This window comes from Hippopotamus amphibius, chromosome X (genome assembly GCF_030028045.1).
Source record: "Hippopotamus amphibius kiboko isolate mHipAmp2 chromosome X, mHipAmp2.hap2, whole genome shotgun sequence".
Lineage (NCBI taxonomy): Eukaryota > Metazoa > Chordata > Mammalia > Artiodactyla > Hippopotamidae > Hippopotamus > Hippopotamus amphibius.
This window is the reverse complement of record NC_080203.1, coordinates 15,296,065-15,440,243: the sequence shown is the minus strand read 5'-3', so window position 1 is coordinate 15,440,243 and position 144,179 is coordinate 15,296,065. Positions and strand designations below refer to the sequence as shown.

The 144,179-nt window shown below is 39.7% G+C and overlaps 1 protein-coding gene across 1 annotated transcript; it reads right to left on the bottom strand.

The window, feature by feature from the left end:
* Positions 1–63,890: 63,890 nt before the first annotated feature.
* FGF13 (fibroblast growth factor 13) lies at positions 63,891–131,099 on the bottom strand. The gene is made up of 5 exons (XM_057718849.1): positions 130,743–131,099; positions 128,725–128,835; positions 123,051–123,154; positions 66,571–66,769; positions 63,891–65,309 (listed from the first exon to the last, which is right to left on the bottom strand). Exons 1-5 carry the CDS (start codon positions 130,927–130,929, stop codon positions 65,173–65,175), a joined length of 738 nt encoding a protein of 245 aa, XP_057574832.1. The 5' UTR covers positions 130,930–131,099; the 3' UTR covers positions 63,891–65,172.
* Between the last annotated feature and the right edge of the window lie 13,080 nt (positions 131,100–144,179).

The following is a 144,179-nucleotide window of genomic DNA, read 5'->3' as shown; positions in this document are numbered from 1 at the left end:
ACATCTGACCTCTGTTTTGTGGTCGTTAACTTAATTCAAGCCCTCGTTCTTTCCTAACTTTACAATAAACTCCTCCTAAGTGATCTTTCTGTTTCTATTCTCATTTCTCTCCATTCCCTCCTTCATACTGTCATCAGGGTGAGTTCTTTTGTTTTTTTTTTTAATTGAAGTACAGTTGATTTACAATATTGTATTAGTTTCAGGTGTACAGCAAAGTGATTCAGTTATATACATATATGTATATATTTTCAGATTATTTTCCGTTATAGATTATTACAAAATATTGAATATAGTTCCCTGTGTTATACAGTAAATTTTTGTTTATTTTATATATAGTAGTTTGTATCTGCTAATCTCAAACTCTTCATTTGTCCCTCCCTTACCCCCTTTATCTGCAGTCTTGTGCTCATGTCTCTTGATCAAAACTCAAGGCCAGTTCAACTCCTCCATAAAGATGTTTTTTATCCTTCTGTTTGAAATCACTCTTTCCTGCTTTGCGTTCCCTTCAATCTCCACTTGTTCTTATGAGGTTTGCCTTCTAGTTGCTATGTTCCTACAAATCCTGGCCCAGCACAGACGCTTGTTTGAAGTGAATTGAATCAATACATAATTGATACAATACATTGAGCTATGATTATGGTGATATCATGTTATATCATGAGAAATCAGTTTCCCTTGGTAAATAAAAAATGATTATCTCTTGGTTTTGCCATATGGTTTAACCTAACACTTAGCTCTCTAATTGAACTTTCTACTCTTACTTCTTTTTTCTGGAAGTGAATTTTTACAGTATAGATGGGTCATGATTTAGTTTGAGTCCATGGTTCTCATAGCTAGAACAGAAAATGTCAGTTAGATCTTCTTATTTGTATTCCTACCTTTTCAGCAGTCTCATTTTATTCCCTAGATCATGTCACCTAAATCACAACACTAAGGTCATGTATGCTCAAGGCTAACAGCGACACACAGTGCATCACTGGAAAAAGGTTGGCACAGGCACTTAATGGAAAACAGTCATTTTGGCCAAAAATAGTATGCCCAAACATTCTGAGTCATTAGAAAAGTTTAATTTGAGTTCAGCCGATCTGGTTCCCCTAAGAAGATCCTACCACATCCTTGCTGCACTTTACAGATGAACTGAATTCAAATTCCCTTCTTTAAATTCATGACGATCTGTTCACAGGAATTACTAAAACGTTTTCACACGTGCAAATTGAATACACTTGTAACCTCTCTATAATTCCCTCTGCTCTGCGAAGTCCACAGAGATAAATGATTTCCTAGAAATAGGCGGCTTCCCGGGATGCTAGTCAGTACATTTGAGTTACACTTTGCATTTCCCCATCCATCAAATATCTTCTTTAGAAGCAACAATCAGTGGAAAGGACATGGTTTTGTTCTCCTATATTTAAAGTGTTCTTTTTTATTATCCTGGTCAATTAATCTCTTTGATGGTTATAATCCATTTTTAACTGTGTCTCAGATGTTACATTGTTCTGGTAATTTTACATAGTAGCAAATTATGGAAAGGATAGAATGATTTTTTAAACTTGAATGGCTAATGCGCAATTAATTCTATACAAATGTTCAATACATTATAATTTGGAAATATGTTGAGTTATTTTTTAAAGTCATATGTCCTTAAACACAATCAAGCATCTTATCACTGCCCCTTTGGAGTCCATAAGGAAAGAAGTATAGGTGCCTTGCCAGCTCAAATTCTGAAATAATTTCTAGGTTTATCCTGTGTATCTGAGCCATCATGACACCCTTCAAAACTCTTTTCTCGCTCATTGCCAAAGCTACTCGTGCACTGAACAGAGGCTTGGTAAAGTTCCCTAAGCTCCGCTTTCCGGTCTTCATCATCCATTTTGCTCTGGTGCTATACTGCAGGTCCCTATCCCACTTCATTCCTGGATTCTACCCATCTGCCTTACTCTCTTGTTTAGAATCCCTGTTTGAATTCTATGTTTACCTGGCTTCAATTTTGGTTTCCCCGTGGATACTGTGATTCAACACTCTGTACACCAAAGGCCAGATCCCTATGCCCTTGGGATTACAGCCCAGGTACAATACCCCACGTTTCAGCTTGTCCAAGAACAGAGTTCAGACACTCTGCCTGATCTGATATTGACCATTCTGCAGCCACAAAACCAAACCCACTTACCAAATGCTTTTGTTTTCAAAATCCAGGAATCAAGGCCAGCATTTTGATAACTATGTTAAAGATGTTTTAAAAAGAAAAAAGAGCAAGGGAGAAAGAAGTCAATCAACAAACTGATTTGGAGTCAGTGGATGTAAGTTTGAGTCCCTGCTCAGCCATATACTAGCTGATGACACTAGACAAGTTCGTAATTTCTAGGGGCTTCTCCGCCTCATTTATAATATAGGGTAACACCTTTCCTGCCAATTTCTTAGGGCTCTTGTGAGGACTAAACAAGATAACAGAAGCAGAAACACTTTTCAAGCAAAGGAAAATTATCCTTACTGAAACAATAAGGACAAGTAAGTAACATTTTGAAAGGAATAAAGCCTTTGACACTTTACAAAGTGGCTAAGAAAATAATTACCTAAAACATAAAGGCACGCCAGCAAATTCTAGTTTCTTGTGGCTCCTGGAGCATTCTAGAAAAGTTCATTATTCATGCTAACCGGCTGTTGCCATTTTTCACTTTCAATTTCTCCCATTACACCATCACTCTGGTTTTTCACGTGCAGAAATGGCTGCCTTTATAGTTCATGTCTTCTTTTCAATATCGAGACTAATACAGCACGGTGACATGAATAATAGCCAATCTCCCACAGCATACGCTACACCTCATAGCATGATTCATCGATGCAGTTCTGGTGGTGCAAATGTTCCTTGATTTGAAGTTCTGGAGGTCTCTGGTTTCCCTCTATACTAACTTTGAACATGTACTATCAGTATTGTAAAGCACAGTGGCTTTGCACTGAAGGGATGTTCGATTTTAAGGGACAAGAACTCTAACGTTTAGTATAGAACTATGGTCTGTAGACTAATTCAATCTTTTTCTTAGTTTTCATGCCCTTGTTTACCTCAGAAATAACTGTCACACCACAATTTACATAAATATTGGCTTCACAAAATATCCCATTGCTTTTCCTTAATTTTCTTTTTTTTTTGGAAAGAATAAGGTTCAGTTAGTAGAGCTACCACCAAAAGCCTTTTAATTGAATGACAAGTCTGTAAAGTAATCAATGGTCATGCTGAGGGCAATCCCATTTATGGCTTGCCTGTTTGCTTGTAGCTTTAAAAAAAAAAAAAACAGCACTTTCTGGGAGATACTTTCTTCAAGTCTCTCAGAGATTCTCTTTGTTCTAGGACATCAACCATTTTCATATCCCCATACCTTTAAAGTCACATATCTATAAAAGAGTCAATTCTCTATTTTTAGCTGTGCTAATGGCCAATTTTCACACAATAGAGCAACCTGACCAAACAGTGACCTGAAACAGCATGTTGAGACAGATGACATGCAGACTTGCCGTTACAATCCAAAATACTGGCTGTTAAAAGCTATATGTGGTAACAGTTAAATCTGGGCTGTTTAAAGATGGCACCCACAGCACAACTTTGGGAGAGTTATTTTCGGCTCAGTTTCAGACAGACACTGAATTCGTGCTCTGGGACAATGGAGGGAGCCCTTTTATGAGCTGAGGTTGACATTTCAACTGATTGATACATATTTCTTGAGCCCTTGCCATGGCTGTCAAAGTGACTGAGTCGTTTGATTGAGTTAGGAGGCAAAAGCCGGGTTTTAAAGCACAAATTAAATTTATGAAGTGAGAAACTAAAAGGAAAATGCCTGGGCGAACAAGGCTGAGATACCTTAAACATTCCCCCAGACAGTGTGTCCGAAGAGCAGACTGGGGGACAGCCAGCCACAGCAAGGGGCTCCGAAAGGGATGGCCTCCCGTAGCCAGTAGCTCTCTTAGTAGGGAACACTGGACACCTCTATTCTCTTTGCCATGCTGGCAAATGAGTCAACTGGTGCATATGAAATGCCTACCATGTATACTATGCTCTAGGTGCTGTAAGAAGGTGACACAAAGAAATATGTAATGTGAGCTCCAGACTCTGGTTGTTTAGTTAGGGAGTGACGATATCTTTGTGTAACAATCCTACACTAAAATTTTGTGCCATGTCCCAAATGAGTGGTATAGCTTATGAAGGTGATGGAAGTTCGTAGTTCCCCACCTATTTGGACCATTTCCACCTTCCTTCCCTGACTTCACAATCTAAGGCAAGTTCTTTCAGTATAGGCTCTCCTAGAACGTCCACTTTCCTTCTTAGTCCTTTTTTGGAGTAACTCTGTGATTATTTTGTTTCTAGCCACCTCCCTGTATAACCTGTAATCAACATGAAACACCAGGGCATTTTCCTGCTCCACACTGGATCTTCAGTATTTAGCACATTGCTTAGTTTCTCCCTCATGTAATTTAGCATATTTTTTTGGTATTTATTTCTAGTTAACTTTAATTGAATATGATTTACATACAATAAGCTAAATTCATTCAATGTACAGGTTTAGATAGATGCATACAGCCATGGGACCACTGCCACAGCCAAGATACAGACCATTTCCATCACTTCCAAAAGTTCTCTTGAGCCCCTTGGCAATCCAGCCCTCCCTCTGAACCTGGCCACAGGCAACCACTAATGTTTTTGTCCGCATTTTCTAGAATTTCTACAAAATTTCACTTTCTAGAATGTCTAGAGTTTCATATACATGCAGTTACATAGTGTGTACCCTTGTATCTAGATTCTTTCCTTCAGCATAATGATTTTGAGAATCCTTCATGTTATTTTGTTGCCACAATAATTTTTATATATCTTCCAATGGTATTTTCTGGCAATGAATGCATTTGTGTTTTCCTATCATGTTTCCCTCATACATTATTTCAGTCATTTTATCATGGCAAAGGAACAAGTGTGTTCCAAGTGGTGTGTGAAACTTTGTAGTTTGTTCATAAGTGAGAATCCCCAACAGAAGCTGTAAACTTCCATCATTGTTAAATGAACTTGGGTAAAGTATTGGAATGAGTATCACATGATTTTACACATTTGAAACTCTGGAGTTAACTTTTTTTTCCTTTTGGCTAGCTCTTTGTCACATCTGTGAGATGGTCACTCTTTTCACCCTGTAATATAGCTAAGCCCTTGTACCAGGAATAGGAAATGTGTCAGATCTACCAATTATTTGTGATTAATTTCTGCTTATGTTATTTGTATGAACCCCAAAGCTGAGTTTCTTTGCAGGAATATTTTTAAGTGGCTTATCAATTTTTCAAAAAGTTTCTTTATTTCCAGCTGGATTTTTGAAAATCCACAAGTTGGCTCACAGAAAAGTGAAAGGATGAGCAAGGGCACCACCATAAGCCCCTCTGTGGGTGGAACTCCCTGCTTTCCTTGGGACACCACGCCTCCCTTATGCATTAGATGGTCATGTAAATACCAAAGGAGGGTGCCAGTGTACATGCATGTATTCAATATTAATAGAGCTTTTTCTTTCTTACTACTTGAGCTGAAATATATAAATAGGACATCCCTCATTTTGAAGACCATTGCTAGGCAGTGGGGAGTTATTGAGACTTGGTGAGCAGAGTCGTGACATAATAAAAAAAAAAGGGTATTATAATTATATTAACACGGTGACACTACACAGGATGTGTTGCAAAGAGTAATGACTGGAGAAATAGTTAGAGGTTGTGTTTGTTTTTACATCCACTTATTTTTAATTAACATATTGAAGTAGTATACAGTCAAAGCACAGTATTTAAAGAAAAAAGAGTGTAAAATCTTCTCCGTTTCCTCAACTTTCAGCCCAGCTCCTTAGCTAACTACTGTTAATAGTTTCTTGTGCATCCTTCTGGATGGTTTCTATGTGCATGCAATGTAAAAACACATGCCTCGACTTGTCTATTTGTGTAAATGTGATTAACTGCTCACACTGTCGTGAACATTGCTTTTTCATTTAACAATATACCTTAGACATATTTCCACACGTGTAAATAGAGAACCACCTGATTCCTTTACAGGGCTACTGAGTATACCATTCCATGGATATGCCATGATTTGTAAGCCAGCTCTCTCTCTCTCTTTTTCTATTTTGATCTTTATTAGAAACACTCCAGCAGCCATATGTGTACATATGTCTTGCATAGGGTTATTTTTAGAAGCAAAATTTGCAGAGTAAAAGCACGTATCGGTTTCTATTGTTGCATAACACATTGCTCTGTCAAACACCAGCCATTTATTTGCTCATGATTTCCTGGGTTGGCAACTTGGGCAGGGCTCAGGGGGCGTGGCTCATCTCTGCTCCCCATGACGCCAGATGGACCCACTATGGTGTTTTCAGTGTGCTGGTGAGTTGGCTGGTCCTAGATGTCCCCTCTCCGCTGTGAGGGGCTCCAGCACTAAGGGCTGGGGTGGCTGGACGCCTCTTTCTCACCACGTGATCTCCCTCTCTCCGTGTGGTATCTCATCCTCACAAATTAGTCCAGGATGATTCACAAGGTTGTAGCAATAAAGCGAGTGAGAACAGAAGCTGAAAAGCTTCTTAAGGCCTAGACTTGGAAGTCACACAATAATCATTCTGCTACATTCTATTGGTCAGAGAAAACTCATAGCATCCCAGATTAAAGGAGTGGGAAGATAAGTCACCTCTTGATGAAAGTTGCGACAAAGTTACACTGCAAAGACATGTGTACAGAGATGGGAGAAAATGTTTAACTATCATTGTAAACAACTTTTATAAACAATCCTCCCCAAAGAATGTGCACACTTTTATTTTGATAATTCTTTTCAATTAGAAGAATATTGTAATATTCAGATCATTGTAGAATAACAATACAAGAATGGTGCAAGACACATTGTAAAGGAGCTTATTAACTGAATAGATATGAGGTGCTAGGCAAGAATAGAAAATTCTTTTAAAATTATTCAGAGCTAGGTCTCTAATGTCATTGCCGAAGTTTAGAATATTAGGACTGAGGGAGACCATAGGACCAATTTGCTCCCACCGCATCTAACGTCGAGATTCCCTCCTCAAACACATTCCTAAGGTGCTTGAACACGTCCATTGACAGGGACGTGTCTGTCTACTAAGATAGCCCAGCCCACTTTTGAAGAGTCCTGCTACATGGGTCTCTCCTGAATTGAGGCAAATGTTGCCTCCCTCCTCAGTCCTGCTTTTAATCTGTAGAGGCCAGACAATGAGTCCATACATCCTTTGCCGTAAGGCCTTCAACAACTGAAGTTCACTGTTGTGTCTTCCCTTATTCTTTCTTCTCTTAATGAAACTTCCCCAGGTCCTTCTTCCATTCCCCATATCACATAACTTCCGGAATCATCATCCTCTCTAAGGGTAGCCATATTTGGATGTGGTCCTCCTTGTCAATCTCTCACAAACTATAGTGTCCAGAACAGAACACAGTTCACAAGGATGGTCTAACTAGCACATAGCAAAACAGAGCCATTAATTCTTTTTCTTGGACATGTCATTGGTTAATAAAACCAAGGCTATACTAGCTTTTGGGGAAGCTACGTTTTATACTTTACTCATTTCTACTTTCAGTACTTTCAGTTTCTTTTTTTCCATGTACGCTCCTTTCAGTACTGTGCCAGGAGTCACTTGAAAAATCCTGTCCTTCCAAGCCAGGAGCTTTTTGTTATTTTCCATGTGACAATCCTTTATTTTTAAAAAATAAGTTTAATAAACTCTCATTCGTATTCCTACAGAGTGGTGTTACCAGCACTTGGCCATTCTTTCCCAAATGATAATGTAATGCATTGCACGCTTTACAAGGGAAGGGAACAAAACATGAGGTGCTCTGCAAAAAATGCTATATCTTGCTTTCTGTCCTGAAACAATATATATGTTGGCTCTTTTGTAATTTTTAAGTATAGAGGAAGCCCATTTCTCACTGTCCCAAGTGAGAAAGGAAAATTCGTGATTAGACATTAAGACTATGGTTCATCTTGGATGTAGGAGTCAGGCGTACTTTCCCCTAAGATGCAATAAACAAGTGATAGCAAATGAGCTTGGTCCTCCTGAGAAAGTGAAGAAGGGTGGGGTTTATACTTTTCAGACTTTTTTTCAGAAGAAAGAAACATTACAAATAGGATTGAAAAGCCACAAGTAAAAACTAATTGTTCTTTAATATTATCTCTATTATCTTTTCTTGAAAAATTCTTTTTTTTTTTTTTTTGAGGGCAAAGTCTTTCACTTGCTGCCTTATGAAAATGATCAGTTAATCAATTTAGAGCCTGGAAAGGAGAAGAATTCCCTGACTTTTGGCTAAAAATTCCCCTTAAAAAAGAACAGGTTTTTTGAACATAAATATAAAATTTTATATTTATTGATATTGATATCAATCATTGTTCAGCTTTTAGTTTCAGAGGAAGAGTCTAACTTGGAGGTCTTTAAGGATCCTGATTATATCATAAAAATACATCACTGTCCCTACCAAATTCTTGTGATAAGCAGATTTTATACATATGTTACGGATGTCTTCTTTCAAGTCATTAAAAAATTTTTGAACAGGTCAAGACCAAACCTCTAACTCTGCTGTATGACACTAGAAAGTTCCCTTCAGGATTGCAATGAGCCATAATCAGTACCTTTTGGCTACAGTAAATCAACCACGGCTGGATCCACCAAGCTCTACTGGGCATCCAGCCCTTGCTTCTGTAACTCATCCAAAAGGACATCATGAAACACACTAATATCTGCTTTCCTGATGCGATGCCCTCTTTTTTCTTTCTCCCTGAATTTCTAGTTTTGAACTCAGCAAGTTGAAAGTTGTTCCACAGATTGTTTATTTAACCTTCATAAGGAGAGACATTTCTAATGCAGAGATGTTTTTAAATGTCTGTAAAGTTCTTTAATTAAAAAATGCCAAATTCATCTATACACTGAATAAAGTGAAGTAGCCCAATGCACACTATTCTTAGCTCAATCTGCCAGAGCACATTTGCATAATATCACAATGTACTGATTTCAGCTGTTTGTAATATCAGGCCCAGACGGAGCAAGGCCAGGAAACAGAGTAGAAGAGGCGATAGATGCTACAATACTGCTTTTCATTAATGAGGAGCTTAAAGAATGGCCTCTAAAAAAAATAACACTTGTCAGAGCCCTAAATGGGTACTGTCTAAGGAGTATTGATTGATCTCGACTAGCTAGGAAATTAGAAAGAGGAGAGTCATAGTGGAACGATTCATCTTTGTCAATAAAAGGAATCTCTGTTTCTATTGGAAACCATCTCTCTCCTGGTTCATAGCATGCAGTCTTTAAGAACAGTATATTCTGTAGCAATTTTCATGCATTATCTTGGAAAGTCCTCCAATAGCAATAATTGTGTGTGCTTATACTTGTCACCTTAAGCCACTCTTAATCACATTCACCTACCAACGTGAGATGCCATAGAAGTGAAATGTTGACCCAATGCATGGTTGTTTAGTATGGTAACATTGAAAATGGAGAAAAGTTGTCATTTATGTCAATGAAAACTAAAAATTACATTCTGTTATGTTGTCTAGATGGTAATTTTTTCATTAGAATGTAAGTGCCATGGGAGCAGGGTTGTTACTTTGCTCGGTGACATGTCCTCAGCCCCTGGAAGAGTGCCTGGCACATCGCAAGACACTCAATAATCTTTACGGGATGAATAAGTGGATTAATGGATACCTACTTCAATACACATATCTACTGAATTCCTCCTATGGGCAAGGCACCAGATAACATGCCATTGTGAGTAGTTGCTCATTTATTCAGCAAATATTGAATGCCTACTATATTTCAGGCACTGAACTAGGTTCTAAGGGTATAACTATGGAGAAGATGGAGAGTGCCCTCTTAGAGCTTATAGCCCAATGACAAGTAGCCAGAAGTAAAAGATAGAGTCTCTACTCTTGGAAGCTAGCTATTTAAAAAACGAGTTGGGGAGGCAAGACATAAACACAAGAAAGTTAAATAATGACACTTTAACATATTATAATACAAAGACTATCACCCCTTTTTAATGTATGGTTCTGAGGCCTCCAGACTCCACCTGCAACTCAGTTCATGTCCAGTTTTTTCTTTTGCTTTATGAGGGCTTCACTCCATTTTATCGTCATTTATCATTTTTTCTTTCCTGCATACCATAATCCCCCAACCAAACAGGAAACAAAATAAAGTGTGATACATCTTGTTTACTTTAAAACATCCCAACCTTTCTGCCTACACCACCAAAAGCAATCATACTTCAAAGCCTGTTGGCTGTATCATCTCAGCACTTTTAATTTAGATGTAGTTACATTTGCATAACAGTTTAGCTGTGAATTTGGCAGGAAATTTCTGAAGAGTTATTTTGGTTCTACAGAGAGCATGCCCAATGTCTAATAAGCAGATCTCCTGTGCAGTACTGCATTTTTATCGTCACAAAAAAAGTACCCTGGAGGCTCATACCTTGGCAAAAGCTTTTTTGCTAACAAATAATATGATTAGCAGCATTGCTTTTCCTGAGAGTGATAATGTGGTAAAGCCTGTTGAATTTTTGAAACCATAGTAACAATACAGGAGAAACTCAATGAAAATGACATTTTAAAATTTTGTATGGTGCAATTTTCTGATTATAAAAGAAATGCATATTCATAATTATATATTTGGAAGATACAGAAAAATAGAGAGGAGGTAAAAATCACTCATAATCCTACCACCTGAAGCTAAACACTTTAATGTATTAAAGTTGTTCTAGTTACTTTTTTCTGTGTGTGTGTGTGTATGTGTGTCTGTGTGTGTGTGTTTGTGTGTGCATTTGTGTGACAGACTCAGGAGTGTATGCTGCAGGCCAAGGGCAAAAAATAGGTGTTGTCTCACATGTGCTTCTGCTTATTAGAGATACTCATGGACTAAAGAGGATTCTAAGATGAAGATACCATGATTGATTAATAATGGCTGCCTTCTTTCTTTCATTCTTTCATCCTTTGTTTCTTTTTTTTTAAATTTTAATGACAGAAAATTTCAAACATAAAATAAAATAAGCAAAATAATGTCAAAGAAACCCCATGCACCCATCACCTAGCTTCCACAACTATCAACATTCTGCCATTTTTGTTTCATCTATATCTCCTGCCCAATTCACAAACTACTTGATTGTTACCTTTGTACACTTCTTTTATTGGTAAGAATGGCGTATGTTAAAATGCACATATTTCAACTGCACAATTTTTAAAAATGGATACATCCATGTAATCTGCACTGATATCCAGAGAGTTTCCTTCACAATCAATTCTGCCCCTCCTCCACCTTGGAGGCAACCAGAATTCTGACTCATCTAGAACTTCATATACATATCCAAATACATGTACATAAACATATACAATACATAAACATATACATGTACATATACATATACAGTATGTACTCTTTTGTGTCTGCGTTCTTCATTCAGCATGTACCTGTGAGGTCCATCCATGTGATTGTGTGTTTCAGTAGTTCCTTTTTAGTTTTTGCTGAATGTATGAAGATACCATGGTTTGTTTATCCATTTTTCTGAGCTATTTCCAGTTTGAGTTCTTATGAATAAAAGTGATGCAAACATTCTGGTGCACATCGTGTGTGTGTTTGTGTGTGTGTAGATACAATTTTATTTTTCTTGAATAAATACCCAGAGGAAGAATGGCTGAATCATAAAGTGTATGTTAGTTAGTTTTATAAGAAACTGTCAGACATTTTTCCAAAGTGATTGTAACTTTTTCCCACAACACCAACAATGGAGGAGAGTTCTAGTTTCTCTATATCCTTACCCACATTAAGTATTATCAACCATTCCGGAGGGTATGTTGGTGTTACATTCTGGTCCAGTCATTAGGATGACCTAACGTCCACATTTCTAGGCTGAGGACTGATCAGGACCCAGTGGGCACCAATGGCATCCCAATGTCTATGGTGTCACAAAGGCTGCTCCTTGACCAGCAAGTGGCTGCAGTATGGGGACAGAGTTGGCGGGAATGAGCACTGGTGACTGGTGTGTTGAAAGGCTCGGGCCAGCTGAAAGATCAAGCTAGGTCAGTAGAGCAAAACATCGTGTCTGGAAATAGAAGCTGTCAGAACTCCTATGGGCCTAGGAAGCATACATTCTCCTGCTCCACAAAAACCAAGCTGCAGTTCTTGGAGAGCCATGTGGACCACTTCCTGCAGAAAAAGCACTCTGCCCAGCACCTGAACTTGTGCAGCCAGGTTTTCCTCTCTGCCATTCTCAAATATGTGACCTCCAGCATTCTAGAGCTAGTGGACAACAAGGCCCACAGCAACTGCAGGATTAAGAGGGCAGTGAACAACAACTCGCAGCTCGGTCGCTTCTTTGAAGATGATACCAATTCTCAGGTTCATGAAATGTTCTAATGCAGGAAACACTGCGGATGCCTGGGTCCCAGAGCCTGGAAGGAGTTCACACCGCCTAATCCAGCACCAAAACTTCTCTCTGTAGAAGAAGCCCTGTGCTTCTAACACCTGCACATGTTATTAAAGAATTTAAATCTATGGGCGTGCTTCTGGCTCCTCTCAACTGCAATCCTATTGAGTTGAATGTGTGTGTGAAGCATCCAAGAGAAGATGACTCCACAGAGAGTTGAAGGGATGGAGGATGTGGTCAGTGCGGGGGGCTCAAATCAGGGATTTCAGAGGAGCAGTTTCTAAGGGTAACAGTGTGGAGAGCGGCCCCGGCGGGAGGAGTACCTGGTTGAGGTGGTGGGGGAAAGAGGACTTCCTCATTGGCTCTGAGGAAGTAAGGGCTTGAGACCAGAATGTTGGCTTGGGTGCATTCTAGACATGTTGACTTCCCAGAGTGATGGTGGTAGCTGAGGTGGAGCTGAACGTGGTGGCTGGGGTATAGAAGGCTTCATCTGTAATGGGGAATGTCTACAGGTCAGAAGGTGACAGCAATGGGGATGGGGAGGAAAGGGCTGCACAGCAATTGTCACAAACTTAATGGGGCAGAGAGTTTTACAGGAAGATTGAGGCATGATGGAGGAAATATTGGGTTGGCCAAAAAGTCCGTTCGGGTTTTTCCATAACATCTTATTGTCATATTGATTTCATTTACTATCTATACCCTGCTTCATTCCCAGTAAAGGACTTGAAGCAGAGATTATTAGACAGTGCCATGATTCTTTTTGTGGAATATATCTTTCTGTCCTCTCTTGTGAAAACATAAATAGGAATATTACATATAAGCCATTCTCTAGCCTTAAGGCATGCAATTCAAGCAGTTCTTAACGATTATTAAATATTAATGAATAGATTTGCTTCTTTTTCAAGCTTTTTGTGTGCCACGTGGCTTGTGGGATCTTAGTTCCCTGACTAGGGATTGAACCCGGGCCACAGCAGTGAAAGTGCCAAGTCCTAACCACTGGACCGCCAGGGAGCTCCCCATGAACGGATTTATTTGTTAATGTATTTCATTGTAAATACAATTATCAACCTCATTCTCAGGTGTAACACCAATGAGTCTGATGATCATATATTTGATAGAGCACCACAGAGTTGTAAGTAGTTGAATAACTGTTTTAAAAAGTGTAAGTATATTCTACGTAAATTCTGTTCCAAGTGATGAACTCAAAAGAAAATACATAGGTGCGGTGGGGGAGAGAAGGATTGGGAGTTTGGGGTTAGCAGATGCCAAGTATTATATAGAGACTGGATAGACAACAAGGTCCTACTATAGAGCACAGTGAACTATATTCAATATCCTGTGATAAACCGTAATGGAAAAGAATAGGAAAAAGAATGTATATATGTAACTGAATCACTTTGCTGTACAGCAGATACTAACATTTTAAATCAACTATACTTCAATTTAAAAAGAAAATACAATTCTTATAAACACTTTCATGCACTGTATTAAGTTTAAAATAGCTGTCACACTACATGTTGTGGAAGTCTGAGATTCATTTTTATGAACAGTAAATGTTTACCCTTCCCTGTGAGTGTCAACATTTGAGGTTTTCACTTGTCCGTCGGTTGCCTCTCAGCCTTTTCACAGAGGGCTGGTAAGAGGCCATCCAGATAACCTGAACAACAGAATTATATGGGCTGGGTTCAAGATAGCAGTTCACCACTTACTGGCCGTGTGATCTTGGACATTCATTTATTCCCTGTGAACATCAGTTTCCTCATCTGTAAAGTGGGAATATTAAGAGCTCCTCCATCTTTGGGTTTTCACAAGAATTAAGACAATGTTTGCCTGTAAACTGCAGTTTAGCACAGTGCCTAGCACAGAGTACTCTTTTTTTTTTTAAGATTTATTTTATTATTTACTTATTTACTTATCTTTTGGCTATATTGGGTCTTCATTGCTGAGTGTGAGCTTTCTCTAGTTGCGGAGAGTGGGGGCTACTCCTCGTTTTGGTGCGCAGGCTTCCCACTGCACAGACTTCAGTAGTTGCGGCACATGGGCTCAATGGTTGTGGCTCGTGGGCTCTAGAGCACAGGCTCAGTAGTTGTAGCTCATGGGCTTAGCTGCTCCGCGGCATGTGGGATCTTCAGCCCAGGGATCAAACCTGTGTCCCCCGCATTGGCAGGCAGATTCTTGACCACTGTACCACCTGGGAAGTCACTGTACCACCTGGGAAGTCCCTAGCACAGAGTACCTTAACGAGCAGCTACATGCAGCTTCTTCCATAAATACCAGATGTTTAGCTGTGCTTCCCTAAGGTGCAGCTGGGTCCAGTTCTCACTTGATGACTGGGTGCTTGGGCCACTGGCTCTGAAAACCATACCCTGCTAAACCTCATGGAAAGAAAAAAGAGTGCGATGAAAATAAGTCAGAATTAGAACAGAGAACTAGACAGTCCAGACACAGGTTTGCTCTTGCCTCCCCACTGCCTGGTGACCTACTCTCTCTCTGCTTTCCACCATTTGTTCAAGCAGAAGGACCCAGCTTGGCCTTTGCCTGCTACACAGTAGTTCCCTGACAATAAAAGAAATAGTATTGGGATTGCCTTTATAGCTTTTTGCAATGTGTGCTTGTTATAGACCCAAGAAACCTTTCTTGCCACATAATTTCATTAAACACCACACTTACCGATCACTCATTGTCCAAATGTCCACACTACAAACAGGATTTGTTATAGAGACCCATAAAGCCCTCCTAGCACTAGCCAATCCCAATTCTCACTCTCCTCTTCGTTGCAATTGACAAGCAGGCCTGTCCCCAGGAACTGCCTGTGGAGATTCATCTTCAAGGCTACTACCACCACCCCATCCCAAAATGAAGTATCTGTTTGTCCAGGGCGTTGGTTTCTCATATTACGGTGCCCTTCAGCCTACAGTGAATGTCTCTATGGTGGGTAATGCCAGGGAATGATTATACTAAGATCATAGCCAGTTGGCTAAAGAGCGTATTTTTAAAAACTGCTTTTTTGGCCTGTAGTTGTTGCTTGTAGCACAAAGCATAATCTCCTGAATACTTCACTGAACAGCACAACAAAGGATATTAATGGTGTCATGAAGCCATAGCAGGTGGGGAAACCATGTCAGGGTTAGCAATTCTCTATGGCCAGGTCTTCAGGCCTTACAGTCCATGAAGTGGCCAAGAGATGGTGCTCAGTTACGACTCTTGTAAGGAGGCAGGCTTCTGAGGTCTTTCAGACCCTCTTTGATTTCTGTGGTGAAGTTTGGAAGCTCAGTACTTAGGAGCTCATGTTGGAAAGCCCTTTGGAAAGTCACACAGGTGTGGGAGAATCAGAGCAATACTAGCATGCCTTTAAAGAATGATGCTTCAGCTATGCTTGTGCTTTTTACAGGAAACCTGCGGACTGTGACAAACATAGCATCCAGCCTAGAGCTTGCCGGTTCATTTCCTTAATGGTATCTTGTGAAGAGGAGAAATTTTTAATTTTTATGGAATATAATTCTTCAATATTTAATCTTATTTTCTGTTAATATGGTGAATTACATGGAATATTTTTACCTTATATTGCTAGGATAATTTCACTCAGTCATGATGTATTTTCTGTTTTATGTATTACTAGATGTAATTGCTAATTTTTTTTTTTTAATTTATTTATTGGCTGCATTGGGTCTTCGTTGCTGCACACGGGCTTTCTCTAGTTGCTGAGAGCGTGGGCTACTCTTCATTGTGGTGCGTGGGCTTCTCATTGTAGTGGCTTCTCTTGTTGTGGAGCACGGGCCCTAGACGCATGAGCTTCAATAGTTGCGGCACATGGGCTCAGTAGTTGTGGCTCACGGGCTCTAGAGCACAGGCTCAATAGTTGTGGCGCACGGGCTCAGTTGCTCCGCGGCATGTGGAATCTTCCCAGGGCAGGGCTCGAACCCATGTCCCCTGTGCCACCTAGGAAGATTCTTTACCGCTGCGCCACCTAGGAAGTCCAATTGCTAATATCTGATACAACATTTTTGAATTTGTGCTTCCCTTGTTGGAATGCCTTGGACAAGCTTTGGTATCAGGGTTATTCTATTTTCTGAAAGACCTTGTGTAAAATCTTTTTTTTTTTTTTTTGACATGGTCGATAGAATTTACCAGTGAAATAATTTGAGCCTGGGGTTTTGTTTGCGTAGATGTTTCTAATAATAATTTCAATTACTTCAACAGATGTAAGGCTATTCAGATTTTCTACTTCATCTTGTATCAGTTTTGATTGTTTGCTTTTTCAAATGCATTTTATCTTGTTTGTCTAATGTATTGGCATAATATTTCCCTTTTGACATCTGTAAAGTCTATAAGCATATCTGCTCCTTCACTCCTACCGCTGGTTATTTGGTTTTATTTTCGTTCTTTTTTTTAGTCAGTCTTGCTAGGGTTTCATCAACTTTATTAACCTCTTCAAAAACCAACGTTTGACTTAGTACACTTTCTATGCTGTTTTTAGATTTTTTATTTCATTGATGTCTGCTCTTATCTTTATAATTTCCTTTCATTCTACTCATTTTTGATTCAATTTGGTATTATTTTTCTAGGATCATAAGATAGAAATGTAACAATTATTTTTACCCATTCTTTTTCTGTGATATAAGCATCGATTATAAATTTCCTTCCAAGCATGCTTTAGCTACCAATAACAAAGTTTGCTATTTTGTATTTTCATTTTCTTTCCATTTGAAATATTATCTACCTTTCCCTTTTGATTTCTTATTTGTACCATGAGTTATTTAGAAACATGTTGTTTTATTTCCAGATAATTAAGGCTTTTCTAGCTTTATTATTGTAATGGGTATCTAATATAATTTCATTGTAATCAGAAAGTAAACTTTCAAAACGAACTTCTGAAATTTATTGAAACTTGATTTATGTCCTTGTATATGGTCTATGCTGGTGTACATTCCATATGCATGTAAAAATGATGTGTCTTCTGCAGTTGTTTGGTGTTGTATTTTATAAATGCCAATTAAGTTAAGGTGGTCAATAGCATTCTACGAATCTTCTATATGTTTACTTATTTTGCATCTAGTTCTATCAGTTATTGAGACAGAGTGTTTATCTCTGATTATGTTTGTAGATTTATCTTTTCCTCTCTTTAATAAAATCAAATTTGTTTTATTGACTGTTTTGTCTGTATTTTAGGCAATGCAGAGTTAGAATTCTTATGTCCTTCTACTCTGTTGTTTATTATTTTTAAGAAAAGCCCCTGTGGGACTTCCTAGGTGGCACAGTGGTTAAGAATCTGCCTGCCAATGCAGGGGACATGGGTTCGATTCCTGCTCCAGGAAGATCCCACATGCCGCAGAGCAACTAAGCCTGTGTACCACAACTATTGAGCCCCTGCGCTGCAACTACTGAAGCTCATGTGCCTAGAGCCCACGCTCCACAGCAAGAGAAGCCATGGCAATGAGGAGCCCGCACACCACTACGAAGAGCAGCCCCTGCTCGCTGCAACTAGAGAAAGCCCGTGTGCAGCAACGAAGACCCAACGCAGCCAATAAATTTATTAATTTAAAAAAATAAAAATAAATTAAAAAGAGAAATGCCCCTGTTTCTCTCTAATAAAATTGTTCATCTTGATTTGTATTTGGTATAGTCACTCTGGATTTCTTAGAGTATTATCTATCATGTTCCATCTTTCAGTTGTCAATCTATTTGTGAATGTTCATTTAAAGTTCATCTTTTGTAGACAGCATACAGGTCCATCTATTGCTTTGTTTGTCTGTTTAAACTGTATATTTTACATTTTTCCTGCAGCTTTATTGAGATATTATTGACATATAAGGTATGTAAGTTCAAGGTTTACAATATGATGATTTGATACACATATATGTTACAAAATTATTACCACAATAAGGTAACATGTCCATCCCCTCACATAATTACCACTTCTTTTCTGTAAGGAGAATAAGATCTACTCTTTCTTCATTTTTTTTTAAGATCTACTCTCAACAATTTTCAAGTATATAATACAATATTGTTAATTATAGTCACCATGCTGTATATCAGACCCCCAGAACTTATTCATATTTTATTTAGTTGGGAGTTTGTATCCTTTGACCAACATGTCCCCATTTTCCCTACCTCCCAGCCCCTGCCACTCTACCACTCTACTCTCTATGAGCTCAGCATTTTTAGATTCCGCATATAAGTAAGAATATACAGTATTTGTCTTTCTTTGTCTGACTTATTTCACTTAGGGGAATGCCCTCAAGTTTCATCCATGTGGTCACAAATAGCAGGATTTCCTTCTTTTTCGTGGCCAAATAACATTCTTGTATGTGTGTGTAAAATGTGAAATACAGATATATCTCCAACTGATTCATTTATTTTATCCAGTTTTATAGTTGCTTAAGCTAGGAAAGTAAAGTTGATCCTGACCACTCTACCATGGATGACTGTAGAACTCTGTGACAAATTTCATGGCTTCTATAGCCATATCTCACATTTTCCTTATCCACTCATCCATCAGTGGACGTTTAGTTTGTTTCCGAGTCTTGGCTATTGTGAACAATACTGCAATGAACATGATGATGTGGATATCTCTTTGAGACAGTGTTTTCATTTCCTTCCGATATATACTCAGAAGTGGGATTGCTGGATCATACGGTACTTCTATTTTTAATTTTTTGAGGCACCTCCATACTGTTTCCCATAGTGGCTGTGCCAATTTACATTCCCACCAACAGTGCACAGGGGTTCCCTTTCCTCCACATCCTCACCAACACTTGTTATTTCTAGCCTTTTTGATGCTAGCCATTCTAGCAAGTGTGAAGTGATATCTCATTGTGGTCTTGGTTTGCATTTCCTTGATGATTTGTGACGTTGAGCAGCTCTTTGTGTACCCATTGGCCATTTGTATATCTTCCTTAGAAAAACATCTATTCAAGTCCTTTGCCCATTTTTAAATCAGATTATTTGTGGGTTATTTTGTCTTTGTTTTCGTTTTTGTTGTTTTCCTATTGAGTTGTATGAGTTCCTTACATATTTTGGCTATTAACCCTATATCAGATAGATGGGTTGCAAATATTTTCTCCCATTCCACAGGTTGCCTTTTTATTTTTCTGATTATTTCTTTTGTTGTACAGAAGCTCTTTAGTTTGATGTCATCCCACTTGTTCACTTTTGCATTTGTTGCTTGCACTTTGGGTGTCATAGCCAAAAAAATCTTTGCCAAGACCAATGTTAAGGAGCTTTTAAGCCTTCTTAGAGTGTCTTTTACTCAAGATCTACTAGATCTCCTCTACTATGGTGCTATCTTCCTGACAACTCTACCCTATGCCCTTTGTGTGATGAAGTTTTTCATTCTGGCAGGTGAGAACGCAAAATATTCCCACCCCTTTGGGAGCTTTGGAAATTGTTCAGCCTAGTGCTTTACAGTGATTCTATTTCCTGTGCCTGGTGGTTTCCTCTCGTGCATGCACAGAAATAATAAGCCGGAGACTCAAGGGAACACCTCTGCATATCTCTGGAGTTTTCTCTCTGCAGCTTTCTCCTCTCTGGTACTCTGTCCCATGATTAGCAGCTGCATTGGCCTCCCTGTATCTTGTTCTTTGACTTTTCTATTCAGCAACACCACCAGGCCATGTTTGGGTCCCCTCTCCCTCTGCGCTGTAACTTGGAAACACCTCCCAGCAGTAAGTTGGGGCAACTGAAGGGATCGCCTGACTTATTTCTTTTCTCTTTGTGATAATAGTCCTGTGCTTCCTGTTGTCCAGCCTGAAAACAATTGATTCATTTATTTTATCCAGTTTCATAGTTGCTTAAGCCAGGAGAGAAATCCGATCCTCATTACTCCATCATGGAAGACTGTAGAACTCTGTGACAAATTTCATGGCTTCTTGTTTCGTGCTGATCTTTTAAAGCTTTTCTTCTCTTTCTTGAAGTACAGCAAGCTAGCTCTTTTACAGTTGATTACAGATTGTTCCAGTTTCTCAGGTCTTTGTTGATTATGGCTTTTCTATTGTTACATAACAAATTACTAGAAATTCAGTCACTTAAATCAACAACCAATTACCAGCTCACAGTTCTGCCTGTCAGAAATTCAGGCAGAATTCTTTGCTTGGGGTTTCACAAAGCTAAAATCAAGGATTTGGGCTGGCTGCATTCTCATCTGCAGCTGAGAGTCTTCTTCCAAGTTGACATTGTTGTGACAGAATTAAATTTCTTGCAGTTGTAGGACTGAGTTCGCTGTTTCCGTGTTCACTGTCAACTGGAGGGCGCTCTTGTTCCCAGATACTGTCTGCATTCCTTGCCACATGGCCTTCTCCATCCTCAAAGCCAGCAACAGAGATTCTCCCTTATGCCAAATCCTCTCATGCTTCAAATCTCTTCATCAGAAAGAGTCCAGTAAATTATCCTCTGTAGGCCTGATTAAGTCAGGCCCACTGAGGATAATCTCCCTATCTTAAAGTCAACTGATTTGAGACCTTAATTATGTCTGCAAAATCCCTCTACAGCAGCACCTAGATTAATGTTTGATTGAATAACCGGGACGGGGCTCTTGGGGAACTACAAGAGACTGCATCTTAGAATTTTGCCTACCATATTTGATATGTTTCTATTGCCTGTGGTTTCTGTTAATTCTTGCTCACCGTGTCCTGTTTCCTTGTGTATCTAGTTATAGTTGCCTATTTCCTTGATATTTTATTAGAAACTTTATTAACAGGAATTATACGAGGCCTAGAATGATAGCTTCCTCCTCCAGAGGACTTTTTATTTGCTTATAGCAGGGGCCTGTGAGCATTAATTTTTCAGGAACACCTTAATACAAATTTAAGGTTTGCGTTTTTCCAGACCACCCAAGACCATTCATGGTCTGGTTTACTTCTGGTTTGCCTTTACCCTGAGCTTATAACCCTTTGGTGTGCCAACTTAGAGTGGCTGGTAATTTATTCAATCTTTCCCCCCTAGGGGTTCCCTGGGTTTTGATCACTGTCCTCCTCATCCCAGGATGTGGCCCAAAATGCAGGGTAGTTTTTTCAGGTCATTTGCGCAGTTGTTTCTTTCAGAGTGGAAAATACCCTCAGAGCCAAAGAGGCTTTCTTTGAGCGTTAGGATTCCCCCTTTGTTCTCCTCTTCTCCTAGATTTTGGTTATTTCTCTAGTTCTTTTGTGCTTTAATAATATGAGTTTTACATTGCATCCAACTTGTTTTAGATGTGCTCTCTAGAAGATTATTCTGATTGTCTAGCTGCCAGTTTTAGAAATGGATGCCATCTCCATTGTTTTCTAGGTTTAATGTTATTTTTAAGGAACTTGGTGCCATTTTGATTCATGTTTCCTCATATGTGACCAGTTATTTTTTTCTCTGTGGAACATTTTAAGACTCAGCTCTGGTTTTGTATAATTCCATGATGATGTGCCTAGTATGGGTAATTTTTCCCATTTATTGTATTGAGCACTTAGTGGGTTCTTTTGACCTGGAAACTCATATCCTTCAGTTCCAGGAAATGGTCTAATACACTTTATAATTTCCTTGTCTATGATTTTACAGTTCTCCCTTTCTAAGACTTTAATTAGTTGGATGTTTGGCTTCTTGTAATGATCCTCTAATTTTCTTGTCTTTATTCCCTTGTATTCCCTTTATTCCTTTTTCCCCTTTTTCTTCTGTTTCACGGAGATTTGCTCAAATTTATCTTCCAATCTTTCATTAAATTTTCACATCAGCAATTACATATTTAATTTCCAAGAGCTCTGCCTTGTTTTCAGAATATTCCTTTAAAATAGCATCCTGTTCATGTTCAGAGATGGGATTTTCTCTGATTACCAGAGGATATAAATTATGATGTCATTTCAAGTTTTCTTTTATTCCCTGCATTATCTCTGTTTCCTTCAAGTTCTTTACTTTTGTTCATTTTGAACTCTGTTGTAATATTAGAGTCTTTGCTTAAATGTGTAATGATTATTTGCCATCCATTCATACTTATTAGTGAGTTACTAAAAATCTCACTGGCATTTCTGCCTTTGGGGCACAAGACTTTCTTTATGTGAAATATACCATGAATCAGGAACTTGACTCTTTTGGTGGGAGACACCTGTGTGTGTGTGTGTGTGTGTGTGTGTGTGTGTGTGTAGCATTTTGTTTAGGGCCAGTTTTCACATAGAGGATTTCTCTGATCTCTAATCTTTGGGGTCCCTGTTTTGAGAGCCAACAGAGGAAAATGGGGCTGTGGACTCTCAATGTTCAATATGAACTTGCAACCAATTCCCTTATTTTCAGTATAGAACCTTACTTCAGGCCTCTCAGGTCAGTTTGGTATCCTCCAGTCCAAACTCCCTCCTGTCATTTCACTCTTTTATCTTTTCTCTATGTATCTGCTTCATTCTTGGAGTGACAAAGTGGCTTTCTCTGAAATCTCTTAGATTTCCGTCTTCCATATCATTTACTTGTGCGAGGCTGTGGCATATCATGGCGGCAACTCCGAGCCTGCATTCTATTATATTTTATTTTAAGTGTCTTCTTCAATCATGTAAGTGTCCCAGTGTCTCGATGTTTCAAGTTCTTAGGAAACAGAATCAAAGTAACCCAGTTTAGATCAGGGATTCCATTTTGGTCATATCAGCTTCAAGGGAGGAAAGCAAGTCATATACAACTTATAGAAACATTTTAAACCTTCTGTATAGCAGAAAAACATCATAAACGTAATTAAAAGGCAAATTACAAACTGGGAAAAATTTTGCATTCCATATAACAGACAAAGGGTTAATAGACCCATAGATGAGGCAACAATAGAACTAAAATAAACACCTGTTAGCAGAAAAATGGGCAAAGGGCTTGAAAATGCCGTTCACACTAGTGACAAATAAATATACGGGCAAACATTCAACACCAAACAGTAATAGAAGCAATAAAGTTTAAACGGAAAACTTCTTACCTATGAGATAAAAAGGAACAATGATATCCAGAATTAGTGGTAGCCCTTGTAAGCAGGCACCCTCAGACGCTGCTGATAAATTTGTAAATTGGTATAATCTTTCTTGTGGCTGTTTGGTATTATATCTAAAAGGAATTAAAAATAAGCATTCCTGGGGGAATGGAGTACTTGCTGTGCTGGGTGCTTGGGCAGAGGCTGGGGGTTGGCTGCAGGGAGCTGAGGGGCGTGGGATGCTGTCGGTATGCAGCTCTGAGGCTCGGTATGGGGCCCCGGGGACCTGAGGTGAGCTCCCCAACCAACCAAGATGGGACACCAGTGCCAAGGCTCTTCAATCGGCTTTAGACCACCTTGCCCTTTGCTGAGAGTGCTCCTGGAGCGTCTAAGGACCCCACAGCCAAGGCCTTACCCTTAGGGTCTGCAAAGCCAAAGGTCCCGTTGACTACACGGATCATCATGGTGGGCACTGCACCTGGATGATCACATTTAACTCTCACAGATCCATGGAGTGAGTGCTGCTATACCCTGGGCCTTGCAGAAAAACAGAAAGATGACAAAGATCAACAGGAGACAACAAACTTGCATGGATTCACTAGAAGAACAGAGCTAAAGGAAGAAAGAGACGTGATAAAGAATTCCAAAATGTAGAAGATGCTTGTGATGACATCATGCTGGCAGATGACTACTTAATGACACCTTATCCAATTGGCGATGCTTTCACTAGCCATTTTCGAGAAGAAATGTTAGAAGCAAAGAAAAATTTGCAAGAGGAAAATGACATCTCAGAATTCATAGTGGAATCAATTCAGCAAGTGTGAGCAGATTGGAAAGTTCAATTGCATGCCAAAATTAGGCGCAACATCAACCTTAAAGCTGATGAATGTTAAATGTTCTATACTTTTTTTTGGCTGCACCTCGCGGCTTGCGGGATCTTACTTCTCCGACCAGGGATTGAATCTGTGCCCCCGGCAGTGGAAATGTGGAGTCCTAACCATTGGACCACCAGGAAATTCCCAATATACTTTAAAAAATTTGTTTAGTACATCTGAATATTGTTTAAAAGGAAAAAATAAACTTTTGACCCAACAATTCCACTTCTAAAAACTTCATCTTAAGAAAAATAAACATGGATGTACATTAAAAACTACACATGTTCAACAGAATATTATTGACAATAGAGAAAAACAGTAAACAACCTTAATGTCCAACAATAGGAGACTGTTAAAAATATGTATGGCACACGCAGGAAATGGAATAATGGAATATAATACATATATCATTATTTATAATAATGGAATACATTTATTCACTATGTATATACATATTAACACTCATGTTCTAAACATATTTAATGACATGAATTACTTCATTTTAAATTTAAAAGCAAGTTACAAAATCTTATGCATCTAACATGCTCTTATCTTTGTAAAAAATAGAAAAATACATAAAAAAGAGAGGTTATACATTCTAAAGCTAATAATAGTTATCTCTGAGTAGTGAAATTAGGAGTCACTTTATTTTTTTCTTCGTAGTTTTCTTAAGTTTCAAAAATTCCACAGTGAACACATATCCCTCTTGTAAATGTGAAAAACAAGTAGGGACTTCCCTGGTGGCACAGTGGTTAAGAATCCGCCTGCCAATACAAGAGACAGGGTTTGATCCCTCCTCTGGGAAGATCCCACATGCTGCAGAGCAGCTAAGCCTCTGTGCCACAACTACTGAGCCCAAGAGCCACAACTACTGAGCCCGAGTGCTGCAACTACTGAAGCCCATGAGCTTAGAGCCCGTGCTCTGCAACAAGACAAGCCACCACAATGAGAAGCCCTCGCACCACAATAAAGAGTAGCCCCCCACTCACCACAATTAGAGGAAGCCCAGGTGCAGCAACGAAGACCTAAGGCAGCCTAAATAAATAAATAAATACATAAATACATAAATTTAAAAGAAAGTCGGTTGCCATTCACAAAAAGAAAAAGTAAAGATTATTTTATTTGTTAAATACAGAGATCTGGTATCATGGAACAATATACTGGTTGCCCCAAAGCACAGGGGTCTTACAATAGGCAAACGCTTGTCCAACTTTCAGTTCTATACAGACCTGGACTTTCTGTGCTAAGGAGCAAGTAGTAATTGAGAGATAATATGCCTTCCTGTCTTCTTGCAGGGAGACCAGGCTGCTCTGTTAGATGGGGAAATGGGGAGGAGGGGCACAGATGGGGAACTAACCATTTTTTCAGTGCTCAGTCTTTTTTTTTTTTTCTTTTTGGCCCTGTGGGCATGCACCATCTTAGTTCCCCTGACCAAAGATAGGACCTGTGTCCCCTGCGTTAGGAGCATGGAGTCTTAACCACGGGACTGCCAGGGAAGTCCTTCAATCAGTCTTATAACCTGTAGAAATTCTTTCCAGAGTCTGTCAGTTGGTTGTCTCTCAATCTTACTTTTCATTGCTGCTGAGTTTTCATCTTTTTGTGTGCCTTCATTGACATTTTAGAGGGAAATCGTATATGGCTGCAATAGAGATGCTAGCCTGAAATCCATTTAAAATTGAACGTATAGAAAAACTCTCTCACGCGATCTACAATTCCCTTGTCATATATGTGATGGTATCTTAAGTGGGCCTTTCTTCTTTTATAATATTGCTTCACAGAGACCAGTAATTCCTTCCACTTCACCATCACTAGGAAGCTGGGCATGGATTCCTGACATATTGGGGAAAATTGTCTTGTTTTTTTGTATTTATCCTGGGTCTCTGAAACAGAGGACCTGTAAGCCACCCCCAGATGCAGAAGGAAGAAATGTGACAGGCAGGGACTCTGTTCTGAGAGCAACGAGCTTTGTCATTTCCAAAGATCACCTCTGGAGGCTGAGGCTGTTTTGGCTCTGGTTTTCTGAATCGTGACTCTGAGGCCTTTTCTGAAATGCGAACATTATTAGGAGCCCAAACAGAAGGCCCTGGAATCAGTTCTGCCCTCTTGGTTTGCAGGAAATCCAGCCACCTTGTAGTTGTTAATGTGCTTGGTGTAAAAATGACCCTGAAATTTTGTTTACACATATAGAAATTAAAGTAACCTAAAAAAAACAACTATACATAGATCCCACTTCTCACATATCATGTGTTGATAAAACCACTCTAAAATGTTTTGCTGAAGTGGTAGTAAAATGGATGGACAGGATGTCTAGTTACAAGTAGCTTTTATAGAGATTGGGAAGTGAAGCTTTCTTAGAAGGTCACTGCAATTTTCTCCTAATATAATTTGCTTTGAGATGTCAAAATAAAATTTCTTCTGAATTGCATATTTGTTTTTAACCCGGTACCTGATGTGTGTTTTCCTGCAGATGTATCAAGTTATAGTTTTATGTTTGAAATGGAGTGAATTGAAAAATGTAAACATTATCATTCAAAAATAATGATGTAGCTCTAGGGAGGAGCTGTGATTCAGTTTTGTGTGTGTCTTTGAATTAGTTTCACCCAAATTCACAAACCTGGAAAATCCTGAAAGCCAGTATCAGATTTTTTTTTTCAGCTTGAAGAAAGTTGGGATACCATCTAAACCTAATTCCTAATTTTATAGAAGAGAAAACTAAGATTCTCTAAAATTAAATATGTAACCTAGGATCATATAGCAGAGTCTTAAAATCACTCTTTCCAGCATTTTTATGAGATAATGAAATGTACGATACATAACCTGCAGGGACACCACTGCAAAATCCCACGGTAACAAAATCCTGTACTCATTTGTGGAGTGACTATTGATATTTTCTTTCTGTGAAGAAAGAGGAATCCACACATCTACTGCTTCTGCTATCCCTTAGCTATAAATTGAGCTCAGAAAATTTTCGAAAAGCCTATTTGGTAATTGCATAAAATCACAACCATTAGGGATGAGTCACTCTACACTCAAGCAAATTTGCATTGAGATTAATTTATGCTAATCAAGGAGAATGGGCTGACCATGAGCAATGGTATCAGCTGATGTAACTACATGGTCGAGTTATAAGAGTGCTGGTGCTTTTGCTAATAAGCCAGTTTTTAATGAAACAGACTCTCTCAGCCCCTGAACTACCACTATAGACCTGTCAATCCTTCACACTCCCTAAGGCCTATTCTGCCTAAGCTTTGCCATTAGGTAGCAGAAACTAAAAACGATTTCATAATTCTTTCACAAAATTCTTTCTGGCATTTAGTGTCTTGTTAGGCACCTAAGCAGCAGATAAATCTCAACTTCATGGAATCCGACTGGCTCTGTCTCTAATGGAGATGAAACCAAAGCAAAAGACCATCGATTTCTGACACCATCATGATTTCCTGCAAAATTATGTGAATATATTATTGTCATTCAGATACGGACGCCTCTAGCGGTTTCCTTGTGGGCTTTTGTGGAATAGTTACTAATAGACTTCCCTGGGAATGCACTGATTGTCTAACGATGACTCATTTTCCCATATAGTCTTCTCCTTTTCAGAATGTGTTTATTGCCCCCAATTCTACAAGCAGTGCCACCCCCATCTCCTTCCCCATCTCTCAGCCTAAAAATGCAGCAGTGGCTTCAAACCAATACACAGTTCCATTTGATTTCATCTTGAATACATGTATGCATACTTGAAATATTTAAGAGGCCACTTTGGATTAATGAAAATTTGATATTTCTGAATGTTTTAGAGGAACAGCAATAATAAAAAATTGTGTGCGTAGAATGCCTTTATGCTTCCGCAAGAATTTCAAACCCATTGTTTCATGTGATCTCAAAACTGCACTGAGAAGTTCATAGCACGGGTATTAGCACCCTCATTTTCCAGGTGAGGATCCAGAGGCTCAGAGAGGCTGAATGATTTTCCCCAGCTTCTTCACCCAGTAAGTCTCATAGTAGAGACTAGCACCTGCATACCTTCACTCCTACCTAAATGACTTTTCTTCTACATGCAGCTAACGTTTCACTTTTTAGGCAATCTCATTGGTATAGGTATTGGTATTAGGCAATTTGCACCAAGGAATTGAAGAATATTATTTACATGAACTTTACCATAACTAAGAACTAAATGAGTATTTCTAAAATGTTTGAAAAGAGTTCATGAAAATCATTATTACAAAACTATTCCTGAGATATTTGGAATTCTAAATAGAAAAGACAAGAAGTCAGAGGATTCTAGGTAGAAGGGGAGAAAACAGTCCATCATTTTCTGATCAAAAGTTGGCTTTTTAAAAATGATAGTGTCAGGTTAACCAGGTTACCCTTCCCATTTAGCACACTGAAACGAGTGTTTCCAGGTGAGTGCAAATCCATGAACGTTGAAGAAATAAGGCATGTTCATTCTTTCATAAGGCATTGTTTGTCATCTTTACTTCTCCCATACTTAATTATAAGTCTTGGACCTAGCAAGTTGGCTCTATTTGGAAGCTTTCTTTTCTGATACTTTGAACTCCATGGAAACACATCCTACCCCCCGCTGCTGGTACTATTGGGCTTAGAACCTGCTCCTTGTCTCATATTTATTAGTCATCTCTCTCACTCCTTACCTTTATCATGCTAACGTTCAATGGGGGGCAGTATAGTGTACTTATTAAAAACATAGATTTAGGGGTCAGATTGCATGAGGTTTGATCTTATCACTCACTGCCCTCACCACTTTCTAGCCATGTGTCCAACCTTGGACTTCTTTTTTTTTTTTTTTTTTTTTTTTTTGAGAGTGAGAGTAACTTTAATTTTTGCTCCGGTCTTATATATCTTACATCTTGTTATGTGGATTTTTCCATTAGGGGCCCCATATCCCTCCCCCAAATGTCCCAATGACTCCGCCGGGGGCCTGTCCTTAGTCAGGTGACGAGTCTTCTATGTAATCATCAGTTCTCATCAGTTCTTCATGTTCTTGTCCATAAACAATCGAACATTTTTTCCCCATGCTTAACATCACCATTCTTGTTTTAACCCTCCAGTGGTTACAAGGGGGAGGGGAACACAGGATAACAATCTGTAAGGGCAGGCCTCTCAGGCGCCACAGGCTTGAAGTGACAGACACATTGTTAGCCGGTTAAGCTTAATTAGTGAGCTACATTCTCTATGCTACGTGACAGCAGACATACAGGACATGGACATAACATAGATACCCGTAATATCCCGTTCTTATAAGGGAATAGTGCATGGGATATTTTATAGGCAACTTTGGTTTGACGGACCCTCACTTCAGAGGTTTGGGATCATTGTGATTGGGTGAGGCAGCATTCCTGATCACAATGCATGGCCCATTACGGCCGAATTGCCAGCATGGCCCAAGGGTGGGGATAATAAGTTTAAACATTCCTCCATTACCCGGGCCCCCTAAGGGTCTACATGTGATTTGTTTGCGTGGCCTTGGACTTCTTACTCAGGGTCACTGATTCCTCCTCTGTTAAATGGTGTTCACATATTAATCTGCAGGTATCTGAATGAAGATAGCATATAGCAGGTGTATGGCTGAGACAATGCAGGGATGAGCACTAAAAATAGCTCAAATTGATCTTTCAGCCAGGCTGTTTAGACTGAGGAAGGCTGTGTCACTTAACTTGGTTGCTATAGCTACTGAATTATAGATAGGTAGGTAAGTAGATAGACAGGTAGATAGATAATAGATAGTTAGACAGACAGAGATATCTATAGACAAAATCTACATTCCACCATGGCTAAATAATTGTGCTACCATCCAAGTATAGAAGTTCCTCCCATATATATGTGCTTGTCACATAGTTTCTGCAGTTCATTCAACTTGAATTCTTCTGGGACCCTAGTTAGGATATTTAGGTTGCAAGTAACAGAATACCTGACTTTAAAAATGACTTAAAACAATAGGGATTTATTATCTCACTTGTTAGAATTCCATAGTTAGACTTCCCCTGGGGTCTATAATGGCAGGACCCCCACTTGATTTCTCTGCAATCATATTGGCTTCCCCCTCATGGTTGCAAGATAGCTGCCACAGTGCAACATATCACATTGTCAGAGGACTAGTCAAAAAGTGGAAAGAAGGCACTTTGTCCTACTGCATCCTCTGCTCTTCTTCAGGAAAGAAACCTTTCACAGAAACACAAAATTCTCCCCCTGTAAGAATTCCCCTTACATTTTTTTTAGCAAAACTGAATCACATGCTCAACCCTAAACCGATTACTGGCAAGAGAGCAATGTGATTACCATGCTTGGTTTAGATTGCCTGTCTTGAACAAAATCAGTTCTGTTAGCAAGGCAGCAGGGGAGCATGGCTGTTGGATAAGTAATAACCAGCAGTGCCTGCCATGGGGATGCAGAGACCCGTATCTGGCAATAGATTTCTGTCTGATGTAACCTTACACAAAGATCAACCTTTCCTGTGATCTAATGCTGAAGAGGAAAGCCCAAGAGATTTACTAAAAGGTGATATTAATTATGGACCACTGCTTTGTGTTTTTTCTTTCTTTTTTGATATAGAAGTGAAATTTGATATACAAAACTACATAGGCTAAAGCTGAAGTTGCGAAGGAGGGTAATTTGGAATAGTAACTATTCATAGAACTTTTTAAGATTGGAAGGAACATTAGAAAATATCTGTATTTATATCTCAGAATCCTCTATCCAGTGTTTGCTTTAAGTAGAGCACCCATGTCAAATAATTGTTCCCCTCTTCTTGAACACTTTCAGTGATGGGTGCCTCTGCCTCATGATGCAGTCCAGTGCTCCCTTAAACAAGTCTATTAAAAATTTCAACTTTAGGTCGACCCAAAAATCTATCATCTTCAACCATTCATCCTAGTACTTGAATCTAGCGCTGTACAGAACTGATCAAATAATCTCTAAGTGCTAGATATCCAGAAATTGCTTGGTCCTTCCTTCATGTAACAACCCTGCAAATATTTAAAGAAAGTTATTGTGTACTTTTATGTCTCCTCTTGAAGTTATTTGTCCCCAAATCCTGCATGGTTTCATAGCCCGTCGCCATCCTGGTCCCTTGCTTGTAGCCTTTATTCATCTTAAAGGTGGCAGCCAGAGAAGTGTGAAGCCCTCCGGAGTGGTCTGACAAGTGCAGAGGGGGACTTATCTCCCTCATTTGAGATGCTAAATATCTATTAGGCAGTCCAAGCGGGCACTACTTTTATATTTAAACTGTGGACTTCTATTAAAATAGGTTTTTAGTACACCTAAGTCATTTTTTATGTGCAACTGTTCAGCCCATCACCTATATCCTGTAAAGGTACTGTCATGTTTTTATCTTTTAAGAAACGTATATATATATATATATATATATATGTGCATATGTATATATATATTTATTTATTGGTTGTGTCAGGTCTTTGTTGCTGCATGTGGGCTTTCTCTAATTGTGGCGAGGGGGACTACTCTTTGTTGTGGTGCCTGGGCTTCTCAGTGCAGTGGCTTCTCCTGTTGTGGAGCACGGGCTCTAGGCTCGCGGGCTTCAGTAATTGCAGCATGCGGCCTCAGCAGTTGTGGCTCACGGGCTTAGTCACTCCGTGGCACGTAGGATCTTCCTGGACCAGGGCTCGAACCCATGTCCCCTGCATTGGCAGGCGGATTCTTAACCACTGCACCACCAGGGAAGTGTCTATACTTATCGTTTTAATGAATGTATAATATCCTAATGAAAGGATGTAACATACTTTCTTTACCCATTTCCCTGTTGTCAGACATTTAGGATGGCTGTTTTAGGTAATGATATATGGAGTACTTTCATCCATATAACATTTACTGTATTTTGAGAAATTTCCTAAGCATAAATCCCAGAAGTGGAATTAATTAGTCAAAAGGTATAAATATTTTATTGCATATTTTATAATTGCTTTCCAAGAGATCTCTAAAATTTGCAATAAAATTTTCTGCATATGATAATACTGGTTCTGCCACACTATAGCCAACATTAGGACTAACTTAATTTTTTACAACCTAATAGATAAAAATGACTTATATTGCTTTTTTCAAATTGCCTTTCCTTGATCATCCATGATTAAATGTGTGCCTACTCGTAAATATTTTCCCACTCTACTATTTTCTTTTTCATATTGGAGTAAAGAGGTAGGATTGAGGGGGAAATAATAATATTTTGTAAGTAACCGTGAACAGCCCAATAATAATGTGGTTATGATCTGAAGATTATTACCACTATAGTTCTGTGCCCCTAAGGATTTATATTTGTGTACACAAAACCAAATAAATAAATGCTTACCCAGGCCAAGGGAAACCAGACTTGCAGGACAAAAAACCCTTGCTACCCTGGGATAGGGGTAAGGAAGGGCAGGGAAGGGGAGCAGAGAATTGTTTTTCATTCTCTTATTTTGAAAATGTCAGCAAAATTTAAAAATATGACAAATTTTGTAATCAGATTATATATACTATAACACACAGAAAAAAATACCTGGAAATAATATAAATCATAAGAACACACTATTGTCAGACCTCCCTGATGGCACAGTGGTTAAGAATCTGCCTGCCAACATGGATTTAATCCCTGGTCCCGGAGGCTCCCACATGCCTCGTAACAACTAAGCCCATGCGCCACAGCTACTGAGCCCGTGTGCTGCAACTACAGAAGCCCAAGAACCTAGAGAGCCTATGCTCTGCAACAAGAGAAGCTACCACACTAAGCCCTCGCACCACAATGAGGAGTAGCCCCTGCTCACCATAACTAGAGAAAAGCTCATCCGCAGCAATGAAGACCCAATGCAGCCAAAAATTAAAAAAAAAAAATTATATTTTTTTTAAGAAAGGACACACTATTGTCTATTTTATGTGGATATTTTCAATGTACCTTCCAGACCTTTATGTATATATTATAAGTATCCACAGTATTTTCTTTTCACTCAACATTATACTGTTGAGATTGACCCCAATTTCCTTGGTTTCTATTACTAAACAATATTCCATCCTTTGCATATACCTCACTATATTTATGCATTCCTCTACTTGCAAACATTTAGATTGCTTTCAGTGCTTACTTATTTCTTATTACATCACTGCTGCTCTGAGCACATCCATACATATGTTTGTGAGCCTGTGCAGTATTTTCTTTGGGCTCTATACTTAGGAGTGAAATTGCTGGGCCCTGGGAAATTCACATTTCTCTTTTCAGTAACAACTTCCAAATGACTTTTCATAACAGCTGCATCAGTTTACACTTCTATCAAGCATACCTGACAATTCCTGATTACGCATATCGTTTCTAGCGCTGGATGTTATCCATGTTTTAAAATTTAGGCTATCTGTAAGTATAAAGTAATATTATGCTGCTGCTTCATCTTGCATGTTTTAATTACTAATGAAGTTGATTGTCTCTTCATACATTCATTCATGTTGCCCTTCTGTGAACTATCTTTCATAATCTTTACCCATTTTTCTATTCTGCAGAGTCTGTTTATCTTGCAGATGTGCATGAGTTTCTTGTCTATTTAGACCGACTGCTCTCCGCGGAGACAGCATTCCTACCAAGAGGACATTTTGGAAATTTGGGGGGACATGTTTAGTTGTCCCTGTGCCTGGAGGGTGTTATTGAGCTTCAGTGAGTGAGGGCCAAGAATGTTAGCTATCCCAAACACACACACACACACAATGTTCCCTTATTCCTCCTCCCAACTTTCAGATGTCTTGTCATATATTCATGCAGATGACACATCTGTTCGTATATAAAACACACTAGTTTCCGAGTTCAAATAATTTTAAGCACAAAGTAGTCCTGCATTTTGTTCAGGAATGCAATTCCCTTTTATTCAGAGTATTACCCAGGTTTGTTTCTCATTTTGGAAAAGCAGATCACCAATTGCAACAAGGCTCAAGAATCTGTGACTCCAATAAAACATAGCTACATGGGTTGACGTTTGTAGCTGTCCCATTCCCAGTGATTCTATGTATAGGAACAATCGTCTCTCTGCTTCCTTATGTCTTGTGGTATATTGGGCCCTAACATTTACATTTTGAAACACAAATATTATTATAAATGATTTTCCTTTTATTTCTTTTTATATAACAATTAGGACATTGTAATAATTGTTTATAATTATTTGTATTGGTAGGTAACATAATCTATAAACTTATTTCAGGGTAATTTAAGGTGGTTACAAAAAATTTAAAAAGGGAACATTAGCGATAATGGGATTGAGATGCACTGTTACAAGTATTAATCTATGTTTCTGATATTGCAGATGATCTTCCCCTAATATGCCCCTCATCGTTCTCTGTCTATGATATCTTCCAATGAACTGAGCCCTGATTTTTTGATGTGGTCAAATGTAACTTTTCCCATCATATTTTGTGGTTGTTGCATCTCTCTTAAGAAATCCTCCTGAAATCCAATAATAAATGGATCTTCTGTTATATTATTTTCTTCTAATAACAGCTTTGCCTTTCATCAGGGGCTAAGTTTTTGTACATGGTGACAGGTACAGGTTTCATTGTCTCAATATGGTAAGTCAGTTTTTCCAATACCATTTATTAAATAATCTGTCCTTGATTTGTGATACAACTTTGCAATATGTTTTAAAATATGGTAGGGTAAGACCACTTCTTTTGTCTTCTTTCTTAGAATTGTCTTAGCTATTTGTGGACATTTACTTTTTTGCATAAATTTTAGAGTATGTATGCCCAATTAGTCCCAAAATACTGCTGGATTTTTGTTATGATTGCATTAAACCTATAGGTGGATTATTTGGGGTAGAAATGCATACAAAAATATGTTATATATTTCTATTTATTCAGTATTCTTTAAAGTCCTTTGTAAACATTTAAATTTTCTTCATTAAGTTTTGTGCTTTGTGATTAGATTAAATTTTAGATACTTTATAGTGTTGCCTACTGTTGTAAATTGAATCTTATTGTCTATTATATTTTCTAATTGTTATTGACCTAGAGAAATGCTATTGATTTTTTTATGTTGACTTGTCTTAAGCAGCCTGACTCTTCAGTTATTTGGGGGATTCTCTTCTGCTTTCTAAGTAAATTTTCATACCATCTGCATAAGACAATAGTCTTATCCCATCTCTCATAGTATTGACCCCTCTTATTTCCTTTACTTTTCTTATTGCATTGAGCAGCATCTCTAATAGTCTGTTCTAATAGGACATATGTATTCCTTACAAGTACCATGTTATAGGGACTTACCTGGCGGTCCAGCGGTTAGGACTCTGTGCTTCCACTGCAGGGTCACAAGTTCAATCCCTGGTGAGGGAACTAAGATCCTGCATGCCCCATGGCACAGCCAAAAAAAAAAAAAAGTCCCATGCTATGCAAAATCACACAGTAAAAACCACAGGGCTTATGAGAAAATGGGGTTGGGGCACAACAGTCAAAATCTTCATCACACACAAAATATAGGAAGCTAATGGAAATGCTATTACAGTTTTATACACGTTAAACGGTTAAGAAATACATGAGCACTTCAAGAAATATGGCACTTTATCTTGAAAATGATCTGAAGTTTTTTGGTGGACGTGGGCAGTGGAAGTGTTGCAGCTTGTGAGTTCTTGTGAAGTGGTAGGAAAGTTGTAATGCCAGATGTGGACAAGTGTGGCCCATAACACATGCGGTGAACTGTGGGAGCTGCTGGATGTTTTGGGGTGTGTGGAGGGGATGGGGGTGGGTATGTGTGTGCCCACACATGCATACATATTTGGGGGACTCCTATGTGACTCAGTTCCCCTGGATGAGGTTACTTGTGTTCAACTAGTATTTCTCATGGAAGAAATCGTGCATAAGGAAACATGAAATTCATGTTACGCTCAAATTGTTCTCATGTATCAATCATGTTGGAACAAAATGGTATTTTCAAACTGAGCACTGTATCAGAATCAAGGTACTGTATAGTAAAATATAGTGGTGACAGTCAGCATCCTTGTCTAGTTTCCAACTTTATAGGAAGTATGTGTATGGTGTCTCTGTTAAAAAATGCTTGCTAGAGATTTTTACTAGATAACTTTAATGAAGTTCAACAAGTTTCATTCTATTCTTAATTTTGTAAGCACTTTTACCATAAAGAGATTTTCCTTTTGGTTCTTGAAATGGAGAATTACATTGAAGATTTTTCTGGCACAAGCAATTCTTTTATAGAGTAGACCTATAGTAGACCTTATTTTGTCATGATGTATTATTTTCTCTTCTCACTTGAGTTCGGCTAGCTAATATTTATTGAGTTTTTATGTCAATAGTTTTTTAATTTTTCTTAAGTTTTTCCTTGTAATATACTTTTGGGTGTCACAGTTGTGAGAGCCCTATAACACGAGTTTCTCTGCAAAGTTTTATAAGATAGTGGTTACCTAGTCTTTGAAAGTTGGTATATATAACAGCTATAAAACCATTTGGGCCTGGTGCTCATTTGAAGGGCAGCTTTGTGACTACCATTTTGTTTCTATTTTTTAAGTTAGGAAAATTTTAATTTTTAATCAAAGTTGAAGAAAAACCCATAGATGGCGTTTTCCCATTTTACCTTAACACAGTGATTTCCACAATTTTTGTTCATACACCTCTATCAGTTAGAGAATGATCATTCACCATTTAAAATATATATGTGACAAATCGAATAACTATACTCCATTTTGTATTCTACAAAAATACACATAAAATGAGACAAAGATAAAGTTAATTAGAATAATGTGACTTGATTCAATTTCATGTATTAGTAGTATTATTAAAAGTACTAAATGGCACTTTGGGCCAGAAAAGATGGCACAGACCTGTTTCTTCCTGCCCTTCTGCACTAGGAACAGCCATAAGCCCTGCAAATAATGCAAATGGCAACAATGCAAAGGAGAACGCTGAAGGGTGGACCAGTTCATTTATTTAATGTGATCAGCTTAATCGTGTTGTAAATTTTGTGCCAATTTTGGCATGTTCTATTTTTCCAGAAATGAAGTCAACTTGTATAAGTTTTTTTTTTTTATATATTTATTTTTTTTGGGGGGGGGGTACACCAGGTTCAATCATCTGTTTTTATACACATATCCCCATATTCCCTCCCTTCCTTGACTCCCCCCACCTCGAGTCCCCCCCACCCTCCCCACCCCAGTCCTCTAAGGCATCTTCCATCCTCGAGTTGGACTCCCTTTGTTAACTTGCATAAGTTTTAAAATGCTATTTATCAGTGAATGTTTCTCCTCGTATGTATCCATTGGATAGATCCAATTTTCTTCGTGCATTTTTTTCACTGGTGGTTTCAAGATTTTACATTTTATTTTTATTGCTTTCAGATGTCTCTAGATTCACATAGATATAAGCCTACACTGTTTGATAAGAAGCGTTTAAGACCTGGGTTTCCCAATGCAGAGGGATGGAAGTTTCCTGGACTCTGTGAATGTTGAGACTACGTGGCATTTCACACACAAAGTTAGGAGTTGTCAGGCTTTTTCCCTGGGGTACTTGTGTAGTAGATGCAAGGGACTGATCTCTAGGCATCACAGCTTTCGAAGGGACAGTAGATATCCTGGTAGCCAAATTTATCTCCAAAGGAGTGTAGGCTGTGAGCAGGAGAACTGACTGTATTTGGATGTATCGTGTAGCTTCATAGGTTTCACTTGATTTTTTAAAAAATAAAGAAATGCATTGTTACTTTCACGCAAGTGCCATGGAGCAAATTCATATGATGTTATTGATGTGTGTGTATATATATATATATTTATATATGTAATAGGTAAATAGATGATAGATGATAGATAGACCTATTTCTTCCTTCCATAAGCTCCCATTGGATTAATAGCCTGTACCAGTTTATTCATTACTTACATTTTTTTATTCTTCTCTTACCTGCCCAACTGGGTTGTAAGTACCACAGTCACTAACATTTACGCCTTTTTCTGCCACTGATCACAGCCTTAAGCCTTTCCTTCTCTGATCATGAGTCATTTGTATATTGGGCATTCTCATGGTCATCTGTATAATGAAGGAGGAGCATAGAAGCTCCATGTAGTGTCTTCCAAATCTAATGTCCTAGAATTACATAGCTATACCTGATGAAGAGCAGGTGTTCAAAAAATCATGTTGATTTCATTATCTCTTCATGGCAGGGTAAGCTGATGTGAAAGATCGTTAGCGTCCTCTTCGTGCAAATGTCATGTTTCTCACGGTAAGCTCGGAATCATAGAAATATATAGGCTTCCACAGTGATAGCAATCACTGCCACTGAGCTGAGAGACCCAGAGAATGAAACTAATCCTCAGATCTGAAAGTCCATTAGTCATTGAACATTCTCTACAAGACACTGTGTTCTGTGCTATGGGTTGCACAATATATTAGTCACAATAGGCTTGTTACGCTGCAGAAACCAACGACCCCAAAATATGAGGATCAAAATGACAAAAATGTATTTTTTCACTCATGCTACATGTCCGTCACGTATTGGTTGGGGAAAATCTTCTGCATCTCACGCTCACTCACAGGCTAAGGGAAGCTCCACCTCTGTGCTTCCATAATTTCTGAGCCAAAAAATGAGAATGTGGTGGATCATATCTTAGTTCTAAAGCTTTCACTTGGAAATGACAAAGCATACTTTTCACTCACATTTAATTGAACAACAAGTGATGAGGCTGGACTTAACTTCAAGGGGACAGGAAAGTGTCACCTACCTCCTACAATTTCTGGAAGAAGAATCAGAAATGTTTGGTGAATTGCTATAATGACTCCCATATTTGATGGTTAAGATGAGATAATATGTACCTTTGAGGAACCCTACGTTTATGACTCATACCCACAAAAAAACTACAAAACAAGGCAGATTGTAATAAATGCCAAAAGAGAAATGAAATAAAGTGTTGTGGGGCTTTAGAGGAGAAAAAAGATCTCTTTGGTTATGTGGTCTAAGAGCACATCATTCCTTTCTGTAAAGGTACTCCTTTTACTTCCAGTTTGTGGGAGCAAACTCATCTTTATGGGAATCATGTCCACTATCTAGATGTGGACTTCAGATACCTCATGCTGTATATAAGCACAAGATTTCCAGATGTACTGCATAGGAAAGGTAAAAATAAATGTGAGATGGAGTCAGAAGGTCCATCCGTCATTGGGCTTGATCTATGATTTAGCCTAGGAGAGGGAATAAATTTTTGGTTCATGTATGCAAGTCAGTTCAACTGCTGTTATTGAAGAGGAAAGTTAGAAACTTACACTCAGCTAAAAACAACTCCATGCTTGTTTTGCTTTTGTGAAATATGCTTGCTGCGCAGAGAAAAACAGAAAAACAGGATGACCTAACAATTCAATGTAACTTTAAAATGTTTTGCTAAAAAATGGAATGTTCTGCACCTGCTCTTGTAAGTTTCTGTTTGGAAACTTCCATGCTCTGTAAACATGTGCACTATGAAAGTAAAGCTCACCCTGAGTTTGGGGCCCAGAACTTTGGAGCGTTAGCTCGTCTGGGTCCGCCGGCTTAATAAACCTGAGTTCTCCAACCCTCTGAGCGTGGTGCTTGGTTTCTCGATGGACTGATTTCTGCAACATTTCTGTGATTATCCATTTCTTCCAAATGTGCAGGCTCATATCGGAAATGTTTCCCACCAACACCGGCAAAGTGAAAGTGAATCTCATCGCAAACTTTTCAGGGATGGTAGTTAGACCTTGGGTATTGAAACTGATAAGACTTGGAAGCTTTCTATTTGCAGTACAAGTTCAATAAATGACTGCTCAACTCGTTTTAATCATGCTCTGAGCACTTCTCAGTGGATTTGAATTGAGGCATGTTTTTATTCATTTATCATCGATGGGGCTATTAGAAAGCCAATTCCAAGCCTCATTATATATGTAGCTTCTTAGATGGTTTTGTTTTTGTATCTGGATTTCTAATTCTTTCATTATTTTGTAACCCTTGATAATTCTTAGCTGACCACCAGCCAATTCCTGTTCTCAGGTTCTGATTGAGGCCAGATTACTTAGTTCAAATTACCCTGACCGGACATGAGTGGACCGAGATTTCATAGCTCAGGGAATCCTAATTCCAGTTTCAGTGTTTGTCTCAATAGTGTGAGTTCTAAATGCCAAAGTTCGTCTATGACCCCCTCAAACACATATTCTTCTCCATATTATTTGTCTGTGTATGTGATCCTCACAGATAGATCCTGCAAAGAAAACTTTCTGGGAATTTCTGTGGCCATTCTATTTAGCTGTGGTAAAGTTTATATTTATTAGATCTTTATGTAATTTAGGGAGAGGGATGCACGATCTAAAAGCTTAAAGGAGCATTTTGACAACAGCTGAATGTACTTTGTACTGGCAACAGTTTTATTGTTCTTAAATTCTATGAACTGTCTTTCTACCATAGGTTAATTGTTGCAAAAGATTGCATACCACTAATTTAGTTTCATTGTCTCGCTTCATTCTTAGGTGGTGACCTTCCTTCTTTCACCAAGAAAATAGAAGCAATCAGAAGAGAATTTGAACAGCCTCCCACTGCCAAATCCACTAACCCCACTATATTGTACACAAAGGCAGTGCCTCATCCTTTTTTCCAATGTAACAAGCAACCTTTCTGCCTTAGTCCAGGATCCCTACACAAGGACTGTAATTAGCGTCCCTCTCCACTGCATCATTGTATGCTGATGAGAATGATCTATGACAAACAGAAAAGAGAAACATGCTGTAAAATCTCTCCATTAAAAAGGAAACCCTTCTGAGACTGTAACCATCCTCCCACTCCTCCACCTCTGAATTTGTTACTTTTGCTGTGTAGCTAAGTCCTCGAAACTTGGCCGCTGAAAGCAATATGCATTATCTTACAGTTCATGTGGATCAGGAAGTTGGGAGCAAATGAGTTGGTGGCTTTAGCTCAGGTTCTCTCCTAGGCTGTCATCAAGCTGTCGGCCAGGGCTGCAGTCCCAACTCTACTGGAGCTGACGGGTTCACGCCCATGCTCAGTCCCCAAGTTGTTGGTGGGCCTCAGTTTCTCGTGGGTTATTGGACTGGGGTCCTTAGTTTCTGGCCACACCACCTGGTCTTCTCCATAGAGTAGGAATGGCAGCTTGCTTCCCCCGGCACCAGTGCTCAAAGAGACAGAGAAAGAGAAAGAGAGAAGCTACAGTCTTTATGTAAATTAATCTCCCAGAAGTGACACCCTATAACTTCTGCCGCATTCTATTCTTAGGAGTGAGTCACTAAATTCAGCCAGAACTCCAGGGGAGAGGATTACACAGGGGCGTGAATACCAGGAGTTGGGGAATCACGGGAGAACAGTCTAGAGACCAACGACCATACTCCCCTAGATACTGCCATAGTCCTCTGCTTCCCTTTCTAGCTCAACTGCTCAAAATAGCCAGTACTTACTATCTTCATTTTCTCACCTCCCACACGTGTGCGGTTTTTACCCCCTCCACCCCACTGAAACAACTTTCACCTTGTCAAATCTAATGATCCATTTTCATGCCTTATATTAAGGATTTATCAACATTGGCCCAGTTAATCATCATCTTCTTCAAACAGTCTCTTCACTTGGCTTTTAGGATTCCCTAGTCCCTTGGTTCTCCTGTTACCTTACTGGCTTTTCCATGTCAACCTCCTTTGTTAGTTTTCCCTCCTCTTTTATCCAGTCTCTAAATCCTATGTCATCTTATTTTATCTAGATTATTTCATCCAGATTTACATCTCATAAGCATCGAAATCTTAAAATGTCCCAAACAAGACCCTCGATTTCCACCCCCAAAATTATTTTCCCCCGGTGTTCCTCACTTCACTGAAGAGCACCTCCACAAGCCAGATTGCGTAAGTAAAGATCTTAAGTGTCTTTGTGGCTTATCGCCCCTTCAGACCCAGATTTGGTGTTTCAGCAAATTCAGTGTACTCCACCTCAAATAACATCCTGAACTCAACCCCTGCTCTCAGCACTAGCATTTCGGTGCGACATACCAAAACTTAAGAGATGAACCTAAAGCAGCACTTAAAGAGAAATTTGTAGCTGCAAATGCCTAATGGCTCTCCCTCTATTGACATTCTCTATTTGGCGATACACGGGTCTCCTGGTGTCCTTTTGTTCTTTGTCCACGCTTTGCTTTAGCTCTTGAGCATATTGAAGATAGGTGATTTAAACACTGCTAAAGTGCAACACCTGTGCTTCTTCAGGGACAGTTTCTATTGACTATTTCTCTTGCTGTTTGTGGGCCATACTTGTTTCTTTGCATGTCTCACATTTCTTTTGTTGAAGACTGAGCATTTTACATGATACAAGTGTCAATGCAGGAAATCAAATTCCTCCTCTTTCTTAGGGTTTGCTATTTCTGCTATTGTTTGCTGGTTTAGTCACCTTCCTGAACTAATTCTCTAAAGTCTATGGGGGTTTGTTTGTTTTTGCCATGCGCCCTTTGGCATGCAGGATCACGCAGGGGCTTATTTCCCCTACTAGGGATCGAACCCATGCCCCCTGCAGTGGAAGCGTGGAGTCCTAACCACTGGACAGCCAGAGAATTCCCAGTCTGTGTTTATTACAAGGAAATCACTTGCTTCATGTGGCCACTGAAGTCTCTGCTCAGTTACATAGTCTAATTGTTGGACTGATGATTAGACAGAGATTTATTAAATGCTTGCAGTGTGAGCCTAGGGGCTCTGTCCACATGCTTGGCACGCCATCCTCACTTAAGCAGATAGTTTTCAGCTCTAGTCTTTACTTCCTGCTTGTGAAGAGCCTTGAGTTCAGCTCAAGGTGAGAGCTTAGGAGCTTCTCAGGCCTTCCCTGAGCATTCGCACAGTCCTGGGGATGCACACAGCCCTATATGTGTGCTTAGTCATCTAGATTTCCAGGACTATATCGGAGCTTTCCAAAGCCCTCTATGGACACCTCATACCCAAGCTTTCCTTTTAAGCCTCTTGGTTGCCTCAGCTGTTATCCACACCCTCAAACAGCTATGATTTTAAACAAAATTTATTTAAAAGCTGTAACTGTTTTCAACAAAGGCCTTCAAGAAAAGGTACTTAGCATTGGGTGAGTTTTAAATCAGCTCAGATAAAAATCTTTGGGGATGGTATCTACCAGGGAGCCACCAAGTAAAATAATGACGAGAATGGGGCTTTCACAGAGCTCCAAAGCCTTTCTGTCCCCTCCAGTAGCTGCCAGGCTTTTTTGGTTACTGGGGAGCAGGGAAGAGGGGCTTGGGAACAGGGCACAGTGAAATGCCACAAAGCTCCCTGTCCTTACCAAGATTCAACTATTTTTTTTTTTGAAGAGATGATCCCGGATTGTTCTGAGCCTTTAGTTAATATTCAGAGTTTGGAAAACATTGATTCTGACAATGACAATCTTTTCATAGCTTTTATGAAGGAGAGGGTTTTCAGTTTCTTACTCCATCATTCCCACTGATGTCACCTAATTGCTGTTGTTTTGACTAGAACGTTCCTTCTCTGAATCTTTGCATGGTTGGCTACCTCACTTGGGTCAGCTCTTTGCTGACATTGTAACTGCTCGGTGACCTGTCTTACCCATTCTTTCTGAAATACCCCCCATCACCTTACCCTGATACATTGTCATCATAGTATCTGGTATTGTGTTATATATTTAATCGTTGCTTCCCCTGTAGAATGGCACTCTGTAAGACTGAGAACTTTGTAAATTCTGTTTAGTTTTAACTCCCTCATAGAGCACCGTCTTTGATACATAGTATAAGCTCAATAATTATTTGTTGAATGAATAAATAAATTGAACTATTTAATTTATTCTCGCCCAAAATAAAATAGCTGGCTTAATGAAGTCTGTTTTTAATAAAATAATATTCATTGTTTTGTATGAATATTAATGTAGTATATACTAATTAAAATACGGAAAGTGTAGAAACATAACCATAGATGCTCTTGAGAACATTTTGGTATCTATCACATCAATTTGTTTTATATAATCGGATTGTTTTTACCTGAACACATTTCTATATGGATGAACCATAATTATAATTTATTTAACAACTTTCTCGTTGTTGGACATTTAAGTTGTCTCTCATTTTTTTTGTTAAACTGTGATGAACAGCTTTGTACATATCTTTTCATTTTCATGGCTATTTCCTAAGATTAAAATCCTACAATTAAATTTTCTGATCATGGAGTATACAGAATGTTGTCATTTTTATACATATTACTAAATTTACCTCAAGAGATGATTTTATTAACTTTTTTTAACTTATACCCTCATCAACAGTGTCGGAGTTTCCCTATTTCCTCAAAGCATTAACTTTGAATACTTGTTTATTTAGTTTATCAATTCTTAGGCCAATAAAACATGATGTCTTTTTTTTTTTTTTTTTTTTTAACTTTTGGCCGCACCATGCAGCATGTGGGATTCCCCGACCAGGGATCGAACCCGCACTCCCTGCAGTGGAAGCTCAGAGTCTTGATCACTGGACTGCCAGGGAAGTCCCCACAATGTTTTACCTTAATGTTCATTTCTTTAAATACTAATGAGGCTGTACAGTTTTATATGTTTATTGAAAATGTTTAGTTCAATTTTATAATTACTCACACTTTGACTTTAACAATTTTTTTATTATTCAATTTTTCCTTATTGATAAGGGAGCACGCTATTAATAATACTTCTTTATTGAACATATAAGCTCCTTGTTAGTTTCTCCTTTCTATTTTTATGTAAATTTTAATGCTTTTATTTTTAATGCAGCCAAATGTCACAATTTTCTTTATATAAACGCTAAATATTATTTGTTGTGTTTAATAATTGATATTTTCTATTTTCTTGCTACTGTGAATAGGACTTTTGTCCTTTATATTTTTAAGTAATTATATTGGTATATAAAAAAGGTATCGATATTTATTTAATTTTAATAAATCCTCTTTTTTATTCTAGATAATGTTATTTGTGATGTCTGTTTAAGGAAAGCTAAAAAAGTATAAAACTACTTACTCATGGAAAAGTAAACAGCAAAACCTACCCCATTATTTATGGCTTGATTTCCTTGGTAAATTTTCAAGCTATAATACTCAGGGTAAAAAATGAGCATGTGGTTAAAATGTAACACAGAGAGTATCTACCCAACTGTCCATGTACTTTTCTGAAGATTGCAAGTTCTTCTTGCCCCCAAATCTAATAGAACCAACTGCAATAGCCCTGGATTGAAAATACACACTCCCAAAGTCTGTAGCTACCCCATCCCTGGCCAAAAAAAATAAAGCTCACATTCTTAGCTTGACAAAATACAATCACCATATCCTCTCACTAATGATTCGCCCATTGCAATTCCTTTCCTTTCTAATCTTTTATCCCTATCCCTGTTCTATTTTTTCTGCCTCATTCCTATTTTTCATTAACTTTCACTTCTTTCAAGCTGCTCCTCATTTTTCCTCTGTCCCTTTTAAAACAGATCCACTTTTATTTTTCTTAACAATTCACCGGTTTTTTTCTCTCTTTTATTTCCATGTTAATTATAATGTCACATGAAAATAATGATTTACTCACTCCTTCTTTCAATACATATTTATTCAGTACCTGCTCTAGGTCAGACATTGTTCCTCACGCTGGGGATATGTCCCCAGCTACAACACAATACAGACGATAACTCTACCCTCACAGCAGAAAAAAAGATAATGATCAAACAAAACCTTCTAGAATATAGCAGGTGGTGATAAGTGTTATGAAGAAAAATCAGCAGGGAAAGAGGATATTGAGTGATGATGGCAGAGAGAGGTTGCAATTTTAAGAAGGATGATTCGGGAAGGACACTCTAATAAAGTGACATTTGAGAAGAGACTTGAAAGACAGTAGGGAGTCAGCCATGCAAAGATCTTGATCTGAGTAAACAATGTTCCAGCTAGAACAGCATGTGAAAGTGCAGCTCTAAATCAGAAATGAGTCTGAAAAGTAAGGAGGCCAGTGTCCCTGGTGCAGAATGAGCAAGAAGGAGAGAATTAGGAGATGAGGTCAGAGAAGTAGTAAGGATAGCAGAATGTGTATAACCTTGCAGACTTTTACCAAAGCATTTAACAGGTTTCAGAAGTCTATTTTGGGGGCTATTCATTTTGATGTATATTACTTTGGCTGATGAACAGAAAAGATATTTTGGTCATTATTTTCAGTTATGCCAAGGCCCAGAAATTATATCTATAATAATAACTTACCTGAGTTGGTAATATTTGGCTTAAAACATTTCCCTCAAAACTATGTCCAACATTTCCCAAAATCCATTCTATGAATGTGGAATACCAATCATTATTACATGAAAAAAAGGGAATTCTATGGTCAAATAAATCTGGGGAACTCTGGATTTAAAAATTAAATTTGTATGGTTTCTTTGCCACACAAATTCTCAGGATTTTAAAATATATCGAAAGTGCTATGCTGAACCACCAAAACAGACACATACCTGCAGCATTTCATAAACTTCTTTGATCAAAAAACCAAAAACCCAAAACATTTTTGTGATGGAGAATTTCTTGGAACTTGCTGAAGCAAAAAATATTTTGAAAAGTTTTCTTCCAACTGTGCTCCATTATCTTCCATAAGCCTCAATAATCTGAGGCCGATCTGATTTTTCTTACTCTGCAAATTCACTTTATTTTCCTGCATGCTTGCTTTCTTGACCATACAAATTAAAAGTTTTGCCTGATTTTTCCCCCATATCTTCAAAGAAAAGTCTTTCAGTCTGCAGATCCAGATCATTCCTTCTTCAGAAATATTTTCCTCCGTGCATCTTGCTTATTTTGGTTTCTCATTTTGGTCTGGTTCTCTGTACAAGAGCACAAATTGCCTGATCCCTGATACCCACCCTTCCTTCCCTGTTTATAATCATCTTTTTTAAAAATAAATGTATTTATTTTTTATAAATTTATTCATTTATTTTTGGCTGCGTTGGGTCTTCGTTGCTGCGGGCTTTCTCTATTTGCGGCAAGCAGGGGCTACTCTTTGTTGTGGTGTACAGTCTCCTCATTGCCATGGTTTCCCTTGTTGTGGAGCTTGGGCTCTAGGCACGCGGGCGTCAGTAGTTGTGGCTCACAGGCTTAGTTGCTCCGCGGCATGTGGGATCTTCTTAGAACAGGACTCGAACCCATGTCCCCTGCATTGGCAGGCGGATTCTTAACTACTGTGCCACCTGGAAGCCCCTATAATCATCTTTTTACCAGGCAGAACCTCAACACCATTGTAGTGTTGTTGTGATCATTGTCACTTCTAAAGATTCTAATTCTTTTGGTGAATAATGATTTTCCTTATACATTTTTTCATTTTCATCCAATTCCTTTTGATTTTTTCATTCTCTTAGCCAAAGATGTTCCATGAATTTCTTTTCTTGTACTCTCATATTTAATTTCTTATTTTATACTATCCATTTTAAATAATACCCATTAAAAATGTTACCTAAAATTTATTTTTCTTTTCTTCCATAAATTCTTTTTTTTTTCTTTTTTAAATTTTTTTGGCCACTCCATGTGGCTCGTGGGATCTTAGTTCCCTGACCAGGGATTGAACCCGTGCCTCGGACCACCAGGGAAGTCACCATAAATTATTTTTAAAAGCATGCCTTTTCTCTTGAAAGAGAGGTCATCCATGATCACTACTTCCCCATTTGCAATGTGTGACTGACACAGAGGATGTAACATCCCAAAGACATTCACAATACACTTTATCTTTCGTTCCTTCCCAGACTTGCTTGCAGCTGAGTGTGGCCCTGCGACAGTTTTCAGCCAATGAAATACAAGCAAATGCGAGGGGTGGGGGCGGGGGACAGTAGGGCTTGCTGAAAAGTTTTTATATGGAGCATATACTAAATTGGCATGTACTATTGACACTTTATGTCTTTCTGCCTGAAATTCAGGTCTAAAGCTTGAAGATCAAATAGCCACCTTGCAACTAGGAGGGGGAAAGCCACACACTAAGTCTAACACTAAGAAGATGGAAAAAGCTTAGATTTTTGATGACATCCCTGAGTACATCACTGAAATAAATAGACTCATCTTTTTAGACACTGCTAGTCTGCTTTCTCATACACACAGACAAATGTGAGTGGATTTTCCTTTTATACATTTACTTTTTACCAGTTTGCTATTCAAGAGGAGAGGCTGATATATATACAAAAAAAAAAAAAAAAAAATGTGTGATGGAGGAGAGTATGGAGAAGAAGTTGGTGCTTTGGGAAGTCCCAGAAAGAGATTTTCATCTCTCTGTGATAGCTTCCTTCTGTTTGGTAAAGCCATTGAGCAATGGGACAGCTTTATATATTCAGATGTCTTTTAGCTTAGCCTCCATTCCAGTTCTTTGATGGCTCTGTCTGGCCTTCGTCCCAGGACTGTTGTCAGAAATGCAGCCATCTGTACTGCTGGCTATCTGCTGCTGGTAGCTCTGTGCCTCCTGGAGCTTTCTAGGGTAGTTGTTTGTTGATATTACGGCTCTTTATTGGCAAAGGGGGCTCAAGAAGGCTTGTTTCACATCTGCCCTAAGTTTCTTCCTTGCCTGCAGCCCTTGCCCTTCCAAATGAGGTGGTCATTGTGATGCAGAGCAGAACCCTGTGGTCCTGCTGTGTCCTTTCTCTGTGTAAGCCTTTCTGTGTCCCCGTTTCTTGATTACAGGAAATAGGCTTCCTTCAGCATCCATGACTTTCCTTGAGTTCCAATGGGCAGGTTCAAACAGTTGCTAATCAGGGAAGGGAGGGGATGTGGAGACAAGGGAGGAGCAGTCAAGAAACAATAGTGCAGCCTTGGGGCAGGGTCCTGGTGCCCCCTCAAGGGATATACATAACATTATCTTTGAGCTGTTTTGCAGATACTGAAATTAACGATATGCTACCTACAAACACATAGACCCCACAAGCACATAGACCTGTTGGAACCAGAAGGTTGATGATGCTGGCTCCCACTTACCTCCCCACCAACCAAACAGAAGAATGTCCACGAGCTGATCATTCTCTCTTTGAACCATGACTATAAAACTTCTTACTATGCCTTCCAGGACGGGACACACAGTTTTGAGAACATTAGCTCGTTGTGGCCCTCTTTACCTGGCAAAGCAATAATACTATTCTTTTCCACTCCACCCAAAACTCTGTCTCTGAGATTTAATTCAGTGTCAGGGTACAGAGGCCAGATTCAATTTCAGTTGTTGCCTTTTTCTATGATGGCCTGTCCATATGACCGTAATTCTCTGATGGCTTTCCAAAGAGAGGTAAGATTGGGATTGGCACTTTTCTTCAATATGCTGACACATTCATAATATTTAGAAGAAATTTCTTAAAATTTCAAGTAGGTGAATAGCACACTTACCTGGTTTCCAGAGATGAAACAGATCCCCTGCAATCCTTTTAACTCCTTTGCTTATTTCATTGGCGGATATTTGGGAAGAAGTAGACACTTTTATTCAAGTCCCATCTTACGCAGAATTCCTGAAGTTTACTTTAAACTTATGGACACACAAACATTCAGAAGGGAAATTTTCTCAGTTCCAAATATAAATGTCCTGCTACATGAAACTGAATCTAATATACCTCAGTCCAATCGGTGAGGTACAGGGACTGGGAGGGTCACTTACAAAGTTTGTGACCAAGGTCAGGAGTTTTAAATTTTCAATTTCTCCATTTCCTCATCTGTAAAAAAATGTTTGAATTAGAGTGAAGTTCTCAACCAAACTATACAGAAGAATAGTAAACTATCCAATATCTGTACTGCAAACCCCAGGAATAAACACATAGGAGACAGGGCAGAAGAGGGCATGTTTTCAAGGCATGAAATAGCAGGTACTAAACTAAGGTTCCTTCTAGCTCTGATATTCTGCTACATCATGTGTTTTAGTGTGTGACAAGACATTTCTTGAAATTATCACATTCTCATCAAAAATGGGTTCCACATTCCCAAGGGGGAAACACACACACACACACACACACACACACACACACACACACAGCCCCCCCATAGTGGTTATTTTTTTTCATATTTTTAGAAAGTTTATGCCTTTCTACAGTTCTCAAATTTTCTACCGAGCCACATATTACATATTTTATAATTAAAAAAAGAAAATGATCGTTCTTTCCCCATAATGACATACTCATTTGGGTAGGGGGTTGTCCAACAAAAACCTATAGACTATATAATATGCTCCTGTCAGTTTCCAAAAGGCATAACGCAGCAGCAGCAGCAATAACAATCATGATAGAAAACATTAAGCTCTTATTTGAGCCCGACTTTTTGTTTTATACCTCTATTTTTGTGTTATATAATATAGTGAACATTTCTTATTTACCATGTGCCAGACCCTGGTCTAAGCTCTTCAATTTAATCTTCACAAGAAAACTATAAGAAAGGCACTTTTACGATCCCTATTTAATAGAAAAGAAACCTAGGAATATGGAGTTCTACATCATCAGAATGACACACCAGCACATGAAGTAGCAGAGGGGAACCACCTCAACCCAAAAAACTCTGCAAAGGTGAAGTCCATTTCTCTGTCAGCAGAGCATTTAGGAAGTGCTTTCCCTCTTTGTTCCCTAGAGCTGTGGGTCTCTATTGTGTTGACGTATAAGTTTTGAAAGATGTGAGACATATTTTGTTACTAATACTAGTTCAAAGATCAAAGTTTGCTAATTATGTACCTTTCATTTTACTTTATTTTTGTTTTTTCCAAGCAGCTTATGGGATCTAAATTCCCCAACCAGGGATTGAACCCGGGCCTCGGCAGTGAAAGCACGGAGTCCTAACCACTGGACTGCCAGGGAGTTCCCAATTATGCACTTTTTAAAGTTAAAAAAATTGTGTAAAATTCAGTAGTTTTTATTATATTCACAAAGTTGTACAAACACCACCACTAATTCCAGAATATTTCATCATCTCAGAAGGAAACCCCGTACCCATTAAAAGTCACTCCTCAATCTTCCTTTCCCCCAGCTCATGGCAACTGCTAATCTACTTTCTGTCTCTATAAGTTCGCCTACTCTGGACATTTCATATAAATGGACTCATACAAATATGTGCCCTTTTGTGTCTGCTTTCACTTAGCATAATGTTTCAAGGTTCATTCATGCTGTAGATATGTCTGTACTTAGTTCCTTTTATGGCTGAATAATATTCCATTCTATAGATACATCACATTTTGTTTATCCATTCATCGGTTGGTGGACATTTGGGTTGTTTCCACGTTTTAGTTATTGTGAATAATGCTGCTGTGAATATTCATGTACAAGTTTTTGTGAGCTACTGTATATAAAATAGACAACCGACAAAGACCTACTGTAGAGCACAGGGAACTATATTCAATGTCTTGTAATAATCTATAATGGAAAAAGAATCTAAAAAAGTTATATATATATATATAAAACTGAAAAAGTTTTTTATATATATACGTATATACATATATATATGTTCTCTCATATATATATAACTGAATCACTCTACTGTACACCTGAAACATTATAAATCAAATATACCTCAATAAAAAAAGTTTTTGTATATACACCTAGGAATGGAATTGCTGTGTCATATGGTAACTTTAGGTTTATGAGAAATCACCAGACTTTTTTCCAAAGTGGTTGCACCATTTTACATTCCCACCATTGGTGTATGAAGATTCCAGTTTCATCATATCCTCGTTAATATGTGTTATTGTCTTTTAAAAAAAATTAGCTGTTTTACTGGGGGTGTTTACTGCAATTTCATCCTGGTTGTGATTTGAATTATCTAAATGACTAACAATGTTGAGCATCATTTCATGAACTTATTGGCCATTTTTATGTAGTCTTCAGAGAAATCAAACTATTCAAATCACACAACCATTTTTAAGTGGGTTATTGTCTTTTTATTGTCAAGTTGTAAGAGTTATTTATGTGTTCTGGTTAATTTCCAGAGTTCACAGAAAGCTAATTTAGAATTTTTGCTAGTGTTCTCATGGCTTTTATGAAGAAAAATATTTTCATAGGCCCTGACTCCACCATCCCCAAAGGTCTTCCCTAATTATATACTTTTAATAATCAATCAGTGGAAGATAATTTGGAAACTATATATGCCAAAGGTTTCATACCTAGAATACATAACAAACTCATAAAACCGTATGGTTAATTTTTAAAAATCCAATAGAAAATAGATCAAAGTTATGCACAGACATTTCACAAAATAGGATAAATAATGGAAAATTAAAACATGAAAAAAATGTTCAATATCATTAGCCATTAGGAAAATGAAATTAAAATCCTAACGATATATATGCACCTATCAGAATGGCTAAAATAAAATAGAATATTGACAATGGCAAATGCTGGCAAAGATGCAGAGAGTTTACATCATTATATGTTGATGGGATGGTGGAACCTATAATAATACAGCCATGTGGAAAGTAGCTTGTCAGTTTCTTACAAAACTATCACATGACCCAGCAATTATACTCTTGTGCATTTATCCCAGAGAAATAAAAACTAATGCCCACACAAAATCTTGTATGTGAATGTTCACAGCAACTTTATTTGTAATAGCTGAAAACTGGAAGCAATACAAATGTAGTTCAACAGGTTGATAATTAAACCAACTGTGGCACATCCATACCAAGAAATACTATGCAACAATAAAAAGGCATGCACTATTGATACATGTAACAACATGGATGGATCTCAAGGGAATTTGGCTGAGTGAGAAAAACCATTCTCAAAGTGTTACATTATGTATGATGGCATTTATACAACATTCTTGAAATAACAACATTATAGACATGGAGAACAGATTAGTGGTTGCCAGCTTTAATGGATGAGGAGGATGAGAGGGAAATGGATGTGACTATAAAAGAATAATACATGGGCTCTTAGTGGTGATGAAACAGCTCCATATTGTGATCATTGTGGTAGTCACACGAATCCATACATGTGATACAATTACATGAACCCTCACACACACAAGTGCATTGTAAAACTGATGAGATCTGAATAAGCTCTATAGATTGTACCAATGTCAGTTTCCTTATTTTGATATTGCAGGATAGTTCCCATTGGGGAAGTAGGTAGAGCACACAAAGTTCTCTGTACTCTTCACACCTTCTATGAATCTATAATTATTTCAAGACAAAAACACAAAGAAATCAATCAGAGACTTGTGGCTTAGTCCCACAGTTATAATGTTGCACTCTACATTCTGATAGCTTTCCTCACGTGGAGAGAAGAGGTGAGAAGGAGTCAGAGCTAGTAATCAGGAAATTGAAAGGAACCGCAATAGACCCATTTGAGTGAATATCATGGCAGAAAGAAAGGTTCAGAAACACCACTTTCTGGTATCAGAGAGTAAAGTACAAGGATAACGTAATAATGGCGGAGAGCTGTGAGAGTATAGGTTTGTTTATTTATGTGTGTTAAAATTTTACCCTGTAAATGTTTTAATAGTGGATTTCAAAATGACAGTCTCTCAAACTCACTAAAGGTAGTTTTAGATCTAGGGCATTCTCCCACTATATTTCTGTTTTATACTGCAGGAACAATTCTGCTTCTGAGAAAATGTAAAATCTTTGATATGTTCTCACACTAGCAATGCCAGGGAAGAAGGGGCAGATGAGTTTTCCTTAAAAAACCCTACAGCGCAAGGGACTGAACTGACTCTAGTTCCCTAATTGGTGGCAGAAACTCTACTATTTGCTATGATGTTGCTAACTTATCAGAACGTGGTCCTCGAACACTTTTTAAAGATTATACCCAGCATTCCAGTCAATAGGGCAATTTATTTGTAGACATCCTATCTTCCTCATTAAACCTTACTCTTTTCCATGACAAGGATCATATTTATTTCATCCCCATATTCTGAGTGCCTACGTAAGGCCTGGACCTTAGTAAGAACCAAATACCCTTTTTTTTTTTTTTTAACGTAGACCATTTTTAAAGCTCTTATTGAGCCTGTTACAATATTGCTTCTGTTTTATGTTTTAGTTTCTTGGCCCCAAGGCATGTGGGATCTTAGCTCTCCGGCCAGGGATCCAACCCATACCCCTTGCACTGGAAGGCGAAGTCTTAACCACTGGGCAACCAGGGAAGTACCCCCACCTCCCGCCCCCATACATTTTTGTAAGTGAATGGTTGAGTGTGTCAGACGAGGTCATCATTCTTGGAAAGTATTTATTTTGGGATCTTCAGTCTTAATAGTAAATGTAGTATATTTCATTCTCTTTACCATTTTTGTGAGTTTTACTTTCAAGGTTTGAGGTCCAAATATGGCCCTGTGATAGAATAGCTCTAGATCCAGGGAGAACTTAATGTATGAATAGACTGGAAATTGCCTACGTACTATGTTTTGAGGGAAGGACTTCACACCCAGAGACCCAGAAGGCCTTTATCTTAGTCCATTCTGGATGCTGTAACAAAATGCCACAGACTGGGTGGTTTATAAACAACAGGAATTTATTTCGCAAAGTTCTGGAAGCTGGAAGTCCAAGATCAAGGTGCCTGTACTGTTGGGTGAGGGCCCTCTTCCAGGGTGCAGACTTCTCATTATGTCCTCCCATGGAGGAAGGGGTGATGAATCTCTGTGTGGTCACTTCTATAAAACACTAGTATCATTCAACAGGCATCCACCGTCATGACCTAAGCCCCTCCTAAAGGCCCCACCTCCTAATACCATTACATTGAGAATTAAGATTCAACATATGAAATTTGGGAGGGACACATTTAGACCATAGCAGCCCTCAATATAATCCTAGACTGGGTTAACTGGAGTATCCTTAAACATTGAGTCCAAACCCCTTGTTTTCCAAATAAAAAACCTGAGAGAGGAGAAGTGACTCATCCTAAGTCATCAAGCAGGTGAGTGCGATGGCTAGAGCTGGAGTGTCTATGTCCCAAATTCTAATATAATTAAAACCACTCTCAGCTTCTTTCTACAATGATAGGCATTTCTTTAGGAAACAATGAGTTGGAATGATCTGGAGCCTGGACTGAGGGATGCAGTGTGCGATTAGTCATGTATAAAATATAGAAAGGAAAGTTGTCAGTATTTCCTAATGCACATCTTAAAAATACCTTTCTTGTCATTAGAGCAAGAATGAATGCCTAAAGTGTGCTCCCTACAGAAGTGTCTAGGAACACTACCAAGAGAAAATTCCTGTTCAGCATCATTGGTCAGGTCGAGGAGGACTTGAAGTTCTCATGAACTACATGGTTAATGCTGAGCAGCAAGTGATAGCACAATGAAGGGATCTAAGGTAATTCTGGGAGCTTTATCCATCAACAGAGGCAAGAAGACTTTGAAAAGGTGGGACTTATTGGTTAAATAATTGAAGTTTATGCTGAAATGATTATTGAAAATTGAGAACGTTTAATGTAGTGTGGTTACTAAATGATAGGAATGGTTTTTTCCTTCTGACCCGAGGAAAATTTTCATAGCTACATCTTGTAATATCTGGAAAGGCTGAATTTTACGTAGTTAGAAAAACATTGTTGAAAGGCTCAAATAACTACCAGCTAGCACATTTATTTATAAAGACTACTAGGAAAGGAGGTGAGAGAGTTGGGGGAAGACCACCTGTGGAGGAACCTCCAGAGGTTTAGAATTGATCAGACATTATCAAGTAAGGAAATAATATGGCCTGAAGGATTTTTAGGAAGTTTATGTAGCTAGGATATGAAGGAGAGATAGTGCGAGACAGCATTAATTCAGGTGGAATTTTCCGGAGAAGGTGGCTATAAGAATGGCTAAAAAAGAGAAGAGAAAAAGCAAGTAAGTATTTGGTGACTCTCAATGATTAGCCATGGGAGATGAAGAGGCAGTTCGAAGACCTTGTTTTCCTGAGCTTGAAGCTGGTAAGAATGATCTTACTCCTGATTTGGGCCAGCCTGGGGGAAAGCCTACTGAGTTCAGTTGGTTATTGATGTGGAGAAATAGCTAAGCTTTAGGGGAATGTCAACATGGGCTTGGAGCATGAATTAGACTTAGCCAGAGATTACGATTTGGAGATTCATTAATTAGCAATGATGAGTGAAAACATGAGATCAGATGGGCACTTGGGATGGAAAAGTAGAAGGGCAGAAGATTAAAGTGCAAGCCTTGTGGGACATCTCCAGCTACGCAGGTAAGGACCTAGAATGTTCAAAAGCTATCTGGGAAAGAAGAACAAAGTGGAAGGAATTATTACCAGCCTTCAAGACCTACTACAGAGTTACAGTAATTTAGACAGTGTAGTGCTGGCATAAGAATCAATAAATATACCAGTAGGACAGAATAGAGAGTCTGGAAATAGACTCACACATACGTGAGTCTATTTGATTTCTGTCAAAGACACCAAAGCAACCTAATGTGGAAAGAAAAGTCTTTTCAACAAGTGGGGCTGGATATCCACATTTAAAAATTAACCTCAACTAGGACCTTACACCATACATAACAATTAATTTGAGCTGGATCATAGATGTAAACTTAAAAGCTAAGGATAAGGGACTTGCCTGGTGGTCCAGTAGTTAAGAGTCTGCACTTCCACTGCAGGGGGCATGGCTTCAGTCCCTGGTTGGGGAACTAAGATCCCATATGCCTTTGAGCACAGCCCAAAAACAAACAAAAACAACAACAACAACAACAAATACTAAGGAAAAGACAGAAAAATTAACATTAATAAAAGAAAATAAGTTGTAAATTAGATTTTCTCAAAATTAAAATTTCTGCTCACTAAAAGACACCATTAAGACAATCAATACCAAGGTCATAAACTGGAAGAGAATATTCACAAATCATATATCTGACAAAGAACTGGTATGTAGGTTATATAAAGAATTCCTACAGATCAATAATAAAAAGACAGACATAAATGCGGAAATCAGGAGAGCAGACACATCACAAAGGAAGATACATGAGTGGCCAATAAGCACATGAAAACGTGCCTGACATCACTAATCATCAGGGAAATGCAGATTAAAGCCAAATGCGATACCACTATACACATTTCAGAATGGCTAAAATTAAAAAGACCGGATACACCAAATGTTGACGAGGATTTGGAGCAACTGGAACTTTTATACACTGCTGGTAGGAGCGGGGAAAAGAAAAGTAGTACTTTGGAAAAAGTTCTGACAGGCACATAAGATAAACCATACGTCTACTGCAGGATACAGAAAATTCATTCCTTGGTATTTACCTAAGAGAAATGAGCGTCTATTTCCACAAAAAACTGCATAAAACTGTTTATAGCAGCTCTCTTCCAAACAGCCCAAATTGGAAACAGCGCAGGTGTTGTCAACTGGAAATGGATAAGCAAACTATGGATATAGCCATATTATGTACTACTACTTAGCAGTAGAAAGGGGTAAAAGACTGATAACACAGGACAACATGGATGGACCTCAAAAACATTTTCCTGAGCAAAAGAAGTCTTACATGAAAGGCACACATGTATGATAATATTTATAATAAGTTCTCAAACAGAAACAAGTCATCTAAGGTGAAAAAAATCAGACCACTGCTTGCCTGTGGGTGGTAGGCAGGTATTGACTGGGAAGGGACATAAGAAAAGTTGCCGTGGTGATGGAAACACTATATTACAGGGGTTTGGGTTTCATGGTGCATGCATTTGTCAAACGAAATTAATTGATATAGTTAAGAAGTTTGTACATCACATTATATGAAAATTTTAGCTCTCCTTCCCAAAGAAGTATACAGATTGTGTGTGTGTGTGCACGTGGGCACATGTATGTGATGGGGTATGGAGAGGGAAGGAGAGATGTTATTTTAAATAACTTCGGAAACCTGAAAATTTCAAATAAACTTTATTCAAAGGAAAAATCATTAAAATGTACATTTTAGATAGAAGGAATTTGCTTGAAGAAAGTTTTCCTCTCATTATCTTGCTGCTGCTTTTATTTCTCTGTATGATTGTACTGGTCAAACAACCCACATTGCTTGACACATTCTTTTTAGAGCAGGCAAAGAACAGACTGTTCAATAGACGAGAAGGGGGAATTAGTAAGACCCATCCACTCCAGTCTAATAAGCAAGGCTGTGAATCATACTTTGCTCATAGACCATTATCTTTGATTTTTGTCTGCTTACGAAAGTAATTTACTCATTGGGTTTTTATAAAACATATAGAGCAATTAGGTTTCGAAGACACGCCAATAATCCAGAGCTAGGTCGTTCACCATCTCTTTCCAGCCATGAGACACAATGGAATGAAGCATTGTTGCGAGGTTATTCTTCTCCCGAGCATCACTTGAATAGCAGGGGCTCCGCCTCCTGTGTCCAGCTACACTAGGCTAATTAATGTTTTCTGGACACTCAATTCTATTTAATGACTCCATGCTTTGCTTATATTGCTTTTTTGTCCTAGAGTCATCTACACTACCTTTCTAGCTTTCGAATTCCTATTCATCTTTTAAGACCACTCAAAGATGAACTCCTCTTTGAAAGTTTTTCAGTTTCCCTAGTCAATTTTCTTCCTCCACGTGCTCTCCTGACACATTGATTATACGTATTACAACGTTTATCCTAACCTGACTAAATTTGATAGTGGCATGTCTACTATTCTAGACTGAGAGTTTCTGGAAAGTACAACCTGTGTATTTGGTTTCTAGCACAGTTTAGTCACACGCTATTCTACTTGTGCAAGCTGTTTTGTTCAGCTGTTTTATATAAAAGGGAAAACTGTAGTGCAGCTAGCCTTTGAGAACTAAATGATCCTAGTTTTGCAACTTTTAAAGAAGAAAAGAACATGGGTTGTAACCATCCAGTTTGTAACAGGGCGTTAGCAATGGAGAGGTTTACATATATGAAGAATGCAAAGCTGAATAGTTATTTCCAATTGGAATCCACTTTATTAATTCCAGTAAGGAAGGAAAATTTCCCCATTGCTAAAACCCCAGAATATCTCTTTCTCTGAAAGACTGACTCAGTCTCAATCCATTTGTTCTTGGGCGAAAGCTTTCTCCAGGACTCAGTTACGTGCTGTGTTGCATTGATGGCTTATAAAGTAATAAATATCCACTGAGCCAGCAAGCTGAGCCAATTGACTGCAAGGAGCCAAGATTTACTCAATCATCGCCCTTGTACATTTCTCATACTCTAAGTGTTAACTTTACAGAATCGAAAACAAATTATTTTAAGAGTGCACACAATTATTTGGAGTACTGAATGTGCAGACATGCTAACATGTTCTGGGGACAAACCTGGGCAATCCTCCTTAGTGAACAGAAGTGTCATAGCTGGCAGGACAGCTTCAGAAGCCGGGGAGGCCTGTTTTTTTCTTTAATCTTTCTTTATTCTTCCCGGTACTTTTTTGAAGAATAGCTGACATATAATATTATGTTAGTTTCAGGTGTACAACATAGTGATGGATATTTTTATACATTATAAAATGATCACTATGATGTCTAGTTACTATCTGTCCCCACACACAATTACTAAAGTATGATTGACTATATTCTTTGTGCTGTGCATTACATCCCCGTGACTTGTTTATTTTATAAGTGGAAGTTTGTACCTCTTATTCCCTGTCACCTATTTTGCCCACTCCCCACCCTTCTCCCCTCTAGTAACCACCAGTTTGCTCTCTGTACCTATGAGTCTCTTTCTGTTTTGTTTCGGTTTTTTGTTGGTTTGGTTTGGTTTGGTTTTCCCATGTTGTCACAAATGGCAAATTTCATTCTTTTTCAGGGCTAATATTCCACTGTATGTTTATGTACCACATCTTCTCTATCCGCTCATCTATCAATGGACACTTAGGTTGCTTCCGTATCTTGGCTATTGTAAATAATGATGCAATAATCTTAGGGTGCACATATCTTTTTTAGGTTATCTTATTTACATTTTTTTAATTGAAGTATAGTTGATTTACAATGTTGCGTTAGTTTCAGGTGTACAGCAAAGTGATTCAGTTTTATATATATGTATATATATATATATATTTCTCTTCAGATTCTTTAAAATTAGAATCTTTGTTTTCTTTGAGTAAATACTGAGAAGTGGAATAGCTGGATCATATGGTAGCTCTATTTTTGACTTTTTGAGGAACCTTCATACTCTTTTCCATAGTGGCTGCACCAACTTACATTCCTACCAACAGTGTAGGAGGGTTCCCTTTTCTCCACAGCCTCACCAATGCTTATTGTTTGTCTTTTTTTATAATAGCCATTCTGACAGCTGTGAGCTTAGGTATCTCACTGTGGTTTTGATTTGCATTTCCCTGATGACTAGTGATATTGAGCATCTTTTCATGTACCTATTGGCCATCTGTATGTCTTGAATCCTGGCTTTTTAAACTTGACTGTCCCAGGCTCCCTGCTGAATAGACATATGTCATCTTCCCAGAGGAATAGAGCATCTCTGAGAACTTTCGGGGGCACATCTATGTGTGTACATGCTTCTGAAGTGACTGATGAGAGAGCAAGAGGCAGAGTGAGTGAAACAAAAATTAACAGAAAAGGAAAGATTGGATTGATATTTGGTAAATCAGTTTTGAATCCTAATACTGAAAACCACCCGTATTGGGTGTTCTAGAAAGAATTCCTGCATAATGACAGAATTGCAGCTGTTACGAACCTCTTCGAAAATGCCCATATAGAAAACGAGATTCCCCGAGTGATGCCATGTATTTTCCTGTATTTTTTATATTGGAGTAAGAGTGAAGAAGAAAATACCAGACATTTGTACTCATGTGATATTAGCAAAAGGGCTGACTGATTTGGCAGAGATTATTGTTCTGTGCAACAAATTCAAACCCACCCCTAAAAAGCAGTACACTGTTTAGCTATGAAAACAGGTCCAGGATGTGACAGTGCATGAAAGGATAGCACTCAAAAGCTATTTCTCTGAGTCTGGATTTTTCTCTATTTTTCTCATTTACAGCTAAAGAGAAGCCCAGAACTTGAGTCACATCCTGTTGTGAGTCCATGCTTGTACCGTTCCCATTTATTAGGGGGCAAGGGCGTGCCCAAGGTGAGAGAACAAGCTAGCATGGCGGCCAGGTGTCTTCATTGCAGGATCACTAGATGTGTCAGGCCAAGCCATGGGACCACGTGTTGGCTTAGAGAGTGATGAAAAGTGTGAGAAGCTATCATCGTCAATAAGGTTAATAATTTGGGGCACAAGTGGCCCACCCTAGCTATAGTTCTCCACTTGGTCTTGTGATTGGAAATGGTCATCCATTATACCACTGCCATAGCCCTGAACAGATTTTGGTACAGCAGTGGGGTGCTGCTGTAATCAAGACCTAAAATGTGGAAATGGCTCTGACTAGAGGTTGGAAGAAGTTTGAGAAGCACGAGAGGAAAAGCCTAGATTGCCTTGAAAAGGCTGTTGGTACAAATACAGCGGTGCCAGTGAGGGCACATTTCATTTTAAGCCATGAAGGACACACCTCAGCTAAAGGAGGCTTCTAAGGCACATCTGGATGGCATGTATTCAAAATGGTCATCAGCCATGATTCCGCCACCCCTTCTCCGCAGACGGGTTCTAATCAGTTGCTGCAGATGAAGAGATGATCCTATTGGATATTCATTTTCCCCCGTGTGTTCACTTGGACAATGGGTGCTTGGAAAATTTGGAAACATGTAGCTGGCTGCTTTGAAAAGTTCTTCAGTGAACTTGATTGGCTTAGGACTGGGCCAGTGTGCTGGTCAGGGAGGTGAGGGTAAGGGCTACAGATCACGTTCCCAGGCCTGGCCTAAAACTACAGGTGGTTCTGGTGCCCCCCAAAGGCCAGAGAACCACTGCTCTCTTGCAGGGTTAGTATGTGCTCTGTGAAACTATGGCTTCATGGCCAAATAAGTTTGTTCATCCCAGCGGTTCTCAAAGTTAAGAGGCTTCCTTAGCACAAGACTTTCTAGAATTGAATGTGCTAATGCTCATTTTCAGTCCCAAAGAAGGAGAGTGTGCATGCGGGCCAGTGGTTCTCAAAGTGTGGTTCCCCAGGATCGCCTCAGCACCACCTGGGAACTTAAACTTGAGTCCACCCCAGATCTACTGAATCAGAAACGCTGGCGGTGGAGTCCAGCAATCTGTCTTACAAGCCCTCCAGGTATTTCTGAGTGGACAAAGGTCTGAGAGGCAACAGTCCTTGTGGTGTTTTTCCAAAAATGTTATTTCATCAAACATGTGGCAGGGCTAACGTTCTCAACCATGAGAAATGTTACTGAACTGTGTGTGTGTGTGTGTGTGTAATGAAGATGTGTGACAGTATCACTGTTTGTAGGGAGGTTTTTTTGGTTGATAATTTACTGATTTATTTAAACACCACCTTCTGTTACTAACAACTTGAGGCAGCTCATAGGGAATGCCGGAACTACAGGGTTATTCTTGGGCATTTTGGCCACTTCTTACATATGCCAGGCTTCCCTGAGACACCAAGGTACTGACTTGTTTGTGATCAGCAGACCTACTATTCCTAAACAATGGAAAAACAAGAGCCTCAAGCAAACTAGTCGGTGACGAAATCCTAAAGTCCTTGGAGCAAGAGTGAGACAATGCACTTCTTTTCTCTACAGACTGAATAGGGGACAGGGTTGAGCTAGTCTACTTATGGTATATGGTACCCAGGCTCCTGTCCAAGCTGAGCAGGCAACCTCTTTCATGCAGCTGGACCTTAGAGCTCTGGCAGGATGAGGGCTTAAGACAGGATCACAAGGTGACTGAGCTGGGCTGGGCTGGGCTTGGAGCTCCTGCTGAATCCGGCCCAGACATCTTAGGAATGGGCAGCTTCCCCTCTGTGCAAAAGCATGCTGCTTGGGGCCCCAGTAACTTTATTTGATGGATGCCCTGAAAAGTGCCAGTCAATTATGTTTCACCTGCTCTTTCACTCTTAACTTTCCTACATTGGCTACTCCTGAAGCATTATGATCAGGCAATGGCAGCTTTGGGGAGCTAGTGAAAAGTCATCAACATTGAAAACGTTTATGGCTACACAAATGTATGCATGTGTCAACTCAACAAACGTACACTAAAGATACATGCACTTCCTTGTAAGTTTTATATTAAGAGAAAAAACTGCAGGGACTTCCCGGGCGGTCCAGTGGTTAAGACTCCATGATTCCAAGGCAGGAGGGCGCGGGTTTGATCCCTGGTCAGGGAATAAGATCCCACATGCCGTGCGGCACAGCCAAAAGATAAAAATTAAATAAATAAAAGTAAGAGAAAAAAACTGCACACGAACATTGAACTCTAGTTACGGATATACATAACGAATTAGGAGGAAGTGTACAGATGTCTGCAATTTATTTTGAAAAGTGTCAAAAATAAGATGGATTGATGGACAGATAGATGTAGAGAACAGTAATATGTTAATGGTAGAACATAGGTGTAGGTTTACCAATGTTCACTGTAAAAACCTTTCAATTTTAACATACATTTTGAAATTTTAATAAAAAAAGAAAATGTTTATGTCTTCCTTCAGTTCTCAGAGGTGGAAAGGCCTTGAGATATTTAGCTCCATGCCTTCCCTCTACTGAGAGAAATCAGCAACAGCGAGGGGGAAATGACAGTGTGAACGGCAGAGAGGGTACTAGAACACAGGTCTCTTTTTGTACAATTCATCACTGAATAGGAATGAGAATTCTTCTGTTGCAATCTGAAGTTCAAGTACAGCAGCTAGCACAATAACTACACTTTCAAGAGTGTGTGTGTTAATATAAATCTCTAGACTGTAGATTATCCAAGGGCAGCGACCTGATGTACATAATTCAGTGCGTAACTGCAGTTTCTACCACAGTTCACGGCACGTAATGGACACTCAATAAATACACATTGGAGGGTTTTTCTTTGAATGAATATAAACAGTTTATTCGGTGCGTATCTGGGTATACAACAACAAATATTCAACAACTTTTTTTTTTTACTTTTTTGTGCACAGGACAGAAAACTGCCTGTACATCTATGTCCATTTTTGGAACACAGATTTTAACAATTATTAATGCACAAAATCTTACATATCATGCAACTCTATGCCAAGATTCCAACTTTCTTCCATGCAACAGATATGAAGATCTAAATGGAAACCTAGCTAAGTCTTAAACACTTTTCCAGAAGCAGGGATAAGTATATGTTGTTTAGGGGTAACCAGTCTTAACATTTCCTTGTACACAATATTCACGTGCTGAATACAATGACAGGACAACTCACACATACACAGATAAGACATTTCTTATTTTAACAACACGAAAGACAACATCACAGTTCCACACTTCCTGTCTTTATACAAGAAGCCACAATAATAGTTTAACATGATAACACAAATGGAATTAAGAGAAATCTACACTTGAGGATTATCTTTTTTTTTCTTAAGTAATCTTTACTGACTGGGGTTGACAACACAACACAATTTCTACGCACAAAGTACAGCACAAGAACTTGACCAGAATACTACGAATCTAAAGGAAAACAAAATTTGGTAAAATCACAAGAACACTGTTGCCTTGAGCCTGAGATGCCAATTCAGCTTCAACCCTGAATTTGGTTGAGTTGGATTAAGTGACACAGAGTCAACAGAACCATTGAATTCCAGAAATCATAAAGTTGCGCTATACCAAAGTAAAGAATACATGTGAATCAAGCATAGATAGAAAACATTAAGCCAAGAAAACAACACGGTTCACAGAATTTTGTTTGCCCCTACAAAACATTGAAGCAGTTGATTTTGTTCTGTTTTGTTATTTTGTTTGTTTGTTTTTGAAGAACAATGGTGGTCTTTTCAATTGTCTTGGTTGGAGAGCAATTTTTTAAATCAGCATTAGTGCTGTGAAATGTTTTCGGTTTGTCTTCCCCAAAGCATAGGTGAGATCATGAGAAAATTGGGCAGTCCTTCTCCCAGATTTAGTTCACTGATCATGCTTGGCACTCTTTTTTTGCACAAGCTCGATCTAAATCATGGGGCTTTTGTAAGGATGAAAAGAAGTTTGGGTGGCAGATTAGAATGGTGAAGTCTGCCTTGTTTGTTTGGTACACGTCATTGACAAATCTGAACTTTTGGGTGAAGGACTGCTAGAATTCAACAGCACCTGGAGGTAAGGTTCTGTTACAGAGCCCTTGTTTTGCCCTCACTGGCTACGTTGATTCGTTGTGGCTCATGGATTTGCCTCCGTTCAGCACGCCGGAGACACTTCTGCTCTTGGTTGGGGTCCCGCTTCCAGATCGGGAGAACTCCGTGAGGTCATGTAGAGACGGCTCCTTATACATGGCCACTGCAAGGAACAGAGACACAGCATCAGAGGCCACCGTACTCTTCTGCCCACTAAGGCTTCCATGCTGGAGGCCAAACCTGAAAAATGCCGCTTTCAAGGACTCGGTAGAGTGCGGACTGGACCAGATGAAGCAAAATCCAGTCTTGGTACAGAAGCGTATAGAGAATTCTAATGCCTAATTTCCATCACTAATGGTTTTATATATACGAGAGGATTAATGAAAAATGCATTTAATAAAGCTCGTAGAAGTTTAAAGATGATCTACAGCATGCTGTGCAAGGCAAATATTAAAAGGGAAAACATTTTCAAACACCGATTTCTCTCAGAGTTTAAAATGAACCTCTCCAAGACTCTAAGTATTAGCACAACTCTTCATGCAATAAATGGTAAATATTGTTGTGCTGTAAATAACAGCCCCAGCTTACACTTACAGAGCACTTAGGACGGGCCAGATACTGTTGTTAGTGCTTCACGTGTGTTATCTCATTTAATTCACATAAGAATCCCATGAGGCAGGGACTTTTTACCCAGATTTTACAGAAGGAACTTGAGGTCAATAATCCGCCCAAGACTATCTGGTTAGTAAAGGGCTTTGGACCCAAGTAATCTGGCTCCAGAAAATGTGCTGTGAGAGGGCGCTGTGCTGATGTGACCAGGTGGTCTGCCCCTCCTGTAAACCGCTCTGCTAATCCCAGGCCGGTAACCTCTTGGAGGGTTTGCTCTGCTCTGACTGGATCTTCTACCGCTTTTCCACCACATCTCACTCTCTTCTAACACCCCTACCTCCTGCAGCTCATTCCTATCCCTCACCCTTTCTCATTTGCTACGAAGCTGCTAATAATGACCAGAAAACAAACTACGAATGAATGAAAATTATTGGGACGATACTGTTGGGCTCTTAGAGTTGGGCCCAAGGAGATTTCCGATAAGTGTTAAGTGTGCACCCATTTCAGCATCTGTGTTTCTGCCCTGGGATCATTTTGGCATAATTTGGGGTTCTTGGCTGTCCTGAGTTAGCAATTAAGCTATTTCCACATAAGAAAGGTGTTACCCCATGTAGATATACTATGGAAAAATTAAATTCAGGAGATTAGGTGCTATTGTCAGTGCTTCAGTGTTTTTTTAAGTGTAAAACGTTACTGAATTTTTGTATAAATGCCTTAGTATGGAAGAATTACGTTCCACTTTTGAAAGTGTGATAAAGCATTGATGGCAATACTGATACTCATGTAACCCACAGCTGGTATAGTATCAAGTTTACCTTTCAGTGGTTTGGGCAGAAAGTGAGCTGCAGGCTTGTTCTTCTTCACATGGTTTCCTTTCATGATCTCTCCTTCTTTGTTCAGACCCAGATACCACCCTCGGCCTGACTGCTGCTGACGGTATATCATCGATGAATATGTCACATAATAATTTTCAAACACTGATTCTTTGAATTTGCACTCAGGTGTGAAATGTTCCTATGAGAAAAGTAAATAAACAAAAGCTCAGTATTTATAGCTATGAATTGCATGGAGGACCATATGGTATTGCCCTTCAGGAGTTTAGGACATACTTTGTTAGAGCTTGTTATGACTGCTGTTCTATATTAATAGCAGAAACTATTATCATTGGAAACCAAGACCATATATAACATTTCACGTGATGCTTTAGAAAAAGCCCTAAATGCAAGTGCTACTGATCAATGATTAGCTCTCTTTGTAATAAGGTAATGGAAAAACTAGAACCAGCCACCTAAGTGTAATGTATTGGAGAAATACAGGAGCCAGAGATTGAAAAGACAAGCATAAAACTGTCACATGGAGCTCTGTTCCCCTCGGGATTAAATATGAGAAAATAAACATCTGATTCTTGTACTTAATTTTCAGAGATTATCCAATTACTATATACCAGAATTTTCAATCGCCCCAGGCTGAAATCTGTGTTACAGTGTTACAATGCTGGCTGCCGTAGATTTCTAAAGAGATGCTACAAAGAAAGACTACCTTTTACTTTTAGGTTAACCAAATTGATTTTTTTTTTCAGATCATTGGACCTTGACTTAAAAAGAAAATATAAATCCCCTCATCACCCCATCTTTGCCTTACAGTAACATTTCACACAAATCAATATAGAAACAAGGAATTTACAATAATTCTACAAGCAGACATGAGAGAGCAGCCCAGGGGACTCTGAACCTGGCAATGTGATTTCCTGCCATGTATGTGGCCATGTTTTCTTTGGACTTGCCCACACAAATGAAGGGTTCCTGACCCAACAGACTGTTTCTGAAAACAAACAAACAAAACCAGAAAACCTTCTTTCAAGTTTTGCAATATGTGTAGGTATGCAATAAACAGCTATTTAAAAATCCACTTATAAGCAAGATGAAACGTACAGCAGAATTTAATCTCTGAGTAAATCCACAGAGTTGCAGTGGGTCCACCTGGAGTAGGAGATGGCGAAAATGCTAAGTGATCCACATGTGACAGTGGCTCTTAGGAAGCCATTCGATTTGTGCTATTTTGCTATTATCAGGAATAAGTTTTGATAAAACCCTGAAAAAAACCCATCTTGCAATAAAAATACTGTAAGCTTTCTGGACACCTGTCTTTTCTGAACGATGCCTCCATGGTTCCTACCTTCCTTCATTTTCATGTTAGATAGCATTCCAAGCAAACGCACTATCTGAGCAACAGACAGTGATTCACTATCAGAGAATCATGTCAGCAAAGAGGGACACATTCCTCAAACGAGGCAGCCTTTTTCTGAAAGTTAAATAACTGAACACTTTTTTTTCTGGAAATCCACAAAATCTGTTTCACTCAGTAATCTCACTGGTTCCCCCATCTGGCTTCCAGAGTGCACGGATCAGAGTCATCTTTTGGGATAATTTCAGCCTAGGGGCATACTGGATAGATCCTCAGAAGATTCACACAAATTCAACCTACTCAAGAATCAGAGTACTTAGAAGGCAACTATCACACGGTAGGAACCAAAGTGTTCTATTTATGGGCTATGAACACTCCTCTTTGTAGAATTCTCCACATAGGGAAAGCCAAGGTATGCCTACAAAGAAACTGGACTAAAATAGTCTCCGCGTGTCCTGTAGAGATGAGGCCAATTGTATAGAATGTTGGTTTCACCTTGCCTGGAGTCAAATGGCAAGCCGATGTGGCATTTACAATTCTCCACAATTCAGGAACTTCCCTGGCGGTCCAGCAGTTAAGACTCCGCACTTCCAATGCAGGAGGCTCGGGTTCGATCCCTGCTGGGGGAACTAAGATCCCACATGCCTCGTGGTGCAGCCAAAAAAAAAAAAATCCTCCATAATTCAGTTGCTACTGTGCCTTCAGTGTCCACCACAGAATCATGTGTGCCTTTGTGCCTTTATGGACGCCATTCATGTCCTTACTGCATCTCTCTACCTATCGGCTTTCCTCTCATTCCCCAAGGTCTAGCTCAAATATGACTGCCCCTGGAATCATACATGAGCTCTCCCAATCAGAGCTGATGACACTGATGATATTTGTGCTCTCAGAAACTCTATCTACATCTCCAGCATGGCCCTGTGACTCAGGTGTGTGCATACTTGGCTCCAGAAGGCAAGGAACTTGTCTTATTTCTGAATCCACCTTCCAGTCATAAAGGACTGGTCATACTGCCTAGCGCACAGCAGACCACTCGGTTATTGTTTACAGGATTTGCATTGCAGAGATTCAGATTGAAGTATTGGAAATTCCCGGATTCAGAAGTATCAACCAGTAAAAAGCCTGCAGGGAATTTCCTGAATACCACAGCACAAAATCAGCTGTATGTAGAGGGAGGCTGTCATGGCAGGGACAGATCCCGCATGTGTGACATCGTATCTGTTCAAAATAACAGATACTACACAGATCCTGGCACCTACAATGTGAGGAGGAAAAAACTTGGCAATTGTTACAACTATTGGAAAATGGCAAGGAAGGACTCAATGAACTGAATGCTCTGTCACATCCTGGCAATTTCTTAGTCATCACCACTAAATTTGGACTCAAGAACTCAGTAGAGAGGGAGGAAAATGAGGCCAAAAAAAGAATGTCGAAGCCACCAAAGGGGTGTTCTGTTCTCTGTGTGTGACACTGTCATTTTATCCAGTGCTGGAATGAGTAGGCAGAAGAGGCTTGATTTTTATCAAATGTGGAAAGATGTGAACATCCCACCCAACACAGGAAGGGCCACCAAAGGGAAGAGGGGTGCCGCTGCATCTCTCCGTCTCAGCAGTGGTTCACAGAAATAACAGAAATTGGATTGGACCCTAACTAGAGACGCCCTATTCAGAGAATACCAGGTAGACATCAGGCAAGGAATCACTCCCCTTTGACTGACCTGGAGCTGATTATTAGTGTTCTCGAAAAAGGTACCATAGTGGCCTCGACACACAGGAGGCACTAAAGAGGCAGCAACCATTGTGCTCCGTATTTAATACACATTAGATAAATACCTGCTGTCATAATTAAAAAGATGTCAAGCATTCCCTGCACAGCCACTAAGAAATTACTTGGCATGAGTACAAAAGAAAAGGTGCTGTATATCTTCTAACCTTTTATGCACTGATTTCTCTTAAAAGTTGTTTACCTCTCTTGCATAGCTATACTTATTCCAGAGGAATAATTTTAGTCATGTTCAGAGGAATAACTGAAAAAAATATAAATATTCAATCTCTCCAAAATCTCTTCTCTGTAATCATCACCTCTATTTCCCTTAAAGTGCAAGATTAGCTTTTTTCTCCCTGAATATTGAACTTTTTACCCAAGGAATCCATACTCGTTAGTTACAGCGATCATATTGTGGGTGAAGAAGAAGAATTTACATTTACAGAAGGAGCAGATCCAGGAGCAAAATCAAATACTTCTTTTTACCAATTTACTCACTATTAAGGGCAAAATAGTTCTTTGGAGGTTGAAATATCACTGACGAGAAGAAAACATTTGAAACCTCAACATCAGGTCAATAGAGCATATTGGAGAATACTTAGAGCTACAAATGGTGATGGTCAGCTGCCCTTATCAGACTCTGAGAGGCAAGTGAATAAGGCATTAACGCAATCAGTAACACTGAGTATATGCAAAGAATCCCCAGATGCAATGGTGTGCTAGAAAGCATCTTTGTCCCAGAACAAAGGCTCTGGACCTGGGTAAACTGCTATCCTCTTTAGGGTCAGAAGAAGCAACAGGGCCTTGAATTGCCCCCGGCACCAAGGGCAAAGTATGGAAAGGATGCACAACTCTCGGGGCTCCTGGGGTTGGAGTCAGGTCAGAAGAAGCATGGGTCGTGATGGTGGCTTCCCCGAAGGGAGCCAAGTAAGAGACTGGTCACTCAGCAGGTGGTGTGCAGCCGTATCCTCAATAGCCATAACCAAAAAGGTGAGAGCTCAAAAACCTCTGCATATCACGTACGCCATCTCCGTGCCCTAAACCCATCTACAATACCACAATGCACACACCACGACTAAGTGCCTTCCTGATTAAAAGAAGTCATTTGGCAAACATACGCCCTAATAGTAGGTTTTTCATACTTTTACCCCTGCTTTTGTACTTTCAGCTATGCTACCAACCGATAGGGTGGCAGTGTTTCACTTGAGTCTGTACCTCGGTAGGCTTTGAGGAGCGCCATGACTATTTTTTTGTTTTAAATACGGAAGTGTGTCAGCCTTTTCATTCTAACTTTGTGAGATTTGTAATCTTGCAAGGGTTCGTATATTTTCTTTAATTTTATTTTTGGCCGTGCCATACAGCATGCGGGATCTTAGTTCCCCAACCAGGGATCGAACCCGTGCCCCCTGCAATGGAAGCGCGGGGTCGTAACCACTGGACTGCCAGGGAAGTCCCGCCATGACTACTGTAAACATTTCCTTTGAACAAATTTCTCTCAAAAGAAATCTTTTTAAAATGGGTTGCGCTCATTTCCTTGGGTCTCGAGAGAGCAGCAGGGTCTCCTGAGGTTGTCCATACATAAATGGCAGCACCAAGGCCCTAGACTGTTGACCAAAGCCTGAGCACTGAGTATAAGCTTTCACACGGGTATACGCTATGTCAAGTGCACAAATCCTGGTAGAGGTGAATGTTTCTCAATACATTCTGTTCTGTTCACACGTAACATCTTCACTGGCATCACAGAACACAGAAAAACAGTTTATACATCGATGAGTGGGCATTTCAAGAAACTTTAAAAAATGAAGCTGGTAAAACATGATTTCCTCTTTTCAACCGGTTCTATAAACATATTATAACTAATCTATCTCTCCCTTTAATCCTCTCACTTCTTTCTCTTTTCCTCCTCTCTTCTGGCTACATTTTCAGTTGCCCAATGATGCAATTAATTCAACAATTACTGCCAATAGCAAGGGTCACTCTTCTAATTCTCAGCCACGTTCTGATGACAATTAATTGTATAGATTTAAAGTTAGCAGGTTATTCAAGCAGGTCTGACTCGTGTGCGTCAATTATTCCCCAGCCTAATGAAAATGATATGCAGATTAAAATTAGATTTTCAACTCTGTTAAAAAAGAAAACAAAACAGAATCTTAAAATATAAATCATACTCATGGGGGGTGACACCGTAACTACCTGTATTCTCTATATAAGCTTCCCCTCTATCGGTGATTTCAAAATCCAGGATTAATTATTATATTCAGGACTTTGATGTTCTCTCCCAGGGTATATTTGATGTGAATGGACTTCATTACTACAAAGATCAAAGCACGGGAAGGGAGAGGTTGGGGAAGAGGGAATCAATACTTAGCCAGAGCACTGCAGCTAAACAAAATTATTAATTCATGATAAACAGAGTTTGGTTTGCTCACTCAAATATCCTCTGGACTGTGGGATACTTGAGGGCAGCTCCTAGCATGGGGCCTGGCTTAGTCAATGATCAATGTGCATCTGGGGAAATAAAGAAAGGAAAGGATGGAATATCATAGGAAGAGGACTTGGGAGCTAGCTTGTACAGATCCAAAAAAGGGTTAAACATGGCGGGATAGGAGGAGAGACTGACAAGTCAGAACTTGCCTGCCAGGGCAGAAAGAGTAGGTGATAAAAGGAGGAAAGCAGCCTACAGAGAAATTCAATTTAAAAAACTGGAGGGGGAGGGAGGGAGAGAGGGAGGAGAGAGAGAGGGGTGGAAGGGAAGGACAGAGGGAGGGAGGCGGAGAGGGAAGAAGAGAAAGGGGACAGATAATCAAGACAAAACGGCTGCTGAAGCTGCAAGAATAAAGAGACTTCCTGGTAGCCAAGGTACAGGCATTCAACTGGTACTCTTGGTCTTTGGGTCTGCAAAGAGCGAAACATTTGCAACTCAATTCGATTAGCTTGATTTTTGGAACATGGGGTGGGGGTGGGGGAACCAGTCCTGCTGACCTCACTGGATGGTGGGACGGGGAGCCAATGAGATGACGCATGTGAAAGAAGCTCTGAAAATTGTAGAGCTCCACGAACATGAAATGTGGGATTACTTCTGCTAATACATGCCCAGAAAAGCCAAGGCAAAATACATTCTCTCTTCTTTTCCAGGTTCTTTTCCCTCCGGAATCAATTTCTACAGCAAGGATCTGCCTATATGTATTTCATTAACATGGAAGCAGATGAATTCTGCCCAGAATTAGGACGGCACATGAGTGACGCTCAGTGCTCAGTGTTCGCCTCCCAGCTTGGTTCCCTGAAAACTGTTTTGCTTCCTCCCGTTTGTCATTTTGGTCTGCAGTCAGCTGAAAAGGCTGCAGTGCTTCAAGCCACAGCACTAAAGAAATGAAGTGCTGAAAAATGGGCTTCGTGAAATACCATCTCACAAAATGACTTCAAAGTACACGTGCTATCTGGCAACCAATTGTAAAGAAACACAAATTATAATTAAGAATATGCACAAGGGACTATTTCTCCTCACATGGTTCTAGCGAAATTTCTTGGTAGCAGTTTTGTATTCCAAGGTATCTAACAGACATTTTCATTTACCTTATGTTGAGCCCATAAAAGAGGGCAGCAGAATATTGCTTTTTCTCAACTCTTTACAAACAAAAATGAAAAAATAAGTTGACAAGTGTGTCAACCAATGGCCTGTTTAAAACAGAATTAGGAGGCAGATGTGACCACATTTTAGCCCTGGGGTTCATTGAGTCCTGTGTATTGGGTTGTTCTGGATTTTCATATATTTCTATGGAGCAGTCTCATGCAATGTCAAATTTTACAATTTGTTTTAGAAAATACACTGAAATAAGCTAGAATAAGGCAGGAGACAAAGCAAAACCACCATATCCCTTACAGAGCCTAAGAGGGGTGATTTTTGTTGTGATAAAAAATTAAATGATCCTAAGGTCTCACTCAGCTCCAAACCTGGTCAGCAGATACATTTTGAAATGGAAGTAACTTGCTGAGACTTGTGACAAAGAAGAGGGACAGGTCACGCGTCTCCAGAGCTATGAAACTGGCCCAAGGCAGTGTCGGTCTGACCCAAGCCTTGCAGAAGAATACAGATTGGTTAAGAATCCAATCAGGTAGGAGAAGATGGATTTCATTTTACATATGTTACAAAGACTATGTAGCCACCATATTATTTTCTTTTACTCTTACTAGATTAAATCTTACTATTGAACAAAAATCTGTGGAAAAGCATTTTTTTCAAGTGAAGAACACTTTAAAGTGAGTAACTCTCTCCAACATTTTTGTCTATTACGTGTATTAACTCATGATGTTGGCTTTTCTTATAAGCAGGGCTAGACCTATGTATTTTGAAAGGGGAATCAAATATCAGATACAATTTCTAAAAATAAACTTTCATGTCTTTTGGCTGGTTACTAGAATTAATCTGTGACCATTAGCTAACTATTCTCCATTACTGTAATGCTTTCTAATTTGTGGCAAGATTCTTCTGTATAATAACTTCAGAGCGTGATCTAAACCCATCAGCAAGAGAATGACTTTGGAAGTATTTGTAGTCAGCGAGAGAATAAACTTGGTAGGTTGTATCCTTTTAAATACCTCTTCCAATCTCCTGTCCAAAAATTCAAAGCCTGGGAACTCTGAAAACTTTTCCTAGACATCCAACAAACTGTCATGCAAAGGAGAAAGGTTCTTTCTGCATAGATCAATTGAAAAAACTCTGGCAAGGTAGGTAGCCTATTAAAAATAAAATCATACCCAGGTGGGTACGTAGCTTGTTCTACTACTGCAGGCAATTGTGAGGGTGGTTATTCTGATTTGTATTGGATAGCGGTTGTGTTAGATTTGATAGGGTGTGTCTCTGTAGAAGAGTCATTTACAATAGCCAGCAGTCTACTTCTTCAAAGACTTTCAAAGAAGACATCTTTTCTCTTGCACAGGTAGGAAAGCGATGTCACTGCTCAGAAGGAAGTCACTAATGCCTGCTTTCCACTGCAAACCAGAAAACCTGGAATCACAGGGCAGGGTGCAAAGGCCTCATGTATAAACCAAGGATGAGAAAGATGTCGTAGCGGGCTATTGGACTGTCACATCACATTACACCTGCAAATGACTTCTGGGGATAGTAAATCGTACAGAGTCCTCTTTCTATGTAGAGAGCACATTTCCACTAATATTTGCCCCTTGAAAGGAGCTAATGAAAGGATGCTTGCAACAGTCACTTACCATGAGTCTGAGTGGGGGTAGTCAATTCATTAATTTAAGACTCAAATGGAAGAATTCATTCTCAACTGCTCCTAGGGTGTGCCGAGTACTGCAGGAGGCCCCTTTGCGTATATAATGATGTGATTTAATCTCTACAGCAGGCCTCTGTACCAGCTTCAGAATGGCCTGAGAGAGGAGTTCTCCCACCTCACAAGTGAGAAAACCACAGGAAAGAAACCCTTAACAAGCCGTTCCCTTACGAACTCAATTGCAAGTGTGCCTTTTCACCCAAACAGTCACTGCGTAGACAAGAGCCGTGATGTCAATTCTCTTCTAAATGGACAGTTCCAACATTGGCTGAAGGTTCAGCCCTTCCTCCTATTCGTGTGTCCTGGCTCTCTGAATACCAAAGAGCTCTGTTCAAACCTGCCTCTTCTACTTTCCAGATTTCTGACTTTGGGCAATTTACCTTGGGCTCTGATCCTGCATCTCTAAGAGGAGAGTAGCATCACGTGTCTCCCAGGGAGGACTGCAGAGGGCATGGAAAGCAGCTAGCATACGTGTAGGTGCTCACAGACTGCGGGGGATCCCTTGCCTTGCCTTAATTGTCTGTTCGTGTGACAGCTAGGATTCTGCAGCCTCCTCCCCATTCCCCCCCAACTTGAAACTGGTATGAAAACTAGAGGTTTGTCAATGCAAACAGAGTAGAGAAGCACCTCTCCAGTTCACAGAGAGGTTCACGTTACACATTAACTGCATGGGCGAGGACTGCTTTCCTTAGTGATTCCTTTGCAAGGGTAACAATACACGAGCTTTTAATTTGGGGCTTAAAATATCCTAGGATTCTAAAATTTGAATTACTGTAATGTGTATCAGTGAACCCACATGATATTAAAGAGATTTGTGAAATAATCCAGTATTAATGGGGCAAGCGACATTTACATGTCTCATGTTAATTACTATGCCACAAAAGTACAACATTATCATCTCACTTCTTTTGTTCTAAACCACTGTTTTGCTAGTTCTACTTTCATAATGTCGGTTACTAATAACAACAATACTGAAAAATCTAATAGTACCTTATGTTTAAGCAGCGCCTACTTTTAAAGTTTTCTACAACTGCTTCAACAGTTATGCATTCGAATGCCAGATAAGGGACGGTTTAATGATGATGATGAGAAAGGTAAAGATTACAATGGATCTGGTAGACCTGCTTTTTTTTTTTTTTAAACAGTGGAAGAAATGAAACCAGAGATATTAATACACTGGAATCTGGCTTTTACACTTTCTTTTAGAGAATGAATCCAGAGCAGGGAAGAGCTCCTTCTAGAGGAAGCTGGAATCTGTTTAAGGGAGCTGGTGTTGACATGTGAGAGACCCTTATTTTAAGCCAACCTGATCTCTAAGATGTTTCTAGGGCTGAAGAACACCGAGGACCCAGCAGCGCTAACTGGCGCTAGGCTGCAGAGGAAAAGAAGAGCTTTAATTGAGAGCACAAGCCAAGCTCGCCAGCCTGTCTCTCATTGCCTTCTCCACCATGCCAGGCAGCTTCCCATGGCTCCTAAGTAAATGTGTCCATGGAACATTCTCCTAGCTCATGCTATGAAAACTTCATTCTTCTACTGCAAAATATTCATCTCTGATTTTCAGCACATTTGGGTTTGTTTTTTTTTTTTCTTTTCAGGGACCTCTCTACACTCAGAGTTTTTAGGGGATGACGGCAGAGCAATTTTACTGAACCTAGGCACAGAGGTGGGTAACCGGTAGAGAGAAATAGAAATCAACCTAATCAGAGTCCTGCGTATGTGCATATGCTCGCAATAGAGACAGACAGACAGACAGACAAAGAGACGGGGGTGGCAGACAAAAAGAGAACAAGAAGTGAACACAGAGAAAGTCAATGCGATGATTTCTTCTTTTTCCCCAATACTGTAATCCTGTGACCTTCGAGAAATGCCTGCCATTCCCCACCCCGCCCCCACCCCCACTGTACAAGGGGGAAGATGGGAAAGTGAGCCATCTCTCCTATTGGAGAAAATCTCTGTTTTTTGTCCAAATTCCCAGTTGTGTTCAGACCTTGGGGTAAAATCTGAGAAGCCAGCCAGGGCAGGTTGTTCTTCTGTAAAGTCAGTATCTATAGAGGAGCTTGATAAACGAATAAACCTATTTCTTCCTTCCTGGAGATTTTCCTATGTGTAATGTACACCCATCTCTGAGAGCAAAAGGAAATCCAGGTGTTTTGAGAAACTCAGGATTAGTGCAAGACAACGGTTCCCTGTTTATGACCAAACTGTCCTCACCTATGATGCCGTTTATTATAACCATTACCTGATATTACGGTTAGGGAGGAACCACTGCAGGGAAGCCTGAATTCTAAAAACCGAGTATCCAGCTACAATTCATAAATGAGCTTTCAATAGCTTAGTTTAAAATAAATTTGGTCTGTTCGGGATTTCCTGAAATACTGCAACATTCTTAGGTTAATTTTTTAAAGGGTCTTGATGACATTTAATTTTGAAATGGGCAAATTACAGTTCTTTATCAAAATATGCAATTTCAATTTTCAAATATTTGTTACCTGAGTATTAGCAGAGTTTGAAAACACAATGCCAGAAGATAATATAAATTATGAGACTATATCAAAATGATTAATACTTCATAAGCTCTGCACAACCATGACCTATTTGGAATAATTTTCAGCTTTCATTTTCAACAGTGTAGACTGTTAAAGCATTTGCATGAGAATGCAAAATACATAAATTATCCCTGCAGGGAACACTTAAAACTTAAGGTGATTATATAGCACAGAAGTGATTTCAAAGGACTCCAACAAAATAACAAATAATTCTACAGTCACCTTTTAAAATGTTTATTATTCTGTGTTACCAGTGATCTTGACCACTAAAATCCCTCTCTTTACAATTCACATTATCAATTCTTACTTTGTTCTTTTACCATCAAGCTCTTACAGCTGGCCCTGAAAATCTGCATGCAGTAAAAGCTGAACTAGACAGCTAGTAGAGATGAATTCCCCAGTTATATTCATGCTGTGAACAGAACCATAACACTCCCTTAATATATCTTATCATTGCACTTTTATACTAAACACGCATCCAAATCAAGTCCTATTTTTCACATTCCTCCTGTTCAAAATCTTTTAATGGCTCCCTGCTGCCTACAGGATAAAATCCAAACTCCCTGGCCTGGTGTTCAAGGCCCTCCACAATCTCGCACATGTGCTCCTACAACTCTAGTATAAGATACCTCAAATCCAGCCAGATTGGAGAAATAAGGCCAGGACCAAAAGGAGCAGAGATTTTTCTTATGAATGGAAAAATATCTCCTCCAAACCAATTAGTGTGCTTTGCAGGCTGGGGTAGTCACTGTGATTAGAGAGAATTACTGGGTCACGGGGAATATGTAACTAATCTCTCCTGAGTTTCTTTCTTAGGCTCTGCATTATTCTTATTTTTTAAATTCAAACCAATGCCTTGCACTTCGGCAACATCTGAGCCGCCTCGTGTCACGGCTCCGTGCGCGGTGACTTTGCAGTGGCCGCCCCCAGGTATGCAATTCTCTGGGGGCCACTTGCTAATAGCCGGCACCTCTTCCTTTCACGGCACACAGAGGGAAAAAAGAGTCAAACGTCAGCATGTCAGGAACCTCCAGGCTCAGCTTCAGCTGGAACGCGAAAGCACTTTACAATTGATTATTTCTGACGACTTTTCACAGTATCGAGGAAGAGGGTAATGAAATTGTATCTGAACAGAAGGAAGCTAAATTATTTATCTCATACTAATTTTTACCAGATGGCTGATGATGAAAAATCTATACTGGCAAATCTGCTGTATATATTATTTTTAAAGATAATCAAGGGGGCTAAAACTTTATTTTTATTTATTTTTTGGGGGGGAGGCTATGTTGGGTCTTCGTTGCACGTGGGCTTTCTCTAGTTGCGGTGAGCAGGGGCTACTCTAACGTTGCAGTGCGTGGGATTCTCAATGCAGTGGCTTCTCTTGTTGCAGAGCACGGGCTCTAGGTGCGCGGGCTTCAGTAGTTGTGGCTTGCAGGCTCTAAAGCACAGGCTCAGTAGTTGTGGCGCACAGGCTTTGTTGCTCCGTAGCATGTGGGATCTTCCCAGCCCAGGCATCGAACCTATGTGCCCTGCATTGGCAGGCGGATTCTTAACCACTGCGCCACCAGGGAAGTCCGAGGGGGATGAAACTTTAAACGGTCACAATATATTTGGATTTAGTTTTATGGCTCCTATTGATTCCATACACAGGTTCTTCTAAGTGCACGTGATTGGGACATGATAAATCCTATCAGCAAGTCATTAGATGCTACATCATCTATCCATGAATCACATCAGCAGTTGGACTGCTTTTCTTTTTTTAATCTGCAGAGAGAACACATTTGGGATGTTGCCACACGATGGTGCCTACTGTATCCCTCTGCATCAGGAGGGTGCAAACAACGCTCCTTCCCCAAGAGAAAGAGAAGGAGATGCCCCTTCAGGGAGATCACAGTCCTCAGAATGAAACTCCCTCACTGAGCTTCAGGCAGAACCCGTTAAATGCTGGCTTCCTACTACAATAAACAGTTGACGACTGGAAGGGAGACAAGGTGTAGCAGATGTATGTCCTCTTCCTTTTCTGCCCAAGTTCTCTCTCCAGGGAGAGGGTTGTGTGGGTTCAACATCCAATTCGGGCCGATTCGGGCCTGTCACAGATCCATTTCCCCTCTGAAGCCACCACTGGAGAAAGCCCACCCTTGCTCTTTGGTTGACTCGCAAACGCCAATTGTTCGGGAAAGGATAGAAGACAATCAGTTACACTTGCAGGTTCCTATCAAACAAACCCTGTCCACATGAGCCTCGCCACTCAATACTGTTCTCCAGGTAAAGCAGGTAGAAGTTCTGGCCCCGGAGAGGAATTGGTTTATGTACAGAATCCCAAAGTATGATTTGCCTCGTGAGTCAGAGCTTCTCTGAACAACATCTTTATATAATGTTTATAATTTCGCAGAATGTGCAGTATCATCTCTGGTTGACTTATGAAGGCCGATTACCTCACATACCATTTTATGGGGGTTTTATGCTTTCAAGTTAACAAAGATTTCTTGAGTGTGTGTCATGTGCACTGTTTTTCCTAAACTAGATGGCGATACTCATGGTGCCTTAGCACTTTGGTAAGAGCAGTTGCTGTCCCCCAACAGTTTTCCAAATAGCACTTCCCAAGCTGCAGCCAGAACTCGTCATGCCCCAAAGTGTGTTCTTACAGTGAGAGACAACAGACCAAAATTGAGTTCCACAGTCTACAGTGGCCCAGCAAGATATAGGCCCACTGTGGGTGAATATCTTCCCACTAGGATAACCTGTTTGAGCATTTATTGTATTTGAAAAGGATTCATTTAGTAATTTCATCTGTTATAGTTGTGTTCCATTGTCAGCAGCAGCAGCAGCAGGTAAGCATTTACCAGTCTCTGAAAAAGTATGACCATCCTGGGTCAGAGTATAGATTAGAATGGTAATAGCTTATGTTGAAACTTAAAAACAAATCCTTCAGCATCACACCGGAATGATCAAAGTTGCCACTGTGATACTACCTATATGAACACAGAACCTGTACATTCTATGACTCGTCCAACTCAAGTGAGTTTAATCATAGTAACGAACTGCAAGGGATACTGTACACCATATGCCAATAGAAGAGAATAAGGCTCCACTGTTAAATCAGTGTCCTGCAGGGCGAGGTTACTAGTACTCCAACCACCAGCAATAATATGCTGTAAACACACTTTGGTGTCACTGAAGTTATACTTTCTGCAGTTCTGATCTATTGAAAGAATGTCTTCAGAAGCCATATATTTGCAGAAAATCATAGGGAAAAGGCACGAACAGGGTGGCTATCAGCTAAGTGACCAGAATGAAAGACTGTATGAACACGCCTGTGAGTAAACACGCACAGAGGTTCAAATCTCAGAGCTTTGGGGGTGACTCCACAGGCCATGCCCAGTTGTCAGGGACTCTGCTAACTTTCTAGCATTAGGAAGAAACAGGAGGGGACAAATCAAACAGACGTGACACCATCAGAACTTTGGTGTTTAACTTTTCGCCAACACATTGTTACGTGTGCGGCTCCAATGAGCAAGCAGAGATGGGTGTGTACACAGCAACCTGTCACTGAAGGACAGGCATACGCAAAGTCGGTGTGAGAACTGCTGCAGATTACATTTTGTCTTCTTAGCAACATTAACTCTCCGTTCTTTTAAATAGTCTTAATGTTTATCCACAGTTGCTTACTGTATTTTGAGTGAGCGATAACAGGTTCGCTTTTCCCTGAGCCTGAGTCACAGCCTGGTAGTAAATTAGCTGCTCAGGGAGGTACGTTACTTCCTTGAGGCCACTGAGCCACCATTTAAGGCGTTAAGGCTTGCTTTCGTTTAGGAAGATGCTACTGACTCACTTCAGTGGGCGTTGTTTTTCCTGCACTGCTGATGGCTGAGTTAAAGGAATGTACTCATTTTTTTCCCTCCTTGCAGTATGGATGGGATGGACTGGGCGAATGACACGCTCTTGCCAATTGTGTTGTGACCCATGGAGCAAATGCCCATGGTGTTCATTCTGCAGCTGCAGAACAAAGTCCATGAGGGCTGGGGGAGATCGCAGATTCCTCAATAGCATCCTCTAATTGACGGTGTTAGCTAGCCACTAGTGCCATAAAAGACATCCTTGTAGTAAAACATTCATTTACAACACAAAGTAAATCCTGGCACTCCTCTACTCAACACCCCCCCAGTGCCTTCCATTCTCACTTAAGAGTCAAAAGCAAAGTCCTTACCTTGGACAATAAGATCATATGTTATCTGATCCCAGCTATTGATACTTCTCTGTTCTCATCTCTTACTTGCCGCCTTTTTTTTTTTCACTTTATGTCAATTACACTGGCTTCCTAGCTGTCCCGTGAACATGCCAACCATATTCTCACCTAAGGGGCTTTGAGTCGGCTGCTACCTCCGTCTGGAATTTTTTTCCTTTAGATGTCCACCTGAACCCTTCCTTCCTGCCCATCAAATGCCACCTTAACAGAGAGGCTTTCCCCGACCACCCTATATGTAGGCTGACCCTATCTCTCAGCACGCCCTGTCCCCCTAACCGTGTTTGTTTATTCTCTAAAGAAAATTATGTATGAATTTGTTTATATTTACTGTCTACCCCCTGTAGAACATAAGCTCCACGAGGACAGGGACTATGTTTTGCTCATTGTTGTAGTCTAGTACTTGGAACAGTGCCTCAAGCTCTGTATTCACACCATAAAAATTTGCTGAATGAATAGATGGGTGAATTCTGGTGGCCTGATAAATTGAAAGGACAAATTAGTCTAGATTATTAAGGTCTCTGCCTAAGTATTAAAGAATTAGATGTGTCATAAAACGATATTTCGGTTCCTTTGAGGTGCAGTTATCAGGGCTTTCATTTTCATTGTGCTTATGAACTGCATTATAATTATACACCAGCAACCCTACACAGAGAAACAAAATAAACCCTTACTAGCATTCTTTTGAGCTATACATGAAAGGCTATTCATAAAAAATGGTAAGTCAAGATGAAAGGAAACAGCTAAAGAGAATAATACCTTTGAAAACTATGCCAACAGGTAATTAATCATTGAAAGCAGCAAATCCTGATGGCTAGTAAATTTCAAGGCCTTGTCTTAGTAATATATGAATGTGCAATCTTCTTCTCAACATATTAGAAATGTCAGTCCATTGTACTGAACAAAAGAATAAATGAAGAATACGTCTTTCCCAAGAAGATGCTATTATTTTTGATGATTTCATTAAAATACATTAAATAAAGATTAAAACACTAAAATATCAAGAAGATTTTAGCCAGGGACCTTGTGCTTCAGTATGATGTGTTTTTCATGGGGGTTTAACACCTGGTATGACTTGTGCTTACATTGCCCTGTATAGAGCACGGGCATCTCAGGCCGAACAGATGCAGTGTAGAAGGGTTTACATCTCATTTCCTTGCCATGGACCACATTTTGTCTTCCACTTACCAAAACACAGATAAGGATTTTTAAAGAAAGAGGGATGTTAAAGAAGAAATAAATGCTGGGACTTCCCAGGCGGTCCAGTGGTTAAGAATCTGCCTTCCAATGCAGAGGACGTGGGTTCGAACCCTGGCCAGGAAACTAAGATCCCACATGTCTCGGGGCAACTAAGCCCTTGCGTTGCAACTACTGAGCCTGCACGCTGCAATGAAGATCCCATGTGCTGCAACTAAGCCCCAATGCAGCCAAATAAATTAATTTAAAAAAAAAAAAAGAAAGAAGTGCCACAAGTTGCTAATTAAGTACAATGGGATAGAAAAGCCACTTCAGATGTTGTTTAGAGAGAGGGATAATTTGGAAGGAAGCATAGAGAAGGAGAAAGAAAAAAGAATGGTTTAAATTGTGAATACACTTTGCATAAATAAACATTTAAATTCGTCAACAGCAATACATGCAAACCTTACCACTGTTCCACTCACAGGATGATCAGGATTACATGAGACAAGCAGGAACATCCGGACCCCGCTTAATGTGCCTTGCTTAATATGGACTCAGAAGGAACTTTATCTAACCAAATGCCTCGGATGGTTTTGCCAGTAGTAGAGGTTCAGGGCCCTGATCCAGGTGTAATGAAGAGGTCTGGCTGTATTCCCTGTGAGAGAGTCTCTTTTGGATATAAACTAATGGACTAGACACTGGAACCTTATAAAATAAAGCGACGTGCATATTAGGCCTCTAGCTGTTCTTTTCATGGAAACTGGTTTTTAAGATATGCTCACTTCAACCAAACATCTTGGCGTGTTGATTTTGACACACCGGGAAAAGGAAAAGTGGTTAAACAACCCTAACGAAAGGCTAATGGCAAAGAGCAGCCCAGGACTGTCGTACCTTCCACTCTTTTCTTCTTCGTTATATGTTCTATGTTAAGACAACTTTGCGCACGGGTTGAGAAAATAGGTTTTCAAGTCAGACAGTGGCCGAGCACGAATTAGAACCCAGGTCTGTCTAACCAGGTAACTTTGGGGAAGTACTGTAACCTCTGGCCTTAGTTTCCTCATCCTCAAACTGGGGAAAATAACTTTCTTCTTCATAGGGTTGTTGGGAGGATTAAATAGGTTAAGATTTACATGAGGCTGCCCAGCCCATAACAAGGAAGAGAATTTTCTAAAGCCAATGTTTTAAATTCAGGAACAAAGGGCACTATTGTGGGACACTGGCGTTCACATAAAGCGCAATTACCTGAATAACACATCGGGGCACTGGTGGCTGCTAACAAAGTTGTGTCACTCGCCTGTGCGAACCAGAGCAGGGCTGACAACCAATTCACGCCTGCAGTCAGCATCAAATCTGCTTCGGGGTGGATGGTTTAGGCGTTTGGTTCCAAACACGGGGTGGTGGCAGGTACTGAAATTCTGTGAACTCATTTTTTGGGGGTAAAGTCTGTTTTTCTTTCTGTCTTTAATCAGGCGCCCTTTGAGCAGAGGTTAGGATCCTCTCCCTTCAAGAACTGAAACAATAGTTGGTAAACATCTGGCTAAGAAATCCCTAGGGGATTTCTCTGGAGATGCTCCTGCACTCCTCTGCTCTTTCTCAGCTTTTGAGGAGTGAAGCTGCTTCTCCTGTTGCCAGGCAATGAATTCCAAGAGCTTAATTTGGATAGTGACTACTAAAATTGCATCTCCTTCTAGGGCACCTTCTTGCCTACATCCTAGTTCCTAGGCCTTTCTTGTCGTTTTGTTAATCCCGACATCTAAAAATACTGGTCAATGCTGCGCTGCAACGGCGGGCTCTTCATGGTAGCCTTCATCCGCTAGTGCCCGGGTATTAGTGAAAAGGGGACCTTGAGTGGGTACTTGATCGTAATTAACAGTCCAAAGTCTGTTTCTTCCATCTGACTCTAAACTCAGAGGAGGCTGGGCCTGTGTTTGCCAAGTATCAGGCAATCAGTGGATTATTGCTTGGATGGAGGGATGGAGGTATATATACTATAAGAAGCTACTCTGAAAGGAGTAGGACTAAAGATTAAAAAAAAGAGCAAGAAATATTTTTTCAGGATCTTACTAACTGGCTAAAGGAAAACAGGAGGAGCTGAGATTGGGTGTATAATTTGGTGACAAGATCAATAGCGGGCGGAAAAAGTGAAAAGAGAAAGGGTTAAGATGTGCTAAGGAGGGACTACCAGGGTTGATCTCTGAGTGTGACAGTTACTTGAGAGGGAAAGTGCCTTTTAGGCTGCTACCTTAAATGGATTTCAGCCAATCAGTATCAATATTACATAATGACAGTGGAATGATAATTATTTAGTATCCAATCAAAGGATGTGTAATTAATATGTAAGTGTAATTATTATGTTACATCCAACCTGAGGTTAATACTTGGAGCTCAATTGCTAATATTAATGCTTTGCATCTGTTCATAGCACATACAGTGTTATGCTAACCCTGTGTTTGGGGGGTGTAATTGGAGAACGAACACCTTCTTTGGGGCCACTCTCGTATGTGGCGGGTCATACCTATGATACTAGGATACTTCATTCATTCATTCAGTAAACATTTACTGAACACCTACTACATGCATGAAAAGTTGAGACACTGAGCTAAGCACTAGGGCTACAGCACTGGGCGAGACATAGCTGTTGTCTTCTCTCTCGGAGTCTATGGTCTGGTTAAAGAAACAAGAGAGATAAATGTGCAAGTACTGTTGGCAAGGTGAGTACTGAAGTTAGGAGTAATCACAGTGCACTACGGGATCCCGGAGGACACACAGTTAAGCTATCTAGTCAGGGAAAGAGTTGCAGTTTGGTAAAAGCATCCTAGACCCAGGTTTAACAGCCATTTCACCCTGAGGGCCACTAGGGAGGCTCAGTCACAACAGTGGATATTTGATAATAGAAATGGCTGACACTTAGTGAACGCCCACAGGACGTCAATAACGTGCACAGGGCTTATGCTGTGGAAAAGGAGTAAATACCATACGGAAATCCCATTGGTGTTGGGAGGGAAAAGAGCAGAGTTGCCTTGGGAAGTTTTCTAAGGCTTTCTCTAGGCTGTAGTGGCTTCTCACAGCTGACAGCAACAGACAACAAGAACCATCCTGTGGCACTATCCCTTGGTTGGCAAAGAGTTCACCTGAGCTTGTTGGAGGGGTGGAGCATAGCACCTTGGGGTTCTTGTGACAGCCAGTGAATGACAACACTTGGAATAGTGATTTCACATTGCCAGTTACCAGAAGTATATGGGTCTGACACTAGTTAAATCTTCTGGCAGGTGCCAGCAGGTCACTAGCTCAATGCTGGAGGGTGAAAATGGTTTTAAAAATGGTGGGGGAAAAGGAAACACAGCCTTCTCTTCAATCTTCCATGGAGCTACCACTAAAGTGTAAAACAAATGACAGGTGGAGAGTAAACAGACACAGTGTCCAGGAGAACAGAGATGGCTGGGAAAATCCTAATTCAGGAACATGGCGAGGCATCTTAACCATGGACATACCATATACAGAAAGGCAGAAAGTGCCAGCTGCAGGCACTGTTAAGGCCTAACCTCCTCAACCTGACTGATCGTGTTATAGTTAATGACCCCTATTGAAGCTTTTCAGAAATGATGGCATTTCATAGATTACCCGTGTACACTCTGAGCTCAATTCCCAATTACTGGTAAAATGACTTCTTCATATTGTTCTTGAAGGAAGCCTTGTTCTTTAGGAATTGTAGGAAATCAGTCTTAGCAAAAGCAAAGCTAATTAACTGGCATAGGTTAATGGATGGCCTATGGGCAGGAAATATACTAGATTCTTGGAAGCGAATGAAAAGATTTAGTTGAACCTTTGGTTTTAATTTCGCCCCTCCTAGGGTCGCATTTATTATGAATAAACACAACCTATTAAAATTACTAACTGACAGATCAGACGTCTATGTGATTCCATCTACTATTAAAATAACATTAACCACTCCATATTCTTCAATGATGTTACTAGAACCGAACCCAGATTTATCTCTGGCAGGCACAGACTTCATACCAGACTGAGCATTTAAAGACGGACACTTGTTTTTACCCTTAAAAAGCCAGTAATAGGAGCTTTCACTCAAGTCACATGGGTATGCACAATCTATTTGAAAATATTTAAAAACTTTGACCCAATGTTATATACAATGATATCAAATGTGATGCTGGAGGGACATGGCCTACTTTTTATCATCTCAAGTTTTCACGTTATGAGTATGGCTATATGCTTAAAGAAATCAAACCTTTTACTGATGACCGGGCTTTATGAAGGCGTCCTCTGGGAATTCACAACAGAAGTTCAGTTTATTTTCCAGTATTTCACCTGCTGAAAGAAATCGCCAACCCCCACTATGATTACTGCTCTGATGCCACCAATCACAACCTGAAATATTTGATGACTCGGGGTTTTCGATGATTCTGTTTCTTCTTCAATGACTACAGAAGACAGCAGAAGAGTCTAATGAAGATCTCACCTTATTGATTCGCTTCAGATTTTTAAAGTGAGTTGAGAGTAAAATATTTATCATGCTTAACTGCTTGGTTTATTTTCTCCAGGATCAGCATGAAAGTGCAGACTGTGAAATAAGTTCCATTTGCGACTGCAAAACCTCACTGAGACAAAGCCACCTAGGGAAGCTGAGCAGTTAAGATTTCACCAGGCTACAATATTTCTGTTCCAAAGGGAGGGATGTTTTTCTAAGAGAGAAGGAAAAATAAGTTTTCTGCACTCAAGTAATTTTCCCAAGTCATTTTCAGAATGAGCAAAAAATGTGAGCCTGTCAAAACAGACAAGTTTCCTTTAAAGAAAGGTGTGAGCAAATACAACCAGCAATTATGAACAGAAATTGCCTTCACTACAACTGCTATCAGCTACGGTGCACAGCACACGGCGGGAAACTAATCCTTGAAAAGCTCGTTTCCTTCTGTATGGCTGCTTAAATGAAAGCACCTAGCTAATCCAATTATTCTAACTGTCCTCTGAAAATTAAATTTTTGATTTATTTTGGCGAGGTAGCTAATTCAAAAGTTATAATTACGACAAATTTGAATTCAATTGACCAGTATAGAAGAATCATCATTCTTAGAAAGTATTACAGAAAAGAACTTTCCAGTTTGCCTGAAAAATGTTCGTGCTTTCAAGTGTCTGGAGTAGCTTATGTAAGTTCAGTTACATTCTTTTAGATCAAGGAGTTCTATTGGGGAGGGATCTTGGGCTCTGTCACCCAAATGCACTAAGACTCTCACTAAAGTCTGGCAAATGCTTTGAACCTTGTGTTTCATAATTTATATAATGGAAAGAATGATACTGACCTTTCTCATTTACAAGTGGAGGGAAGATGAATATTAGTTCTACAAGGCCACCTAATCACAACCTGATGTTTTTCACATAACTGTCTTTAAAGAGGAAGTTACGTTTGAAAGTGGAAACCCTCATCTCCTACATATTCTGACAACTACCTCAAACTGAAAGAAATCGGCCCACATCACACTTCATGATATAAGTCAAAATATAGGATCTTAACTCAAAAGCAATGGTGAAATACCAGCTTGCTTTTTCTATCAATCTTACATAATCCTGAAAGTTGGTCTTCTTATCTCTCTGTTCCTTCTGAAATGTGAAGGACATGAGCAATGGCTTAAAAAATAAATGAATGACAGATCTTCACCATCACATGAATACCTTCTAAATCAGTGATCTAAAAAGGCTCCAGAGTGATTTTTTAAAAATTAAATGTAAAACGAAGATTATAAACTTAACCATTTTTCTTGTTTCCACTAGCTATGTACTTATTTATTTTTTTATTGGCTGTATTGGGTCTTCATTGCTGCGCGAGGGCTTTCTCTAGCTGCAGCGAGGTGGGGCTACTCTTCGCTGCGGTGTGTAGGCTTCTTAGTATGGTGGCTTCTGTTGTTGCGGAGCATGGGCTCTAGGCACGTGAGCTTCAGTAGTTGTGGCACGTGGGCTCTAGAGCACAGGCTCAGTAGTTGTGGCGTGCGGGCTTAGTTGTTCCCCAGCATGTGGGATTTTCCCGGACCAGGGAACGAACCCGTGTCCCCTGCATTGGCAGGCAGATTCTTAACCACTGAGCCACCAGGGAAGTCCAGCCATGTACTTTCGTTAATTTAATGCATGCTTAGAGTATTCATGTGTAAACAAAGGTATCACATAGATTATTAACTCAACGTTGGCCAGGGGAAATAAAATTAACTGTATTTCCAATTTAATTTGTCAAAGGAAATCATTGTTAGAACCCACTCCTTTAAAAGTGAAACGGTATAGCCCTCCCTGAAAATCCTTTGGGTTGCTAATAAGTGATGGCAGCCTCATAATCTTTTTTTAATCCACCTGTCTATTTTGTTTAAATAATTTACACCTTGTCTAGCAAGGCAAGCCAATGATCTGGAGTGCCCTTCCTAGTACACTATGGAATACATTTTATTTGAATATCACTCTACGTAAGTTATTTTTCATTTTTAGAATACGTGATTTGCAATTTATTATATTTGGGGGAGTTATAGGGAATACATGCATACCTTAGTATTCACCCAGCAATATAACAGAAGGATAACTTCTGCACCAAACACCATCTTGTACAGTCCAAGGATCCAATAGAAACACATTTGAGGAATTTTGCTGCTTTAGACAATACACATGGGGTTGTCTTTCCAGAAGTCTATTACCATTACTACTCATTCTCTGGAGGAGCTGGAGCTAGTAAATGGATAACAAGCAACCCAAACTTCGTGGTTGCTTGGCTAGTATATGTCATTTTCTCTCCTTGCCCCAATCCCTAGCAGAGCTGTCTTGCTCAGCCTTCTCTTTCTGTTGCACACTGAATAAATAAGAGCTTGGGAAAGTTTATTAGAAGCATTATAACCCTCAAATCTCACCGTTTCAGATGCTTGGTGCTTCTCTATAATTGGCATTCGTGGACGCAGAATAATGATTTGCTTTGTACCTCTTCCACAAATCTAAACTGTGATTCTCTTTTTTCCTGAGAGACCTACAGCGAAGTAAGGCTCAAGCTTTCCAAGCTCTTATGCTCAGTACACTTGGTACTCTGGAGCTCCAGTGGGGATGAATGAAAATATTTCACTGTGAACTCTGGTGATGCTACTGCTGCCACATTACTTAACTGTATTAGATGCTTTCTGTACCCAGGAGTCCAGGAGGCAACACGATTCTGTTGGGAGGTTTTCCTTGTTCCTCATATAGTCTTCTGTTTTCAGCAATAATATTAGAGAGTAAATTAATTTATCTGCCTATGATTACTTTAGTTAAAAACATGAGCGAGGGAAAGAATGGTTAGATTAGGTGAGATAAAGATATAGGAATAGGTTGAAGATGGATATTTATTCATTTTCACGGGTAGTTTGCCATTTTCATGTGTTTCATTCTATAGGAATGGCTTCATTTTATTTGATTTGATAATTGGGATATAATGAGAAATAGAATCAAGCTGTGAAAATGTTCATGACAAAATCTCTCTCACTAAACACTATTTCTTTAAATGTGATGCAAATTTCATCAGGTGGTTCGAACCTTCTTTATCATCTTTGTCTTTAGGAAGAAGAAAACACAAGCTTCGCTTCAATAAAAATTCTAACTTGCATATTAACGAAGTTTTGCTTCTCTTTGGAGGAGGTAGGATAAAAATGCAAATAAACAAAGCTTCAATATAAGAAATGGGGGAATTTGCATTTACATAAAGCCTCATCCAAGTCTGTGTGAGAAATACAAAAAATTCCACATTAGTAAAGTTGAAATTCATGAGGTCCTAGTGATGTTCCCTGATCTCTCTAGGCCTGGCACTGAATGATTCACTTCCTGAGCATTGACAAAATCAGATCCATTGTTCCTTTAATTTTATTATTTCTTCCTATAAAACAGTTCCTTTTTACACAAGAGTACCGTGATAGGCAATGACAAGTATAATAAAATTGAAGAGGTCCCCAGTTAACAATGAATGATTATACTGTCTCAGTAGCTGTCAATACGGTTCCATAGTCTTGCTGAATGAAGAGGCCTCTGGAATATGCTTTAACCATGATTTTAATATATACATTGCTCAGAATGAAAAAATTAGCTTACTAAATAATGCTTTCTAAAAAGCATTACCCAAAAATAAATTGCAGCAATCAGCAATACACATACTGAATCCATGTCCAGGAAATTTCCATTTTTAGACAGAATAAAGCATGTCTCCGTGACAGAGGGATAAAATGTAATTCAGGTAAAATGGCACATCTGACTCTGAAAAGAACATTTTGATTCTGTTCAAAAGTTGTTTCTGAATACTAAAAGCAGCAAGGGCCTCTTCAGTTTTCCATCTGCTAATTGTTTCTAATCTACTCTGTAATAAAAAAACACAGCGTACTAATGGATAATCATTAAGGAGGGAATGGCTTTCAGCGAGCTCCCATCCACAGTCCAGAGAATGCACGGGCTGTGGGGCAGAGACTGATGGCCACTGAATAGTTGCTGGGTGCTGTCACCAGGCAGCTGACAGACATGAGAGTTGGAGCGTCCACTTGCTCCAGAAGGCTCTCGGCTTTCACATTTCCTTTTTCATCGTCTGCTCCAAAACCTTATTTAGGGCTTCTAAACTACCTGTGCTTTCTAAGGAGCTCCATTTTGGACAGGACCACCTCCTCCCCCATTCCCAAAAACTAGATTCTGGACTAATGGAAAGAAAAAAAAAATCAGCATAAGTTATCCAACAGAACAGACTGACCTCAAATGTGTTCCTCTTGGAATTCTGTAGTTGGCAACATGGTGTTCAGGGCAGAAGTTGGTCTTCCTAATTATATTTTGCTTAGGTGAATATTAAAATGATTGTGTATTTTCTGAGCCTCCTAAGATACGGAGGAAGAACTATGAAGTTTAAGGCTGAGATGGCCTGGAATTTAAAATTTTCTACATGTACAAACCACCATTTTCTATGTCCTAATTGCTTCTAATCAATTCTGAGCCTAACTGTTCAACAAAACCCATAAAGTAGTTAACATTACCTTGATTATTTATACACAGATAGTTGAAAGTTGACTAATGAGCCTTAAGGAACAAAATCTACACAGCAGCTGATGCCCTTCCTAAACGAGTATGCAGTAAATCCACACCAGAAACCAGAAGAGCCGTTTCCAAGCTCAGGCGTTGGGTAGAGACATCCATTAAAATCTTGAGAATGGCAATATTTGAGTTACATCCGCATTCTGTATCTAGTCCCAAATGAGTCATCCTCAGCTACTCTCCCTCACTCTCCAATATGTAAGCATATAGTAAATGAACGGACATATGGTCGCGGATAACCTTAGCCACAGACATGCAAATAAACCAGCACGTGTTTCACTTATTAAAAAGCAAACTGGCAAACTATCTAAAATCCAAATTTATATCAGAAATAAGATAGAGCTGGTGTGTGTGCGGGGGGGAGAGGGGGAGGCCCGCGCACACTCCGTTCTATATTTTCAGGGCTTTGTATTTCACCAAATCGTTGCAGTTGAAACTTTAGTTATTTCCGAGTCACGGTGGGGAAGCCCAACAGAAAGTCGCACAGCATCTTCTGTGAGTCACCTGTCTCTTTGGTATTCTGTCATTTGATCGTCTACGAGTCCCATTTAGGTCTCTTAAATTTAGCATCCCCCCGCCCCCGGCTGCTCTTACAAACAGGCAGCTGCTGCAACAGCGTCTGCTTAAATGGTTCCATATATGAATAAGTAAAGACTATGGCCGTTCCAGTGGCCTGTTTTGGCTCAATGGTACAAACTCCCAGCTGGCGAATTCCCCAGGAAGTACCACGACAAGAACAATCTGTTTGAATGATGCTGTGAAGTCTGAAAATTGTTTTGACATGAAGCTCCCTATCCAGATTGGGAGGAAACTTTGGCTAATACAATCTTTTGAGGACAATAATATGAAAGCCCATCTTACACACTTTATTTTCTGGCCAGGGCCGTCATGAAGCTCAGTTATTCCAAATTACTAGTTGGTTTTGAAATAGACACACCATTCCTTTGTTTCAATGAAATTACCTCATTTAAGATATTTTAGGAGAAAATATTCAGAAAAGCAAGCAATATAGTTTGGCTGAAAAAAGGAAGTTGTACCAATAGAGATTAGTTGCTCGTTAATCCTCAATGCTAGTCTGAGGGTGTGTGTGTGTGTGTGTGTGTGTGTGTGTGTGTGTGTGTGTGTGTAAGACCGAGAGAAAAAAGGAAAATAAATTAATAAAAAAATTAACTTAAGAAAAAAAACTTTTCCACAGATGGCTGGTTCTGGAACACTAGGCAGTTTAGAAAATGCCACAGGGTTTCCCACATAGAGCCAAGAAAGATTATTTTACCTCTTTAAAAGAAGCAGGGGCAGGAGGACCAAGAAACACAAGGAGAGAAAGAGATGAAAACCCTGAACCTCTCTCTACAAATATCCAGCAATGGTCTGGCTCTAAGAAGTCAGGCAACATACAGTAACTGGTTTGGCACTGAGAAGTCCAAAGAAAAGAAAGTGTATGAAAGAAGTTCCCTTCTCACCCTTTTCTACCTTCGCCATCACTGCCCCGCTGGGTTTGCTTCCTCTGTTGTTTTTAAATTCAGCTGTTCATTGACCTCAACACTCAAGGATGTGCTGGGTCCACTGAGCTGCCTGGAAATGAGGGGGCACAACCGAGGTCTCTGTTTGTACGAAAGGGGTTCCCAGTGCCCTAGAGTGTGCTCTTTTAGTCCCTACCCTCCTTTAGCCTGCTAGCCCTGGAGAATATTCTCTAGGTCAGAGTAGCCAGAGGTCACCCTAAGTCAAGATCCAGGCCTTACTGAAGCCTAAAATTCCTTCATTCATGACTAATTCCTTCCAAAGCCAGGCTGTCTGCTTCTCTTTGCTCTAGTGAGGCCTGGGAACCAGCGTCAATTCTCCTTCAAGCATCATGTTGATTCTGGGGTTCAGTTCAAGCCAAAGCTCCTGTGGTTTCAAGTTATTTTTGATCTGACTACGCAATTAAGATAGTTTCATCCCTGTGCGCTGAACAGCCATTATACTTATCGCAATTGTTCCTGCCTGGTTTGAGGGAATAGTGAGTGAGTGATACCCGTGCATTTTAAGAAGATACAGGGAACATAATTTTGGAAGATTTTATAAACTCTTAGAATCTATGTATCTACAATGTGCCCTTGTGGCTGGGCCTTTGGGAAATGTATCTTAAGCACCTAGCATCCTATAGTTAATCAGACATTAATTCTGAACAAAGGGACACTATGAAAGGCGTTTCATTCCTGTTTATGAAGACTATGCAGATGGTTTTGCGGTAGATGGCTTCAGTATTCTGTAAGTGCTCATTACATGCAGGCAGTTTGGCTGAGAAGTAACGACACTTAATTCCTGAAAGAAAGCAAAGTCTTTACCTTCATATAAAACAGATGGCAAAAGTGTGTGCCTGACCACTTTCTTAATAGGCACTAGGGTAAAACAGAGCATCAAAAGGTGCTATTTTAAAATAAAAAAAGCAATCTGCTGAGAAGAAAAGAAGCAAGGAGCAATCATTTATTCCCATCAACTAAATTAGGGCTGATACAAGACTGGAGGCACTTCGTTACCGGTTTCGCAGGTAATCAGGTGAGGAGCAACCCCATCCCCATCCCGGGTATAAGCACATGGAACCTCTCTCTTACTCTCTCTGTCTCTGACGCACACACACACACACACACACACACACACACACGCACGCACGCACGCAGGGGCGCATTTCTCACTCTTGCTCCACTATGTCCTGGGAGCCTAACTGAGAAGAGGACTAGAGGAGCCACATCAACTTCAAGGCTGGCTACAGGGTGGGCTATTCTCACCGGCACTCTTCAGCCAGTGTCTTTTTATTTTAACATGTATCTTATCCCTAAGAAGTTGTAATCGGGAGTTTTCGTCCTATGCTTTAATTCCCTGGTGTTTACACCGTATTTCTTAACCTGAGCATCCACATTTTCAAATCAAGATGTTCCAGTTGTGAATGACTGCAGTCCAGCCCCCTAAACTGTCAGGGTCAAAGAATGGATTTTCCTCTTTCTGAGAAGATCCCGAGTTGCTATATAAGGTACCTCATGAACGCCATCAATACAAATGCAACATCTAAGAGTTTTTTCCCAAGTATATACACAGCATATTTGCATTTCTGAAAGGAAAAATGTGTTTTTATTGTTAGAATCTAGTCATATTCTCTTTCTGCTAATGAGAAAATTGGTGAGAAAGCTACATTCTCCTAAGTCGTTATCAAAAAAATGTGTAAGAAGAGAACATTTGAATAAGAAATGTTAGTAAGAAGCACGTAACTCAAGTGGAGAAGCTGGGACGTGGCAAAATGGACTGGAAAGAGGACTGGTTTTGAATCAGAAGACTTGAGTTCAACTTCCAATTCTGCCACTTATTTGTGAACTGTGTGTCCTCTGGCGGCAAATCACTTAATCTCTCTGAACATGAGTGTCCTCCTCTATGAACACATAATGATATCCCTTGCCCTGTCTATCTCACAAGATGGTTGCAGGGATCAAACAAACAAATGAACACAAGAACACTATACACTTTAAAGTGTTAGACTAGGCCAATTACCATTATTATACGTGAGCAGGATACACAACGATACATAACTTGTAAGTCAAAGACCATTATTAACTATTCTGTTTCCTCTCACTTTTTCAAGGATTCAAGTGCCCTGATCTAGACATAGAGGTCGCACGCATTTAGGCATCTGCAGTAACAGAAAACAACGTAAATAGACTATTACTGTTTGGCCATTCAAATAATGATGTGGAAGAATATCTTAATATATGAGAGAATATTCAAGACAATAAGAAAACGCTTCAAACATAATAGGTATGACACTACTATATATAAAATAATCAACAAGGACCTACTGTATAGCACAGGGAACTCTACTCAATACTCTGTAGTGGCCTATATGGGAAATGAATCTAAAAAAGAGTGGATATATGTATCTGTATAACTGATTCACTTTGCTGTACACCTGAAACTAACACAACATTGTAAATCACCTATAAAGATTTTTACACCAATACACCAATAAAGATTTTTTAAAAACATGATTTGTACAGAGATTTCTAAATATATATGTATATTTATATGCAGGGAAAGAGAAGGGAGAGAGAGAGAGAGACAGCTACCATAAGGAACTATAATAGAATATTAACACTGGTTGTCTCTGGTTACGAGGATTTTTTAAATGGATACGTTTTTGTACTTTCCAATTTTTCTACAAACACACATTACATTGATAAAGAGAAAATTAAAATGCATAAAACCAGTATTCTTTTAGAGATAGGGATGGGACAGAGGGAGAAAAGGAGAGAGAGGGATGGACAAAGAGAGAGGGAGAGGGAGGGCCTCAAAATTCTTGTCCCACCTAAGACTCTAAGAGAGTTACAAGGATATTTCAATAATTACTGAAGAGACTTATTAGGGTGGAGCTTCTTACAAGCAGACCAGCTGAATTTTCATGAAGCATTGGACCACTGGGATAGATTCCGGTGAAATGGCTTTGAAATCGAGTTCCGATCCACCATTGCCATGCGGTGGTTGCCTGTGCCTTCTGTATGGGAAACCCTGCCCTGCGCTCCCTTCAGTAAGCATACAGATAGAGTGCAGACCAGGGTCTCCCAACAGCAGCTGAGTCAACGTTCCACTTCAGATTTTCTCTCTTCAGTTGTGATTTTAGGTGGAAATGGATGGCTCGTAGAGTTACCTTTTCCTTTGGAATCGTCCCGCTGCAGTGATGAGCACTGGCTGATGAGGGGAGGCCGTGACCTTGTGGATCAGTTTGTCCCCTGTGAATAACTGTAGTTTTGGACTTTCTATAAATCTATAAATTATATTGGTGAAATCTGACAATACAAAACATGATAAGATGCTCAGAGTCTTCCAAAAATTACAGGCTGAAGTCAGCATGTCCCTATACGGACTGTAACAGCAAATAATAAGATCGAACATTTATTAACTCTCTGTGCTTTTAACACTGTAAAATGCTGTGCGTGTGTCATCTCATTTAATCCTCTTAAGGACCCCATGAGGTCTATACTACTATTACCCCCGTTTTAGAAATAGGGAAACTAAAGGACAAAAAGATTAATTCCTTCATCCAAAATCAGAAACCTTACAAGCAGCTGAGCTGAGTTTCCAATCCATGTCGCCTGACAGAGCCCTCCCTCTTAACCTCTGCAAGCATCTTGAAGGCAAATATTAAGTGTCATTTATTAATGATGCTGGAGGCTGCTTAAACCTAGGACATCAAAAAGCTGTTGTCACATGGTGAGAAGTAGGGTTAATCTGTTCTATTCTGGAGATAGGGACCATGACTCCATTGTTGGCTATCTTGAGTCTGAAGAGCCATTAGCAATAGACAAATGTGGAGATGCAGTAGCCAGTTGGATATACAGGTCTGGTTCTCAAGAGGGAAGCTGTCTGCATATGGATGGTGACTGGAGCCTGAGAATAGATTTAATAATCTGAGAATATGTGCACAAAAGAAGACAGCCACCGAGGCTGAAGCCTGGGGGTTAGGGAAGGCACCAACATTTAAGAAGAGATGAAGGAAAGGGAGCAATCAAAAGACAAATAGAGAGAAAGCAGTGTTGGGTAAGCCAAAGAGAAGAGTTCATTTCAATGAGGAGGAGTGATGAACCTAGTCCAACGCTGCAGGAAGAAGAAATAAGGTGAGGACTGAAGGGAACAGTTGATTTTGTTTGGTGGTCACTGGTGACCTTAGCAAGAGGAGTTTAAGGATAGTAATAAGGGCAGAAGGTAAAGTAAAAAGGATTGAGGAATTATGAAGTAGATGAGAAAACAGACCAAGCAAAGGTAAAGCTGGCTCTTGGCTATCAAGCGAAAGAGACAGTGTGAGAGGGAAACAGAGTCCCAGGAGAGACCTTTTAGGGTTGGAGTCCTGAAATATCTGTATGCCAATGGGCAAAAGCTAGTAGTCAAGGAGACAAAGTATGGGAAAAAGAGTAACTGATGGATGCAGGTCTACATGGCTTTGGGAAATGATACAATCAAGGGAAAGATAGAGGGCTTAGCCCTAAAAAGGAAGAAAAGGCCTTTTGGGAGAGGGAGGTTGAACCGAATGACCTGTAAGATCCTTCACGGTATTAATCCTCGTTGACAAAGGACGAAAAAAATCTTATCACTATTGCAGTGACTTTTGGGTGGCAAGGAAGGAAAGGTACTCCTATGGACTTAGGCTTGTTCTATAAGGCACAGAACAAAGTAATGTTAAAAGGATCCAGTCTACCTCAGACAACTACCAGTAACCCCTTCACCTGATGCTAAATCTAGACTTTTTTTTCAACGAAGAGGTCTCTCTCTTTTCCTATCTTACCGGGCCTTCAGCTAAGAGCTGAGAACGAAATGTGATACCTTTGCATGAAAGTGACATGCAACATACAATCTACATGTACACTGACAAGAATATATTGGAAATATGTCACTTTAATAATGTAGATTGGGGCTCCCCCGCACCTCCATGCTGTCCTTACTATCTCTAGATCCCACCTCCTGCTTCTCCCTAAAATACCTTTAGGATTCCTCCTGTGTGCATAACAAATAACAGCATGATGTACATTTCAGCACTTCTTCAAAGAGGTTTCCAGGTGCCGATACAAGCAGTAGAAGATCTTGTGTTTCTTCCTTTAGATCTAAATAGTCTGAATCTCAGTATTGCTCATGGGAACTGTTTCAAAGGCTGAAGTGTCAGAATCAGAAAGGAAAGAAATGTGTGGGTGGCAAGTTGCTACATGCAAACCTGTCATATTCTTCTTTCATTTTCAGACCTGAATATGCATGGATGCAGAAATTATAGCTTATTCCAAAGTTTTTATTGTCAGCATCAAATATAACAGAAAATGTCAAGAAGGTAAGATTGGTATATTTAAGTGAAAATGTTCAACAAATTTGATCTTTAACTCAAATAGCTCTATCTGTTAATGAGCCCTTTCACTCCCTTTGAATATACTTTAAGAGAGGATTCTGGGGCAAAGTACAGAGTAAAATCTCATTTATTCAAATCTTACTACTTCGAAATTTACAATAATTTAAAAACAGAATGGGGAGAAACATGTTTGTCTAGCGATCAATTTAGAGATGAGTACAAAATAATGACACTGAAGAAGAAACTTTAAAAATATTTGTTAATCAAATTTTTTGAATGTATGCACAAAGATTGTTTTATAACAACAATAAAAAAAGAAAACACTCTAAACATTCATCAATAGAGGATTAGATAAGCAAATCATGGTACATACATACAATAGAATTATTACCCGCCTTTTAAAAATGATGATGTGGATGTACATTTATTGACAAAATATGTGCACAAAATGTAAGTGAAAAAAGGAAGTTACAGAACAGCACATACAGAATTATCACATTTATGTACAACAAAGTACATATATGTGTATATATATACATAAAGAGGCATATGGGCAACAGACACTGAAATCTCTGGGTGGTGAGTTTGTGGTGATGTTTAACTTCTTTTCATTTTCATATAAAATAAAAAATAGAAATAAAAAAGTACCCGTGAACAAACTTTTCTGGACTCCTCAAATAACTCTAATTCACATGTAAACAACTGAGACATTAATCATACATCATTTCATTAAATCAGGTCATCTCAGGACCCTTACCGAAAAAGGAATAAGCATAGTTTGAGTTAATCTAGGGAACAGGTGTTATTGCATCTCTTTAAAAAATACTTTATAAGACTGACCCACTTCGTAATTCTTTTTTAGTAGTGAGTGGGTTTTGTGTGTGTGTGTGTGTATGTGTGTGTGTGAACTGAACAGCAAATCTCAAAATTGTTCTTTAGCTGTGGGGCACACACACACACACACACACACACACATCACCACCATTACCACCACCATCAACTACCATCATCATCATTTCCATTATTAATCTACATCATCATAAAGGATGTTAAAAGATATTAAAATTGATTACATAACTCTTAGTGGAAATAAATGTATACTTAAAATACTTATAGTGTTTCCTAGCAACAAATTTAAACAAATGAGAACGGAACCAATGTTGGACTACAGGAGTTCAATATAAGTTAGGCTGAATGACATCTCCACTTCATACAGTGGGATACTCTTAGCCAGAAAAACCTCTGGTTTTCATATTCATACTTACCAGTTTTTTAATAAATTACCATTTCCATGTAACGGAGTAGGATAAAGTTATGAATCTTACAAACACAGTCAATGTTTATCAACATGTCTTCCTCATAGAGAAAGTGGATATTTATCCATCACACTGACTTGAGTTTAACCATTGCTCTTGGAAGTTATTTCAAGCCTGACCTAATTAATCAATTAATTAAATATCTCAATGGATATTTATTGAGCACCCACTGAATGCCAGGCACGGTTCCAGGCACTGAGAATAGGTCACTGAACAAAATAAAAACCCTGCCCTCAAGGAGCTGACATTCTAGTAGAAAGAGACAATAAATAAAAGTGTACATAATCAACAGAAACAGTGAACAAAACAAAATTCTTGCCTGCAAATGATTTATGTTCTAGTATATAGACACAAACAACATACAAATAAACATTTTATTCAACAAATACACATTCAACATATTTATCATGATTTGACCTATTTATATGTGCTATATAAATTATGGACAGTGGGAGATGGAGAATAAGGGGGACAAAGTGCTGTTTTAAGTTAGGGAAGTGTTATAGATGAACTTATTTGCAAAGCAGAAATAGAGACACTGATGTAGAGAACAAATGTATGGATACCAAGGAGGGAAGGGGAGGATGGGATAAATTGGGAGATTGGGATTGACATATATACACTACTACGTATAAAACAGATAACGAATGAGAACCTGCTGTATAGCACAGGGAACTCTACTCATTATTCTGTGGTGACCTAAATGGGAAGGAAATCTAAAAAAGAGTGGATATATATACGTATAATCGATTCACTTTACTGTACAGCAGAAACTAACACAACATTGTAAAGCAACTGTACTCCAATATAAATAGATAAATAAATAAATAAATAGATAAAGGAAGTTTCTTTGATAAGGTGATATTTGAACAGGGACCTTAAGGTAGTGACAGAGGGAGCAGTGGGTCTAGCTGGGGAAAAAGAGTCCAGTCAGACAGAACAGTCAGTGCGAAGGCTGTACAGCAGGGGAGGCTTGTCATGGTGTGAGGAAGGAAGAACATGAAAGCCACTGTGACTTGAGCATAGTGAGTGGTGAGTGAGAAGCTAGTGAGTATGGGGAGGGTGCAGTCAGACAGAGAGCGGGGGGACCATGCATGTCACAGAGGGTCTTACAGTCCACACTAAGGACTTTGACGTTTGCTCTGAAGAAGCCATTGGAGGAATCTGACCTAAGGGTCAGATCGTGTAATAACTAATAAATGGATTGGCAGCTGGTGAGGGATGTATAATCGAGATGGGATCTAAGAAGGAAGATTACTTAGGAGGCTGTTGCCATAATCCAGGTATGGGGGGTGGGGGGACCTAAAAGGTAGAAATGGAGGCGATGAGAACTGGCTTGGTTCTCAAGTTGCATATATTTTGAAGCAAAAGCCAAGATTTGCTGATGCACTGGGTGTAATGTTAGAGAAAGAAAAGACACAAGACAACTCCAAGGACGTTGACCTAAGCAACTGGAAGGATGGGGTTGGCATGTATTGAGATGGAGAAGTTTGTGGGGTAGAGCAAACCTGGGGAAGGGATGTGAATATTTCTATTTGGACAAGTTAACTGAAGGATGTTATTAGGCATCAAAATGGAGACATCAAGGAAGCACTTGGAAGTATGATTCTAGATTTTAGATAAGATGTCCAGGCTGGAGGACTTGGGGAGTCACCCATATATAGATGGTATTTACAAGTCATGAGAGTGGTACATCAAAAGAGTAAATACAGATCGAGAGAAAAACAGGTCCAAGAACTGAGTTCCAGGGCCCACCAAAGTTTAAAGGTGAAGAAGATAAGAAAGAACCAACAGAGGAAACTTGAAAGGACTGGCCAGTGACGGAGGAGAAAAACCAAGAGAGTGTGGTGTCCTGGAGGCCAAGTGAAGAAAGTGTTTTTAGGATGGAGTGGTGAATTGTATCCACCACCACGGTTAGGTCAAATAAGAGGAAGACTGAGGACTGGACACTAGATTTGGAAATGTGGAGATAATTGGCGATTTCGAGAAGAGTAATTGGGTGGGAAAATGGGGTGGGGGGCAAAAGCCAGACTGGAATAGGTTTAAGGGAGAATGAGAGAAGATGAGGGGAGATGCACATGTAATTCTTTGAGGGGTTGTGCTGCAACAGGAAACTAATAAATGGATTGGTAGCTGGTGAGGGATGTATAATCGAGAGAGATTTTTCTTATTTAAATGGGAAAAATGAGAGCATGTTTGTATGCTGATGGGGATTATATGTTAGAGAGGAAAAATGACATAGGAAGGAGGGGTGATCATTTCTGGAGTGATCATCTTGAGTAAGAGATGTGGGGTTGAATCCAGTGGAAAACTGTAAGGGCTGGCTTTATATAGGAGCAAGGAAAAGTGACATAATAACGGGGGGGAAAGGCAGAGTATGTAGGCACAGATATAAGTGGGTAAGAAATGAGCTGGTGGATGTATAAGGGAAATTTTATTTTCTATTTTCTCTATGAGACAAGAATCTTAGAGCAGGAGGAGACATTCAGGATTTCAGGAGAAAGAAGTATGAAATAATCAAGTAGGTTGGTACAAAAGTAATTCAACTAGGGAAATTCAAAAATACTAATACTAATAAGGGGAAGGAGGTAAAAGAAGGCTTTATATATGCTAACATATTTAAACCCCTCAACCCTATGACAGTTTTCTAAGTCATATTACAGATGAGAAAGCAAAGTCAACTCAGCAATTCATCTGTGCAGTTGCCTTATTGGGAGGCACTGATGACCACCAATGATTAAGAATTTAAAGTGAAATCAGATAGCAGCATTGTGTTGACCTCCAGCAGCATTTGTACAGATGTCGACCTGGCGAAGATGTGATGATGGTGGGGGTGCTGCCAGTGGTTAACAACAGGGGGAGGGGGGAAGTTGAATTAAATCAATACTCTATGAAAGAGTGATCATCATGATGAATTCTGTCACCTAAGCAGGGGAAGGAGATAAGCGAGGAAATGTTTGTTAAGAGTCTGGGGACTAGAAGGAATGAACTGTAAAGGCAGAAGGTGATAGTCAAAGAATAGGATGCTTGAAATTGCAAAGGGGGTAAAGGTTACTTTGAATGACAGTCTAACGTTTTGCATAAGAGTGGACGGCTGAGATGGGATGGACAGGATCATTGGAGAAGAAAAGTTCAAGGAACTGAGAGGTCAGAGTACCTAGAAATCATCTACGTGGACACTGAAACCGTCAAGGTTTACAGCAAGAGTAATGTCGGAGGGCAATGGGTAGTAGTGTGGGAGAGAATGATAATCAAACCCAAGAAACACTCCCCTTATCCCCTCTTCACAGAAGCTACAATCAAGGGAGGACTAAAAAGTGATGTATGGTCCAAGGTAAACTAATAGTGGAGACAAACATTTGGGAGTTCTCATGGTTATGGTTATGAAGACCACCCCAAACTCTTGCCACTTTCCCAAATAATCAGTTCACCATTACTATGAATTTGCTACTTGCTAACTTCTGCTGCTGTGAGCCCGTTAATTCTATGGCTACTCTCTCATGCCCTGTTTTTCCCGATGAAGCAAACTAGACTTTGTATGATGCAAAAGCAGAGCTCAAGTGTTGTGATAGCTCCAAACAGAAACTTTGTTAGGTATACATATTTTTTAAAAAGTCCTAGTCACCTAGTCCAAGAAATAGGTTTTGGTCTACACCAAGGCAAAAGATAAATGAAATCTGAATCTTTCTTTTTTTAAAAAATTTATTTATTTATTTATTTGTTTGTTTTATTGGCTGTGTTGGGTCTTTTTTGCTGTGCGCGGGCTTTCTTTTTAGTTGTGGTGAGTGGGGGCTACTCTTCGTTGTGGTGTGTGGGCTCCTCATTGCTGTGGCCTCTCTTGCTGCGGAGCAGGGCTCTAGGTGCGTGGGCTTCAGTAGTTGCAGCACATGGGCTCAATAGTTGTGGCTCACGGGCTCTAAAGCGCAGGCTCAATAGTTGTGGCACACGGGCTTAGTTGCTCCGCGGCATGTGGAATCTTCCTGGAGCAGGGATTGAACCCGTGTCCCCTGCATTGGCAGGTGGATTATCAACCACTGCGCCACCTAGGAAGCCCCCTGAATCTTTCTTAAAGTTGAACTACTCATGATTTGTCATGAAAATCTTGAGAAATCCTAATAGTCATCTGCTATATTTTAAACTACATTCTATACCACATGTAACAATAATTCTGTGAAAGGAAAATTCTTGTGATTTTTATATCTATCTTATTATTTATTTTCACATTGAGGCAATTCTGATCATCTACTATGCATCTCAGTGACAATGTCACATACGAAATCAACACACAAACAAAAGGGAGTGAAAAGTTGAGGTAAGTTAGACACTGTTTGAAGGACACCCTGTTTTGCCTTTTTATCTTTTATAAAGGTAACATAATAAAATTAATTTTAGAAACTTTGATAAAGGTATAAAAATAAGAATCACATATGATTCTGCCATGCAGTGATAACCATTTTTTAATCTTTTGGGGTATGTGCCTCTTTTATAGGGAATGACAGCCAGGAGATGGGGCCTGAATACCCTAAGAGGTTTTGTTTTTGTTCTTGTACCTTTTCAATCTTTGCATTTTGTAATAATTCAGGTCCCTGTTAAATCATGGAGAAAATACATGCTAGTTGCTAAGGCATCATTACTATTAATAAAAGGTTTTGCTCTAAATGAGAAATATTTGTTTTGAATGAATAGAAACATCTTCAGTCTGGAGCAGAATGGCTTAGTATAGAGGTACCAGAGGGTGACCAAAGATTAGAAACAACAGAAAAAAAACATAGAGAGGAAAAAGCTGAAAATCACATACTTCAGTGAACCTGCAGCTATTTGGTCCTTAGAAGATCGTTAGCCCGGCAGCCTAACGAAACAGGGGGAAGTGATACTGGTACAGGTGAGGTTTATGGGGCCAATCTAGGTTCAAAATCATGTTAAAAAGTGGATGAGATTAATGCACTTGGAAAACCCAAATAAATGTCTAGTAATGACTTATTTTCATGAATACATGTTTTCTTCCCCAGTATGCATCACTGAATTCAGAAAGCCTCAACTGGATCCTCAGTCTCTCTATCTATATAAAAGGTAGGCTATAAAGGGAAAAGGGTATATTGTTTGAATGCGAGTAGATCACCTTTGTGGAGACAGTCGTGATTTCCCTACAAGAAATTCACAAAATTATGAACTCCTACCCATAAATCAGCCAATCAGAAATCTAAAAGGTTGGGGACTATGATTAACATTTCAAATGGCTCTTCTTTCAAATTTAGTTGATTCCTTTCCAGAGAGCTTTTCATACTTCACTATATCATGCACGGCCTGTTAGAGTCGTGCACTGATAGAACATCTCTGTGAAACAGGAGAGCAGAGCTGGTGAAGAACTATGGGATGATATCTTAGGAAATAAAGCAGCGTTTCAAATAAATTATCTCGTGAAATGGATAACTAAGTTGTTAGATTCAGTCACGTCAATTTTTCTGTTAGTAGCTTTCACGTGTTCTTTGCTCCTTTTGATAAATGGCATATACCATTCATACCTATATTGGGTCCGAATCAAAGCTAGAAAGAGGAAAGCTCTGACTGTGAGACTCTCATGATGCCCTATTTGTGACTGGACCATATGTTTTTCATGATAGATAGGGGAGCCACGGAAATTCTGAGCTCTGAAACGGTCCCAGACTTACATAACATGAACTTGCATGAGTGTAGTGTTTTTTGGTTTTTTTCCACTGATATTCTTCAGTTCATTTAACTTTGAAGAGCTTTCAGCCCATAATGAGCAAAGAAGTACACTCAACCAAGTAAGACAGGATAACAAAGCACCCACAAGAGATGGTTTTCTTTACAAAAATGTTTCATAAAACACTCAAAAAAACCCGTGATTGCCTTTTCATAAGCTGCACTTATATGCTAAAATTAAATTTTAGATTCGACAATTGCATGAGCCTTATGAAAAGTTTCCAATACAAAGCGCCATGTTTATTCAACCACAGTGATGGGGATGCAAACATTTGTTGAGCACATATACATGTCAGACAATTCACAGAAGTAACCTTTGTGAACCCCAGAAACACGTATTGGGTTGGCCAAAAAGTTCATTCGGGTTTTTCATAAACTATTACAGAAAAACCAGAATGAACTTTTCGGCCAACCCAATAATACCCCATATTTTAGATGACGAATCTGCAGGTCAGAAATATAAGGTAACTTGCCCAAGGTCACACAGCGGGCAAGTGATACAGTGAAGGATGGACATGTTTTTGATGTTTGTATTGTGTCTCAGGTGTGGGTTCTGCTAGTCCCGTATTTTCTGTGAACGTGGAAAATAAGGATGTTATAATTCTTTCCCCTACATTCCTATAAATGTATTACGAGATAGAAAACTTGAAGCATTGCCATGTCTAAGGAATATTTACACTGCCCCTAAAGATTGTACCACTGAGGTGGGCTGTCTCCCTAAGACAGAAAAATACTATCGCAAGTAGAAAGCTACATCATGAACTCCTCAGCACAGTCCTACAACTTAAATGTGCTCAGAATCCCCATAGTTTCTAACAGAATTATACACATCTCCATCATCAAACATATTTTCAAAGAAGGAACCTGGGAACATTGATCTTACTGTGTTTCTCTAAAATGAAATAATTTGTGTAGAAATAGGAATTTTCTGACAGATTCTATGTCCTCTGAAAGTTATCTTTAATTTCATTGCCATGTAGAGACCGATGAAAGAAAGGAGACTATAAACTATGAAACAGCTTTTGGGGGCTCATTTATGAAGGACCAGGACAGAACTCCTTGGGTTTAATTTTCAGAGATCCCAAAGGCCAGCATTTTTGATTCTTGATGAAATTCAACATAAAGGAATAGATAAGCAAAACTAAGTCAAATCTGGTGTATTAGACCTTCCTCTCCCTTCATACCACTAATGTTTGGATGTTTTATCTGCTAAGAATTCCTCCAAAGGAATCTCAAGCATGTTTTCTTGTCAGAAGAAGTAATATAAATTCTAGGGAATCATGACTTGATAAATTCATAGAAGAGAGAAAATTCCCATGAATACATGAGAAGCTTGCTGATATTTTGTAGTAACACTAACAAAACCTGTTAACATAGTATATAACGAGGGTAACTTTGGGGGCAAATTTGTTTTAATTTGACCTCCAATTATATATGTGTTAAATCGTGCATATTCAGTTATGCCCAGAGATCCCTTTCGATAAATATCAACTTTTCAAATACTGTTTTACTGGGTTTGGAATGAAACTATAGAATGGATAATTACCATCTGAGAGAGGAAAGCCTCTAACTACCACAATTACCCACATTAATTCAAATTGCATGAAAAGAGAAATAACAAATGTTTGGAAGACTGCACTATGGGGGAAACTAAACAAACCAGCACAAAGAAAAACCTGATATTAACAGAGGAAGGAAATCATGTATTTTCTCCTGTTGTATGGGATAATGAGATTTGAGCTTTAAGTCCACTTGACTTGTTTCCTAGGTCATTACCAGTGGACAAGAATACAGACTAGGCAAGTGAGCCTTTCATTAGGTGATATAATAACTGAGTGCACCATAAAAGCCTATTTCTAAGCCCAAATGAGAAATTTTCTCAGTTGAGAAGTATCTAGTTATGTACCTTACCATTTTCAAAAGCTATCTACCTCCCTTTATATACAGCAAATTGCCATATTTTGACACCTTTCACACATTCATTTATTATATGAGTCACAGACCATGGAAATGTGACATTTTCCACAGTTCAGTGGGATAAAGAGCAGGACCATTAAGCGAAGGCAATTAGAAGACACAAACAGTCATCCTTTATTGGTCAAGCCCAATTCTGTCCCCAGTGGAAGCCTAATGGTACTTTTATATAAATAAACCGGATAATCAAAGGCAGAGAAAAAGAAAATAATGCGGTCATGAAAGATTCATTAGAAACCAATGACAATTGTTTTGATCACAAGTAGAAAATAATTGTTCATTTCCCCAGGTACAACCCATCTATTTCAAAGACGATCCCCGGCCAACCAGTACTGAGGAGCGTTCATTAGATCTGCACTCTACTCAACCTCATTGCTGGGGATTTTATGAAAAAACTTACTGATGAATGCAAAGCTGAGGTATTTATGGATTGCAAAATAGATTCTAGGGGTCACAGGGATCAAATGTAATTTCCTCATTTAATATAAGGAAGGGAGCTGCCTGAGTTCATACATTGATCTGAACAGGACTTAGACGCTGCGCCCTCAGCTTTCTAGCTCAGTGTGCTCACATTGTGACTCCCTGTGCAATTGTGACTTTACTACCTGTTCAACCAGTGTTTCTCACGTATAAGAAAAAGGACATGATTAACCAAGTGGTATTTTATTCACCACTACGTTGCAATGGTGACAGGAAGGGGGGAAACCCACGTGTCGTCTGGCTCTCCAAATGGTACCTTACTAAACTGTCATTCTTCACTCAGTCACCTCTTATTATGTAAATGAAAGAAATCATTCCTTGTCTCTCAATCTTTGGCCTCTAACATAGCGAAATGTTCTTCTGTCATCTTCTATCATTTACTAAATATTCGCAGAGTGTCTCCTAGATATTTAGTAATGAATTTGGTATGGGGGGAAATATAAAAGGAGAGGCACCATTCCTGACCACAAATAGCTTAAAACACGGTTTGGGGACGCCCAATTTACACCCAAGAAACATCTGGGGAATAAAAGAGGTATGTGAAAATATGACACACATCTGCTCTGAGAACACAAAGTGAAGCCCTGTGATGCTTCTACAGGCTTTTATAAGGTTGTAACATTACAAGGAAACTGTCTGATATTATCAGATACTTCTTTAATCTTTATATTTACAGTTGGCTTAATGAAGCCAAACAGAGTAGGGCCTTAAGGATGTGCAATTCAGCTTCTATCAAGGGATTTTTGCTAAATAAAAATTTGAAGACTGTAAGTTCTTCCACGAGATATTCAGGAGGGAAGAGAATGACTGGAGACAAAACAAACAATAAAGCAAAACCAAACAAGATAGTCGATCTCATTCGGATTCAGAATGTCACACTTGAAAATGAACTACTAGGTAATCCTATAAAAGAAAATTTCAACTAAATGCAGGAATTAAAATTGAGTTGGTAAGGAAGCTTCTTGAGCAACCACAAAGAGACACAATAAAACTGTCTGGAGGAACAATTTTCCCTTGAATTAAGTGAGATGGCTACATAATTGCTTTGGGGACTACAGTTGGTACCATAACAGCAGGAAAAACTTTCTAAGACCTTTGGAAAATATATGAATCTGCCACAAGATCATATCAGAAGTAGTGATGCTGAAATTCCACAGAAGACTGAGATGCATGAAACAACTAAAGAAAAGTTCATGTATGTTGCAAGAAAGCCACTTATTTCTTGGGCAACACTACCTCACATATAAACATTACATACATCCCTACGACTTCTGGAATCAGGAAGAATTCTTTCAGTGTGACTCTAGGCCAAAATGATCCAGAAAATTTTAATGGACAAAAGGATGAATTCCACGTTACTATTTTTTGGTTTATTTATTGTCACAAAATATACCTATTTTGACTTTGCATTTAATTCAGCGGTACAACATCGTAATCCAAGTACAGCAGTTTTTCTTGATCGTTTGTTACATACACATACTGTGATGCAAGCAACAGGGCTAGGAAAGAAGAAATCACCATATTTGATATTATTTGTTTTGATTTTATTATTACACTGGGTTGTCTCTATAATGCTACCCTTGGAGTCCTAGGGACAGGAAAAACAGAAAGAAAATTCCTTTCATAACAAAATTTCTTTTCCATGACACAAACCAAATTCTCTCAAATGGGATCCTCCTTTTCAGAAAGAGCACATTTATACCAAGGGTCCCCCATGAACTTTTGACTCCTCATGGTTTCTGGAAAAGCAGCTCTGTTTACGGCAGCTTCCTGGAAGATTAATTTTCTCAATATATTGAATGAAACACTGGTTCATGACAAAATGGTAATGGGTTTGGTGGCAACAATAACAACAAATAAAGGTTTAATAAAATCTCGTAAAAAAGACAAATTTTCTCTATTACTGCTGTACTTAGATAAACTCTCCATGAAAAATGTTACTGTTTTTTAATGTCTTGCTGCTAACTTCTAAGAACAAAGTTTTACCTTAAATTCTAAGAGAAAATATATTATTTATGCAAAAGCGATCCTGGTTAGCTTCGATTTTCCCCCATGGCTCCAACAAATGTTTGAAAATGCAGTGTAGCCACTTGACTGGGCGAAGTATGCTAATGTATAACCTATGAGATTCATTGATTCATGAAGAAATTAAATGTTGGTAACATTCTGAAAAAGAAAGTGTTATTGTGCTTATAAAAGTGAAATGGGAACACGATGAACAATTTGCGAAGTAATTAACTAATGTGCAAGAAATGAGCAACTTGCTGATGAGACTTTCCAGGTTTTTTCACAGTGGGCCCTACTTTCATTTCCCCTAACTTGAAAACACCAGATGAAGTTTGAGATCCCTCAGGCTGAGGAGTGCTGAGCCATTGAAAAAATCCGGATCTAACTACTAATAGATGCAATTTACTCAGTAAATCAGTGGGTTGCTATCTCAAACTCTTATGACACATTTCATACAGAGAGATCTCTATACAAATGATAGTGAGCTCTTGGTAGAGTTTCTCGGATTACTGAAATCTGGTTTGATGAAATCTATATACTGCTAGCTAAGAAAATTATATCATATTAAAGGAATGACTCAAAGACATTGGGCGAATGACACCTATACTTGAGGATGAGGCAGTTATACATAGAAAAAGGCGAGAAATGCATGTTTGTAAAGCCTCTCCAAGAATGACAAGTCACCATTCAACGACACATAGCAACACTCCAGGAAATAACATCAATAATAAACACTCAATTAGCCGTGGATGGTTAAAGCAAAGTAAAAATCCAAACCCACTAATTGTCCATCTTCTTTCAGCATGCTTTTTTATATCAGCATTTAGTCAGTACAATAACCACCCTATCACAGCACCAATCAAATCTCATTATGGTTCCAATTTTTAAACTCAGGCAGCTCGCAATTATCCTGACAAAAATGCCAAGTACTTCCCTCTCCCAAAAGGAAGATTGACCATCTGAAAAGACTATTGTATAAATGCTTCTATATTTGCCATAAAAAAAAGTCAAATATTCTGACAGAAGAGTCCAAGTAAAATAACAGGAGAGCTTGAGCTTTAGGTATGTGATCGAACCATTCAAAACCTGTTTGCAGAGCTACCTGTATGAATATTAGCGCAAATGGGGAGAAAAAGCAATGATGGTCAACTTATTTGAAAAGGTCCGCCATCATATCATCTCCTCTGCGGACTCATGGATTTCTGCCATTTTAAGGCGTATCTTCACCGCTATGGTGGGGACAGAGATTATGGTGCCAAGTGCTTTCACACTGTTGCCCCTGACCCCTTAAGCCTAGAATTTCTTACTGTCAGAATTTCAGACAGTACTAATAACCTTGTGGAAGAAAGAGTGTTTCCTTTTCCATTTTGGTCCCCTGAAACTGACAAGACTAGGTGTCCCGACTGTCAGAAAGTTCTGAAACAAACCTAGACCAGAATTGTTTCAAAAACATTTAGAATTCTTCTATTTCTTCACTCTTATTACTCCTCACCGGTTTGCTTGCATCCTTTGGATGTTCTGACGGTACACAATTACAAAAACAACACTACCATCCAGCCAGGCGGTTGCCAAACTGCCTCTCTGTGTTCACTTGAAGGTGCTGGGTGGGAGACCACAGCCCTTACCTCTCCAACAGCAAGAACCATGCACATAGATGAACGTCGCCAGAATGTGTTATAGATGTTGGACAACAAACTAACAACAACCCTCCCCAACTGTGATGCCAAAAGCCACTAGTCTCACCAAGGCTTGAGAGGGTCAAGGCAGCTGTTTTTGAAGTTTGGCGAATAAAAGGATGAATTATGGAGAGGAAAAAGACCACCCTCAGAATCTGGAGAGAGGGCACACCAAAAGACCTTCCAAACCACATAAAATGCTGCTCTGCACGCCCTCAGTGCGGACAGAAATCAGGCCAAGGTCCAGAGCAAAGAAAAGCACTGAGCAAAACAACCCAATCACGGTTCTGTTGGCCTCTTTTCCCCAGGCTAATTGTTGGTCTGAATAAAGTCTCATGCCTAGATCAAAGGCACTGGCACTTAAAGTGTTTCCTGAGTCTATTATCTTATGTGAAATTTAAGAATTGTGAGGTTCAAATACCCTTGTGACATAAATACTGCTTTAGATTTATGAGCAGCCCTACTGGAAGCAGAACTTTTTTTGTCTGAGCAAATAATTCTCTTTGGGAATAGAGGGATACAAAGAAACAAAGTTAGCTGGCTAGGTGGCTTCCCTTGCTGGTAAAATACTGAGAATGAAAATATAATAAACAGCTTTAATAAATGTGTTTTTTATCCACTTGCTGTCTCCAGTGTTAAATGTCTACCTAACCAGCCATCTAATCAGAGAGAAGTGGTCCCTGAGTAACAGGGATCTCAGAGCAAGAGGAGATGGTAGGGTCAAAATCTCGCTCCATTTCCTCATCAGTCATGAAAATCTCTGGTAGGAAATGAATTCCATTCTGGATAAATGAGCACTTGGTATTCCCCCAAAGATGAGACGTTCATCTATCTTGCATATGATAGCTCTAAGAAGGTGCATCTCTATCTATGCGTCAGCATTGCTTCTCTGTGCTAAGCCTACTACGGCAGCATGAAATTACAGAAAAATGGAGGGAAAGATGTCTCCATGTCATTGTCCAAACATGTGAGGTGGATTATGATATACCTTGAAGCTTTGGTTGGTTGAATCCACTGAAATCCATCTGTTACCCAGGTGGGGGAATTTTTTTTAGGAGTTGCACATTTATAAAACTTCTAAAGCACTTCAACTTATATCTTTTCTTGATATAAATGAAAACCATTTTTCCACTGTATTCAATTATACCTTCCTATGACATATAAACATGGTCTTAATGTGATCTGCTGAAGACTGTGGTGCCAAACATCCAATATATATTTAATACAACTGGTAAACTTCCATAATGATGTACCCTCACTCACCCCCATCCCCAAGGACATTCAAATTGTTCCCCTATATGGAATTTTCTTCCAGTGAGTTCTAGACTAAAAATAGCATTGCCAGGCTGCTGAAGTTGGGGAGAAACAGTAGATCAACCTTTCAGTAGTAGATCAACTGTTAACAATTAGGGCTCTGAACTTAGGACAAATCTCCTTATGTGCACTGTAAATTCCAGCCATTGTCAGTAGAGATCAATGTGATCACTGGGCTGCCTAGTACCTTGTGGATGTTCCACACATATCCGGTAACTGATTGGTAAATCAACCATACTCTAATATAAAATAACATTTAAAAAAGTAAAAATAATAAAGGTTATGATACCGTATAGAAACACTCAGCTTCTGTCTCTAACTTCTTCAGTGCAAAGAGTCTGCAAAGTGTTCACACTTGTATTACAGTAAATCATTGTTATGATGTGGGCAGGAAACAGGGAATACCATACACAATATTTTTGAGAATTCTTTAATCAGACCAACAACCAAACACTTTTGTTGTTGTAGCCTTGCTGATTTGGTGACCAGATTATAGCAATGGGTTTGTTATGCACGGGATTTTTTTGTTATACTATTTGCTATGTACAATGGAGTTTTACCTGTTGGCATCTCATTTCTGAAGGCTCTCACTGTCATTTTCTACCGTCTCTTTGTCAATGATGAGACTATTATGGGATGATTCACACCCTCCCTCTGTTAAGCATTTTTCATTGTCTGTATTATTACAGTCTACATTCTAACACCTTAGGGTTGTTATTTACATTTGACTTTTCCAATCTCTATAATAACTTTTTTCTCAGGTAAAAATGGACACCATTTCTCATTCTGGCTACTCCTGTTTTATGCTGAGCCAGAATTCCTGTACACATCGGAGGCTCTTACAGAAGGGGATGTTATATATCATGGCTACTGGCTATATGTAAAATCTTTCCAAGAAATCAACTGAGGCTTTTCCAGTACTTTCACTTCCAGGAATGTCAAAAGCAGTTAGCATCAGAGTATCTGATGAATAACTTAATCAGAATTTTAGCACAGACGTGTTATCTATTCACACATTCAGCCTGGGCAAAACATATTAAATGTATTAGTCAGGGGCTCGCCAGTTATTAACCTTGGTTACAGCTATTATAATGATCAGAGAAATGCTTTCATTTAAAGTTTCCCTGTTCAGAAGTCACAATTCCCTTTAAGCGGTGTAACCATTGAAACCAGTGCTGTTGCCTTCAACTTTTTTTCTCGTGACTCAGTAATTCACTTTCTTATGTAATCTTGAAACGTTAACACTTGAGAGAATGCATGAAAGGTTATAATTGGGCCCTTTCACTTATTTTAAATATTCAAAAGGCTTGACAGAAATAATGTGATTGTCTTTATTTTTTTATTATACCCATCTTTATTAATTATTTTAATGAATATTTATCTAAAAGGTAATTTTTTCTGGGCATTGCTCTATGTCTAAGAAGGGGGTGGAGAAAAATAAAACCAGTTATTACCATTACCTAATGAGCATAGGATTTGGTAGGTAAACTATTTTAAAATATTTAACTTTCATGGAAAAAAAAGGATAACAAGAAAAAGTGTCTTGATGGACTCTGTGTTTTTCTATCACATTGTGGATTAAAATTATACAAACAAGAAGGCAGGGACTAAAAACAATGTCTGCACCAAGACATGAGATTCACATGAAATATAGCTAAAAAGTCTTATTTGCTCTGCTTCATAAAGCTATTAAGCATTATTGAATATGTTACTAGAGCAATCTCTAAAGGTATTACACGTTCAGTGCAGGGTATGTATTTAAAACAGAATTATTTTAGGAATTCCAAAATAACTCATCCTGTAATAGCAACAGAGCAATGAGCATAAGATCAGTTTCTTCCATTTGTCTTTTGTGTATGTGTGTTGTATGCGTGTGTGTATGCGTGTGCGTGCATTACCTCCTTATCTCTGGTATTACTGGCTAAAATTCTTCTTTGTTATTCTTGCCAATTATTTTATTCTGAAGCTCCAACAGACTGGCTTTTTTCCTACAAATATGAATTTAGCTTCTGACTTTAAGCCATGAGACACTCTTTTAAATGTGTACCCCATGACCTTTCATTTGGATTATTTTTTCAACTTGGCCTCAAAAAAGGAACACAGAGCCAATCTTACTCTATTTAGCTACAACTACTACTGTCTCCTTGATTTCTGAGAAAGTATCATCCTTGGTCATTTTTTCCACCTAAGAAACTAAGACCTTCACCCAGAATAATTTCCCAGTTTATTTATTTTTTTTACAGAGACCATAAAGAGAAGGGCCCTTGACTTTGAAAGCACAACCAACCAGAGTCATCTAATTTCACATTCAAATAATGCCAGGCTAGATTTTCTTTCACATTTGAATGAAATTTCCATTAACTGCAAAGAGAACTAAACGTGAAATAATCTGTGACTTGGGAAATGTATTTTGGGTTTGAAAACTATGCTGATTTACCGGTATTCTGAAGGAATATCTAAGATGAATACAGATATTTTGGTACATTTTTCAATACAATAGTTTTAATGACCTCTCATTCAACAGCACCAATAACTGCAAGCCTCTTTAAAACATAAAATTTGTCTCCTTGAGCTAGCAGAGCCATTCATTAGCAAATAAAATGTGCTTGTTTTCTCTACTTTTCTTCCTGTAAAATAATTCCATGTCTACATTTTCCAGCTTTAGTGATACCACTCAGAAACATGGGTGTATGTATACAACTACCCTTACAATCCTTTAGTCTGAACTGAAAATGCCCACGAAAAATGTTTAAACTCCATAGCCACAAACAAAAAAGTTTTCTAGATGTAGGCACCAAAATTGGGAATCTAAGTTTCCTGAGTCAACATTTTTCTAATTTTATATTAAAAAATCAAATTCAACAATTTGTGAATTAACTGAAATATACAAATAAGCTAATGTTGTAGTTAGAATTTATTTGTGTCTACTCGTTTTGTAGGGGCTGCTATACACGATGGCGACTGGCTATATACAAAATCCATAATGATCATTTTCTTCTATATTGGATATGCTAGTGCTCATATTCATTGTAAATATATTTCCTTTTATAATTGGGTCAATCCCACTTTCCTAAAGAGCCATAATCTTTAAACCAGTGCCCTTGTCCTTAATTCTATTAAATTTATAAGTCTCTGTGATAACAACCCCATAAGTTAAATTACATGAACTTGCTGATATACAGATTTGACATAATTCAAACATTTTAGATGCTGCAAGCATTTGCTGGGAGTACATTCATCACTCTGAATTGATCGATGAATTCATCTAAACTTGAACATCCTTTCTATATTAGAATATGGGCTTGAGTTGTGAAGCCATATCACTGAAAATTAGCTCTTAAACTGTCATACACTAAAATCAGAGGAACTAAACAAATCTGCAAATGAGTAAGCTCACAGATCACAGCTAAATGTCCTGAACATAAACCAACCCCCCACACATAGAATGAAATCAAACTATGTATCAGAACCAATTTTAATTCACCTGGACAATTTAAACTAACTTCCCACTAAATAATGCTACTGAAGCCCAGTGACTAGAATGCTGAACCCAAGAAATCCTTGCTGTTGGGTCCTATTTTTTTATGACACTTGTTCATCTTAGGAAAAATGTGTTAAATTTTCTCTACCTCAATTTAGCTATCAGTAAACTTATATGGCCTATCTAAAAAAACCAATTGTCATTTCTCAATTTATTGACTAATTATCTTATTTTTCTAAAGAGATTTGAGATAACTGAAAATATAATGTTAAAAACCAGGTTCTTTGGAGCAGGTATTTACGCAAAGTATCTCCCAATGGATTGTTTACTAGTTGCAATAAAACAAAATAAATTAAAAAAGTAAGAAGTACACAGTGGAAAATCAGTCAACATCTTGAATGGATCATCAAAATTAACATCTGTGATGGGAGAAGAAACTTGCTAAGTTTAAGCTAGGTAAAAATAATTCAATAGAGAAGGAAAGTATATTCCCTTAGTTCAGATTCCAAGTCTGCCTGGGCCCCTGGGGATCAGTAACACACACTGCCTCATTCCCATGGCATCAAACTGACTCTCAGAGAGACCTGCTTTCTGGTCTTGCATCTAGTTTGCTGTAATAGTCCCAGGACCATAAAACACAGCAGTAAAATCACTCCTAAAAGTCCTCTCTCGAAATATATGAATGGAAAAGGTTTACTTGTCAAAGGATTTCTACTTGTCTACACATTTAGCTACCCCAACAACAACCCAAGCAACACTGTGTAGTCTGGAAACGGAAAACTAGTGTTGATGAACAGTAAATAATTAGGCAGGAAAAAATGCTGCTACTAAGTTCTGGAACATTCCAAAATCACAAGAAAATACTTTGGGCTCAGCTTTGAGTCCTTATTATCTTGTTTCTAATATCTGTTATTACTCCTCTATTAAAATAGGTACTAGAACATTAATAGCATTTTCACATTTAAGACTTGATTTCCTTTAGTTAATGTTTATTTATTTCAAGCAGTTTTGAAATATGTATTACAAATAGCTTTATACTATTAAATTTTGAAGAACTCTCAAAAGCTTGTGTACAACTCATTATTCTTGGGAAAGAAGAACCAAAGGTATGAACAAAGTTCTCTGTACACAGTGAGTAATAATTTCCTTACCATTCTAGAAAGACTTAGTTATATCATGGACAAAAGTAAATATGTTATGAAATAATGGCTAATTATGATTCTCTGTGCCACAGATGGTTTCTCACTGCCACTTGGGCCTACATCAAGTCTGTCCCCCATGGCAACAAGGAAAAAAGGAAGGGGGGAGGGTGCAAGAATCCTGAGATTAATCATGGAAAGCAAATTGCTATCTCTGTAGCAATAACAAGGTGGAGGTATTGTTTCCTCATGTAATGGCCAGAGGGGGTAAGAAATGGTAAAAGCGTAAAACTGAATTTAAAAAAAAACGAGGGATATAGAAGCAGAAATGCAAAAGGAGATAGAAAAAAGAAAAGGAAATAAAATAAGAAAGCTCTTCCAAGGATCAGCATTTTCTTTCATCTCAAGAAACAGTCCTTTAGGAATGTAAAGGCAATTTGTTTACAAGAACAGAAAAAGATCACTTCAGACATTTCAGATACAAGACAAAGTACCTATAAATTCATGGTTTCTGACTTCATCGTGGGGGGCTTCTCAGTGCTATTCAGCAATGATTTTTCTTAGCCATCTATCAGTGGTTTTCAACCCAGGCAACACGTTAGGATCAGCTGGGGAGCTTTGGAAAATATTGCACAGACTCCACCCTCAGATATATTGATATTATTGGTTCGTGTTTAGCACAGAGAATGGAATTTTCTTAAAGGTCCTCAGGTGATTCTAATAGGTAACTAAGGTTGTGAACTATCATCTGACTAGGGGTCGAAAAACTTTTTTTGGTAAAGGACGAGATAATAAATAATTTAGGCTTTGTGGGCCACAAGGGGTCTTGTTGCAACTATTCAGGTCCGCTGTTGTATCACAAAGGCAGCCATAGACTTTTGAACGGGCGTTACTGTTTCCCAATAAAACTTAATTTACAAAAAGAGGTGGGGGGCGTCCCTGGTGGCGCAGTGGTTAAGCATCCGCCTGCCAATGCAGGAGACAAGGGTTTGAGCCCTGGTCCAGGAAGATCCCACATGTCACGGAGCAACTAAGCCCGTGTGCCACAACTACTGAGTCTGTGCTCTAGAGCCCACGAGCCACAACTATTGAGCCCACATGCCACAACTACTGAAACCCATGTGCCTAGAGCCCATGCTCCGCAACAAGAGATGCCACTGCAATGAGAAGCCCGTGCACCGCAATGAAGAGTAGCCTCTGCTCTCCGCAACTACAGAAAGCCCGTGTGCAGCAATGAAGACCCAACGCAGCCAATAAATAAATTAATTAATTAATTAAAAAAAAAAAGAGGTGGCAGGCTGCATTTGGCCCATGGGTCACAGTTTATTCACCCCTGGTCTTTAGACTATTTCCTCTCCCCTTTCCTAAAACAGCTGTTCCAAACCTTCACCTATGTCCTCCCTATGCCTGATTACTGGCAGATGACTCCCTGTCCTGCTTCAGTGGGAAAATACAGGTCATCCTGCTGGAAATTCTTCAACTTCCTACGTCTGCATCTGTCCTCATCTCTTTGCCTCCTATTGTAGAAAAAGTGTCTCTTCAAAGTAAATCGAATCCTCTCACTTATACTCAGTTCCATCACTCTCTCTCTGACTCCTTTGGGACCCTGCTCCACAAAGGATCGCATCTCCTACATCTTTAACATCTCCCTCTCTACTGGCTCTTGCCTTTCAACTAACAAATCAAGAGTTTTAGCCAAAGAACCCTCGTAGCCTTCTTCAATCCCGTGTCTTCCTCTAAATACTCACCCATGTTTCCCCTTCCCTTAGAAATTCTACACCTACTGCCTCTATCTCATCTCTTCCCATTCACTCCTCAAGCCACTGCAGTCTGGCTTCTGTGCCCACAACTCCACGCCAAGTGCTCTTGTCTAGACTGCTGAAGACCTTCATATGGTATATTCCTAGTTCTTGTTTTACTTGTTTTCTCTGAAGCTTCTGACGTTGTTGACTCTTCTGAAAACTCTCTCCCCACTTGGTTTTTGCAATGCTATGATATCTGCCACGATTCATGCTTCTGCTGCTGGCCGCTTCCATGTTAGTACTGCCTAATGTTATCTGACAAACTCTTTTTTCTCCTTATGCTATGTATTCCTCAACTATTTTCGTGGAATCAACCACCACCTACATGTGGTAACTCCCACATTTGATCTCTAGCTCACCTATCTTTCTCAAGCTCTAGGGTCATATTTTCAAATATCTCTGTCAAGCTGTACTCAGGTATCTTTTTTTCCCTAAGTGTTGTTTTTCCTTTATTCTCCATCTTGGTTAATATAGCTCACCATCAACTCAATTGCCAAAGGTAAAATTTTCACTCTCCCTCAGGGACCCTAATAATCACTACTGTCCAAATTTTTTAAAAAATGTCTACCTGAAGATACTTTATTTCCATCAGTGCAGTGCACAGCAACTATACATGTTCAACCATACATGGTGGTCCTGCTCTCCCCCCAAATCCAATCAGCCACCAAATCCTCATGATTCTACCTCTAAAATACCCCGAAAATCCATCTCCTTTTAGCCATTGTCACTGCAAATGTTTTAAGGCAGACCTTAGTCAGCCCTCACCAAGATAATTTTCATTAACTTCCTAACAGATTTTTTTTTAATTTGCCCATATCAGTAGCCTCTATTTCCTTTTCTTATTTTTGCTTCCCCCTTTTGTCCAATATTATTTTCTCTTTGCTAACAAAACTGCATACAGTGTTTCAGTAGCAGACATGCCATGGTTTTATGTAAGAGAAGAATGATCGTTCCTCTTTGGTGACCCTCTCTTCTTGATGAAGCAAAATATTTCATTTAGCTTTTTGGTCTGCTGTTGCTAAAGTCGCTAAGACAGACAATATCCTGAGAGAGTCTGAGTGCTACACTTTAAATAAGATGATAATAATTGGAGCGCCCACTGAAGATGGTGATCAACGTGGTGACAGGACGCCGAACCACAATCAATACGAAATAATAAAAAGAACTGGGTAATTGATCCTGGAGAAGATTCTGATTCTTTCCTGGAGCAGACTGATTTGGATATTTTTTTCCTCTATGAACTCTAGGATTATCAATCAGACATCTCTCCTCCTTTACAAAAACATAGTTTCTTTTCCTAAATAGGTAACACTTACTGAAGGTTTCCCTTCCTTAAGAGGAAATGCATACAAAGTGATCCATTTTGCTGTGTATTCGCCTGCCCACCGAAGAAAGGAAGCCCATTCATCTACAATGCTGATTCCCCTGGAAAGCCTTCCTTAGAAATGAGCTCACGTTGACATTTACTATTTGCTAGAGTAATAGTCAACTTGAATGGTAGCCTATCAGTTTTTTACATCAATTCCCTACATGTAATACTAATTTTCTTGAGTGGGAGCATGTGACATACTGCCTAACTTACGCGACATTTTCTTATCCTAACTTAAATATTTTACCAAACAATTAAAAACATTTATTGTTAGCAGATTTTTTAAAAAATCAACCTCTCTCATCAGGGCACTGCAGTGGTGACCACAGCTCAGTGAAATTCTGGATGCTTTACAGTAATGATTTCCTATACCATCTGGTATTTCCCTTCTCAAAAGTAGGCCCTGTATATTCCATTTCCTTCCCATGTCTGCATAGTAGTTGCAGAAAGCAGTCATTTATTTTATGAAAAACCTACCTTTACATCTGGTCCTGATGAGGTAGTCTGTTGATTTAAATGAGGTTAATTAAAATCCTTCATTATTAAATTATCTTACCTTAATGCACAAATCTGAAAGACAAATCCCCTTTCCTATCATTTCTAATAATAGCCATGTATTAATAAAGTGACAGATCTCATGAAGTTTGCAATAAACTCAAATCTTGCATTTGTAAAAAGAAGAAAACCCCTGTGTTTATTAAAACAAGACAGTTGAAATGGCCTGATAGGCATGCTGATAGTGACCAGGATTTGAGGATTATGCTGCTAATCTTTTACTGTGAAACCTGAAATGCACCCCCCAGGTTTACCAAATGAACAGGCCCTTTGGTCTCACTCTTCTCCTGGCCTCTGAAAAACCGTTATGACGCAGTTTCACCATGTCTAACAGTCTTTCTACATACCTAGCTTTGAAATAAACTTAAGGAACAGGCCAGAGCAAGAGTGTTTAAAGGTAACCACTTTTGCAGCTTGAGGAATAGATTTCTCTAGTCATGGTCACAGCCTACTTCAAGGCTATATAGAAGGAAGTCCAACAAGCAATTTTCTCCCTTTTTAACATCTTATCCTTTTCTTAGAATACATACAATTCAAAACAAAGATTAAAAGATATTCATATATTAAGTGGTCTCCTGTATTCTGTAACTAGATCTACTGCTAAGAATAAAACCCTATCCCTGGTACTGTACCATTTCTGCCTATATTTAAATGTAAAAATTTTAAAAGCTTAATGTGGCGCCAGGTTCCTAGCTGAACGGTTGTCTACATTGTTTATAAATTTCTTGGAAAAAGTTTCATTTTTTACTCTGTTCATTACAAACTTTTAAGAAAAAGGCAAGCAGGAATTTGTATGTAAGAAGAGACTGAACTGTGCTTGATGGAAAAATAGAATTTAAAGTAGAGACAGCAAATGTGACCTAATTGAACTGAAGATAAGATACAGAAACACTTCTAAAACTGTTCTTTATGTCCTAGAGTTGATTTGAGGAAGAGGTCTCATTAACTTCTTTAGGAGTAAACATGGATAAATATATGTTGAACTGAGTTATAGAAATGGCTTTGCTTCCCACAGCTGAAAGCAAGACAGCAAGACAGACCATTATATCACATGCTACACAAAATAACAACCCAAATGCCAATGTATGCAAAAATGTTTTGTGAATCTTTGAATTTTATACCAAAAATGCTAGCTTCAAATGATTAATTAGCAATAGATATAATTTTCACTGGAAATTTATTTGTCTTTTCATATGAGATATTTCCACCCAGACCACTCTTCCTCGAATCACACAAATCTGCAATGTTAACACATAAGCCGCATATTTCACTTCATATCAGAAGGAAACTAGAATAATCAAAACAAGAGCACAGTGAAAGGCTTACCGAGGTGTACAGGTATCCCTCGCTGTTCATTGCCAAATACAGCTTGGTTTGAACTCCTTGAATAGCCACCACTCGAAGACCCACAGGGATGAGGTTAAACAGAGCTGCAATCAAAAAGAAAGTGAAAACAAGGTTATAATTTCAAATTCCATAGCTTTTCAATGTTTCCAGCAGGACTGTCTGGTCTTTCAAAAGTCATGCGAGCTTGGTAAGAACATTCATATAAGTGTATACACACACACACACACACACACACACACACACACACACATTTATTTATTTATTTATATAACTACAGAGAGCTAAGGCCTCTTCTACCTTTCAGTATCTTTGATTCATGGTCGCAGTCATATAACAGGGACCATAGCTACATATTTTCAAACACCCTGGAGAAAATGGAAGACAATTCCATGGTTTGTACAGTGTTGGAAGTGGGAAGTTGTGATGCTTCCGGAGAGATCCAGTTCCAGGAATTGCTCTACATATTAAATAGCTTTATCCTCAACAAACCGAGGTTTGAAACTGCTCTCTTAGACAACTGCTGAAATTCACAGACACAGATACCATTTACCATTTGGGGAGAGATTCCTAGAATCTCCGAAAAGACACTAGTCCAACTCCTTCACCTAAATTATCTGCAGTATTTCTGATGCAACCCCCCAAAAAAGAGTTCCAGGCCTTGAAAAAAAGGAGTCTTCTGTTCCCAGAGTAGTATTTCTTAAAGAACATTTTCTAAGATAGGGTTGAGAGGGGTCTTAGCTTTCAGTCTCCGGGAGCAAAGGTTACAGGATTAAAAAAAATGAATTTAAGAGGTTTATGTATTTAATTTTTTTTTCCTAAATAGTTGTAAGTGGGCAGCTGGCTGGTGCCAAAGAGGCCTTCATTTCTCCATTTGAAGGTTTGACTGCGTGAAACTTACACCCCGGCTCTCCTCACAATCACACACCACTCACTGGAGAAAACCAGTGGGCGTCTTCCCCCTACCAGCTGTCTACTCCCTCCTACACCAGGAATAAAAATAAAACAGTGCATTTTTAAAACGTAGTGCTTGCCACACACATCTTTTGAAAATACCCTGTGCACCTTTCTCTCAAGAGTCCTAGACCAATGTTGACGATTTTTGCCTTGGTGTGTAAATTTATGGAGGATGATAAATCGGTCTGCTATCACTTCTGTGAACAAGAACGTAAAGCAGTCACTCCGTGGGTAAGAATAGTTTTTCTCAGATCTCTTATCTTGGTGTATATATATATTCTACTGCAGTAGGTGGGGTTACAGAGATGAGAAATATTAATGAAGAACTCAATATTCCTCGGTGAGCCTACAATGTACCTTTCCCTTAAAATCAGGGTGTTACCAGAGAGCTAGGACATATTGTACGGTTCAAAATACAAGTGTTCCTGCCACATGCCACTGATGGCATTTCATTCAATACTCATCGTATTAGAAGCTGTGCCCTTCTGTTATGTGAGGTGAAGGAAAGTAACTGCACAGATTGCGAGCCAGGATCTCATGCTATATTTGACCACGCAGTGCCCAGGGACGAAGTCTGGTCTCATTAAGCATGTCATGTATATGTTCTACCTCTTTCCGTTGACGGTACCTTGCTCATGGCAGGTGCTCAACACACATTTGTGGACTGCTTGCAATCTATATGGCAAAACCATGATAATATCACATTTTTGGAATGTAGTAAATCACAACCCCATTATAGAAAAGCTCATAGTTTTAAAATTCTGATATCTAAAAAACCAAATGAAACCAAACAAAAACCTCCATATGGGTTCGGCTTAAAAGCCATACCATGAGTCAACTAGAGCACCAGAGTATGTCTGAATCCTAGTTTAGTCAAACTAATAGATGATAATAGATGATAGATGACAGGTAATAAAGGATGTTCAGAATTATTTCTAGAACTTCATTTTTTTACAATATTCTGAACCTTCTTAGTTCTCTGAAAGCAGGTGGTAACAAGCAAAAAAGAGAGAAAGAGAGAGAAATATTTGATTTTCACCGTGTGCCCCAATTACTCTCTGATGTGGGTTTTAATGGGCAATAAAATGCTTAAGTCCCAAACATCAGATCGCAGTAGGAGGAAGAGAAGCAAAGAACATCAGTAACCCATGCCCCACCATTATCTACTCCTGAATAATCGTATGAACTATACAGTGGCACATGGATTTTTCACCATGTACCATACATTTCTGTGAAGTCTGATCCAAAAACAAAACAAATACTACTCTAAAGTAAAAAGTGGAGAGTGACTGGTGATACCAGTCCAATCTTTTCTCTTTAGACATTCAAGATAGATCATAAACAGGTTTGTTTAAAAGTCTGTCTAAAGTAAAGGAACAGTTTTTCCAGATAACAGTGCAAAGAAATTACATCAAGGGTGAGCTTGCACAGATTCAATATTCTCCAATATGCCTTTGTTTCTCTAAATCTGGAGTACTTCTTCATGGGCTTAAGATATTATTTTGATTTGGATGAAAATATGCTAAGCATGAGAAGAAAGTAATTTTATTTGTATCTAAAACACATTCATCAAACACCTAACAGCTCTAATATCTCAAAATTTCTGTCAAAATTTTGAGGAAGATTTTAATAAATAAAAGGGCCTTCATTTCTTGTTTTCTGTTGTGTCTACATAGAAACAATTAAACTCCTTCCACCCTGAAGGGACCATTTTTCTCAGAGATGTGCATACAGTTGGCACTCTGTTTGCTGAATACAATAGTGAGGTCAGCCTTCATTATCAGTCGGGTTGAGATCAATTTCTCAAAGGGAGTAATTTAAAAAAGTATACATTAATGTAGATAGGAAGATTTGACTCACTGAACTGGTAACACTACTGGAGTTTTGAAAGGAAAGCTGCCTATTCTTCTAACATCGCCCTCATTGAACCAAAGGCAGATGTAATAAAACTGGTCCCATGAAATGTCCATCATCTTTTCCGTTTCAGGGGGCAATACATAATTTACAATGGCTGATTTCCTCACGATGAGATTTTATTGGACTGACATTTACCACTGTAATAAAGCTACCTAAGGTCAGCGTAAATGCCTCATATCAAACATATGTTTTTAGAAATAGATGTATCTGGGTAAATGTGAACTAATTTGTTTTATCATGATCTGGCTTACCGTGTCAGAATTAAAATATCATAAAATCAACCCAGTTGAACTAAGTGAGAAAAAATATGATGAAAAATCCTAAAAATTAACAAAAATATAAATATAATACCAGAATACCATATTAGGGAAATAGTATATAAATGAAAGAGTGATAGTTGGGGAAAAAAAACAACTTGTATTTTTGTTCCACTCATTTAAAGTAATTAATTAAATAATGAATGCCAGGAAAACTGCTTGGCTTAGGGGGAAAAAAAAAAGAATACATCTGCATATTTCCATTTTATTGACAATCATTTTAATGATCACTTCAACCATTAAATACGCTTGTTTCATGATGACTTACATCCTACAATATACTCAAGTGGAAAGAAAAGCTAGCTCTCCAGCCTCTGGTCATACCTGGCAGCAGGAGTGGAGTCAAGCCCCACAGACTTGCTATTTCTATTGAGATACCTTTCATTTGCATGCTTCATGTTATGGTAATACTCACCATTGGCTGACTCACCTCTCATTATTTCATTCTGCCTAAACACAGCTTCTGGCTCTTTACAGGCCTGACAATATCGTTAGTATACAGAAATTCCATGCATATCAGCCAGTTATAAGACAACCAAAGGCAGAAGCTATGCATAGGCAGGAATTGAGAAGTAAAACCTATTACCTGATTCCATACTTAAGAAATGGAGCCTTGATTTACATACATACGTGTGTGTGTACATATCCATGTGCGTGTAATATCTTAAAATGACTACATACAGTGTGAGCTTGGTGTGCGTGCCATGTCGCTATGCATAAACTAATGAATTGCCTGGGGTTTGTTTTTTTTTTTCTTTTCAGGAAACACATGTGAACACTGGACCCAAAATAACTTTTTCACTGATTTCCATCTGCAGAAAACGTTAAAAGTAGATGGGGGAGAATCTGTCTGGGTGGGGCTCATTAGCAGCTGATCATGAACTTCCTTTCAATAATGCCCAACCAATCCGTTTTGCTGAGGCACTTCGGAAAACAGAGCAGCTTACATCCCCTAACTTCTTTCCCAAACACCGATTTGAACATACAGCTTATGGGAATGTTTTATTACTGGTCATGATGGACTCATGTCTGTTACAGGAGTACTGTAAAACCCTCTAGTTACCCTTAACTCATTTTTTCAAATAGAAGAACATGCGTGAAAGAACACCTAGCATACTCGTAGAACTTCAATATCACAACAGTAACACAATATTTTGCAAAACAGTGAAAACTATTAAACCATTTAAGTACAGAACTTTTTCATCCTAGGTAGCAACAGAGCTTTCTTTAAGGGTAATTAAAGGTGACTTCCTCTTGAGGTCTTGCCTTGGCCATCAATCAGCCCAGGGATCTTTCTTAAAAGATGTGAAACTCTTTAACACTCAACATTGGAACCCTTGTCTATGGCTTTGTTGTCTCTAGCCCAGCATCTCTAAAAATGCTACAGAGGACTTGTTAGCATTCAGACGGACTTTCCTTGGCAATGGGACTATGTCTGGGAAATTAACAAAAGCCTGAGGGAAATGCAATATAAATTAGGGAAAATAGGGATGGAATTGTGAGAACTAGGTGGTTTAGCCTCATGGAACATTGAATAGGTCTGCAGCAATCGGCTAATTGCAAAAAAACCCATCAATTTTTATCATTGAAGAAGGAGTCACTATTTGTGAATTCATGTTTTGATGACTCTGAATAAATAAAGCATATGTAACACAAGGTTATATAAAATCTCGGAATCAGTATCCTTCAGTAATTGGAAATAAAACTGACTTGATTTTTGATGTGTTTCTCTTTTAGGTTTACTATGATGGTCTCCAATTTGGTCTTGACTTAAACCAGTTAAAAATAAAGCGCGCTCAAAGAAATCTCTTTACCCACCTGTGGAGGTATCTCAATGTTAAAATCCCAATTAGTCTGAGAGTTATCAGTGTGGGGGGGGGGGGGGGGGCGGGGCGGGGAGTAGAAGTGAAAGCCTGTAATGATGAATTCTCCTGACATGAAACCACTCCTCTCTCTTGCGATGAGACCAGTTCTTAAGAGTAGAGATAACCATGCTATTTCAGGATCAGTGTGTGGGTGAATAAATTTTCTGTGGGAAAAAAGTAATAAAATCCAAAGGACAGCCATAAATCTATCCAGATTACCATGGAGATGACATTTGGATTGTTCTTCAGATGGTGTCAACATTATTTGCTACAGTTCACTATTTTAGATATTTTCATGTTCCCTTTCCTTTAGGTTAACCTGCTGAAACAGGATCATATAGTGTTGATTCTATTTTGGATTCGCTTTGGGATTTAGCAAGGGTTGTTAATTTTTAAAAAAAGGAAAGAAAGAAAGAAAGAAAAAGAAAGAGAGAGAGAGAGAGAGAGAGAGAGAGAGAGAGAGAGAAAGAAAGAAAGAAAGAAAGAAAGAAAGAAAGAAAGAAAGAAAGAAAGAAAAAGAAAGAAAGAAACAAAGAAAAAGAAGGAAAACAATGTCAGCAACATGCTGGGATATACTATTATTTATTTGCAGTCACTTACTGTAAGTGCTGTCCTCATCTTTCGTGCCATCAATGGTTCCATCTGCCTGCAGCTGCAAGTGGTAACCTTGTCGGCTGTATAGTTTGGTAACTATACCCTTAAGCTGAGGCTCTGCAAAGAGAAGGATGGTTTGCATCAATTGTTAAGTTGCGAGTATATAGTTGAAAAGACTCAGAATTCAGAATTCTAATTTCACTTACAAATTTAAGTGGAAAAGTTCAAATGACACTTTTAAAGAGTCCTTTGAAAGAAAACAAACAAACAAACTCCAAGTTTTAGAATCAATCTCCGAACTGAAGAAACGTTTGCTTTCTACCTGGTAACACTGGTAAAGCCCTAAAGCTACTGACAGCAGAGACAGTTTCTGACGGCATGTCCTTTGGCTTACAGCGCGGCACATTGAGCATTCGAAATGGGTTGGCAAATGGCATATTCTGCCTTTTAACAATCTGCCACTTCTCATGTGGAAGGAAAAGTAGAAATACCAGGATGATTTAGAGTGGTTTCCCAAGCTGGGCCCAAAAACACACTAGCAAAGATTTCCCTCAGAATTACCACAATTTGAATAAAGAATCCCCTCCATTCTAAGAAGGTTGGAAATGCATAAATAACCTGGAACCCCATCAAAGGACTTCTATTTAGAAAACTGAGCTACGATACAAAAGGGGGGGGGAGAATAAAACAATCATTACCATACCCTATCATATTAATTATCCTTAAAGAAAATGGGTGCAAAGAGCAGGGGTTTTGTTGGTAGGAAGGAAAGAAAATTAGTTCATACTTATTTTCAAATTTAGTATCAGAAATATAATTATCCAAAATGTGTGTTCTTAAAATGATTTTCAATTATGAATCACCACACATTAAAGAAGTACCTCATTTATCAGTAACAGCCATGTTATCCAAAATTTGCTTTTATTGACTACAGACACCTGCACTGAAATGATGTTTATGTGGTTATTCAGGCCACATAATCATGCTTTGCCACCTCTTAAATCTGTTTAAAAACAAGCCTAATTTACAGCTAATGCCTTAAAAACTTCGAGCAAGCAGAAAATCTGTGTCTGCATTTCCATTCCAAGCTGTGTAGAACACACAAATAGCGAAATAATAGACTGATGAGTTAAGTCTGAAATTCTGTGATACTTATCCAGTAAAAGTAAGAAAACAGCGTAAAGGATTCATTTGATTAAGATTAGCCAAAGAAGCTGCCTCTTCGCCTGAAGGTCTACCTTGACGCAACCCGACACCTCCAGCTGTGTGAATCTCCCCTGGTACCGGAATACCGCGCTACTCTTCTTTTCCCTGAATAGGTTCAAAAGGACCCACGATCTGGCTCTGAGTTTAAATTCTCTCTTCAATCTTGCATTTTAGTTGCAAGTAACCACAGTTTAAGTAGTCTAACCAGATCACTAAGCTCTCTCCCACAAGGTTTTAGGAATCCACCCCCTCCTCTCCAGCAAATATTTCAAAGCTGCACCACAAGTCTGTCCCGATATGCTTAAAAGTGATCAAAGAAACAGAATGCCTGGAGAGCGGAAGCCCACGGCCCTTGGGGCTGGAAGCTGGAGGGGAAGGGTCAGAGCTGCCTGGATGAAAGCCAGGGAGGGAATTCCCCGGGTTCTCCTGGGGTGGGGGGTGGGCAGGGGTCTGCCCAGCTCCGCGCCTGCAACTAACACGCCGCACACACGATAGCCACGTCTGGGTCACGCCCGCCCAGAGCCCACCGGCTTGCGTTCATGCGGCCTGTGTGAAGCCGACGGCGCGCCCGCTGGGCAGGGTATGCCCCCAGGATCTGCGCCTGTCCCACGGCAGTTGCAATGCAGCAAGCCTGTTACTGTTACGAAGGAGGCGAGAAAGCGATCGCTTCCCACGCACGCACACCGGCTAGGTGGCCACATCCGCACTAGAGGGGCCACCGACAAACTCACCTCGGCTTCCATCCACGCCCCCCAGCCCCCTCCACACTCGTAAAGTATGAGGGGAAAAAAAAAAGGCAGCCAAGAGCCCCTTCCAACCTGGTCTCCTTCTGCGCCTCTTCTTGGAGCCGAAGAGTTTGACCCGGGAAAAGACGTTTAACTTGTTTTTGTCGCAGCTGGTCTTGCCTTTACTGGGGCTGCTAACACACTTGCAGGCGTTCGATTTCTCGCGCTCCCGGGCTTGTCGCTTCTGCCGGATGAGCGAGCTGGCGATAGCCGCCGCCATGGCCACGACGCCCACCACCACCACTTCTTTCGCGGCCCCTCTCCGCGTTCGCCTCCTCCTCCTGCTCCGCCGCCGCTTGCCCGCTGGGTCTCGCGCCTCCGCCGCTTTCGCCTCCGGAGCCGGCGCTCGCCCGGGCTTCTCCGCGCTCGGGCTTCAGCCGAGGAGGGGGCTCAGCATGCCGGCCGAGCTCCTCCGGCGGTGCTCCGGCTCCCGCGCGGGCTGCCGGCTGCCTGGGTCGAGCAGACGCCACAGCCCCGGGCCGGGATCGCGGGCGAGACTGGCAGGCGGAGGCAGAGCTGCGCGAGTGCGTGCGCTCGGCCCCTGCGCCCCGAGGACACTGTGCGAGTCCAAGTGGCTCGGGTCGGAGTTTGGCGGCACCCCCCGCCCGGTGCCGCGCGGAGGGGGCCGGAGGAGGGAGGCGGGCGGAGGGAGGGAGCGCGGGCGGGAGAGAGGCCTGGAGCGAGGGCGGCAGCAAGGAGGGGGGGGATGGAGGAAGCGCGCGGGGGAGCGCGCCCTCGCCCTGGCCCCTCCGAGCCTCCGACTAGTCCTTGCAACTTCTTGGCCTGCCGATCGGGAAAAGTTGGCCCGTGCCGGCTTTCCGACGGGGCTCAAACAGGTAATGGCCTCGCATCTTCGCTGCTGCCGCTGCCGCTGCCGCCGCTGCTGCTCTGGGCGCGGCACAGACTCAGTGTAGGAATTCCGTCGCCGCAGGCACCCTCCGGAAGAGCGCGCCGGCCTCCCTCGGCCCCCTCCCCCGGCGGCCCCTCCCTCCCGGAGCCCAGCCCGCTGGCTCCCCGCCGCCGGCCGCCCCCACCCGCCCCACCCCCCAAGTCCCGGGCGGGCCACTCGGGCTAACACCTGTAGGGGCTCAGACACTGCCCCATCTCCCAGACCCTTCTCCGCTCCTCCTCCCCAAAGGAGCTTCGGAAGGAAACAGTGATGGAGGAGGCACCGGGATGAGGCAGTTGGGTTGGAGGAGCGGGGGGTTGCTTGGAGATGGGGGATGGCGGAGTGGGATGTTCCGTTAGTGTGTGACTCTTAGCTGGTCAGATTACGCCCGGGCTGGAGCCCCCGGGAAGTTCGCCAGCGCCCTGCCCCAGGGCTCGGACTCGCAACACCCACTCCCCTCCAAACACACACTCGTTGAGGTTTTTCGCATGGCGACACTTGTAGCCATTCAGGCGAGAGGCCGGGGCTCGCAGACTGGTTCAGCCCCCGCGGCCGCGGCAGCAGCAGTAGCGGTAGCAGCAGGCACTGCAGAGCGGCGCCCGCACACCACGCTGCCACCCAGTGGTTTTTTGCTGACTTTTCACTTCAGGCCAATTTGTGCGGTCCGAACCCCGTTTTTCCTCTGCGCCCCCTCACCATTCTGTTCGGGTTTGGGATCCAAGCAAAGAGCTTGGGTCTTGTACCACAAGCAGTATCTGGGAAATGCAGAGCTGAGCCTCTTTACTTAACCTCTGGCGCGTCTCCAATATACTAACAGCCGCCCTCCCCTTTCCCGCCCCCCCCACCCCCCCCCCCCAGCTCAGGCAGCCTGCCTCCCTCCACTTCAGGAATCGAGTCTGGCTTCTTGCTCGCTTCACTCAATTCACAAGTTCTGTGAATTGTTCTATATTTTAATCTGGAGAAGAAGAAAGGAGTTTTGAGGTCAAGAATATAACAAAAAGAATAGTCCTTCCACATCCCTCCCTTCAAACAGACACGGTTGTTTTACTATGTTACTTGATTTCTGATGCCAGAAACGAAGCCTCCCCCAATAGCAGTTCTACTCTGTGGAGCTACCACCACGCTCTGTTTACTGCACCTCTACCCCTTTTCAGAATTGATGGAGATGCAAAACCAAATGCCCAGACTCTGGTCCTTTCCTGAGCTCTTTTGCCTGAGCCTCAACTAAGAAACTGAAATCTTTCAGGCCTCTTAGCCCATCAGAGTTGAATCACTTGAACCTTCTGTAAATTTCATTGCTTCACCGGGAAGCTGCTGCCACCTCCCTTCCACCTTTCCCCAGTCTTGTAGTCTCTTGCCCTATCAGAAGCACGATTATGTGTCTGCTAAGGTGGGGTGTGTGTGTGTGTGTGTGTGTGTGTGTGTGTGTGTGTGTGTGTGTGAAGGTTGCAGGAACTGAAATTGATAAGATACAGGAGAGATGTCGAATGGTCTGAAATTCCCTGCAGGTTACTCTACTGCTCCTTTGTGCTTTGCACTTTCCCAAAAGAGAAGGGAGCACAAGGAAGAAGAGTTTTAGCATCTCAAGTCCACTGAAGCATCTTCACACTTTAATTCACAGGGGAAAAAACCCTGGTCTGCTCCCATGGGACTCTGAACACCTTAAAAATTGGAACTGGGTCTTGGTCACCAATATATTCCCATTTCCTGGCACCGCTCCTGTCATACAGTTTATGCTCAATAAAAGTTTATTGAGAATAATTGACAAATGACTGATTGATATTGATTCTGAAGGGTAGGAAAATGTTTCCTGGCTTAGAATGCATGGGATTCAAATTCCAAGTACCATGAAGGGAAATAACCTTACCAAAAGAGGGGTCAAAAGCAGCTCTGATCAGGACCAAATCTTTGGGGTGTGGGATGGACAATTAAGAGATTCCTACTCACTGGCTATGCTTTTACCTTCCGCTGAGTATCAACTCCAAGGGCCTTTTTTTTTTCCCCTTTCCTCTTGCTTCTCTCTTAGGACCTTGAACCAAAACAGGTATGACAAAGCTAAAGAAAGGCAGAGTTCTGATTCAGGCAAGGGACAGATCTTGGGAAGAATGAGGGAATGGTACTGAGAAAATGAGGAGGGTTTTCCCACACTCTTTCCTCCGCTTCTCCATGGGGAGAGCACTCACTGTTTGCTTGTCCAAACGCCATTCACAAAGTATTTCTAGGTGGGTGTTTGCGGTAAACAGACACAGAGAAGACTTCAGGAATATATAATGAAGAGGAGGGGTGCATCATTACAAAGTCACAAACACAAACATGTAAATACATCAGCTCTGTTACTAATCCCTACCCTCCACCCTAGGCTTTTTTTTTTTTTTAATACATTAGAGAATTAAACTCTATGCTATGAGCGCATGGAACCACCGGGTCAAAGCAGATAACTACATGATTCTCTGAGCGTTTATAGATATCCTTCTTGCTCCAACCTCTCTTGAAAAATGAGAGGTATAAGGGGAACCAGTCTCTCTCCCTGTCCCACGTCCCTGTCCGCCCATAAAATGTACTTCTGCCTATTTATATGCCCCCTTTATTCTTTCAGCTCCATGGACAGGAAAACGAATGACATGTGATGGGTGAGACTAGAGATAGGGGCCCCTAACTAACTCTCTGTGATCTGTCTGCCTACAGACCACATGCGTTCTCCTCTTTCCTCCAGTAAGAGAACTCACAGAGGCCTGTCACTGGAGGGGGGATGGGGGGGCAGGAAACTGAAGGAAAGCCATTTTGACTTTGGGTCCAAATTGTACTGTACAATCACTTTAACCATTAATGAAGCAGATATTTTCATCCTTTTCTAACTCTCACGTGTATTTCTCAGGTGCTGTCAGAGAAGAGTGTGAATATAAAACTCTGAAATCCTCAAAGGAGATCTGTGCTAAAAGCCCATTCATCTTGAGAAGGCAGTAATGAAAGAAAGACCCACAGGCCACCCTAGAGGAGCACATTTTGCCTTTCCTTTCTGTCTCACTGCCGCTCCAGACCAGCAGCATGCCATTTCAGTACAAGGACGAGTAAAGAGCTTTCCTTTGACACATTTCCAAAGCACCTTTTTCTCCCGTCTTGCTCTGTTCCTACCAGTTCATCTGCACCCTTGTTAGGGAACTTCTTGGATCTCCTGCAGGTCCAGAGGTTCAATTCTTCCTGCTTAACTCCAAGGCTCCCAACTCCTCTACGCTGGGTGGGCCTACTCGCTGCAGCTCCTCCCAGACCTTCGTTCCCCACTGCCCTGTCTACCATGCTCTCTCCTTCATCAGATTCAGGAAGAAAGCATCCTTGGTGCCTTTCTCCAAGTCAACTCACAAAAAGTTCTAGCCTGGGTGACAGGAGGCATACGTTTGAATCCTGTCTCTACCACTAACTGGCTGTGTGACCTTGGACATGTCATTTCTCCTGTTGGGGATTCAGTTTTCCCATCTTTATTTTTTTTAATATTTATTTATGTATTTATTTGGCTGTGCCGGGTCTTAGTTGCAGCATGCGGGATCTCTTAGTGGCAGGATGCATGTGGGATCTAGTTCCCCGACCAGGGATCGAACCTATGTCCCCTGCATTGGGAGCTCTGAGTCTTAACCACTGGACCACCAAGGAAGTCCAAGTTTTCCCATCTTTAAAGTCATCCTTGAGACTTGAATAGTTTTCAAATCGTATCCTACGAGCCCTAAGGGTACACAGATATAAGTTCCCTCACCCATATTTCAACCATAGCGTTTTTTTCCTCTCTTTTTTAAATTTTTTAAAATTTTTATTGGCTGTGTTGGGTCTTTGTTGCTGTGCGTGGCTTTTCCCTAGTTGTGGCAAGCGTGGGCTACTCCTCGTTGCGGTGCGTGGGCTTCTCATTTCAGTGGTTTCTCTTGTTGCGGAGCACAGGCTCTGGGCTCGAGAGCTTCAGTAGTTGTAGCACGTGGGCTCAGCAGTTGTGGCATGTGGGCTCAGTAGTTGTGGCCCATGGGCTTGGTTGCTCTGCGGCATGTGGAATCTTACGGACCAGGGATTGAACTTGAGTCCCCTGCATTGGCAGGAGGATTCTTAACCACTGTACCACCAGGGAAGTCCTGTCCTCTCTTTTATATACTGGGACTCGTGTGATTTCTTACAAAAACAAAATAAAAATAAAAAGATTCCATTGCTAAAAACAAAACATTTGAAAACCTCTGAGATGAGATGTTCCGGAAAGTCTTTTTGGCCCTGCGAGACGATGATTTGTGTGCCTGTGCCCCTGTTCCTCCTACCTCTTCATCTTGCCCTCCTCATACTTGCCCTCCGCCCTCTTCCCTCCCATCCCATCAGAATATAAACGCTACATGGGGTCCCAAAGAAAAATATGAGTCTTATTCGGCTCCTTTCCTCATGGGTTCACTTGAGAACCAGGCTTTGGCATTCTTTTCCGGGAGAGTTATGTGAGTTATCAGAGCAGAGAATGCTGATTGTTGTCTGCCAATCTCTTTTGGCAGGGCTTGGCGGAGCTGGAAAGAAGCTGAGGGGACCTGCTCTCAAGAGGCATCTCCAGGAGAGAGACAGAAACCCAAACAGATGTGACTGTGATGAGGAAAAACAAGAGAATTCAGACAGCCTAATCGGGAGCAGCCTCAGTACTTTCTGAGCAGGAAGGAATTGGCTGTCTTTCTGAAACTCTGAAAAGATTTCAAACACCCTTCCTCCGTGAAGATAAACATAATCAGAGCCACTTGCCAGTTGGCTCTCCAATTTCACGAGCAGTCCATCAAAACATCTCGGTGACCAGTTACCAGGTCAAAGACTGATGATGAACTCAAAGGGAGGGAAGGCGGGCAGGTTCAAGCGCCCCAGGGTCAAGCAGCACTGGGATCCCGGCAGTCACTGAGTAGGGCAGCAGAGCGGGTATTGAAGAGACTGGGCAGCAAGGACCACCTTTTGTGGTCTATTTAATTATGTCCAAAAGCCCAGAGAAATGACTGGATAGAAATACAAATGAGGAGATTAGAGAAAAGCCATTAGCAAAGGCTCTGGCCGCTTAATTCCAAGCAGGAAGGAAAACGCAATTTAAGGAAATCTCGTCAATGTCACACTGGAATTCTAGAGACAGAAAGAGTGACTACTGTATTCTGTACCATAACCTGACACATTTATTAGATGACGAAGAGTCTCTCCTAGTCAGATCATTTGGGGGAATTATGCTTCAGAAACAAAGGTCTCCAGAATCAATTTTTTAGCAATTGATTGGCTCTTCTGATTTGCATTCAGAATGAAAAGCCAAGGAACCCTAGGCTTGCGCTGCTCTAGAATAGCGGGGTTGGTCTTCATTATGTCTTCTTTCTGAGATCATTCTCTAAATACTTAAGCTATAGAATGTACTGAAGCCATCTCTAATTTATATTTAAATCAAATAAATAAATAAAATCAATTGGGAACACACTAATTCTGATCCTTAAAAGGAAAAATCATAATTTATGAACATTAAAACCATAAAGCATCCTGATGGTATTAATCATACCTGTGAATTCAGCTCTTTGCCATTTAATTAGCCATAGCAACTACAACATCAAGAGTTCAAGGCCTCTGATTACCTGCTTGGTCATTTTAATCAAGAAAACCTGGAGAAAAATATCAGATTGTTGGGGTGGAGGTTTCTCCCTTGATCATCAGGAAAGAGGAAGGATCACAAGAAAATGAGCTTAAGCTTCAATATGTGGGGATTTAAGTTTTGTACAAGGAAAACATTCTTTTCAGCAAGGGCTGTCAAATACCATAGTTGATTGCTGACTTTCCTATAGAAGCGTCTGTGACTATAGCAGAAACCTTATCTACCTTGGTGGATATGTGGGCTCAATGCTGTCATTCTGTCATTAAAACTACACTACTATTCACATACCCATGACCTGCAACCAACAAGGGGTCACAAGGAAAAGAGCAGTAACACCATTACTGAGAAAGCATAAGTTCCTGTGTGATGGGGCATGGAGATAGCGAATGCCTTTGCCTTTGGAAGATCATATGGGGTACACTTGGAACACGTGGGTCAAGGCAGTTGCACCCATCTTCTAAAGTTTCTCTCGTCCAACGTGTGCATAATACTTTGTAGACACAATATGTTTATTCTTCACCAAATGGTTGGCCTCAGTGGTGACAGAGTGTCCAGAGACAGCAAAAGCACCAGCTTTTCTGAGATCAATTTTGTTTTATTCAATAACATTTGAAGATGTTGAAGGAATAGTTGCTATTTTATGAGCTGACTGGTGGCTAACAAACATAAATGAGGTGTTTCTATGATGAAACACTTATAGCAGACGAGAAATGTGTAAAATCAGAGGCAAAATATCTGTAACACTGGGTTCATTTGTTGCCCAGTGAACTAAGTAATCTAAATGAAAAGCTTGGGGGAAAAATAATGGAGGATTTGAGGCAGAAGCAGACAATCGGTCATTTTCCTGGATCTAAGCTGTTTCAGGAAATGGGATTTCTGGAGGAAGGTGACCTAAACTCAAGATGTGAGGAAGGGAATGCAGTGTTTACAAATGATCGAATGTTCACTGTTACTTAGCATAGGTGGGTGGGTTTCACAAGTAGCATAAGGAACTCTGGATTGACTTCCTATTTGCCAATGGCACTGTTTCCGTTAACTTCCTATTAAGAGTTGCCATCTTTGAAAGGAGCAGAGAGGTAAGGAGAAACGACTTCAGTGCTCTCTCAGGATTGTCTTAACACATCTCTTTTTCAGACAGCAGCCAGAATTTGGGCAGGAGAGCCGGCTGAATTTGGAGGAGATGGTTTCCTCCAGATTCTAAGGAGGGGACAAAGGCCAAGTCGATGATCCACCTGAGACCCGTGCAGATGCTCTAGAGGAGTTTTAAACTCTCCACTGTGCTTCAGTTGTTGTTCATTTGGTTTTTTGTTTTGTTTTGTCTTTTTTCCCCAAACTGGGGTTTCAAATGGTAATAACACTCAATAAATACTGCTGTTATAATTGGATAAACAACTTATTAAGTGCTGTAACACCAATATTTTTCTTAATCCTTACAATAACCTGGAAGGTAGGTGTTATCATTATTGCCATTTTACAGATGAGGAAAGGGGAGTCTAGAAAGACTAAGCGATACGTCTCTGGTTTCCTGGCTTGTACATAGGTGGCAGTGCCTGTATTTAAACTAAGGATCCTCAGCCAATACAATGTTATATGTACAAGGCCAGCCCTTCTCCTTGGCACTGGGTTTGGAACTTGGGTCGCTGAACAGTGGTGCTCAGACATGGCTATCTCTTGGCTTGGGTAACAGAAAAAGATGGAATATGGTATGATTTTCAACTCAGTTATGTTTTTTCAAACAAAAGTGAATTCTGAAACAAAGAAGAATAGATATGACCTATGCATAGTTATCAGCATAGTTCATACACTTTTAACAAGAGCTTCTTAGAGTGATATTTAAAGAAAACGTCACTACCTTTCTCACTAAAATTCAATGATTATAAATCACTGCTTAATGTTATTCTGGGTTTCTCCGCCCAGGGAGTGAAGTACTTTGACAGCAGGACCTGGGCTGACTCAGGTAATCTGGGGTTTGGAAATGCTATGAGACCCAAGGACATTTCCTGGAGTTTTCCTTCCCCACTACTTCGCAAAGACAAGACGTTAAAGCAGCTCCCAATTCGCTCAGTTCTTTTCACACAGGGAACACCGACTTTCCACACTAAGCTTTTTTTGTGCCATCTGCTTTCAGCTACAGAAAGCTTGAGTTCAGCCAAAAGAGACAAAAATATTACACACAATGTATTTGCTTCCATGCTCTGACGCCCATGACTATTCTTTTGCCATCAGGGGTTTCTCCAGCATCCATTCTATCTAATTTGCTCTCACTTTTCCCTTCTGACAACAGCTAAAAGTATAATCAACAGATTGAAATTATTTACTAACTTCTCCTGTAACTACTGAAGACCTCAAGCAACTTTAGAACCTGATTTCATGACAGGGGCCCTGATGCTCAATTAACACCCTCGTTTCAGAGAGGAGATCTGAGGCAAGAGAAGTTAAATGAATTTGTCCTGGGCCAAGTTGTTCATTCATTCATTTAAAATTGACTCAGAACCATTTGCCATGTACTGAGCTACACCCTGAAGGGGTGCAAAGGTACCTGAAAGATGCAAAAGTACGAAGAGCTACATATCCATGGCACTATTCTAAGTACCTTATCCTTATTTACTCACTTAATACTTACAACAACCTTATGGGCTTATCCCCATTCTACCGATGAATAAGCTGAGACAAAGAGAGGTTAATACGTTCATTCAGGTAGGAAGTGGTGGATTCAAATTCATGCATTCTGACTTACATCCCATGTTCTTTAAACTGCTCTACTGCCTCTCCAGTGACTGTCCCAGACATCAAGTGGAGGAGAAAGAGAAGTAAATAAAATGACTAAAACCAAATGTGATGAAGCACAGTAACAGTGGTACCAATGTCCACTGTGTTCAGGACAGGCAAAGAAGGCACAGCTAAAACTCTATGCGTAGGAGTGGTCAGCTTCAGAAAATAAAAAATACACGCAAAATCATCTCACCATTTGGAGGATGAGAAACAGCTAGGAAGTCAGGGAACAAAAGTGGGTAAAGCCAGACTTCAAACCTGCGTTAAACTGACTCCTGGTGCTGAGTTCCTACCAGGCTATATTACTACTCGGCAGGTGAGAGGATTTATACAACCTTGGATTTTTATGCCCCTACACTTTGAATCACTTGGCAACAAGTTGATCCCCTATTGTAACCATTCTCTAGGAGTGTACTTTTCTGTGAAATATTGATTACAGTTATGGTCATGAAGCATTCTGGGGAATGGGAAAAATAAAATGTGCTATGTGGAGGTTCTGATGGACGTTTGCGAGTTGTTTATTTCTTGCTTGTAAACCAACTGCCTTCCCTTCCCCATCGATCGTGTTCGGCACACAATATTGTCAATGGTGATGTTCAAGTGTACAGTACTTTATCGATTTACAACTGCCATCAGCAGAGGGTTTAGTAGAAGTAATCCCTTTGAAAAGATGCCAATCAAAATGAAAATTAAGTTGGCATGTGTGCCACAGTGAATCACACATTCTCCTGTAATAACTGGGGTGAGCTTAGCGATCAGAGATTTGCATGTGGGCAGTCATTAAATAATTTTATACTGATGATGATAAAACTTTAAGCTAACAAATGAATTACAGATTATGAGGCAATGACTGTCCAAGCCAGATAATCCTAGTAATTCCTCTATGTAGATTTCAATATTGCTATTGGAGAGGGACAACTGGGATTTGGTTAGTGTTTGAATATATTGAAAACATATGAAAGAAATCTTCCTACTTACTCATCCCTCTTCCTGCCGCTAAAATACCAATGCCTACTTTCTCTGTCAGAATCTTGGTATGGTCTGAAAAAATATACTTAACAGAATTGTTAAGGGAAACAACAGCGCACTATTTCATTATAAGAAGAACCAAGACAACATACTGTATATTCATCTGTGTGTGTGTGTTTGTGTGTGTGTGTACACACTCCATGCAGGCTTCAGGCAATGCTGCAAAGCCAGTACCTTAGCCCAGATGCCCATCATCCTTATGAGGCTCCACAAGAGCCAGCTCTTGCAGATAAGACTTTAGGATCCAGCTTGTACTCATTGTTCTCCTTCATTAATATTGTCTTTTCCCATATCCCATCCCTGGGTCAGTGCTTTCTGATAATACAGCTCCTCTCAGCTCCTCTCATCAGTGCTGGGTTAGTGACTAATAATAGCGTCCTCATGACACCACCAACCCCCCCGCCCCACCAAGTGGCTCATTCTAACAGATTTTATGGATGCAATATTATATTGTATACTACTACAAAAGAGCGCCTCTAGTGGTGATATTTTAAATGACAGAACAGGCTGCCAGAGTAGCTTCAAGGGAGCTAACAGCTCTGGAGAATCCCTCAATTTAAAAGTCCCCTGCCAGTCATTTGTAGAGATGTGGATGGATCTAGAGAGAGTCATGCCGAGCGAAGTAAGTCAGAAAGAGAAAAGCAAATTTCCTATAATAACGCATATATGTGGAATCTAGAAAAATGGTATAGATGATCTTATTTGTAAAGCAGAAATAGAGACACATATAGAGAACAAATGTATGGATGCCAAGGGGGAAAGGGGTGGGGGTGGGAGGAATTGGGAGACTGGGAGTGACACATATACATTATTGATACTGTGTACAAAATAGACAACTGATGGGAAGATACTATATAGCATAGGGAACTCTGCCTAATGCACTGCGGTGACCTAAATGCGAAGGAAGTCCAAAAGGGAGGGGATATCTGTATGTGTATGGCTGATTCACTGTGTTGTGCAGTGGAGGCTATCACAGCATTGTAAAGCAGCCCTACTCCAATAAAAATTTAAAATTTTTTAATTTTTTAATTAAAAAATTTAATTAAAAATTTTTAATTAAAAAAGTTTTAATTTAAAAAAGTCCCCTGCCATTTTAAGCTTGGGACTAGCAAATGCAAACTATTACGTATACAATGGATACACAACAGGGTCGTATTGTATAACACAGGGAACTATATTCAATATTCTGTAATAAACCATAATGGAAAAAAATATTTAAAATAATGTATATGTATGTATGTGTGTGTGTGTATATATATATGTAGAACTGAATCACTTTGCTGTACATCTGAAACTAACACAACACTTTAAATTAACTATACTTCAATTAAAAGTCCCCTGCCATTTCATTCTACCGGCTCTATGCATATACACGTGTGAGTGTACACGTAAGGTTGCTGTGCTGGTTTTGCTATTCATGTTGCATAAATTTATATGTCAGACAAGCTCATTCAGCTCCTGCTCAAGCTTTCTTATCCTTCATAGACGAGATTCTTGAAAAAAAGTTGTTTTTGCCAACAATCCCCACTTCCCTTCTTCATGTTCACCATTCACTCTAATTTTACCATTTATTATGTGTCTCTGTGTGTATATATTCCTGGCAATTCCTCCCTATAGATTTCAATATCCCTTTTAGAGAGGGACAACTAGTATTTGGTTGGTATTTGAATATATTTAAAACACCAAAAATATTCCTACTCACTGCATTCCTCTTCTTATGCTCCTTCAATTGTTCAATTGTTTTGCTTCAGTTCTGGAAATGTAGCCATCAACTCTTCATCTATTGCTTCTGCTTAAATCTCTCTCTATTCCTCTTCTGAAACTTCTACTAGGTGTATGTGAGACTACATTCTCTCCTCTATTCTCTTTCTTGGTCCCATCTCTTTAACTTTGTAGAATCGGGGTGCTTCACCAATCCCCTCTCCAGTTGGCTTTAGTCTAATGCTTGATTTTGTTTTTATTTCATTGGTGCACATACAAATACTGTAGTATACATTACATAATATAAACTACATATAGCATATTAAAATTATATATGTATATACATACATGCATGTGTATACAATATATGCATACACATATATAATTTTTATAATGTTTCATCTTTTCTAATATGTCTGCTATTTTTTTTCATAGTGTGCTGTTTATACCTCATGGAGTCTATTCCTTCCTTTATCCTATTGAACATTTTGAAGATGCTTATGTTAAAGTCTCTTTCATATTGCCTTATTATACAACTTTTCTGGAATATAGTTTATTGTCATTTCTGACTACCTCTGCAGTGGCTTATTTCCCTTCTGGCTCTGTAACTTTGACTGTGAGCTTACCTTCAGCAGGAGAGTTTTTTTCTATAGAAGTCCTATGTGGACTCTGGAGAGCAGAGTTATCCATCTCTACAATTTTGTATTCTTTCTCTGCCAGCACTCTCTGGGTTTCACTGGATCAAAGTCAGTTTTTTAATTTTAATTTCCCAGCTTTTTAGTATAAATTAAGGTGTGGGGCTTTGATTTCTTACACTCTAGGCCCAGAATGGACACTCCGCCTATATGCTGCATCCCCAGGCCTTGAGTCCTGATTTATCATGAGCCGGACAGGACTTCCAGCTCCTAGCTTTATGCAGGAAGCGCAAGGCTCTGTGTCAGGGCTGTGGCTTCACCTTAAGCCCCAAGATATATATCCAGGTCTAATACTCTTTTTTTTTAGTTTATTTATTTATCTTTATTATTATTTTTTTGGCTGTGTTGGGTCTTAGTTACTGCGCGCCGGCTTTCTCTAGTTGTGGTGAGCGGGGGCTACTCTTCGTTGCGGTGCATGGGCTGCTTAGTGTGGGGGTTTCTCTTGTTGTGGAGCACGGGATGTAGGTGCATGGGCTTAGTAGTTGCAGTGCATGGGCTCAGTAATTGTGGCGCATGGGCTTAGTTGCTCTGCGGCATGTGGGATCTTCCCGGACCAGGGCTCGAAACCGTGTCCTCTGCATTGGAAGGTGGATTCTTAACCACTGCACCACCAGGGCAGTCCCCAGGTCTAATACTCTTTTTTTTAATGTATATTTTTTTAATAAATAAATAAATATATAAAAATATATAAATTTATTTATTTATTGGCTGTGTTGGGTCTGTTGCTGCACATGGGCTTTCTCTAGTTGTGACGAACGGAGGTATTC

Coding starts and splice junctions, on each gene's coding strand:
- FGF13 (XM_057718849.1), bottom strand. CDS start 130,929: ATGGCGGCGGCTATCGCCAGCTCGCTCATCCGGCAGAAGCGACAAGCC. Junction 66,770..123,050: donor AGGGATACCTGTACACCTCG/GTAAGCCTTTCA, acceptor CTTTTCTCATAG/GAACATTTCACACCTGAGTG. Junction 65,310..66,570: donor TCTGCCCAAACCACTGAAAG/GTAAACTTGATA, acceptor TGTTCCTTGCAG/TGGCCATGTATAAGGAGCCG.